The sequence below is a fragment of the Pinus tabuliformis genome, chromosome 2_1, assembly GCF_031772625.1.
Source record: "Pinus tabuliformis cultivar Carrire ecotype Pingquan chromosome 2_1, CPIR1, whole genome shotgun sequence".
In the NCBI taxonomy this organism is placed as follows: Eukaryota; Viridiplantae; Streptophyta; class Pinopsida; order Pinales; family Pinaceae; genus Pinus; species Pinus tabuliformis.
Genome location: NC_142299.1, coordinates 335,726,379 through 335,870,557, shown reverse-complemented (window position 1 = coordinate 335,870,557; position 144,179 = coordinate 335,726,379). Strand labels below are relative to the sequence as shown.

The following is a 144,179-nucleotide window of genomic DNA, read 5'->3' as shown; positions in this document are numbered from 1 at the left end:
TTCTGGTTAACAAAAAGCAAGGGACAATAAGAATATGTATCGATTATAGGGACATTAATCGAGCCTATCCAAAGGACAATTACCCAACTCCCTATATTGATCAAATCATTGATGATTGTGCCGGCAGCGAAATATTCTCCTTCATGGATGGTTTTTCCGGATACAATCAAATCAATATTATACTTGCCGATCAACCGAAAATGGCTTTCATTTGTCCATGGGGGACATTTGCTTATTGCAAATTACCTTTTGGGCTCAAGAATGCTGGGGAAACTTTTCAAATTGCCATGTCTTATGCATTTCATGACATCAAGCACATTGTGCAACCCTATCTCGACGATTTACCTGCTCATTCATTACATCGAGCTGATCATCTCATCCATTTACGAGCAATCTTTATGAGGTGTAGGCATTATTGGATTAGGTTGAATCCACACAAGTGTGTTTTCTGTATAGAAATGGGTCAATCACTGGGGTTTTTTGTTTCAAAAGTCGGCATTCGCGTCGATCCCTCGAAGGTTGAAGCTATTGTCAAAGTGCCTCCTCCTTCGAGTCTTCGCCAACTCCAAAGTTTGCAAGGGAAAGCAAAATTTTTACGACGATTCATTCCTAACTACGCTGAGGTTACAAAGGGTTTTACCCGGTTGTTGAAACAATATACTCCATTATATTGGGATGAGATAGCTCAGAAATCTTTTGATGCACTAAAACACGCATTGACCCATGCACCGTTATTGCATCCTCCCAACTACAACCAAGACTACTTCTTGTATCTCGCCGCCTCTCATTCCACCATCGGAATGGTCTTAGTTCAGGAAGATGAATTCGGTACTAAACATGTGATATATTACCTTAGTTGAACTTTAAATCCAACTGAGCTAAAATACTCACATGTGGAGAAATTGGCGTTGGAAGTTGTTCAAGCTGTCCGACGTTTTCGTCACTACATTTTACTACGTAAAACTACAGTAATTTCTGATTGCAACCCTATGATCTACATTTTGACCAAGCAATTGCTAGGGGGCAAGTACTCTAAATGGATTGTCATCCTGCAGGAGTTCAAATTGGAATTTGAAAAATCTAAGTCTAAGAAATCTTTAGTTTTTGCGGAGTTAATGTGTGACTTCCCGCGTGCTGACACGGAAACTGTGGCGGAGGAGCCCATTGCGGACGAATCCTTGTTTCTAATCAGCACTTTAGATCCGTGGTATGGGGATATCATCGTTTATCTCCAGACCCAATCCTTTCGCCCAGAAATTTCAAGGTCAGAACGTCGAAAAATACGATTCCAGTCCCAACAATTCAGAATGATTGGAGATACTCTTTATCACCGCGGGGTGGACTCTGTTTTTCGACGTTGTTTAACTCACGAGGAAGCTGAAAAGGTTCTAAATGACTATCACTCTGGAGCATGTGGCTGTCATATGTCTGGGTATGCCACAGCCCAAAAGATATTGCGCGTTAGCTACTTCTGGCCATCTTTGTTTAAAGATTGTATTAACGCGGTCTGAAAATGCCACAACTTCCAAATTTTTGATCGAAAGATGCGTGCTCCACCTGCTCCTCTCCATCATATATTTGCCATTGGTCCTTTTTCCAAATGGGGTATCGATTTTATTACATTTAACCCTCACTCGGCCAGGGGGAATGCGTATATCATCCTTGCGGTAGATTATTTTACCAAGTGGGCCGAGGCGATGCCTACATTTGAGGCAGACGGCAAAACAACTGCAATTTTTGTGTTCAATCATATAATTGCTAGGTTTGGTGTTCCACAAGTGATCATCACTGATCATGGGCGTCATTTTCGAAACGTTATGATGACCGAACTTACAGGCCAGCTTGGCTTGCGTCACGATAGTTCAACTCCTTATTATCCACATGCTAATGGTCTGGTTGAATCCATCAACAAAGTTTTAGTCATCATGATCCAACGAATCATTGGGATTCATCGGTCAAGTTGGCATAACATGCTATTTTCAGCGCTTTGGGCATATCGAACCTCAGTAAAAACGTCAACAGGGTTCACTCCTTTCCAACTAGTTTATGGTCTGGAAGCTGTGTTACCCATTAAATGCGAAATCTCGTCATTGCAAATAACCATAGAGTTACTTCCAGCCACTTCCGAAGAGGAAAAACGTTTGTTATACTTGGCTCAATTAGATGAGAATCGACGTGATGCTTCATTGGCGATCGAAACTCACGAAAAACGTATGAAAGCTCAGTATGATCGAAATGTGACCCCTCAAAATTTTTCGAAAGGAGATCTAGTCTTATTGTACGATCAAGCTAATGATAAATTAGGCGCTGGAAAATTCGTTCCTATGTGGCATGGTCCCTACATTGTCAAGCGAAAGCTAGCAAAAGGGGCCTATGAATTGGTAGACTTTGACGGGGACTCTTTAGGTAAACCCAGAAATGGTCTTTACCTGAAGAGGTATTATGCTTAAAGAATGGGCATGGAGATTTTTAGTTAGGGTAGTTTTCTTTCTAGCTGGTGTGTTTTAGTTTAAAAAGTGTGCTTAGCTTAGAGAGTGTTTTTCGTCATTATTCCTGCTTATCTTGGTTTTACTCTTGATATTGCAGATGTCGATGCCTCTCCAAACATACATTGGTTTCGCTGATGGTGCTTGTCGTAATACACGGAACATTTCTTCCACAGCTTGGGTTATCTATTCACCCTCTGACGAGTTGGTATCTATGCATGGGGTAAGCCTCGGTCAAACAACGAACAACATTGCCAAGTATAGTGCAGTGATTGAGTTATTATCTGAATCTATTTCATTTGGGATTCAGAGTTTGATAGTGAGGTTAGATTATGAACTCGTTGTATTACAGCTTAATAAAGTGTATGCCATTAGAAATCCAGTGTTATTGAGATTATTTTTGAGAGTGCATCTCTTGGAACGTGAATTTGATTATATTGAATATCAGCATATTCCAAGATCTTCAAATACATTAGCAGATGCAATTGCTTCTCGAATGTTAATTAGACATTTGCAATAATCATACATGTAAATATAAAAGCATTCCATAACGTGATTTACAAGATAAGCCGGTAATAGTGATATATATAGGAGTGTGTCAAAAAATACATCATCCTCGATCATAGGTTGAAAAACACCTTATGATCGGCAAGAATGATAAGTACAAAAAGCAAAAATGTCATATGTGCCTACAATAGGCGATCATCCTATCACTGGTGATGATCTCGATAAGAAACCACTGCACGGGCCACTTTACAAAGGAACCTCCTAAAAGGTCCTGGGACCCCAATCACATAGCGTTGAAGTCAACGAGGAATGTCATCTATGCTGGTCTCCGGAATGTCTCCAGTCAAGCGCTCTAGATGACTCTCCAACTCGGCCAAGGTCTCTGCTGATTCGTCCTGAGGGGCTGGCACGGTTGCAGCTGGTTGTTTTCTCTCGTAAGGCCGGAGAGCGGCTGGTCGCTGTGGACCCACATCTGCATTTGAAACTTTTACTATCAGTTTTGGGACGAGATAAAAACAAAAGTTTTTTTTTTAAATAGGAAAATGTTGAAAACGATTTTACCTGAGTCATCCCATTGCTCTCCTGGTGGAAGAGCCATGTCTGGGTCACCACGAAAATCTACCCCAGCGTAAGGGAAGTCCTGAATAGAAAAAACCTGGTTTTCCAACCATTGGAAATACTAAGGTTTGAATCGAACAACCTCTGTCCCCTCATCCGGATGACGAGCCATAACTGCAACCCATTGCATCAGTTTGGGCTCTCGAGGAAGCCCAGCTCTAACAGTAAGGTGTTGCGGGACCAACATTGGGACCCTCTCCAGACCAAATCTCACAACCAAAGCCCCATAACCAAAGGTCTTCAGTTTTCCGTTCTTGGCTCTGGTCAGTTGGCCTTTTACGTTAGCCAACACAGCATCACACCAGTTGAAGATGGTGCCTCGAAAGCAGTCAATTGCCGTCCGCATCTGGGATCCGGTAGCAATATGTAGTGTGACACTCCCGCAAAGTCTGGTGACAGTAAACGCGATCGCCATGAGTTTAGGATGGGATATGGTTTTAATGTCTATCCCTTTGTCTCTAGCCTGGCTGTTGCAGAACTCTAGCCGGAGGCTATCGACAGACTGGCCACCTGGCCTAGTCCCGAATAGAGTCAAGTCTTCACCTCTTTTAGGAAAATCGGTCAAAAAGTATATGTCTTCCAGCTCGATTTCGAGCTGGTGGCTACCAATGAAGAAGCACTGGTCCTGTATGCTCCACCTGTCTATCAGCCACTGCAAGAAGTCCACCTGGGCCCTCATGCCAGGTATGGCCCAAAATTTGTACAAGCCGCATGCCTTCAATGCATCAATCGAAGGTTGGTGATTCAACGCAACAAGATCCATGTCCTCATGCTCCCGTTCTCGCCAATCTAGCATGATGTACACTCTACATCCAAAAAAAGGCAAATTAGAATGCAAGAAATTAAATTGTTTGGGTCAATTTTGAGAATTTTTGGGTTAAAAACCATTACTGCAGGGACCGCACCCTCTGTATTAGAGACAGTGCGTGGGTCCGCACCTTGCCTTCATGGAAGGTGCGGACCCCTGACTTTTTCCCCATTGAGAAAAAGTCGGGGTCCGCGCGCCGCCAGTGTTATGCCAGCGGGCCCCTGCGCGCGGGTTTCTAGCCTAAAAACCCTCTAAAAATGAAATAAAACCCTAAAAAAAAATTGAAACGGTTGAAATTGAAGAGTAGGATGATGTGGATTACCTGGAGAAGACGACGTTCGATTTCGACAGTTGGATTTTCCGTAATCTTCACGAGAAGTTTCTGAACAAAAGCACTATTTTCTCACCCAAATCTCAAACGGTAAAAATGAATTGACGAAAGCTCTTTTTATAAGTTTTTTGAATAAATGAATTATAAATTTGTTTATGTTTCACTTTAGAAAGGTAATTTTTGCAACATTTTTATCCATTTCAAACAGGTATGAGTAATGTTTGCAATTTTTGTTCAGGATAACGAATTACTCATGCGAAATCTATCATTTTCGACGAAAAAAAACATTTAGAGTCACCTTTAAGCTCTTTTCTGACTCCTAAAGCATGAAAAGATCGCCGAGTTTTTCTTTTTAAACTCGTTAAAACAGAACTAAAAAGACAGTCCACTTACAACTCTTTTCTGACCGTAAAAACATGAAAAGATTGCCGGATTTTTGTCGTTTCAAATTCGATATTGGTTATAAAACGACGTGTCGTTGATTGCTTTTTTACTTTTTTGGATGAGGGGCACTAATCACAAAAAGCGCTCCTTGGTCGTAAAGATCAAGCGGTTCTCTCAAGTATTATTTTATACTTTTTTCGGGCTTGGGAGACACAAATTTACGAAAAAGGTCAACCGTGGAGTCTTCTTAAGTTTTTTCAGACTCTCTAAAATTGAAAAACGTCGAGTTCTCCTAAACTGGACTCGTTAAAATTTCACAGTAAAGGACCTGTTCAATTATAAACAGAAACGAACCACTCCTTCTTAGGGTTCGAGTTTAAACTAAGTTGGACTCATCCGAAGGATGAGCTTATAATCAAGCAAATGTTATCCTCCTCAAGCTTGTCAAAAATAAAGAGGTACTTGCCAGAAATGGTGGGGGAAAAGAAAGAAAAATGAACCTGTTTGTCATAATTTGTAACCACTCTTGAACACGACACTTTTATTCACCTGGGTTGGGAAATCCTTTGCCTAACAGTTGATCAAACCACATTGAAAGTCTTCAGCCAGTTTCTGGGTATTAACTTTGGGTCAATTGTCAACAAACCATCTGTTGTGTCGTTATGTGTTCAAGAGGTCACTGCCAATAAGCCATTCATCTGCAAAATATATGTCATCCATCTTGACCATCCCTGAGTCAGTCATTGCAACTAAATTTCTTCAACTTGATTTATGATTTCGTGTTGTGGGCTTGCCTGCGACGGATCGCTTTCTATCGACTTCAGCTCATTATCTAGAAATCGTCAGTACATTGGGATCTGCATGCCTTAGTGGCAGGTTTCTCGCCTTTGACGACAGGTTGCATCATTGACCTTCGATCAAAGGATTCCGTGACATGTTCGACATCAACACATCTATTCACATCTCATGGATTGTACTGGGTACTTTGAGAGCCATTGACATCACTGGTGGTTTCTCTCACACTTGTTAACAGTTTACATCATTGACTGGTAATCAAGTGGTTTCTACCATGTTCGACTTCAACACATTCATTCGCATGGATAGAATCGTACTGTTTCCGGAAGTAGAAATGAAGACCTTGGATCTAGTTTCCGCAATCCAGGCTGCGAGGAATTTTGTACTCATTATATAGTGGACTATTCATAAACAGATGGTTGTGTCCATACTGTGTCCACATGAGTCTATACTTGTGATGTATTACAAGATCATTCCTATATCAAACCAGTAGTTAGTTTTCTAAGTCAGTTTTGATCTGAGTATGGGAATGCCTACCTCAACGATGATAAGATCTCATACATATATCTTGCATTGAATGTTTTTACAGGTTCCGACCGGGCTCTCCACAAGATGATCCTCGAAATGATAAAGTACTTCACTCTTCCTAAATGATAAATGAAATCCTCATCTACTACAGACTTCGCACTTTAGGGGGCAATCTGTTACACAAAAATATCATCACCATGATTATTTGCGGTCAGTATGGGTCTATCATCACTTGTACTATCCTCCTAAGCAAGTCTCAGACCTCAGCTCTTCAAGTCAAGCTTTGAAAATGAGAGAAAGACATTGAAAATCAACAAAGCTCTGGTTCCGCACTTTCTCTCACTGTTTCCTGCGGTCCCGCACCCCCTGTTTACAAAAACTGCGGACCTGCCCGCTCTGTCTCTAAAGGAGTGGGTGCGGACCCCTGTGAAAGTCAAAAAGGTGCAAGTTTATTCTAAAAAACTCACTTTGGGTTAATTCTAGATGATTCTAGAAGGAATTTTGACGTGGATTGGTCGCTCTTAGGTGGTTCATGCATCCCAAAAGAGAAGGAGCTAATCCCTTGATGAGAGGAGCTATCCCTTTGAAGGAGGGCTTTATCCCTTTGAAGGAGGACCTAGTAACTTCCCTCCATTGCACTATAAATTAAGGCATTGGGCTGGTTGCTAGGGAGGTTAGAAGCTGAACATTTTTTAGGGTAAATGCTGGTGGAATTGAGACTTCCTAGTTAAGCTTGAGAGGAGAGATCACATACCTTTTTGGCTTCATTGGGAAAAGAGTGAAACTTGTCAAAGTAGAGGAGACTTCTTGTTGGACTGTACAACATCAAGGCACAGGTTGTAAAGTTCTTCTTTGATTTGAATTAATACAATCAGATTCATTTTTCTCAACAAATTGTCTTATGTCATTTGTTTCATGAATTCCTTGATCATCATGTTAAGTATGCTTTATGATATTGGCTTTTCAGGTGCTATTTAATTTGTTTGCTTATTTGTGTTTGCAGATTCGCAACAAGGGAGCTCATTTGGATCAAAGGAGTGAGGCTTCCACAAACTTGCATTGGACCTAAGGTAGGCCTAAACACTTGTTTGCCTTTGTTTATAAATGCATATTTAGAGAAAGATAGTTTTTGATTGGCTTGCTTGTCACTAGATATCGTTAGATTCTAGGAAGGTCTATCTTGTCCGCAAGGTCGACTCATTCCGTGTGACACTCTCTCTTCAAACAGACAATACAACAATATTGGGTGATGAAGAACGTGGTGGCCCGGGCTATGACTCTCAATCACGAACAAGTAGCAAGCAAAGGACTGGAGGTAAAGGAAGACACCAAGGAAAAGGATCCCATCAGGGCAGAACTCCTCAGGGAGATTGTAGCAGTCCATATACAAACTTACAGAAACAACTTGGCACTGGGGAGAATTGAACAAACACTGCAAGACATGAAGAGGAGTGAGATGCTGGGCTCTAGTGCCAAAGCGCCAGCCCCAATAATATCCTTGGACGAGGATTGAAGCAGAGGTCCAGTTACTTTTTGTTGAACTTTTATGATGAATAGTTTTTACTTGTTTAACTTGAACTGCAATATAGATAGTGTAGATAATGTTGCTAGACAGATAGAGAAAGATCTTTTTAAATTTTGGACAACGTTTAATGCAGACAGGTGGCTACCTGGTTTCCTTCGAGCGGGTAAGACCACCTAGAACAAATGGAAAATTTGATTTTGAATAGATAATATCAACAGAGGAAGTACCACCAAGTTCACAAAAAAAAAAATTATGCTTGTTGCACTTTTATGATTTATTGTGTCTTTGACTTCTTGTACAGGTATTCAAACACTGTGAGCAGTAAGGACTGAGCCTGCGAAGCAAGCAATCAATATCTTCAACAAAGGAGTGCATTATAGCATCATAACGAGGTAGGTATCCTTCCTCTTCTCTCATTTTGATTGTAATTTAGGAAAGTGTCTTGTAGATTGTATCATTTGTTGTTAGACCCACTCATTGGGCTAGATGGATCATCTCTATCCGCATAGAGGATTTACCTATATAACACATCATTGATGAGAAATTTGTGCATGTGGACCCAACCAAGATACAAGTCATTCAAGATTGGCCAACCCCAACCACTCTAACAGAGCTCCTGGGTCTTGCCAATTTCTACTGCAGGTTCGTGTTGGGGTTCTCTCATATCACCTAGCCTTTAAGTCAAGTCACCAAGGGCAGAGTGAAAGAGAAGTTTTTTTGGTCTGAAACCCAACAAAAGGCATTTTCCGAGTTGAAGCATCGCCTCTGCTTTGCACTAGTGCTTAATTACCAAACCTGCAGCAACCATTTGAGATTGAGACAGATGCCTCTGACTATGCTATTGGTGCATTTATTACTCAACAGGGGCATCTAGTGGCTTACCATAGTGAGACACTTTCAGACACAGTCCAAAAGTATCCCACTTATGACAAAGAAATGTATTACATTGTGCAGGTCTGTCGTTAATGGAAGCATTACATTATGGGGAAGTAAATGGTCATCCACACAGACCACCCACCCCTGTAGTTAATACAAACACAAGGGAAGTTGCAGAACGATCACCATTAGAAATGGTCCACATACCTAAAACAATTCCATTTCAACATTAAGTACAAGAAGGGTAACACCAATAATGTTGTAGACTGCCTTCGCTGACCACCAGTCATGGCGCTAATCATTGTGCTCGACTCTTGTGGGCATGTGACTTTGAGGTGGCCCCATCTTTACGAGAGAGATCCAAAATTCGGCAGCACATACTAGACACTCCTTGAAGGTAAGAAAGTTCCAAATTTTCACCTCCAGGATGCACTGCTATGCCATGTGGGACCCATTCGTGTTCCTTCAAGCGAGCGTGCCAAGATGATTTGGGAGGTGCACTACAGTTGGGTCACTGGAAATTCCGAAGTAGAGAAAATAGTGGCAGTACTGCAGAAGTACTTTTATTGGATGAACCTTCGTCGGGATGTTAGGAGGTACATTAAATTTTTCACTCCTTGCGCCATTTCCAAACCAAACATCAAGAAGCAAGGCCTATATATTCCTATGCCTACTCCTAGTCAACCTTGGGAATCCATCTCCATGGATTACATGCTAGGCCTTCCTTCTACTAAGCATGACAACAACTACATTTTCGTGGTGGTCGACAAATTCTCTAAGATGACCATTATGGAAGCCTACAAGAAGAGTATCACAACAGAGGCCACTGCTAAGATCTTCTTTAAGCAAGTGTGGGTACACTTTGGGATCCCACAGTCCATTGTCTCTAATTAGGACAACAGATTCCTAAGTGCATTTAGGTCAAGTCTCTGGTTGATGCTGGATACCAAAATCACTAAGTCCATGACTTTCCATCCCCTTAATGGCCAAACAGAATTTGTCAACAAGATGATCATACACATTCTGTGCATGTACAACTCGAAGCATATGCACATATGGGATGAAAGCCTCCCTATGTCCAACACATAGACAACATAGCTCTCCATAGCTCAATGGGCCAAGCCCCTTACAAGTAGGGTTGGGATTTCAGCCATTATGTCCCATTGATGTGGCCATACCATTTGTAGCTACTCAGGCAGATTCAACTCATGTCCAATCCGAAGCCAACAGGGCTAAAAACTTCATTGATCGCATTCAACATATCTGCCAACAAATCTATGATATATTAGACAGAGCCAATGCTAAGTACAAGCATCGCCATGATTAGCATCGGGTGTCATACAAGTTCCAAGTGGGTGATAAAGTTTGGCTACATTTGCAGAAGGAGCACCTTGCTGGACCACATCGCAAGTTTCTCCTGCTCTGATATGAGCCATACACCATCACCAAGGTTGTAGGGGACAATTAATTTGAGCTCAACATTTCACCGTTCCTTGGTTTGCACCTAGTGTTCAATGTAGACCGCCTTCAACCATCCTTTCCACCATTGTTGGACACATTCGACATTGCAGAACAACTCACACAAATAGAGCTAAACCCAGACTGCACGGAATAGGCCACAATTGATCGAATCATGGACACACAGATCAAGAAAAATTGCCAGTAGAAGATCCAACTGTATTGGGTTTTCAAAGCTAGCCAACTCCTGTGCCAAGGCAAGTGGCTCACCAAGGACCAAGTTCAGTGGAAGTTTCCCCATCTCATGGAGGCACTTAATGCAATGGGGACCATTTCTTCCTAAGGGGGCAAGACTGATCCATGTGGATATAGGTGGCCACCCTCCTATTCCACTTGAACCCGCAACACTGTCTCTTTCATTTTTTCAGTTTCCTTAATTGTAGCATAGTTTACTAATTTTGGCAATTATTTGGGCCCTGAACTTCCGAAGCCGTTTTGAGGCCCTAAACGACATTTTTAGGGAAAACGGAGAGATCGTAAAAGTCTTATAATGAAATCCATGATTGTCTTCTGCTTACTCTTTCAGATCTTCAAAACGAGGTATTATGATAGTCAAATGTAGATCGTATGCCAAAGTTACGACCCCGAGAAATTGATGTACCAATTTACCCAAACGAGGCCCACAAATTTGGCGCTTCATCTCTTAGGGTTGGGTTTCTGGATGTTTAGGGTTTTCCATTGTTTCTGAATAATAAATAGCCCTTGGAGCCTCATTGTAACACAGTTAAGAGGATTGTAGCCACCACATCTCTTCTCAGAGATAAGCTACCATCGTCTGAGCTAGTTTATTTCCATTCTGTTTGTAAGCATATTTCAGTATTCTTATATTAATAAAATGAAGTGTTATTTCTATTGCATTTCGGTATTTATGGTTATATCTATAATTTGTTGCATTTATGTTTAAGTTTGGATCATAGAATATCTACATCATGCTAAATACTTTACCAAATTGGATCTCAACTTGGGATACCACTAGGTATGAGTAAAAGAAGAAGCTACCTAAAAGACCACCTTTAAGATAAAGTAATGTTTAAATAATGCACTATTGATATTTAAGTATTTGATAAATGATGCGATGTCATTTTCTAGACCAATTTGTAATTATCTTGGATCATATATTGATTTCAAACTACACCTAGGAAGAGCATATCTCACATCTCACGTAGGGGTTAGAGACTCTAAAAGAGCCTCAACCCTTAAAGTTCTTTTAGAAAATGTGATTTTTCCCAACAATCACACATGGCTTATGTATGGACTTTTAAGAAGATTACAAATGGTCTAAAATCCTAATCTTAATTGATAGTTAAGGTAGGAAAGAACTCTAAGCTTTAACCCTAGACAACATCATAAGTTGTTAAATACTAGGTTGTTGGAAAAGTTGGGGGTGTCATTCTTGTTATATTGATTAGTGTTCCATAGTTGAGAAAAGTAAATAAGTGAGAAATTGGAGCAGAAAAAAAATAAAAAAAGTTAGGTGATCCTATCATGACTATACAAACCATAATTGTCAATGGCAACTCCATAATTAGTTTTCTTTTCTTTATATTTTCATTTTTTAGAAGAATAGGGCAATAGGGAAAATTTTAGGAGCTGATATTCACAGTTGGACTATTTTTCTCTACTTTTCCAAAAAAAAAAACATTAATTTCTATTTTTTGAAAAACTATTTTTTCCTAATTCTATAGTATAGAATTGTTTTACCTTAAAATTCACTAAAATTTTATATAGAGACTATATAAAGTGATTAAAAAGTTGAATATTTTTACAAAAATATCACCAAACATTTTAGAGATTGTGTATCATGTACTAGTGAGATTCACCAATGTTTCTAAACTTTAAGATAAATTTCCATCCTTAAAACTTTCCTTGGAGGGAAAGTCATAGTCTTCAACTTAGGACTTTCCATATTGAATTTCAGAAAGTAACTCTTTTTCTCATGGCACGGATGGTGTGATAGTTTGATTTTACTTCATTTTATTTCATTGTTTTATGTTGTAAGATAATAATATCAAAACTTAATCATAGATAAAACACTATATATAAAAAAGAATTTACAAAAACTTGTAAGAGCTATTATTATGAACTACTTCATGGCGATCTATAAATCAAAATGTGACTTTATATTTCCCCCTTTTCTCCCTTCGTTTAAAACCTCCATTTCCAAATGGATAATACTTTTTGTTTCTCTTTTTATTTAACAATTCATTTACATTATAAAGGTCGATATTCTTTTAATAAAAAATGTTCATTCCATTCCAACTTTTATTCTATATTTTCTAATTTGAAATACTGTTATTCTATAATTTAAAAAAATTAGAATTAATAAATAAATTCATAAACCATATAATAAATTAAATTCATATCACAACCCAAAATAAATATTAAAGTCTTAAAAAAAACCCAATAAAACTGGATTAAATATTAAAGTGACGATGTTTACAAATATTAATAATAATATTTTAGGTAATTAAAAGATAGTAAACAAATTTTCAATAAACTACATTTTTTTAACAACTATAATATTTGTCCTTGGATAAGATGGTGACAATTAGGGTTGTGACAACCACCACATGTCACTTGGCCACCAACTTGTACAACACTTTATGACCCATTGATGTTAAAGTTAGTGAAGTTGAGAAAAATGATAAATTTGGGTGTACATTGATCTAGGATGAGTGTAAGCTCACCCAAAATCCTCTGCATTGAGACACTAGCACGCTAAGATATAATGACAATGAGGAGATCATGGTTGAAGATGGCAGTGTAGAGGTACCAAGGGAATTACTCCTTTCCTATGAATGAGAGATTCAATAAAGGTTCTAGGGCGTGGAATCAATAGTTGTTCCATTTCCTTCAAGCATATTCCAAATCATGATAAATTTCTCTATCTAATCTAGGTTCTCTAGGTTTTGGATGGTCTCAAGCCACTAAGCTTGAGAGGTGTGATTTGTATCCAAACAACTTGATCAACTTTTGGTTATTTATTTGAGAGCTTGGGTAAGGACTTGTATCTGAGGCCTCTCAAGCACCAATTTTGTTGTTGGTTGGGAGGCTTGGGCGAGGAGTTAGATATGTGGCTCTTATGGAGAGGTAACAGTGACCATTTTTCTATTCTAGGAAATAAAAGGATAACCTACTCTATCTTGGTATTCTAAGATCAAATATAGAGGGGATAACTTACTCTAGCTTAGTCTTCCAAGTCAAATTCCTTTGACACCAATGTTTGCACAAAGACATAATGAAAAAAATAAATACACAAGCAAAGGAAGAAAAAGCAAGAGGCTCATGACCTCCCCTAAGTAAAATTATGCTCAGGGGCATTCAAATTCTACAACCTAAGTTGAAAGGGAAGCCTTAGCAACAAAAGTGTTATTTTACTACTGCGTCCTTGCATTTGCAAAAGCCTCACTAGTAGAATTGGTTGGAAGAGTTGAGGTAAACATGAGATGAATGGAGAATAGATTCAAAAGGAAATGGAAGGGTGGGTTCAAGGCCCTTCCTTTTTGAAGACCCTAGAAACAAAGGTATACTAGATTATTGATGTTTACTAGATGGTAAAAACAATGTTGACTCAAGCCTTAAACGAACATAATATTTTACAACAAGATATAATACACAAAATTAGAGCGTTGGGGAATTTTGGAGTTGTTTATCAATTTGTATTTGGATTCAGAATTGAAGTCTACTAGATTGTAGAAGATGAGGAGGTTCCAAGTACCGAGGAAGGGTTCAAGGGTTCTATTCGTAGTCAAGACAAACCAATTCACATTGATGGTGACCCCCAACTTCCAATACTAATGCCAAAAGAAAAATAAATGATTAGTCAATCAATGGACCAACTGCTAAAAGATAATGTTCTTCTCTAGCATCTCTTATTTACCTGTAGATTATCCTTCTTGTGTTAATATAGATGCTAATTTAGCTATAAAAATTCCTTCTTATGCTAATATAGTCTTTAGTTTTATTTTTTTTTAAGCTTGGTAGGACTACATCTTCAACCCCGATCGGGGGGAATAACACAAGATTTGAACCCAAGACTTTCGGTTAGGTAAGACTTCATTTCCACGGCCATTGCCAATTGAGTTAATAGTATTTATATTAACTAAAAACTATATAAAATTAATATAGTCTTATGTTAATATGGTCTTTAGTTAATATAATCTTTAGTTAATATAATAACTTAACACTCAATATAATTATGTTAATTAGTATTCAAGCTCATAATATAATTTTGTTACACACAATAAAATGTTTATGCCAATTAAAGAACAAGGTTCATTTTTTTGGTAGTAACATTTTTATAAAATATGATAAGAAAATTTAAATATAAAAAAAAAAATACAAAACCATAATACCATGATTTATTTATAATTATTAAAAAATATTTTAACCTTTATAACTTAATTTATTTATAATTATTAAAATTTATTTTAACTTTTATAAATATTTTTATAAATATTTGCAAGTGTTTTTATTAATATTTATAAGTGGTTTTTAGTATGGTAAATTTTAAATTTAAAAAAACATTTAAATTTAAATATATATTTATATTTATTTATAATTAAAAAAAATATTTATTATTATTTCATATTTAATTTTTTTACGAATATTAAAAAACATGTTTTTAAAGAAACTAAATAAATCAAATCAATTCTTCTGCGAAGATCACATGAAGCATCATTTGTCGACGCGTTTCGAACCAACTAGTGTGGTTCATTTGTCGATAAAACTTTCAGTATACCCTCTATAAAAAACACATGAAAGTTAAAACATGAGAGTTAAGTACACTTTCATGTGTTTTTTTAAGGATTAACTTTTTAACTTTCATGTGTTTTTTCAAGGATTAACTTTCAGTATACCCTGTATCTTTCTGTAGGGTCCATGATGGTTTAACTTTTATGATTTTTTCCGAGAAATAACTTTGACTTTGCTCGCTTTGTGTTTGGGTCCAACCATGGTTTAACTTTCGTGGTTTTTTCCAAGAGTGAATTTTCAGTTTACTTTCTTCCAACTAATAGAAATTTGACACGTACCTCCATTCAAAAGGTAAAATTCTTATCCCGTCCTTTCACATGTCCAGAGGTGTATGGTATCAGGCTTGGAATTTCAAATTCTTTTTGCCTGTCAAATTAAAATTTCATGACGTTTTTGTATTTTTTTTACCCTTCGTTTTACGTTTTAACTAAATATGTGAATGTCACTGAAAAATCTATTTTAACAATTTTTGTAAATTTATTCCACAGCACACAATAAGTCATCAAATAGAGGCTGATAATCACTGTTGTTTATAATGATTCTTGTTAGATTGAAATTGCAGATTTGCACTCTATCAGATTTATAGCTCAAATTTATGGTGGGGCCATTTAAACAATAAAATCTTAAAAAAAAAAACTTATAATCCATGGACTATAAATAAATCTTGGACCCATACCTGCAACCAAACCTAAGATCTGCATAGTGACCATGGCAGGAGAAAATGGTAATGAATCTCAACTTACTTAAGAAACCTCTTCCCCTATTATAGTTTAAAAAATTAAATCTCCGGGCCCATGCCCTGCAACCGACCTAATAAACAAAAGAAATCACGCGGTAGGTGTTTGATCTCCGTGTGTTCAGGACAAGATTCTAACATTGATACATGAATATATCTCTATATGGCAGACCGTCTCTCATTCCAAGAACCCTGGTTTAACTGTATGCCTTACCTCAATGTGGCATAATCATGGTTTTGGAAAATTCTAATTGCTTCTGGTTTCCACATCTCATGGATGAATGCATGCCAACCGAGGTCAGTTGCTTCCTTGCATGGGATAACACATTTTAGTTTAATTCCATTATAAATTCTGGAATATTTCAAAAAACACTAATGCATATAAGTTAATTCAATAGTTTTTTTTTTCAAATAACATTTTTATACACCAAAAAAAATCTATATAAATTTATATATCAGTTTCAATGCATATTTATGAGTATTAAATCACATCATATTTATTGGAATGGGTGGTTTAATTAATAGATAAAATGGTTTTTTTCTAAATATTTTTTTAATTTTGTTCAAATCTTAAAGATATTTTTTAAAATTATAAGTGGCATTTTTTAAATATTTTTTTAATTTTGTCTATAATTTGGAAGAGATTTTTAAAAATTATAAGTTCAAGTTGTTTAAGCAGCAGAGTTAGAGTGTTTCACTAGTTTTTTAGAACACTGAATCCATTTATGCATAGAAAAATGCATTTTAAACAATAAAAAGTAACAATTCTACTTAAAATTATATTACCCAAAAACACCATTTCAACGATGACTTAAAATTCATCATTTTATTAATATCCTTTACATTTATATTTTCAAAATATTCTAAAATCTATAATAATATTAAAAAAACCTAGAATATTTTAAGATTTACCATCCAATTAAAAAAAAATAACCGATAAAAAATCACAGTTTTCTTTTTCTCTCCATTTTAATTAAATTATATTTATAGTTCCATAGAGTTAGAGAATTTTTCGTGGCAGAACTCTCTTTGAGATGTTTGGTTCTCTACCAAGCACACAAAAATTTAAAAATTGAGTGAATCCGTTGAAACTTACCACAAAGTCCTAACTGAGTAATTCAATTTCGACTAAAATTTCATACTCCTAGAAAAAGTTTCACCTCAAAGTCCTAATTGATTAATTCAATTTGGACTAAAGTTTCAATACGCTGAATTTTTCTTTTCATGGTGGGAGTCGGGACTCTGTTCGAATGTTCAGCCCTATCAAAATTTTAGAGTTTTAACATTAAGAGTTATTTTTATTTTGAAATATTTTTAAAATGTGATATAAAGCAGCCGAATCAAACAATTAATTTTATTATTATCATTAAAATTCCAAAAATAATTAAAATCAAATCAAATTCCAATTCCAAAAATATTCCGAAATCAAATCAAAACAAAACAAGAGTGAAAACTTTAATTACGTTTATTGAAACTTCCCGGATGATGTTTAAAACCTAACTTATTAAGAATTAGACGAAACCCATCTGATTCAAAATATGAATGATCCTTTCATCAAAATGCCGTAGGCCTGTTTAACACACCAATATAGTGCACGAAAAATCAATTTCACAGCGCAGTACTCACTGTTTGGAACTTGGAGCGCTTTCAGGAAGAACTGATCAAAACAATTTGACAGCGTACTACTCATGGGGTCCGTGGGGAAACTGAACATTGCTCTTTGGTTAAAAAATGACGATATGCAAGAAAATCGATACACAGTCTATCAGAGAATAAGATGAAACGGGGACTCTCCAACATTACAAAAGTATTTAGAACTGGTAGAAATAAATCTTAACCTCAAAATCTATTAGGCGTGAAGTGGATATATGAACTTCGTCAAGGCATCCTATGAACTTTTCTAAATACAACTAAAAGCACTACAAATACATCAATTCAAATTCTTGTTATTAAAAGAATATCAACCTGGATATATCTTTTTCACTATTTGAAAAACCAAAGGAACATTACTTTCAGACCGTAGCTGTCGTTACATGTGATATTGTGAAAAAATGAAAAAATCGCTTCCAGTACTTACCCTATTTGTTGGTTCTTTGTTTATCGCTTGACATCCATGATCTATGTCTGAACTCCAGTGAACCCTCCGAGATTAGAACCTGAGCTTCACCAGCCTGGAGGAATATGCACTGCAGAGTCTGGAAGAATACGCACTGCAGTCTGCGGCAGCGGCACTAGTGACTAGCAGTAGCAGATTGCAATTTGCAAGTCTGGTTTGAATTTTGAGCGGCTATGAGCGGCGTCGGGCAGATGCTAGCTGGATTATTCAATGGTAAGTACTTTGTAGTATGCAGTGGGAGGTGGTGCAGTTAAAGCCTTTTATTTTAAATTGTGTGCAGCTGCGAGTGTAACGCGTTGTGTACCAGGGCTACTCAGCACTGCTCGTCGGGTGGTGACGTGGTCAAGACTCCATACTCCCGGTGGTGACGTGGTCCCAGACTCCCATATCCCCATTACAGATATTATAGATTTTTACGTTTTCTTTATGAAACTAGACGTCAAAATGACGGGTTAGAAAAATATACCGCACGTCTAACGTGACGTGAAAGATTTTTTCCCTGCCGTCAAATACGTTCTGAAATCAAAAATACGCCCTGTGGGACGTCAAATTCCAGGCCTGCCTGAAACGCATTCCCCACTGGCCAAGCAAATCCAAATCCAAACACATTTGCATTACCACTGACCGACATTCTCCACAAAATGCGTAAATATTGTACACAAGCTTTATATTTTATAAAATATTTCATATATATTATATTTTTGCATATAATTTCATGTTATTTAATTTAAATTAAAATATTTACATTATTTATGCGTTGGAAATCACTTCAGCTTTAAATGCATACTAAATTTGTAACATGTCGAAGTGCATTTGTAGTTGTAGATGATATATTGATAAAGCCCTTTATATGGGTAGGTAATTGACTTTTATTTAGTTATAGGAATAGGATATATTTAATATTAAATTTTTTATATAAAAATTTAATAATTATATATAGTATAGTTTTAAGAGTTAGTTTAATGGGATGAAAGAGATTAGATAGTGTTTTGGGAGTGTGTTTTAGGGTTTTGGTTATTTTTTATTTTTTTATTGATGGATTTTTTTAGGTTTCATCTTTGTGGGGTCTTGCAGCTGGAACTTTAGTTGTCACGACCTATTTAGTGTTTGGGTTCGATCGTGTTGCTTTTGGTGAGTTCATCATTTCACTCGTTGATTTGGTTGGTGGGTTGTTGCTCTACATTCACCCGTGCTTTGTTATATGGTGTAGTTCATTTTGGGATTTGTGGCTTTGTCGGTTTGCTCATTGGGGTGCATGTGCGGAGTTGAGGGAGTGGGCTCAATTGTGGCAATCTCTTGTCACAAACACCCATGTTTTATGTCTCTTTACATGTTAGTCCTTTGTTGCCACAATCATCTGTTGATCCTTTGTACCGTTCCATTTCCTACCTAGGTGATTTTGTTGCACGTAGTCTAACGAGGTGGATGTCACACGGAATCAGTCAATAGTGTGGACACAACCGACCTTCCTAGAATTCTAAGACATTCTAATGACAAACAAAACAAATGAGAGCAATCCTTCTCTAAATATGTATTGCAATAAAAATATCAAGTGTGTGGCTCTTACCTCTAACCAAACGCTATTGTAGTAGCTCAGCTTCGTTGATCCGGATGAGCTCCTCCTTTTCTCCAAAACCTGCATTCACCAACAGTCAAACCATTAAATAGCACCTGATTATATCATAAAACAAAGCATATTCAACATATAGACCAAGGAGTATATGAAACAACTCATAAATAACAAGTTATTGAGAAGAATGGACTCATTTGCATTAATAGGTAACAAAAGGAACAATTACAACCTGAGCCTTGGTGTTGTGCAAGTTCCTCCCAAGGTCCTTCAAGAGTTCTCCTTTACTTTGACAAAGCTCACCCACTTCCAAATAGAACAAGCAAAGATGGCAATCTCTCCTCACAAGCTTCTAAATGGGAGTCCTAATTCCTGCAGCATCTACCCTTAGAAATGTTTAGCTTTCAACCTCTCCTCCTTCTGGCCCAATGCCTGTATTTATAGTGCTCAAGAGGAAGTTAATCAGGTCCACCATCAATGTGATAATCCCCTCTTTGGATGGGATAGCTCCCTTATTGATGGGATAAGTTCCTCTTTGGTAGGAGTGCATGAACCATCTGGAGGCGCTCAATACACGTCGAACAACCTTCTAGAATGCTCTAGAAATGACCACAAGTAACTTTTTAAAGATGAAACTTGCGCATTTTGACCTTTTCAGGAGGACGCACCTGCCCCTTTACATACAGAGCGTCCAAAGACGCAGCTCTTGTGAACATTGGGTGCGTACCCGCAGGTAAGGTTGAGAGAACCTGCGTCCCCAGAGATAAATACATTTGTAAAGACTTTCTCTCTCTTTTGAAGTTTGACATGGAGAGCAGAGGCTTAAGACTTGCCCAGGAGGATAGCATGACTGTTGATAGAGCCATACTAACTGTATATAGCCATGGTGACATTTTTTAGTGTAACAGTGGAGGATTTGCTTGGAAAGTTATGGAAATTTTGGTCATATTTAGAGAAAATCCGACAAGGATTTTTTGCAAATCCAAGTTATAGTTGTTAAACTTCAAAATTTTAGGTGTCCTAAACGTTTTTGATGGTGTTGAATCTATTTCCACCATCAAAAACACCATTCAAACACTGCCTTTACAAGATTTTTTGAAATTCTTTTGCTCGGATTCTGGCCACTTTTGGCCGTCTGGGCAATTGCTCCACCTCCTTAGATGACTCCATTTTGTTGAGTCTCGTTTTTACATGGAGGCCTCTAGGCTTGTTTTATTGGGGCATCATTTTGGGCTATATTTTTTATGGTCCCTTTGGGGTTTTTTCATTGTCAGGCGCACGTGCCCTTTTTTGGTTATGTGGGTTGGCCTTTTGGTTGATTGACTGAACATACTAGCTTCATGTGGGATTGAGGAAATACGGGTATTTTTCATTTTTTAAATCAGTTTATGAATGAAAATACGGGTATTTTTCTAGGAAAAAAAGGGTTAGTTCCCATTGTTAAAACACCTTGCTAATACTTGCTAATGGGAGGTCACATGGTCAATTCTTCTTGGTGCTCTTGGGATCCCTTTAAGTGGATCTATCTAGATAGTTTTCATGGATGTAGTGACCACTAGGGATGGAATTTGACAAAATAAATACCTATCACCTTGTGATTTTCCCATCAAATACAATCAAAATTTTGCAAAACCGTCAAGATCCTTCTTTAAAATTGTGAAGACCAGCCATAAAGTGTGAAAACCATTAAATTTAATGAATAAGTCCATTTTGAAATTCCAACCCTAACAACCATTGCCTCCAATATCTATAAATCACACATAAATAATAATAATAATAATAATACATAGTATATTAAATTATAATATATATATATCTATATATATATATATATATATATATATATATATATATATATATATATATATATATATATATATATATATATATATATTTTATAATATATATATATTTTTATTTATATTAAATATCTAATACTTATCAATAAATAAAAATTTATTAAATATGTATATATATATATATATATATATATACACATTAAATTAACATACTCAATAAATTATGAGTGGTTAAGTCTTCGTCTAATGGCCAAAGTACATCACTTGCTTTTATTTCTTTTAACAACACATAATACTTATTAATAAAAAAAATTATATATATATATATATATATATATATATATATATATATAATACGCATTAAATTAACGTACGCAATAAATTATGAGTGGTTAAGTCTTTGTCTAATGGCCAAAGTCCATCACTTGCTTTCATTTCTTTTCTTTTGAGAAACAACACAGTCGTACGCATTAGATTAACAACTCTTCTCTTTGTGCTATACAAAATAAAGTGATTGAAATAATAATGAAGGTGGGAATTCCAATGAGATTGGAATATTATAAGATTACGTCTATGACATGATATTTTGCATAGTTATAGTTTAATGAGGCTATAATTTGGCTTGGAAAATAATGGAAATTTTGGTAAGATATAAGAAAAATATTTTGCATAGTTATAGTTTAATGAGGCTATAATTTGGCTTGGAAAATAATGGAAATTTTGGTAAGATATAAGAAAATCTAACCGAAATACATTCTTAATTTTTTTTCACTAGATTTTGGTGAAAATTTCGTCTTTCAATCTAAATTGTGGGTAGACATTGCCACATTCCACTAGGTACAATGGGGCTTGAACTCATGCTACTTGGGACACAAATCGTGAACCATACCACTTCATTTGAGCTTACTTTCTTTGACAATGGGGGAATCAAAATGATTGAGCATATATGTGATGGGTAAAATATTTTCTAAAACCTTTATAATCTAGATATATTTGAATGGGAAAACAAAATTATTGAGCATATCTGTGATGGGTAATAAATTTTGTAAAACCTTTATAATTTGGATATGTGTTGGAGGTAAATGTGAAGTACAAGCTTTATGGAGCAAATTAATGGTTGGCAAATATCAAGGTTTATAGGAATTCATGATATAATGGTTTTTGGTGATTCCTTGAATATAATTCACCATTTATATTTAGGATATCTCCCCTAAGATACAAAGTTAAATCAAATTTTCAAGCAAAATTATTAGTTGTATTAATCTATTTCCAAGAAGAAATGTCTTAATATTCTCAGATCAAACAACTCCCAAACTTATTACATAGTCAATTTGCGGTCAAAACTAAATCAAAATAAATTTTGATAACAAAAATATATATATATATATATATATATATATATATCCTTCCATAAACCAAACATAAAAAATAATACTACATAAAATTGATTTATAATAAATATTAATTTTTTTCAATACATATTTTAATAATATATATAATTTTTTAAATTGTAATAAATATTATATTTCTAATAAATTATATATTTTTAATACTTAAAAATATAAATATATAAATATCTTAATATCTCAATTTTTTTTTCTTCGGCACATATTAAAATTTCTTTAGTCATACACGAAGTGAACATTAATGAGCAAATCCAACTCATTTAAATTAACCTAACCATCCCAAATATATGTAATGTAAAGATTAAGTCTACTGGTAAAGGGCCAAGAAGAAGAAAGTCCATCAATTGTGTTTATTTCCCTTCTTTTGAGAAACAAACAATCTAGGATGAATTAAATTATGAGTGGTTAATGTCTTCCGAGAAGGAATCTTTTCATTGGGTACAAAATAAAGTAATGAAATAATATTGAAGTGGGGAATTCTAACGAGGTTAGAATTTCACAAGAAAATGTTTATTATTTGGTATTTTGCATATTATATATATTGTGAAATTATTTTGTTATTTATTTGAATCTAATTGAATATAGATTTAAATATATTTTTTTATAATTTAGATAGGTATTGGAGGTAAATGTTAAATATTAATATTATGAGTAAATTAATAATTTATCAGTCAATTTTGTTGAAATATGTCTTATATCAGGGTTTATTTGTTTTTAGTGAGATTTTTTGGAAGCTTTTTTAATTTCTCTAAAATTCGGTGGGAATTTATTGAAATCACAAGCTTGATGGGTAACCTCTGCACAATTGAGGTGCCCTAAGAGTTTTTCAGGGTGCTGAATTCATATATACACTCAAAAAACTAGTTTAAATAACACAAATCAAGATTTCATCTCAATTTTTTCCGCCCAATTCCTACACCGGAAAGTCAAACAAATCACACTAAAGACAAATTGTGAAATTGGGAATTCAAAAGGTGATTTTTTTTTTTTTTTTTGTGATTCCTTGAATATAATTCACCATTTATATTTAGGATATCTTCTCTAAGATACAAAATTACGTCAATTTTTCAAACAGAATTATTAGTTATATTAGTCTATCCCCAAGAAAAAATATATCCATGTTCTCGAATCAAACAACTCCAAGGTTAATCACATAATTAATTTAAAGCAATTTTTAAAATTATAATAAATATTAAATATACATTAATAAAATATTATTAAATTTAAATACTCTAATAATTAAAATAATATAATAATTAAAAAATATAATTATATAAAATTTTAAGATGTTAAAATGCATTAAAATTCTTATATTTAAATACTTTTAAAAACATAATTATATAAATACTTTAATATCTTAAAATGCATTTCCTCATATGGGAATTGAATATATGGGAAAAATCCAATTCATTTAAATTAACCTTAATATGGTAAACATCTGCAGTATGTGTAATGTAAACATTAAGTATGTCGGTAAAATATAATCTAAATTTAACTCAACATAGAGGTGTGAACAGGTGAGTTAATAATTAAAAATCTTAGTGGTGGGGCCAAGAAGACCAAAGTCCATCCCTTGCTTTTATTTCTATTCTTTTGAGAAACAATGAAGCACATAATCATTAAATTATGAGTGGTTAAAATCTTCCAAGAAGGAATCTTCTCTTTGGATGATACAAAATAAAGTAATGAAATAATAATAAAGGTGGGAAATTTTATTTTAGGTTGGAATTTGATCAGAAAATATCTGTCACATGATATTTTGCATATCATATCATATAATGGGGATTCACACTTGGAATTTGACCGGTTGTAGTTTGCTATTGTAATTTGTGAAAATCTATTTGATATTTGTCAAAATCCAAAGAAACAAGGATAATAAATTCAAGTTGTCTTTAGTGAGATTTTTTGGAAGCTTTTTCAATCAGGTCGAATTTCTCTAAAATCTAGCAAGAATTTATTGAAATCACAAGTTTGATGGGTAACCCCTACACAATCAAAAGTGCTCTAGGGATTTTTCAGGATGCTAAATCCATACATAAAGTCAAAAAACCAGTTTAAATAACACAAATCAAGATTTCACCTCAAATTTTTCCATTAAATTCCAACAATGAAAAATCCAAAAATAACACTAAAAATAACTCCTAATAAATTTTCTTTAAAAATTCACATTATACCTTGCCAATTGTGTCTGGCAAGTTGTACAAATTAGTGTTCATTGTGTTCACATTATTTCTGATTGATATGATATTAATTACCAAAAATTTCATACCATAATACCTATTACCACATAATTATTACAGACCCTAACATCCTTTTATCGCAAAGCAATTCTGGTTCAAAGTTTGGAGGGTTTACTCTGCACCTCATTTTCAACAAATCAGATGAGCTTGATGGCCAAAGAGAAATGTGTAAAAAGTATCTGACTGCAACCTGGATCTCAATACCACCAGTCTCATTTTTCAATGAATATTTGACTGCAAGTTGTAGCTCAATAGGGTACAACGTAAAGGAAAGATTCTATCTGCCACCACTCCTTAATTTTTTATGAATACTTGATTGCAAGCTGGACATCATTAAGAGTACAATATTCCCTCACTTTTCTATGAATACTTGACTGCAATAACATAAACTAATCATTCTATTTTCCACAAGTTGCTCGCTACTTGACTTTGGAGTATGTATAGTTTAAAAAGGATTGGAGTATGTATTGTACACAAACTTTATATTTAATAAAATATTTCATATATATTATATTTTTCATAAAATTTCATGTTATTTAATTTAAATTAAAGCATATTTGCATTATTTTTTGTGTTAGAAATTAATTAAACTTTAAATGCATACCAAATTTGTAATATGTTTGAGTGCATTTGAATGGCATATATTTTAATCTTAAATTTTTTATATAAAAATTGTAATAATTATATAAAGTGTAATTTTAAGGGTTAATTTAGTTGGAGGAAAGAGATTAGATAGAGGGTCTTTGGAAAGCTTTGTTAGGGTTTTAGCAATTTTCTTTTTTTGGTTGATTGGTTTTTTTAGGTTTTGTTTTTGTGGGGTCCAGTGTGCCAAGCCCACGAGTTGCGGATGCGATGTGCGACGAGTTGGGTGAGCGCTCCCAGTTATGTGCGACGAGCTGGGTGAGTGATGAGTTGGCGAGCAGGCACGTTTCTTGTGACGTTTCGTTGTGATGATGGGATGAGTTGGAGAAGTGCGATGAGCTAGGGAGGTCAGTTAAAGGTGCCCGAGGCATGAGTGCAACAAGCCAACAGAGGTGTTGAAAAATCGAGAATTGGAAATTTGGCTAAGTATGGCGAACTTTGCGAAGGCTGCCTTATACCATGCAAGTTTGGCATGTCGACCCGACAGGGCGATGGTGCAGGCAAGCTGACGGGAGAAGTGGGCAAGTCGACATGTTGGCATGGGCAAGTTGGTCAAATGGACAGGTCAGCCAAGGCAGGCCGACCCACAAGTCATCCACGGGTGGGCATATATATTAGCGGTCGAAGTGGATGGGAAGGCATTCAACAAAGTCTTACAAGTCTAACACAAGGTGAGCTAAGGTGATAAGCGAGCTATAATAGTTAGGCACATAAGGTGAAGGGCGAGGTGCAGGTGGGTACCCTGATCGAAGCACCAAGCCAAGTTAAATGGGTCACAGAAGTGTTGAATAGTTCTTGACTGCAGGTAGGTCAGGCTGGCAAATGAATCGCATGCAGGTTGGGAGGGCGAACGAGCCGCAGGCGGGTAGGTAGGTGGGCAGATGAGTTGCGGGAAGGTGGATGGATGGACAATCCGTAGGCGGATAGGAGGGCGGTCGGACAACACGATAGAAAAGCAAGATAGTTAAGTGGGCGTCACGACGAGTCGGGCAGGGTGACCCCCGATTGGGCAGTGTGCCCACATACGAGTTGAGCGAGCCGGGTAGACGACCCAGGTGGGCGGTGTGCCTGTGGCAGGAGTGAATGGAGAAGTTCGGGTGGACACGAAACGGGCACCATGACAGTCAAATGGACGGGCAGACTACAGGTGTGTGCCGGGTGGGCGACACGCTGTGGGTGAGTACACAGTGGTAAGTTTGGCAGGCAGTGTTGAACGGAGGTGGGCGCGCGAGAAGACCCTCGAGTTTTGTTGAACGGTGAAAGACGGTTGGTGCGGAGGGCGACCCAGGTGTGGGCACCTCTTACCGTGTGTTAAGCGACCTGACCCAGTGAAGGGCGGGCACTCCGAACGATAGTTCAGGCAGGCTTCACGATTGCAGGCCGACTTGTGAAAATTAATTGTTTTTGTGAGTAGGAAGTTGGGGTTCCTCTCCAAGAGATGATTTTGTATAATGGAACTATTATCATTATTATTGTGGGCAGACTCATATACAGGGAGTTGCCTCTCCCATTATATTTTCACTGTGCATATGTGTAAAGTAATAATGATGATGAAAGGTATGTAAATGAATGTTTCATTGCGCTTATGAATGTTTATACTTAGAAAGTGAAAAATAAACTAAGTATGGAATGTTAGGCGTAGTCCACACTTCAAAGTATTGGTGAAAAGAAATCGGGTGCTGGTGTCGCACCCCCCTTTGTGCGGTTGAAAGACTACCGCCAGGGTAAGGGTGTGACAGGTGGTATTAGAGCCCTGAATACTTGATGAGGAGCTATACTTCGTGACAGGTGATTCAGGTTTGCTGGTGATATCGATTTATGGTCTATACCATACTACAAAGAAAGTGGATGGCTGAGATGGTAGAAGAACCTCAGGTAGTGATGGGTGAATCTAGCAGGGATGTTGGAGATGCTTTCTTGGACAGGGTATTGGATTGAATGGAGGAAGTGGCTTCCCCTAGAGTATTATTCTGTGTTTCAAAACCATTGTTGTAGAGGATCCTGTGCAGCTTGATATTACCAATAGTTTATTTATTGGGGATGCCAACGTGGTGCTGAAATCAACCCTTGCCAAGCACGCCAATATTCTTAGCCTCCGCATATTCCATAACCAAATATTCAAGAAATGAAAAGGCTTCCTGTTGTCCCACTATAAAAGGTTCGTCGATAAGCTTCATCTCTGCACAGCCGGTTGGACCGCCATGGGAACTGCTTGCAGAACGAAGGTTGTGCTTCTAATGTTTCCTTAATTTGCTGAAGTTCCTGTTGGAGGTTCTGAGTTTGTTCCTTTTAATAGCTCTGGAGGTTGGGAAAACTCAACCAAAGGAGACAATTTGAGATGCTCTTTGATGTGTAAAATCAAATCATAGATCTTCCTGCTGGTTTGATAAAGTTACACATGATTGGTATTGTGCAACGTCATCAAATCATAGATCTTCATGCTGGTTTTATAACATTACACATGATTGGTATTGTGCTACGTCGTGCAACCTATGATGCTTCTTGGAGAAGGGCATCCAAATATTTAAGCCATATACTCACAGCGGAACACCTTATCATTCTTGTTCTTCTTTATTGCCTGGCGGTCTCTCTAGATCTGCTTAACAATACGCTTTGTTTTCATTACGACATCTTTTAGAGGCACCAATTCTTTCCTGCAACAAACTGCAATGTCTATGCGATCCATGATCTGTTGGATTACTTTGTGGATACCCACACCAATAAAGTTAGGAAGCTTTTTAATTTGAAGTTAGCATTGAGCATTGGGCACATTTAGTTTAGTTTTTTCTTCTTTTTAAAATCGTTTTGATCCTGAGCGTGAAAGATATTGATTTTGAAAAGTTATTAAATTTATAAATTAGGAGTAATATTAACCATGAGATTTATATATAAATTAAATTTGAGTAGGAATTAGATGTAGATAAAGACGTCCTCGTTGCCGAGAGCAAGCAATCACAAACACTGTTTAGAGCCAATTCCCATTGCCTTTGTGGAGGCTTTGGAAAATAACGTCTAACACACAAATCACAAAGTAGATCAAGTCAGTAATTATTTATATTATTTTGGTCTTTCAAGGAATAACAGTGCAAATTTTCTATGTATTTTCTGATTCTTTGGTTTCACGTTTGGAATAAGAGCCAACAAATTTAATTTCTAAAAAGCTTTCAATTTTAATTTTGAATTCACCTTTAATTTCATTTCATTTTAAAATTTAAAGCTTTCAGATGGTTTCACATTTGGAATGAATAATGGATGGAGAATTGAATTTCTGAAAGCTTTCAATCTTAATTGACGAGGGAGAATGTTAAGAAGATTTCTAATTTGAAGTGAGCATCTTCTAACCTCACGAAAAAGAGTGGACACATCTCGTTTCGTTCTTCTACGTCATTTTAATCCGTAGCGTGAGGAAGATCGTTCCGTTTAGAAATTAGGGATAGCCCGAGGGTCGAGTTAATGTATACAATGATTATTATATATATTCTAAATTAGAAAAAGAAAAGGGTAGACACATTTCCAAGTCATTTCCAATTTGTGATTTCTGATTTGAAGTCTACAATGATTATTAATATATATTCTGATTTAGAAAAAATAAAGTGTCCACACATTTTAAGTCATTTTGAATTTGTGATTTTTGAAAAATTATTCTTTGTGACTATCCTTTTGCTTTTCTCATTTAAAAAGGAATTATAATATAGAAAGGAATTTAATGCAACATATTTGGAAAAGTTATTCCATTTTCTTGTTAAATGAAATTTCTGGCCATGTTATTCCTTTCTTTTTTTCAAATAAAAGCATGATATAAAATTAAGTTATTCTATTTTCTTGTTAAATGAAATTTCTGGCCATGTTTTTTTTTTTTCAAATAATAACATGGTATAAAATTATATTGAGGTTAAGAGTTATTTAGTTATTTTTATTTTTAATTACATTTAATATAAAGAATTAAAATTAATGTAAAAATTTATTTAAATTTATTTATTTATTTTTAAATAAGGAGCATAGTTTAAAATTGTATTTAGATTAATGAGATATTTCGTTATTTTTAGTTATTTTTAATTATGTTCAAAGTAAGGAATAAGGAATGATAATGAATGGATATATTTTATGAATACCTATAATAATTATGTTATATCTTTTAATATTTTATTAGAAATAAATATTCAATTGGGATTATCGTACATGCTTCACTAGAACTATTATTATTGTTATTTTGATGAATATTGTTGTAATGACTTGATTTTGAAAAAGCACCCTTGAGCTAATATAATTGTGGATTATTTCTTGGAAGCTCATAGACAACCAATTTCTACTCTCTTTTTTTAATGTCTTATTATAAATAATCAATAAATAATATACTTAGTATTTAAGGCCACTGAGTTATGAATTAAAGTAAAGGTGCAGATTTAAATATATTAGACATGGACACCTCTTTCTTACACACACACCGGTGAGCGCGCACGCGCACACACACACACACAAATATATATATATATATATATATATATATATATATATATATATATATATATATATATATATATATATATATATATATATATATATATATATATATATCATTTTCTTTCTTTTTTCTTTTTTTTTTTTAATTGAGAAATGCATTTATTTTGACAAATGGAATGGTTATGTTTATTATATTTCTTTATAATTTTTATTATTATATAAATTATGAATTAAAATAAATGTAATGATAATGTTTTTAGAAAATTTATAATATTATATTTTGTAAAATCGGATGGATTTTATATTTTACATCTAAATTAATAAAATTTCATGGTATGTTGTTTCACATATTAAATGTTTTTCATATTTTTTATATTTTAAAATATCTATAAAACAAATCTATATTAAATATGGAATGTAGAAAATTGTACACATATATATTAATTTTTCCATAATTATATGGATTTTGAATTCTTTTTAAATGATATTTTTTAAGAAGAAAGTATAAGATAATTGTTTGTATTGCTACAATATTTCCATTTAAATGAGGAATAAATATGTAAAAATTGTGGATAAGGAATACAATTGTGAGGCTAATTTCACAAAGAAAATTGATTGTTTTTTATTTTTAAAATAATAAAATTAGAAAAAACCAAACCTTATATGTAAAGAATTGGTGCAACATTTAAAACTATTAACATAATGAATATTTATATTTTTTACCATGTAGAGCTCACTATGAAGTAAGTCAAAATATAATCTCTCAAGGTAACTATCTAGTAGCTCAAAACATAATTATAATTTTTCGTTAAATTTTTAAGAGAAACATTCATCATTGGATTTTTACATTAATAATTTTATGGAAAGAAAAATAAAATATAAATTAACATCTCTTTTACAAATTTTATATAAACACATATATGTATGCTTGCAATTTCACCAATTATGAATATTTGTAACATGTTGTATTAGTTTGTCTAGACAAAACATATTGAAGAAAAACATGTTGATTATGTTTTATACATTCATAACATTAAAGGGGCCAACCTCCAAGCCCGCCTAGACCCCGACCTCTAACATCAAGGTGGGACTGGTGCCAAGGAGAATAAAGGGATTAGAATACCATTAAGAAATTTGTTATTGTTGATTGGGAGAGCCGCCTAGGCATCGAAGGACCAGAATTCTAAGGCACCTCCTGGTGGTTCAACAACAACAACTTAAAATTTCAATTTTACTAATTTCTAAAAGACAAGACAAAATAAACCAAAAAAAACCACATTGTTAATCTACCTACTTTGAAACAAAGTAAAAAAAATGATTAACCATTATAGTCATAAACAAGTATAAATTTGATATGACATTTTATTAGATTAACATATTTTAATATATATTTTTTCAAACAATTGCCCAAAGTTTGATTGTTTTTTTTATAATTTAAATTTAACGAAAATAGTAATGTATTTTAGAATAGATAAATAAATTTATAATTAAAATAAAATAAATAATTTATATTGATTTAATAATTCAAGTTTATTATTTTCATTATTTTTTTACAAATTTGGAAAGAAAAAATATACCAAACAAAAATGCAGAACATTTAGATATCCTTATTTTCTTTTAACTCAATATAAAACTATGATAAAAATGTTATGGATTGTCTTTAAATTTAGTGTTTGATATATTTTCACTTTTATATTTTATCATAATGGATTATTTTTTTATTTTTTTAAAGAACGACTTGGGGTGTTATATTATAAGAGATTTGGTTTGCACACCAGAACTTGTTACATCAATTTCTTCATGTACATCTTTTAATGTCCAAGATTTCCAAATAAATCTTTTTATTTTCCCTCCTCTCCAGCACACTATTCTATATAAACTACTATATGTATACACTAACCAAAAAACTCCTAAGAATTCTATGTATCTGCAATACATAAATTAATTGTTATTTTGGTTTTATTTTGCTTTGACTTCTTGTTTTTCTTGGTGAGACATATTTCCCTTTCTTCCCGATTTGTATCTATCCTGTTTTTTTTTTATGATTTTGGCTAAACATTTTGGTTATGGTTCTTGAAATCTTCTTCATTTCTGTGGTCTACCCAATCGTCCCGTGATAGTCCATTTTCCACAGGATTTAGCTGCTCTTCCTCTTTTCCTAAGTTTGGAGAATCCTCTTGTGTTTCTTTGCACTAGGAATTGAAAGACATAGAAAATAAATCTGAAGAAGGCACTGTCAAAGCAAAAGCAATGGGGATTAATTAGGACTCTCATATCTGATCTAGACAAAGATCGACCAACTAGGGTCAAGCCCTAGCTCTCTTGAGGGTTTTTATATGTCAACAAATCATAATGGAATTTTCTAACTATTAGATTTTTTGTGATTTTTATTGAAATTTGGTCCATTTTTTTGTCCAATATTCATTTTTGTTGTTTAAATTAGGTTTTTGACTATATATGAATTCAGTTCCCCTGAAAAACCTCCGATCCAATTCACCATTCAAACTTGTGATTCTAGCAAATCCCTACCAGATTCTGGATAATTTTGTAAAAAAAACGCTAAAAAATCTTTAAAAAAATCTAACAAATAACCTACCGCCACTCCTAATAAATAAAACCAAAAATAATTAATTTGAGAGTATAATGAAATCCCAATTGGTTCATTATAGGACGGGTGCACAGAGTTGGGCAACGTGGTTAGGAACAAAATTTCACACAACTTATTTTTGTTGTATTGAAAATAACAGGTGTTTATGTTTTTAAATAACATTTTCCATTTGCTTTTGATTGGGTAATGAAAGTGATCGTAGTATTAGCTCTGCCATTGTCAATGTGGTGAGCATGCCTTCATTAATTTTCTCATTTATGGGGGAGGTTCTATTCATATCTTTTATTTCCATCCGTTTGAAATGAATTTATTCTTTCTAAATTTTCACTCTCACACCATTGCAGTTCGAACTTCGAATGGCGAATATAGGAAACCCAGCCTGAACAAAACATATATCCACCTCACCAGGCCCCATAGCATGTTTATAGAAATATTTCAAGTATTTATTGAGGTTGAATTTGAAATGGTTGAGTGGCATTTTTATTTTTCATTTTTTGTAATTATTTATGGAGTTGTCTTTAGTGAGGTGAAATCATAATTTGTGTTATTTAAACTGGTTTTCTAACTGTATATATGGATTCAACACCCTGAAAAACCCCTAGGGAACTTGGATTATGTAGGAGTTACCCATCAAACTTGTGATTTCAAAACATTCTTGCCGGATTTTAGAGAAATTAAACCCGAAAAACCCATCGAAAAAACTTCCAAAAAATCGCACTAAAGACAACTGGATTATTTATAATCAGCAAACTTTTAGTACATCCATAATTTAATGCGATTTACTTTTATTCATTTCTGCTGTTAATGTTTTCAATATTTTCATCCCATGGAATGTAAAAAATAAAAATATATTTACAATTTAGAATACGCGTTAAAAATATGAAACATAAAAATTCCAATTGCTTAAAAAAAAAATATAATTTTATTTATGAAAAGTTGTTATAATTCAAAAAAATTTATATTGTTTTATATGATGAATTTTTTTGGTTAAAGGATTTTCATTTAATTGATAACACCCAAATAAGTTTCCACCAAAATGGGAAAAGAATATTCTAAAGTTTAATCACTATTTAACACATCACATTATTCATGAAAATTTTGTTTCAAAATTCAATGCATGTATTAATAAAATCATTTGTATGTTCCTTGGAAGGAGATCCTTAAAGATGGATAATGTATTCTTTCATGAATTTTATCTTTCTCTTTCTCAAATGTCAAGACCTTTATTATGATACAGAAAGGTACGAAGAGATCCTCAAAGAATTTGTGGCATTCCTAATTGTGTATGAAAAAGCATCCCATGATCATATGAATGAATCACATCAAGAGCATCTTGATGAAGAACTTTCTCATGTTCACATATTAAAGAAAAAATCACCTTAAGACTCCATCAAAGAGCAAGAGCATGAAGGAGAATTTGATAGTGAAAGTCACCAAGCATTAGAGGAAGACTTTGATGAAGCACATCATATTGCGAGTCAAGTCCATGAAAGAGACACTCTTGAGAGAACACCCTTCCTCATGAAGATTAGAAATCGGAAAGCCTTATATCTTCTCAGAATTCTCAATTTGATTATCTTTATTGTTATGATTATAAGAAATTGAATTTGAAGAAAAACCCTCAAATGACGATGAGTTTGAGAAGGTGTTTGCTTCTCATTTAATGGAGATGAGGACATCCAAGATTCCATCTCTCCTTTGCATTAAGAGAAGGGTTTAGTGAGATACACTAATTTCAAGGTTTTTGAATTATGCGATGCATCTTTTTATGATTTGGAAAGTAAAGAATATTAAAATAAACTATTGGGTTTGGTCAATTTCTAATTTGATGATTAACATGGTGACCATGAGATTGAAAATATTGATTATATTTTCTCATATTGGGATGCATAAATGAGAAACGAGTTGTTTTCATTTTGACGGGAATCATATTTTTGATATTGATGGTGATTCTAAAGCGAAGATTGCAAAATTGTTGTTTTAAGAATAGCCATCATTTTCAAACAAAAAAATTCATTATCACTCTAGCCATATATATACACGAATGATGCATATTTTTGGCAACGTCAAGAGGATATCTTTACATATTTGTTCCAACCATCGAGGGTTGATTTATTACAACCTTCTCATGGAAATTTCCAACCATATTCCATAGGGTATGATACATATTATTTTGAGCACTTGGAGTTGTTTTATGAAAGTGCAAACTCCTCTTTTTGTATAGGTCATTTTCTGTGCTTCATTTTATGTATCTTGATTGTGATTTTTTACATCGCTATTTTCAATTATTGTTTGATTTCATGAACTCTTACTTTTTTTTTTACAAATTCGGTTGCTATTATAAATCTGAAAAAAAGAGGGAGACTGAGCTCCTGAAATACATGATGAGGTGCCAAGAAGAGCTAGGGAAGAAGGAGTTACAACTTAAACAAAATTCCTCCTTAATCCTGCCTTTTGGGCTTCTAAAAACCGAAGACCAAAGGTAAATCCTAACAAACTGCAGTAATAAATAACAACATTTACAAAGCATACCAATCTTGTGGCTAATGTGTCGAGCAGTGGACTCTTCAGGTTTGTCGTCGGCGCTGACTTGCTTCAAGCTTGAAGAACTTGTTGGAGCTGCGTTTTTTTTTTCTGCTGTTCCGTTTTTTCTGTTGTATTTTCTGCTATTCCTTTTTTGCTGTTCCATTTTTTCTGTTGTTCCTTTTCTGCCGTTCCATTTTTTTTGCTGTTCCTTTTCTACTGTTCCATTTTTTTTGTTGTTCCTTTTCTACTGTTCCATTTTTTCTGTTGTTCCTTTTCTGCTGTTCCTTTTCTGATGTTCCTTTTCTGCTGTTCCTTTTTTTCTGCTGTTCCTTTTCTACTATTTTGTTTTTTCTGCTGTATTTTCTTATATTCCTTTTCTGTTGTTCCCTTTTTCTGTTGTTTCTTTTCTGCTGTTCCTTCGGGAAAAAGGAACAACAGAAACCAAAGGTGTTGTTCCTTTGGATCGGCAGAAGAAAAAACCAACGGGAGGAAAGCTCTGGAATACCTGAGAACAGAATGCTGAGCATGGGGGGAGAACCGAAAAGGGATAAGGAGAATCGGGGGAGCGATTCGGAAGCGCAGAGGAGGGATGGCTGGGAGGTAGAAGGATGGTCGGTCCACTGACGAGAGGTGAGGGAATGATGATTCCAATAAACTGCCAGATCCCTATGCAGATCTTAGTCACAAGCGGAATGAGGACGATCTTTGACCAAACTATCATATCGGATGTGTTGAGGTATTGATCGGATCCAGGAGGTCTCTTCATCATGGTAAATACTGGAATGATTCCATGCCATTGCAGACAAGGCAGCCCAATGGCCTGGCACAAGCTTTGTTGGCTTGACTGTCAGCAATTTTATTGAGTGAGCGCAAAATATGATAATAGCGCACGTCTTTTATGGTGTGTCCTAAGATTTGGCACCGTTTGATAATCTGTTGAAGGAGAGCATTGGGAAGATCCCTGTTCTGAACCATTGCACTGACGACTATCGCCGAGTCTCCCAATATCGTGATTGTGTGTATACCAAGCTTCCCAAGTTGGATAAGACCTTGGTAAAGGGCCAGGGCTTCTGCTCTGTTATTGGAAGTGTGGCCAAGACCCCACTCGTATGATAGGATGTTATCCCCATTAGCATTAAATATAACTCCTCCCGCCCCTGCTACCCCAGGATTCGACTTTGAGGCCCCATTGAAACAGAGATAATACCTATTGCTGTTTTTAAGCTAAACTTCAAATTCTTCCTCTTTTAGCCTGATCTTCAAGTTAAGGGAAACATTGTTGTTTATATTGCTAACAGCGTTGCCCATCTGATTGCTGGTGTTTTTGTCTAACAGGTGTCCAATGAAAATGCGTTCTTCTATGCTGAGTTCACTGACATTTATACTTCTCGGATTCTTAACTGAGATGATCTCGAGGGCAAGACTCCTTACCTTGGTGCAAAGAATTCTAACTGTCGAATCCTTGTCCTTAAAAACCTTTTGATTTCATGCCAGCCAAATATTCCATAGCATATTCTAGGGAAGAATATCTCAGATTCCCTTCACTGTGTTATTTTTCCTGTGCTGCTAGGGGTAGTTTTCTTTTCCATTTGTAAAGAATTTCTCCTATTGTGTTTTGGGTGTTCCTTGGGATTTGGTTGTTATGAGATAAGTTCCTCCAACAGTCGATGGCAAAAGGGCATTCAATAAAGAGATGATGCGTTGATTCTTCAGCAGCTAAGCAGTTAGGATAGCGAGAGGGACCATTGATTCCCCTCTTTTGCAAATTTTCGGCCGTAAGGATTTTCCCTTTAAGGAAGGTCCACAGAAAAAATTTAATTTTTGGAATTGCCTCGGATTTCCAAACCACCTTCCAGTGATTCCAACTTGGCATGGGGTAGCTAATGTTGCAAATGTAATGATGAGTAGCTTGGATGGTGTAAGAGGATCCAGATGGGTCCCAATGAAACCCATCAAGATCGTTCTTTTTGACATGGGCTATACTGTGCAAATGGAATTGAAGGGTAGAAAAACTTGCGTTAAGGCCATTAGGTATGGTTGGGAAGGCCCAACCTAACCAAAGAAGGGTGTGAGTATCCCATTGGGAGATCTGGTCTAGGAAATGTATGCCTGTTCTTTCAAAAAAGGAAAGGATAGGGTGGACTCCCCCATGTCTGTTTATTGGTTGCTGACCCATGATTCTGTTAGCTCCAATGTTGATGCTTGCACCTCCCTTGGGGATTTTTGAAGTATTTTGAGCGATTAGAGGAATTGCTCTCTTGCATAATCGCCAAATTTTGGAGGAGTCTCTATTGGGAATATCTCGATCAAGAAGCTGCTGTGTAGGAAAATTAAGATATTTAATTTTCAGAACTTTTTTCCACCAAGCTGGGAGTTTAGTAATGAGTCTCCAGACAATTTTGCCTCCAAAGGCTAAATTGAGAAATTTAGGATATCTAATTCCAAGACCTCCTCGGTCTTGGGGCTGGATCACCTGGTTCCAATTAATCAAGTTGAATTTCTTTTTATCATTTTCCCCCCCTGCCATAGGAATTGGCGGAGGACGATTTCCATTTTGTAGTGGAAGGAGGCCAGAGCTTGAAGAAGAGAAAAATGATATAGGGGGAGAGAAGATATACTTGAGTTAAGAAGAGTGAGGCAACTAGCTGGGTTGAGCCAAATGGATCCCCACTGCTGCACTTTTCTTTTCATTTTTTCAACTACAGTGTCCCAGACTTCTGCTCTCAAAGGTCAAGCACTTACAAGCATGCCCAAGTAAGAGAAGTGGGTCCAATCATACTTGCATGCGACTCCAAAGATGTTGGCAATATTGTGAAGCACCTGTACTGTTGTGTTCCAGCCATATACGCATCTTTTCAAATGATTTACCATTCTGCCAGAGTAGCTCATGTATTTTTCAAGGAGAGATTTGAAGCGCTTGGCTATTGTAGTGGAGGCCACTCCAATCAGCAAGGTGTCATCGGCAAATTGTGAATGATTTATGTTCTTGACCTCGTCCCCAAATTTTATTCCTGTGATTAAGCCAACCCTCCGGTTGAAGTCCAACGCCCTGTTGAAGGATTCAGCCATTAAAATAAAGAGATAAGGTGAGAGAGGGCAACCTTGTCGGAGGCCGCATATCTTCCGTATGTGCGTAAATTTCTTATATGTGCATATTTTCCATGTATGCATATATGGAAGATATGTGCATATTTTGCGTATATCCATAACTTTTTTATATGTGCATATCTTCTATGCGCATATACGGAAATTGTGGATATACGGAAGATATGCGCATATCTTCCGTATATCCCTAACTTTATTATATGTGCATATCTTTCGTATATGCACATTGTTTACGTATCTGCATCGTATATGTGCAAATTCCATATACAGAAATTGCACATATACGGAAATTGTGCATATACGGAAGATATATCTTCCGTATATGCACAATTTCCGTATATGCGCAATCATACCTTCCGTATATGCACAATTTCCATATATGTGCAATTTCTGTATATGGAATTTGCGCATATATGATGCAGATACATAAACAATGTGTATATACGTAAGATATGCACATATAATAAAGTTAGGGATATACGGAAGATATACGCATATCTTCCATATATGCACAATTTCCGTATATCCGCATATCTTCCATATATGCATATATCTTCGTTCATGTATCTGCATCGTATATCCGCAAATTCCATATACAAAAATTGCGCATATACGGAATTTGTTCATATACGGAGGATATGAGCATATCTTCCGTATATGCACAATTTTCGTATATGCGCAATTTCTGTATATGGAATTTGCGCATATACGAAAGATATGCACATATAATAAAGTTAGGGATATACAGAAGATATGCGCATATTTTCCGTATATGCGCATATTTTCCGTATATGCACAATTTCCATATAAGCGCATAGAAGATATGCAAATATAAGAAAGTTAGAGATATATAGAATATATGCACATATCTTCCGGAAGTTTCACATATACGGAAATTGTGCATATACGGAAGATATGCGGATATCTTCCGTATATGCACAATTTCCGTATATGTGAAACTTCCGTATATTCACATATCTTCCGTATATGTGTAAATTTCTTATATGTGCATATCTTCCATGTATGCATATACGGAAGATATGCGCATATCTTCCGTATATCCCTAACTTTCTTATATGTGCATATACAAAAATTGTGCATATACGGAAGATATGCGCATATCTTCCGTATATCCCTAACTTTATTATATGTGCATATCTTCCGTATATGCACATCGTTTATGTATCTGCATCGTATATGCGCAAATTTCATATACAAAAATTGCGCATATACGGAAATTGTGAATATACGGAAGATATTCGCATATTTTCTGCATATCTTCCGTATATGCACAATTTCCATATATGCGCAATTTCTGTATATGGAATTTGTGTATATACGATGCAGATACATAAACGACGTGCATATACGAAATACGATGCAGATACATAAACGACGTGCATATACGAAATATATGCGCATATCTTCTGTATATTCGCATATCCCTACGCATATATTCTATATATGCGCATATCTTTCATATATGCACAATGTCTGTATATGCGCATAGAAGATATGCACATATGAGAAAGTTAGAGATATACGGAAGATATGTGCATATCTTCTGCATATACATACACGGAAGATATGCACAAATAAGAAATTTACGTATATACGGAAGATATGCGAATATACAGAATATATGCACATCGTTTATGTATCTGCATCGTATATGCGCAAATTCCATATACAGAAATTGTGCATATACGGAAATATATCTTCTGTATATGCACAATTTCCATATATGCGCAATTTTGGTATATATAATTTGCGCATATATGGTGCAAACACATAAACGACGTGCATATATAAGAAAGTTAGGGATATATGGAAGATATGCACATATCTTTCGTATATGCACAATTTCCGTATATGCGCATAAAAGATATGCACATATAAGAAAGTTAGGGATATACGGAAGATATGTGCATATCTTCCATATATGCATACACGAAAGATATGCAAATATAAGAATTTTACGCATATATGCAGATATCTTCCGTATATGCACAATTTCCGTATATGCGTATATACAGAAATTGTGCATATATAGAAGATATTCGCATATCTTCTGTATATCCCTAACTTTCTTATATGTGCATATTTACCGTGTATGCATATATGGAAGATATGCGCATATCTTCTGTATATCCCTAACTATCTTATATGTGCATATCATCTATGCGCATATACGGAAGATATACGCATATACGGAAATTGTGCATATATGGAAGATATGCGCATATCTTCCGTATATCTCTAACTTTCTTATATTTGCATATCTTCTGTATATGCACGTCATTTATGTATCTACATCGTATATGCCCAAATTCCATATACAAAAATTGCACATATACGGAAATTGTGCATATACGTAAGATATTCGCATATCTTCCGTATATGCGTAAATTTCTTATATGTGCATATCTTTCGTGTATGCATATAAGGAAGATATTCGCATATCTTCCGTATATCCCTAACTTTCTTATATGTGCATATCTTCTATGCGCATATACGGAAATTGTGCATATATAGAAGATATGCGCATATCTTCCGTATATCCCTAAGTTTCTTATATGTGCATATCTTCTATGCGCATATACGGAAATTGTGCATATACGGAAGATATGCACATATCTTCCATATATCCGTAACTTTCTTATTAGTGCATATCTTCTATGCACATATACGAAAATCGTGCATATATGGAAAATATGCTCATATACGGAAATTGTGCATATACAGAAGATATGCGCATATCTTCTGTATATCCCTAACTTTCTTATATGTGCATATCTTCCGTATATGCACGTCGTTTATGTATCTGCATCGTATATGCACAAATTCCATATACAGAAATTGCGCATATATGGAAATTGTGCATATACGGAAGATATGCGCATATTTTCCCTATATGCACAATTTCTATATATGAGCAATTTCTATATATGGAATTTTCACCTATAGGATGTAGATATATAAATGACGTGCATATACGGAAGATATCCGCATATAAGAAAGTTAGAGATATACGGAAGATATGCGCATATCTTCCGTATATGCACAATTTCCGTATATGCGCATAGAAGATATGTACATATAAGAATGTTAGGGATATACAGAAGATATGCGCATATCTTCCGTATATGCATACACGGAAGATATGCACATATAAGAAATTTATGCATATATGGAAGATATGCAAATATCTACCGTATATGCACAATTTCCGTATTTGTGCAATTTCTGTATATGGAATTTGTGCATATACGATGCAGATACATAAACGACGTGCATACACAGAAGATATGCACATATAAGAAAGTTAGGGATATACGGAAGATATGCGCATAGCTTCCGTATATGCAAAATTTCCGTATATGCGCATATCTTCCGTATATGTGCATAGAAGATATGCACATATAAGATAGTTAGGGATATACGGAAGATATGCACATATTTTCTGTATATGCATACACGATAGATATGCACATATAAGAAAATTAGAGATATATGAAATATATGCGAATATCTTCCATATATGCACAATTTTTTATATGCGAATATACAAAAATTGTGCATATACGGAAGATATTTGCATATATTCCGTATATGCGTAAATTTCTTATATGTGCATATCTTCCGTGTATGCATATATCAAACCTAAGTAATATTAATTGATGGATCATTATTGATGTGCATTTGGAAATTGTAAAAGGTATTATTCCAAAAAGGGCACATCAGGATTACAAATTGGCCATCCTTAGTCTTGTTTAGGTTGCATATATTTTGTTGAGAATGCAACAAGATGATGGAGCTTAGTGGAAAGAAGTCACCTTCACTAAGTGGTCCCGCAGGGTATTTTTGGTGCAAAGTCTATTTTTAGACTATGTCTATTTTTAGACATATGGATCATGGTCTATGAGTTGCAGGATGCTATTTGTGGATGATTGGTTATGTTGGTAAAAATAGATGGACTTCTATTTTTAGACATATGGGCGGAGTCTATTTTTAGACTATCAAGCTAAAAAATAGAAACAGTCAAATATTATTAGCCCTTAGTAATATTTGGACTCTAAACATTATCTTATCCTCTTGGAGCACTTCAGTTCGAGCTACGGATGTGGCACATGCAGCTGACAGAAGGAAATACGCTTTTCTTATGGGTTACTTGAGCTATTGCATGAAGGACTTCAATTAGAACTCAAGTGGTTGAGTTTGGTGGAGTTGATGGAGTTGTGTTCAGTTTGACTTAGTTGAACTAGTTGTATTTAGTCTAACTAACAAATACACTAGTGATGAGTGGTGTGAATTAATTATTAATTAATTCACTAATTATTAACTCATAAATCAACTAAAGAATACATCAGTTAACTCAGTGCATGGACAGTTCAACAGAGACAGGTGTTAGAGGTGAGTGAAAGGGTGAGTTGTGACTATCAATTGTGCATGAGATTTGCACATGCATGGATTTATATTGCCTATGATGCTTGCGTAGTAAAACACAAGGGAAATACGAGTTTGGATCAGCCATTCTCATCTATTCTCATGCAGGATTGTACAGTGAAGGTAGGCAAGCAGCGGAGGAGATTTGAACCTGTGATTGATTTAGATCTGAGCTAGTTTGTGTGTAGCAGGTGGAGATGGTACTAAGTACTTGTGAGGAGTATTGTACTATGTATTGTTACATGTTCTCTATCATTATAATATACAGATAGTTGGGGGTTTTCAGGTGTATGCTTTCCCCGGTTACATACTGTGTTTATATGAGTGATTGATGTTTCAATGTGTGCATGCGATTGTTTTTTATTCCGAAAGATTGATGATCAATAGTAGAGGAGGTTATGTATTATGAATTCATTCCACAAATAGTGTATAATCAGGATAATCTCTGTAAATAAGTGTCATATTATTCAAAATTTATGCATGGTATCAGAGCTATCTGATTTGTAGAAAAAGTTCTACATGAGATCAAAGCAGTGTTGATCATCAGATCTATTATTCAGAAAGTGTTTACATTTTATTTCTTCAGGCAGAGTCTATAATCGGGCCAGGTAGCCTCTGGATTCATCATTCTTTTGGAAGGTGAGATATCCGGTAAAAGCCCATATAGTCAATCTCTGTATGAGAAATACTTTGTTCTCACGAATTTTAGATCAGAAGCGGTTGAGTTTTTGAGTTGGTGGAATTCGAATTTGCCACAGTGTTTTCTTGGTGTCAAAGTTGAAATGTCTTTCAACGGATTGTGATTGGAGCATGCCCTTGAAGGTAGCTCGAATTATATTGCATGGAAAGACAGGATGGAGGTGGTGTTAGATGACAATGGGTTGAAGGAGTTCATAGAGGATGAAGTCCCAAAGCCTACTGATGCTGCTCAAGTTGAGGCTTGGCAAAAGAAGACAGCAAAGTGTTGAAGGATTCTGTTGGAGGGCGTGAAGGATCACATTGTATCCAGCCTGCATGGAAAGGCTTATCCATATTTGATGTGGAAAGCGTTGACAGATCTATTCCAAAGCAAGAGCGACCAGAGGAGGTTGGCACTCAAGGATAAACTCAGAAACATTAAGTGTGAGAATGGAGACAGTATGCCCAAGTATCTCACAAGGTTCACCCAATGCCGAGATGAGCTGGAAAGTGTGGGGGTGACTGTCGATGATGAGGACTTGGTGAGCTTGGCTCTCCATGGTCTTCTGAAGAGTTGGCATTCCTATCAGGACTCTGTCAATGGTCGAGAGAAATTTCCAGGATGGGAGAGACTTTGGTCGGATCTTGTGCAAGAGGAGATCAGGCAGAATACCAGGGACAGATCTTCATCAAAGGCATTTGATGAAGAAAATTGCGCTTTGGCTGCCAAAGAAAAGAAGGGGAAGGAGAAGGGTTCTCTTTTCGAATCCAGTTCTTCCAATGATGGGAAGAAGGTTGACAAATCGAAAGTGCGATGCTTTCGTTGTCATGAGGTGGGCCATTATGCTTCAAATTGTCCATGGAGGAAATCCAAGAAGGGATTCGGGGAAGGATCTGAAGGTGAGGCACTTCTTTGCATGCATGGTTTCATCCATGGTGGGAAGTGGTAGGTTTCTTGACAGTAGAGCTTCTTTCCACATGGCCGGTGACAAGAGTTTCTTCAGTACTTTGGAGGAGAAAGATCTCCAGATACTCATAGCGATGGGTAATGATGAGAAGTATAGTGTCTCAGGTGTAGGCATGGTTATTTTTCAGAGGGAGCATGGAGCTCACCTTACCTTGACCGATTTCAAGTATGTACCAGGACTGAAGAGAAACTTGGTGTCGATCATGATGCTGGAAGACAGAGGCTATGATGTAGTCTTCAGTAAGGGAAAGGTTTTCCTTAGACACATCATCACTAGACAGGTGAAGCAGACTAGTTCATGGGTCAAGAACCTGTATGCTCTTGAGGTTCAAGATGCATGCAAAGCCTTGAGCAGCAAGGCAACTGATGGAGACTTGGTGGTTGAGAGGTAGTGTATATTACCTCTCAACATGCAGAGCCAGAAGAAGTCTCTGACGATTGTGGAGGAGCCACAACAAGGGAAGCTGAGAGGAGATTGAGTAGAGACATATACTCATGCAGAGACCTCCAGTAGGGGGAAACTTCGAGCCAGGTGGGCTGAGGGATCACATGCAACCATACCTCCAAGTAAGAGGTGGAGCGATATAGAGTGATCGTCCCAAGGAGGAGGGGCAGGATCCTTGAGGTACCCAACCTCTTGGATGAGACCTTGCTACGGGAGCCCTGATGTGGAGTAGCAGGAATTGACTGATTGGGTAGAGACAGATGCGGATGGAGCGGCAGAGAGAGCGACAGTGCAGGGAATCCCAGGACAGCGCATAGCTAGCAGGCTGTAGCAATGCGAGAGGCACAAGTGTTTTGCACAGTGCTAGGTGGCACAGAGAGGTGTGCAATGGTGCGAGATGCATGGAGATGTTGCAGTAGCGCAGATGTCAGAGAGGGAGCACTTGTCAGCAGCAGGTAGAGCTTCAACATCAGAGTATGTTCCTAGCCCAATAGAGTGGTCAGTTGGGAGTTTTTTTGTTCCAAGTGTTGTTGGAGCAAGTGGACCGGGAAAATGTGTTGCATGCAGAACATTCCAGAGTTGCAGGATAGGGGTTGCAGATAATCCATATCTTTTTGAGAGGGAGTGTTGAGAATGCAACAAGATGATGGAGCTTAGTGGAAAGAAGTCGCCTTCACTAAGTGGTCTCGCAGGGTATTTTTGGTGCAAAGTCTATTTTTAGACTAGTGGATGATTGGTCATGTTGGTAAAAATAGATGGACTTCTATTTTTAGACATATGGACGGAGTCTATTTTTAGACTGTCAGGCTAAAAAATAGAAATAGTCAAATATTATTAGCCCTTAGTAATATTTGGACTCTAAAAATTATCTTATCCTCTTGGAGCACTTCAGTTCGAGCTGCGGATGTGGCACATGCAGCTGACCGAAGGAAATACACTTTTCTTATGGGTTACTTGAGCTATTGCATGAAGGACTTCAGTTAGAACTCAAGTGGTTGAGTTTGGTGGAGTTGATTGAGGAGTTGATGGAGTTGTGTTAGTTTGACTTAGTTGAACTAGTTGTATTTAGTCTAACTAAAAAATACACTAGTGATGAGTGGTGTGAATTAATTATTAATTAATTCACTAATTATTAACTCATAAATCAACTAAAGAATAAATCAGTTAACTCAGTGCATGGACAGTTCAACAGAGACAGGTGTTAGAGGTGAGTGAAAGGGTGAGTTGTGACTATCAGTTGTGCATGAGATTTGCACATGCATGGATTGATATTTCCTATGATGCTTGCGTAGTACAACACAAGGGAAATATGAGTTTGGATCAGCGATTCTCATCTATTCTCATGCAGGATTGTGCAGTGGAGGCAGGCAAGCAGTAGAGGAGATTTGAACCTGTGATTGATTCAGATTTGAGCTAGTTTGTGTGTAGCAGGTGGAGATAGTACTGAGTACTTGTGAGGGGTATTGTACTATGTATTGTTACATGTTCTCTATCATTATAATATACAGATAGTTGGGGGTTTTCAGCTGTATGCTTTCCCCGGTTACATACTGTGTTTATATGTGTGATTGATGTTTCAATGTGCGCATGCGATTGTTTTTGATTCGGCAAGATTGATGATCAATAGTAGAGGAGGTTATGTATTATGCATGCATTCCGCAAATAGTGTATAATTAGGATAATCTCTGTGAATAAGTGTCATATTATTCAAAATTTCTACATATTTTACATGTTATATTTACTCACTATGCCTTGGGGGTTTTTCATCTTCCACTTTTTAGTCTCACAATTTAATTTGTGAGAGTTTGTCGTGTTCATTTTTCTTTTCTAATCATTGAATCAATATGTTTGCCTTCATAAATTATGTTAGTTTTCATATTTTTTTTAGTTTTAGGCTTTAGCTTGACATAATCTTTGTGGTAGTTCATTTTTTTGTTGATATCATAGCAGAATAAAGGGCTCTGTTGGAAAGGGATCTTCAAAAAAACTGAAAATACTAAGCATGAATAACAAAATATTTCCAGTGAAACCAAGTGCATTGTGAACTATGATATGTGATAAAAAATAAATCTAGAGTACGTAAATGAGTACCTCCATTCATGAAAGTCACCAAGGCACTACCTATGTTTATTAGCTTGCTAATTTTGTTTCATTGTGTTAAAAGACTAATGTTTATTTGTGGCTATTGTCTATTGGCAAAGCTACTTGCCCACCACAAGAGCCACTTGTTTGGAATCCATCTAGGTTTAGTCTGACCAACTCATGGTCTCCGTGGAGACCACTAGTATACACATGATATTCCACATTTGAAGTCCAACCATTTCTTGAATCTTAACACTTTGTTAGGAGAAATAATAACAAAACTGTGATCTTTTATGGATTTTAATTTATGGTTGCAATGTTTCATAGTACACTTTTGGTACATGAACAACATATTTGATGAAACCACTTGAATCTTAATACTTTGTTAGGACAAATAGTAACTAAATTGTGATCTTTTATAGATTTTAATTTATGGTTGTAATGTTTCATAGTACGCTTTTGGTACATGAACAAAATTTATAATGAAACCAACCTAGATTGTGATTATGTTTTTTCTTGGATGTTAGCTTATCAATACTTAATTATTTGTAATGTGATCTAGCAATGCTTGTAATGCATGTCTCTATATAGTTCATTTATTATGAAGTTGAAATGCTTGATTTTGGTTATTATACTGAAAGACACTTCCATATCGAGTATGTCACCGTATCAATGTCGTTACCTTCAAAAAGATGTAGGAAACTAGTGTTTAATGGAAGTACCACTGAGAAACCCTCAGGTATACTGCAAGAATCGAATGTATAAGAAAACTCAGTCTAATCTGCAAGAATCAAATGTATTGAATGTAAAAGGGAGCAAGGCCACCGAGAAAACTCACAGTCTATGAGTAATATTTCAAACTCATATAATCATCGAATATTCAATGGAATATACAAACTGTTGAATATTCAACCACTGGCAATCTTCTCACTCGTCGCATATTCAACGATAGAAATGACATATGGAAGCGTCGGTGCCTTAACACTCACATTGGACAAAACTCTACTTTGCCGCATATACAATGCTTAACTGTCAGATTCCAAGCATCAGAGCAACATCTTTGTCACACAATATAATTATTTTGTCGATTACCCAATGTATCAAGGTCAGTTTGTTCTATCAGAAAAAAACAACCTATCTGTCACATATCTGACAGGTCACCGTCAGCCTCAAAGCATTAATGCGACAACACTTTTTTCGCAATATTTACTTATTCCCTATCATTTTTTTTCTGTCAGGCACAACAACGTACATGTCAAATATTCAATGAGAGACTCATACATGACCAACCCAATATGCGATGTTCTATTGGTTAGATAGATGACGGTTTGTAGCATCACATAACCGACTTATAAATGTTGGTATTTTAAGGACCATTTCAGGATTTATGTGTCAAATAATCGACACCTGTACAGTCACATATCCAATGGTAGCTAAACTGTCAACTATTCGACTGAATTCTAATGACGGTTTGATAAACACCACTGTGTTGGATAACCAATGCCAATAAGTCACATATCCAACTAATCGTCATTGGATTTTGGCCCCATTTGTACTAGTGTGTTATGAGCCAAAAACCCAAGTGAAAGTACCATAGATATACAAAATGTTGAAAATGCATATCTAACAAGATAGAATGAAAGCATGACACACATGAGGACGAACATGAAATTTGTGTGAGCCCCAAAGGTGGAAATTTAGCATGTTGAATTGAGGTTGTGAATGAGAAGTGTGTAATTTGTGATCCTAAAGGTCCAAGTGGTATCAAAAATGAATCTTGAGGGCTCTTGCATGGTATGCCTGAAGTTCCAAACCAGGGCGTATAATAGTGTGGTGGGGCCCACAATGCCACCTCATTTGAGCGTATCAAAGTGTGGTGGGGCCAGAATGCCATCTCAGTTGATCTTTGATGAGTTGGAAATCAATGAGTCGTCAAGTGTTCCTAATGTTGTTTGGAGGTCGCCAGATACCCCGATCAACTTAAGCTTGGAGCCTAGTGAGTCTTATGTCCTTACATTTTGTGATTTTTATTATTTAGTTTAGGGTGGTGTTATGGTATGGGTCTATACAACCTTTTTTATGTTTTGGGGCCCATACCCATGTGGGCAATTCAAGGGAAGTTGTGGTGACTGTGTGAGTGGGGAACAGGCAGTCATGATAATGACCACAACTATGAATTGTGTAGTTCCACGAATGGTCGTGCAACTTGGGTGGCCATAGTTGCATGGATTTGTGTGATTATGGGTTGGTAAAACATGTTGTACATCGTTCCTAGGTGGAAAATAGTTGTGGTAATCACCATGAATATTCATATCATAGTTGTGTGATGACCTACATACAAAGGGTAGTTACAACGGCATTGATCACACAACTTGTGTTGAACATAATTGCAAGACACCCTGTGCAATTGTATGAGGTATAAATACATGGACTAGTGCAATTGTTGGAGGTATAATCGCAATGATCCATCAAAAATGACTGAGGCAATTTTCTGTGGATTGCATTTTTAAAAGGAAACCTTAGGAAACTTTGGTTTTTCTAATTTGTTATATTTTCCAACATTCACTAGTACACTTACACTTGTCATTCTCTAATGTTGAGCATCTTAGCTAGTCAAATTGAGTGTAAAATTTTTCAAAGATAACAATGAGGAAATGTAATCCATTGTCTATTCAAATAGAATAAAATGTTATGTTTTGAAATGATTATGATAAAAACGAACTAAATGATACTTTGTAGAGATGATTGGTGGGAATTCTAATATTTTTAACCACAACAAGGTCTCATATTACATATTTAGTTCTACTAGGTTAATTCTTAGTTAAACCACTTAATAATCGTTGGAAAACAACTAAGAGAGTCATTTGATACTTGGAAGGCACTATAAATTTTGATATTGAATATTCCAATCATTTGAATCTTAAGTTGATAGGCTATTCAAATTTTCATTGGATAGAAGATCTAAATGATGAGAATCTACAACTAGATATTTATTTATTATAAGAGCTAGAATTGTGTCTTGGAGTAACATGAAGCAATCAATTATCTCCTTGTCCTTAATTGAATCCAAGTATAAAGCATTTTGCAATGTTGCCTATGAAACAAATTATTCTTGAAGAAATGTGAGAAAGGAAATGAGTACCTACATCTATTGAATATGAGAATCAAAGTTCAATAAATATGTCAAACAATCCAATATATCATGCAAAATCAAACCACGTTGAAACTCAATATGACTTTGTAAAGGAAATTGTTCAATACAAAAATTCATTTTGATAATATGGTGAATATATTCACCAAGCATCTAACAACGGTTAAATCTGTAATATATATATATATACACACACACACACACACTAGGAATTTTAGAGACTTCATTTCTTCATTAAATTAGAATTATTTCTTGGTAACACGATTAATATATTCACCAAGCATCTAAGAACAATTAAATATATAATATATATAAAAACTAGGAATTGTAGAGAACTCATTTCTTCATTAAATGAGAATATATAATATAATATAGATAGATTTTTGTAAAGATATACAAACAAAATTATATAATTAGTTTTTTTTTTTTCTTAATTGAATCAAATAAGATAAACATTACTAACTAACAGATTTTGCAAGTACTTATGGATACTACATAGCCCTTATAATTTTATTGGAAATCAAATCAAGGTAGACACTAGTAATTAGACAACTTACCTACTTTTTATAACTCAAAGCTCATTTTTTAAGATTTAAAGAAATAAAGCAATAGCACCAATGATTTAAAAATTTACTTACTTAAAAACCATTAACAAATTATTTTAAATTGTCATTTTTTTTAGCACAAAATAATATTATTTTATATTCCAATTTTAAAATTTTATCAATAAAATCCAAGTTAATTATCTTAAATATTGTAAATAATTTTATTTATAATTTAAGTTATTTAACTTAGAAACAAATATTAACATTTATAACAAAGTTATTTCATATAACATGTTTAACTTGATAAAAAAAAAATTGTAAAAAAAATAGTATTACAAACTTATTATAAACCGTGCTTCTAGTTAATTAATTTATACGATGGAGTAATCAAACACATTATGAAAAGAACCAACCTAGAAAGCTTGGAATTCTAAAATGCATTTTAGGAAAGAAGATTCTGCATGTAAAATGCATCATACTTTTAATATTTTCCCTATTTTGAATGGTAATGCTTTTTAATCGGTATCCTTATGAATATTTGTTTAGAGTTCATAAGTAGATTCGCTGAAAGTTGTTTAGAATTCATAGGTAGTTCATTGAATATTTGTTTATTCAGAGTTGATAAGCAGATTTGTTGAAAGTTGTTTAGAATTGATAGGTAGTTCACTGAAAGTTAAATGAAATCCGTAAGACACAAAATGCATAATTCAGAGGTAGGCCCACTGAAAGGTGAATGGGAACTCAAGCGATGGGAAAAAATTTTAAGTTTACTTAATGGGATAGAAAGAGTACGCGAAAGCATTTATTTACCTTATTCATATTTCTATGATGAGTCCTTATTCATATTTTCTATGATGAGTTCTTCCAGGTAATGAAAATAATTAAGAGCTGTGAGAGAAATCGCAAGCATGCACGACCCAAAAAAACCTATATTTTTCTCAACGAGTGTGTGGCCGAAGTGTACCAAAGTGCGAAGTCATTGTTGGTGTAAAAATGCAGAGCCGCGCATGAATTAAGGTATCTATCCAATGTATAGCTACAATTCAGTACTCTGACATCGACCAACTTCGGGGAGTTCACTGTCACGGACTCTGTAGTGTAATTTCCTTCAAACCCTATATACCTGAGATTGAGGGCACACATTTTCAAATCCTCCAGACCTGTGCAATATTGGATTTTCAAATTTTCAAGAAGGGGGCATTTTGCTACAAGCTACTCAAGGATATCATCGTTAGTTAAGAACCCTATTGGAGAACAGGTTATAAGGTATCTGAAACCACAAAATTGAGGCGGTAGCTGTGTGAATTTCAGTGGCTGTGTTTATTCAAAACAGAAAAGCTTCAGAAATCTGATAAAATCGCAGTAAAACAGAAAAGTAGGAGATGTTTTACTTTAAGACTGATTTGTTTCACAATGCAGAATTGATCCATTTCCACAACATTTTGCCAGAATAGAACTCGAAAATCTTCAAACTTTCAAGCTCAGCAGAATGATATAACAAAATATTATCAGTTACTTCTTCACTAAAACAGTCATCCGAAAATTTCAGATAGGGTAATAATGTCCAAAGCCACCGCCATCTACGCTAGAGCATAGAACAATGTGAGAGGGGGAGGCTGCCTTTTCCGCTTCTGCACGCTGGGCTGTATCCATTCATTTCTGGTTCAAAATGAAAAGAATCCACCGAATCTTTTGGTTTCTTGTAGGAAAATCCCACCAATCTACTGGTAGACTGCTAATTAAATCTGCGTTGGCTTGGGTTTAGGCTTCTACTTGCCCGGAAACATTGGCGGGGCAGTTTACAAGTTCAAATTTCGAATTTGGGCGGGGCGGGTTTACAAGTTCAAAGTTCAAATTTCGAATTTTAATTTGAATATAAATAAATGGTATTAATGCGTACAATACTGATTCCACGCGATACATAATTTCTTATACAGTATTTATCATCAATCGAGCGCGTGTCTTGTGTTTCGTATGAAGACATTTCATGGCCATCAATATCAGAAGAATGGATGGGCCTATGTTACGCATGGCTCATCGTTTCAATGACCATCCATACAAACAGCCAAATGGATGATCATATCATGAGCAGCTCCATAACTATTAACTAGAAAGTGTTCGCGTGAAAATTACGTATATGGATCGATTGGTAAATAGATGTCAGTCTTCCCATGTACCGATGTCCTTAGAGGGTGTATTAATGGGTCTATAGAGGTGGAAATAGGGATTTCCAGATGAACGAGGGCAAACGTTATTTCCAACCCTATAGGTCCATAAATGCCGGGCTACATGCGCCCTCGATTGACCGAAAACACACACGCCATTTTTTCTTTTTATCTACTCACCGCGTGTGTGTGTGTTATCGGGCTATCTAGGGCACATGTAACTGGGCATTTATGGACCTCTAGGGTTGGAAATAATGTTTTTCGATGAACGAGATGCATCCTACCAAAAAAGACAAGATGTTGTACATGCGTGAGCAGCTGAACCTCAAAAGATGGGCAACTGTAAAGCAGACATGGAATTGACGTTCCACTAACTCACGTCATTTTTCTTTCCACGTTCAAGCCAAAAAAACTGTTGACACCTAATCCTCTGCGATTGGGTGAATTTGGAATGTGAACAGTCATCAAGAAGATGAACTGATCAATCACATTCATGTATATAACAATAGCTATCTAATGAAATAAATGAATCAGTTTTTCTGCCAAGTCTGGAGTTACTCCTGGCTTGACATGGTATTAGAGCACAGGTCCCAGGTTCCTTTTTTGGCGCGCCTTGTAAATCCTCTGTCCCATACTCTGCCATAACGCATCTGTCTGCTATTGTGCATCCGTTGGTTAACGCCTGAATGTTTGATGAGGCTGCGTGAATGGTATCAGAGGCTACTTGAGCAGCTCTTGACATAGTAACTGCCCCACTATGCAGCGCTCCACTATGCAGCGCTGTCCATGCTGTTTGACTGTCCATAAACCTGTGCGTTAAAATTTTTGAAACCTTGTATCCTGCTATTGATATCATCTATGCACCACTTCTTTTCGTTTCTGCAGCTTTCCATATCCATTTTGAAGCCTCTGCTGCGTGTAAAAACCCGTGCCTCTCGCATAAACCTCTGCTGCATGTAATGGTGTGGCTGCCCTTCGTTGGAAGTCCCGAGACCACACGAACCTCTCTGGCATCGCCTGAGATATCGAGCAACTTGTCTATTTCCTTTTCCAACTGCTTCCTTATGAAATCCATGGAGTGAGCTGTGACCCTCTTTCTCAGCAAAACTCTGAGCGTCTTCTGTTGATACGCCTCGTAGATGCTTTGAATATACAGAAAATTTCCGCTGTACAGTGATAGAGCTCTATGTATTAAATTCCTTGTTCGAAAATTGCTGGGTTTGTGAAAGGAAGTTTCCCGCTGCTTGAATGAAACCATTAAAAGGATCATACCGCGCCGTTGTTCATGGAATGGAATGTTCTCACCCTGGTTGTTCTTCATGAAATGCAACCTTAAGACGTGGATAATTCCATTTGACTCGAAAAAATTTCGAACGCTCGATTCCAACGAAAAAGCAGCCTTGTTTGATTGGAGCTTCAATCTCTGGAATAAGGAACGGGTCAAGCAAGGATACAAGCTGTGAGAAGAAGCGGTAACCGTTGGATTCCGTTATTGAAAACCTTGCAAACTCGATGGTCACTCTGCTCTCAGTATATGTATATTGACCAGCATATGTTTTGAATGCGCTGTCCCATTAAACTATATATATATTGAACAGCATATATATATATATATATATATATATATATATATATATATATATATATATATATATATATATATTAACCAGCGTTTGAGTTTTGAATGCGTAGTTTGTACATATGTAAGATGGTGAGGATCCTTGGAGGGACTTAAAGAAACAGTAAAGTATTTGAATTTTTTTTTGCCCTTTTTGAGTACAATTTCACTGTACATCAGTAGAAGTTTTTTATCAGCAGAAATTTCTTATCAGTAGAAGTTTCTTATCAGCATAAATTTCTTATCAGTAGAAGTTTCTTATCAGCAGAAATTTCTTATTAGCAGAAGTATTTTTTCTATCAGCAGAAGTTTTTTGTTACAGTATGCCTTCCAGAGAAAGAGGAAGATACTTCAGAGGGAGGGGGGCAGACATTCTCAAGCAGAGAAAGCAGATTTGCACTGTATTCGCTACAAAAGAAATGGATCACATGATGCATCCACATGCAAGCTACCATGGGACAAAATTGAGCAGAAAAGAAACCAGTAGAAAGGTAAAACAGATGATACAGACAAAGGTAAAGCACCTGAATCCGCTCACTATATTGAGGCACAATGTAACATTGGAGTAAATGAAGATTTGTTTAATGCTTCACTTGCTTCTTCAAAAAATGATTGGTTGTTTGATTCAGGAGCAACCTGTCATATGACTCATAGGAAATATTTTTTTGAAGATTTCACTGACAATGTTGATGGAGCAGTATACTTTGCAGATCAGTCAAAAACCAAGCCATCAGGGCTTGTCACAATCAGGCTTAAACTGCCTGGTCTTCCAGACTTTCTTCTGGATCATGTTCTATATCTCCCACAGCTCAAGAGAAACTTGTTGTCCTTGGTCCACATCCGCCAGCAAGGTCACTCCATTCATATGTTTGATGGCAAGCTTGAGGTAAGAAAAGCATCTGACTACTCACTTGTCATGAGGGGAATAGAAGAAGAAAGGCTTCTCAAACTGCAAGGAACCTCTGCTCATGCACAACATTTCTCATATATTTCTCATCATGAATAAGGTACACTTCCATCAAGTTTATTATGGCATGCTAGATTTGGACATTTAAACTATGACAGTCTCCACTTATTGAAGAAAAATGGTGTTGCTGGTTTGCCTACAATTCCTAGGAAACATAAGCAATGTGATGCTTGCATTCTAGGAAAGCATAGCAAACAGTCTTTTCATGATTCACATTCAAGAGCACATAGGAAGCTTGAACTCATTCATTCAGATTTATGTGGTCCAATGCCTGTTCCTTCTGCAAATGGAAATAAATATATCATGACATTTATTGATGATTACACGAGAATGTGTTGGGTTTATTTATTGAAGAACAAATCTGATGATTTTCAAACATTCAAGAATTTTCATAAATGGATTGAAAATGATGCACAATCCCATATTGGGTCTATTCGCACTGATAATGGAAAAGAATATACATTAAATGAATTTGAAAACTATCTTCGCTAACATGGGATCAAACATCAAACAACTGTACCTTATAATCCCCAGCAGAATGGTGTAGCAGAAAGAATGAATAGAACAATTTTGAATATGGTAGGATCCATGCTTTTCTTCAAAAATGTAAAGATAATGTTTTGGGCTGATGTTGTTCTATGTGCTGCATATATAAAGAATAGATGTCCATCTAGTGCTATAAGAAACAAGACTCCTTATGAATTGTGGTATGGAAATGTTCCTTCGGTAAAGCATCTCAGGATCTTTGGTTCCATCTGTTATGCTTTGATACCAAAGGTACATAGAAACAAACTTGGTGCTAGAAGTCGTAAGTGTATCTTCCTGGGGTATTCAAACACCTCTAAAGCATACCACCTCTATGATGAAGTAAATAAAAAGTTTGTTGTATCTAGAGATGTCATTTTTCTGGAATCATCCAAATCTTACAATGTTGTTGAGCAGCAACTTGATCGCTTGGATAGATTCGCAAAAACAAAATCATTTCAAGAATTTGATAATCAGATTCCACATCTTGAAGGGGGGATTCCTATACTAGATCAACATGTGGAATCTTCTTCTGAAGAACAATCTCCCCTGCATGAAACTCCAACAACGGATGATGCTTTAAGTGATGTAATTGATAGAATTGGGAGACTCAATCTTGATTCAGTCCCAACTCAATCAACAGAGCAGCCTAGACCATCTTAGAAAGGTCCCCCAAAGTGGCTGACAAAGACACTTGAAAGTGTTCATCCTGATGAAATTGGAAAAACAGGAACCAAAAATTCAAACCGAAAAAATGGAGGTGATGTAGATGACTCTAATTCACCTGTTGATATGGATGTTACTTATGATTGTGAATTGAACTTGTCTACAGATTTTGAACCAACTTCCTTCAAAGAAGCTGCTTCTCATGATGAATGGAAAGAAGCAATGAAAAAGGAGTATGATGCCCTCATAAAGAATGGCACTTGGAAGCTGGTTGATCCTCCATTTGGAACCAAACCAATTGGCTGCAAGTGGGTCTACAAGAACAAATACAAAGCTGATGGCTCACTTGAAAAGCACAAAGCTAGGCTTGTGGCAAAAGGCTTTGCACAGAAGGAAGGGTTTGATTATGAGGAAACTTTTGCCCCCACAGCAAAATGGGCCACCATCCGGACACTCTTTGCACTAGCTGCTCAGAACGGTTGGAAAGTCCATCAAATGGATGTAAAAACTGCATTCTTGAATGGAGATCTAAAAGAGAATGTTTTTATGTCCCAGCCTGAAGGATTTGCTATGAAAGGACATGAACATAAAGTATGCAAACTTTTGAAGTCCTTGTATGGCCTCAAACAAGCACCACGAGCCTGGTATGAAAAACTAACTGAGCATCTTCTGAAACTCAACTTCAATCATTTTGATCTTGATGATGCAACCTTATTTGTCAAGAAAGTTGGAAAAACAGTTGTATATCTTGTGGTATATGTAGATGATCTTTTAATGACAGGGAACAATGAAAGCTATATTGCATCCATAAATAAAGAATTAGGAAAAAGTTTTGAAATGACTGATTTGGGCTATGTTCATTACTATCTTGGCATTGAATTAACCCAACATCCAAAATCCATATTTCTTTCTCAAAAGAAATACATTGGAGATTTGTTAAACAGATTTGGCATGACAGAGTGCAATCCTCTTTCTACTCCAATGGAACAAAACTTAAAGCTCACATCTATTGAAGGAAAGGAATTTGAGGATGCAACAAAGTATAGACAGCTTGTAGGAAGTCTCATCTACCTCACTACTACCAGACCAGACATTTCATTTGCTGTTGGAATCCTCTCTAGGTTTATGCAAAAGCCTTGTGAGGGACATTGGTCTGCTGCAAAAAGAGTTCTAAGGTACTTGAAGGGAACTCAAGACCTTGGAATCAAGTATACACAGGTGGACAACTTCAGCTTGATTGGATACTCTGATTCAGACTTCGATGGAGACAAAGAAACTAGAGTATCTACTTCAGGATATGCTATGAGTCTTGGATCAGGAGCTGTCTCTTGGAGATCACACAAACAATCAGTTCCAGCAGATTCCACAACAGAAGCAGAATACGTGGCAGCAGCTGAAGCAACGAAAGAAATTGTGTGGCTCAGGAAAATTCTTGAAGATTTGCAGGTAAAACAAGTACAATCAACTCCACTCATGATTGACACCACCTCTGCAATAAAGTTGGCCAAGAACCCAAAGTTCCATGATCATACAAAGCACATCAATACTAAATATCATCTGATCCGACATCATGTTGAGGCCAAAACAATCCATCTCCGTCATTGTTCCACAAATGAGAAAATTGCAGACATCTTCACCAAAGCGCTTGGAAGAGAAAAGCTTGAAAGATTCAGAACGATGCTTGGACTCACCAACATCCCTTCAGATTAAGGGGGGGAAATGTTAACACTTAATCCTCTGCGATTGGGTGAATTTGGAATGTGAACAACATCAAGAAGATGAACTGATTAGTCACATTCATGTATATAACAATAGCTATCTAATGAAATAAATGAATCATTTTTCTGCCAAGTCTGGAGTTACTCCTGGCCTGACAAAAATGCTTATCTCCCAAGTTGCAACACCTGTAACCAACCCAACCATGGCTATACAAACATTTCTGTAAAGTTTTCTATGAAAAAATCATTATTTCTGTAAAGTTGGTTTAAAAATATTACTCAATGCTATTACTCAAAATCATGTCATTGATGTCATTTGGAATTAAATTTGCATTAATTGTTCAAAAGATTAATTAAGAATTCTTAGAGCTCTTTGGTAAAGAAGAATTAGTAGTAAGCTACTCAAACTAATTAACATATTGAAAATCTCTAAGGATGAAAACAAAGTTATCAAAACTATGTGACACAAGCCAACTCACAATTATGATCCCCAAGTCATTCTAGAGATTAAATGTTTTTTATTCCTCAAGTCATAGTCTACATTGGATCTAAAGTTAGTATCCTCTCGAGGAGACTTGGATAAATGGGGATAACTAACTTAGTTAAGTTAATAAACTTCTTAAAGTTTGTAGACTAAATATTTGTAGAGCCCATTGGGCTACTTAAAGGCATAGAAATAAACATAATGGGAATAACAACATTGGTTGGCTTTGAAGTCATGGATCTGGTCAAAGGAACTAAACATATGTGGGGTTAATCAGAATGTCGTGGCGCAGGAAAATGAAAGAAATAATATTCCTAGAGAAGGATAGAAAAAAATGAAAGGGAAATGGTAGAATAATAATTATATCTATAAACCCCAAGCAAGGAAAGCCTCGGTCAGAACCTTACAATGAATAAGCTAGCATTAGGAAGCTATATCAAGTAATCAAAATAAAATAATAATATTTCAAACCAAATGCTAAGGAGATTCAATGCACTTATGATCACCTTTATCTGTGGGGAAAAATTTAGATACTAAAGTATATGATTAATGCAAAAATATGAGTTGAGATTAAGAAATTGTTGGACTATTGAAGCCATATCAAGAGATAATGTGAATATATGCTTCTTAATAAGAGTGACACCAACTGTCTATGCAATATTTCTCAAAATTAGAGTCTTTTGGGGTTGTTTAATAGCCTTAGGATAATCTCTAATTGCCATTTCTTCGATATACTAAATGTTCAAATTTACTCGAATTGACTTGAATTCGTGCAAATCTATATTATTATTACACTAATATATTCTTGTTGTTTAGTAATTTCCCAATATGTCAATGTTATGACTTGGTATTTTTGCAAATGTGTCAAGGTTATGGTTGATTTCCAACAGTGAAATATGATTATGTTATGTTATTTGGTTTTTAGGAAATAAATTATGGTTATTGAATGGATGTTATGTTTATGTTTTTCCATCAATTTAGTTACGTACTCTCTAAGAGGAAACATCAACAATACACTTACAACATGTCCTCTGCATTGTGGTTTAGAAGTATGTTTGTAGAGGTTACTACCTAAACTAAATATCTTTGTGCCAATAAAAGGGAAGATCTCACACCAAGAATCTTAAATAATTATGAATAATATGCAATAAAATGGATAAAAGATAAAAATACCAAATAAAATCACTTCTATGAAACCTCAATATTGTTTTCTTATATATTGTATCCTTTGTTTAGAAATATGACCTTGTGGAAATTTGTTTAGATAATTTGTTCACCTACACAACTCCTTTAAATAAAATGGGATCTAATGAAGAATATTGCAATCCATCACCCATAAGTTCAAATAATATCAACTTTAAGTCCATATACAGAATACATGACCTTAGGAAACGAGATGTATCTCTCAATTACGATGGGTAATGAGTCAAAATATCATAATAGTACATTTAATGTAAGAACTGGTTACCATGAAGCTATGTGTAGATGAGCATAAGCGAGTCACCTATGCATTAATTAAAAGGCTCCAACAAATCTTCTTGTGATGACACCTAATAACACAATTGAAAACAAGGGTGAAAGTACTAATGACCCTTTAATGTTAACATACTCATTTTTCTTAAAGTACCCTAACTACACAATGCCTCTTTTAGCTAATGTAGATTTTTGTTCCTATTAAGGATTAATATAGATTTTAATTCTTGTTAGGGATTATGATCGAGTAGAAATTAGTTGAAATAATTTGTTCACATACGTATATCCTTTACCTAGCTTCCCAACATCATTGGTTGTGGCTTTCGGAATGGGATGTAACGAAGTATTGTTGTAATCTATCCTCCATCAAATGCAATTCTCATGAGAATCAAAATGGAAGAGAAGAATAGGAAGGAATTAATCAACTACTCTGAGAATTAACATAAAATTATATTCTATTAGATAAATACATGATCTTGAAAAACAAATAGGACTTTTAGTCTAAAATAATATACATTAAATTGCATATCTTCATCAAGAAACTTATTATATCAAGAATATAGTGTATGGGGTTTGATCGTATATAGAAAAAACTCTCAATTTTTACAATATATGCAAATAATACAATAGCAACTTCAAGTGGTGCAACTTTGATTACTTTCATAACATTAGAAACACATGCACGGTTAGCTAATGAGTTAAATGAATATTCTTTATAAGAGAAACTTCATGGAAGTCATTTCAACATATTTCCTAAACATTTCATAATAAGTCCCAATAACCTTGCACCCGCTAACTATTGACGATTGAGAAATATATTTATTAAGGATCCACCCCTTATTGATTCTCTCTTTATTCAAGCATTTAAAGCTCTGAAGTCATCCTTCAGGGGAGTCCCCCATCCCCCAATACACTTGTTATAACATGAAGTTATCCCAACATTTTCATCATTAGTTTTGCTCAAAATAATCATGTGATGATTCAAGTTCAACATTGGATGCCAACTATTTGTTTTTTACTTTCTCTCATATTGGAGGGGAGACAAATTTCCTAGTTAGCAACAAAGTGAGGCCTATTTGGACAATAATTTAGAAGCAGTTGACCACTATACAATGATATTACCTACCTACTTAGTATGAAAAAATCAATTTGTAGTAGCCATTGAAGGGAACTTGGGAGAGGAATCCATAGCAATAGGGCCTCCCCTTAGTGATGGTTGAGGGGTAAACCCTCTTTGTGAATTTCACTTCATTCAGCTCCATACCTTTCCCAACCTACTATATCTCCCTATTCCTAGGCCTTGGCTCATTCCTTGAAAGGATTTGGCATTGATGTTTGGGGATATGAAGTAGAAGTATGAGTTGCTCATTATAATTATAAAGTGAATTGAATCAGATATAAAATAATTGGATTGTGGTTGAGGCTTCTTGTCACTGGGAAATGATCATTGTGCCATTCTATTATGTTGACTCATTTATAATTATTAAGAATTTAGAGCCCTTACAAATTAATCACCAAGAACAATTTAACCAATGACAATCCCAATGAATCCAATGAATCCCTCACCCTTCAAAGATGTTATACCTTACATCTAATGGAAAAATACCAACCAAGGCCTATGCTCTGATCGAATAATTGAGGTTAGAACCCACCTAGTTCCATCTTAGCCCTAGATTTATCAAGCACAAAGAGGGCACAAATCTCTCAAGGTGCAAACCTCTTTTTTAAGCGAAAAACGTTGAGGAAGTGTTTACAATACTCAAGAGATTTGATCCCTCTTAGTGCTTGATAGATCTAGGGTTAAGATGGATATAGGCTAGTTTCAATCATGCGTGGTCACACAAAAATTATTAAACATCCAATCACTCTAATCATTTCAAATATGCTAAATACGTCTAAGAATATTCTAGTCATTTTAATTTTAAATTTACTCAATTACCTTAGTTTTTTTAGATGATTGAGACCATTGATAACTTGAATGATGAAAAATGATGAACTTAAAATTTTGAATGCAAAGTGATAAATAACAATGTTGAATGAGAGAAAATGTGAATAATAATAATTGAGTCAATTACAAGTAGTTTTCATTGTGGTAGCTCTCAAACTATTTTGTTCTATTGTTCTTATTGTCACAAGTGTTAGTTTTTCCATCATTTCATATTGATCATATGAAAAGGGCAGTTGAAATCATATACCATTCAAATATTTAACTCGAGCTATTGTAGTAAAAGTCATACCTTGTCTCTCTCTTGCTCTCCAATATTAATAGTTATATTTCTCCAATGTCGATCCTTGTGACTTATGGAGTGTTAAACCCCATGTAAGTTTCAATGCTAGTTTTTTTCTATTACCTCACATGAAAAGTGATTAACAATATTGAATGATGGAAAAATGGGAATAGTAAGAATGTACTCAATTACAAATAGTTTACAGTTTCAAGAAGTAAACATTTCAGGTAAGTGAACATTTTATTTAAGATGAAAATTCAAGTATTTCCTTTATGGTTGAATTATTGTAACACATATATCAATGCACGCCATCAATAGTTGAAATCAATGCACATTATTAAAATTATTAATTTGAAATTAATGTACATCATACATCTAGTTACATCAAATTAGAAATCAACATCTGTATTGAAATCAATGCATCTAGTGAAAGAAATCAAATAGGAATAAAAATCAACATCTACATTATAATCAATGCATCTAGTGCAAGCAACCAAATAGGATTATAAATCAACAATTACATTGAAATCAACACATCCAATGTGATAAATCAAATAGGATCAGAAACCAACATCCACACTTATATCAATGCATCTATTTTAGTGAAAAAACAAAATATTCATGGCTTTCTAAATCCAACTTCTTTTACCTTTTGTAAAATCCTTCCTCTTTCTCTATGGTTAATATTGTTCAATATTATAAATACTATATAATATTTGTATTTTTATTTGTGTGTATCTTTCTTCATTCCTCTTTCTCTCCCATCCATCCATCTCTCTCTCTCTCTCTCTCTCTCTCTCTCCATATATATCTATATCTCCCTCCCTCCCTCTCTTTGTCTCTCTCTTCTTCCATCTCCCCCGCTCCCTTCATCTATATCTCTGTCTCCCTTCATTTCTCCTTCCTTGTCTCTCTATCTCACCCCACAAACATACACTGTCTCCATATCTAGCTATCTATATCTCCCTCCCTCCCTTTTCCTCATCCTCTCTGATGGAGGTGCATTAGGTTGAGCACATAAAACTGATAAGTTATTAAAGTGAGACCAAGAGTATAGCAATGTGATGGATTGATCACATGTCAAGGCTAGAACATTTAAAGTTTATTTGTGAAAAGTTTTTGATATTAAGTTAAGATTAGTTAGGAATATCTAGTTAAAAGAAATGATTTTATAGCTAGTAGGTAGTTAGCTCTAAGGGAAATTGGTTCACATCCATGAACTCATTTCTTGGATAGTTGTTTTTAGTTTTGGAGAGAGAGGACGAACATTTTTGGGTGCTGGAAGTTTTGGTGTGAGATTGAAGTTAATTGAACATAATTTCTTAGACCAATGGCTTTTTGTATCAACAAATTGAATATGTAAGTGTGTGTGAGACAGTTATTTGCATATGTGTTTGTGAGGTTTATGAACCATAATATTAATATCTTGAGATTGAAATTGATTTGGTCTTTAAATTGTTGTTTCGAATGAGGAATTCCTGAACTGTATTTTCTTTGTTATTTACATTTAAGTGAGAACCTAGAGAATCATATTTCAGTTAATATTTTAATCTAGTACTTTTTCATCCAAGATTGTGTATTGGAAAGAGTCATTTTACATTACATATTCGAGATCACAGAGCACTTTGTATCAAGGCAATAGAAGAAAGAAAATCTGTAAAGGAAAATCATTATCAAATTTACGGGTCAATTTATGATCAAAGGAAGACGAAATTCAAAATTATGGCATCTAGATTTTGTGTAGAGTAGAGTCTATTTGGTAACTCATGAGCGATTTTCCAAAAATATCCTTGGTTGGGTAGTTACGAAGGGATCTTTAAATTGTGTTTTTACAGACTACGTGGCTGGAAAAAAACAATTTGTTGTTCCTCCTGTAACAACACTGTAAGTTGCTGAGATAACAATCATCAATTTGTGGGCCATCAATTTGTGGTATCAGAGCCTTAACGTTTTTGGTCTCTATAGTATAGAGAGATGAATAAGCAAGAAGGAATGGCACGAGGTCGCTGAGGCTGACCTATGGGTAATGCAGAACTTCGGGAAGAGATAAGGGGACTGGAAATTTGGTTAGAAACCATGGAAGTAGGGAGACAACGGGATCTTGAAGGTGGAGATGTTAGTGAGTTTGAAGAGGAACTTGAAGAAGAAGGAGAAACACCTGTTGAAGAAGTTGTTGAGAGAAGTATTGGGCTCAAGTTCAAGGCCAAAGCCTGAAATATCTATTTATGATGGCAGTTTGAAAGATGAAAATCTACTAGATTTGATCAGTGAGATGGACAAGTATTTTGAGTACGAGGAAATTGACAAGGATAAGAGAGTCAAGTTTGCTGTGACAAGGTTGAAAGGCCATGCTGCACTACGGTGGGACAATGTATAGGCTAAAGTAAGGAAGAAGGACAAACCATTGATCAAGAACTGGGATAGAATGGTGGCAAAGATGAAGAGTAAGTTCTTGCCAAAGGATTACGAGCTAACTCTCTACAAACAGATGAAAAATATTAAACAAAAGATAATGAAAATGAGAGAATACAGTAAAGAGTTTTACAAGGTGAATTTGAGAGCAGGCTATGTAGAAGATACCCCGAAAAATACAACAAGGTATATCAATGGTTTGAGGCTAGATATTCAATATGAAATCAACATACTTTATCCAAGGACAATATAGGAAGCATACCAGTGTGCTTTGAAGGAAGAAGAAACGATAGCTAGGAAGAAAAGCTCTAGAAGAGGACGTTATTTTTCCAAAGGGAAAGGACAGAAAAATGGAAGAGGAAAGTTTCCTGCACAAAAGAATGGTGAAGGCAACTCAAATCAACAAGGGCAATCAGAGAAAGAAGGTGGCAGCAGAGGAGGAAGACCTTACCAGAGAGGTAGAGGTAGAGGAAGAGGTAGAGAGACTGTCTACCGGTGTTACAGATGTAACAAATTGGGTCATCGATCTTTTGAATGTCCTGAGAATGAAAATACAGGACATTGAGGTGCATACATAGCTCAAACTGAAGCAGTAGAGGCACAAGTACTTGAGGTAGAGAATGTGCCAGAGATTGGAGAGGTGTTGATGATGCACAAAGTCCTGTTAAAACTAGCAAAGGAGACTATTGAACCAGTCCAAAGGAAATCCTTATTCAAGACAATGTGTAAGGCAAAAGGAAAATGCTGCAAATTGGTGATTGATAGTGGAAGTACAAACAATCTAGTTTCCCAAGAAATGGTGGAAAAATTGGGATTGAAAAAGATTAAGCACCCCAAACCTTATAAGGTATCGTGGTTGAAAAAAGGACACCAATTGTTGGTGCATGAACAAAGTGAAGTTGAGTTTCAGATAGGCAGGTATAAAGACAAGGTGCTCTATGACATAATGTCGATGGATTCTTGTCACATTCTTTTGGGGCACCCATGGAAGTTTGATAGGAAGGTGACACATGATGTAGAGAGAAATTATTATAAGTTCGAAAAGGATGGCATCAAGCACACTCTTGTACCATTGAAAGATGAAAGTACAGCTAAAACAAGTAGCCCAAAAGAACTGCTACTTAGTGGAAAGGAATTTCTACAACAGATGGAAGAAGAAGAGGTAAGCTATGCAGTGATTTGTAATCCAAAGGTAGTATTTCTGCACATTAAATTGTAGATTTGCCTATTGAAGTTTAGGAGTTGTTGCATGAGTTTCATGATATTGTAGTTGATGAATTGTCAAGTGAGTTGCCACCCAAAAGAAGTATGAGTCATCACATAGACTTGATACCAGGAGCAAGTCTTCCAAATAAGGATGCATATCGAATGACACCCAAAGAGAATGAGGAAGTGAGGAAGAAACTCCAAGAATTGTTGGACAAAGGTTTAATAAGAGAAAGTTTGAATATGTCTGTCATACCTACAGTACTAAGTCCAAATAAGGGTGGAGAATGGAGAATGTGAACTGACTCTAGAGAAATCAACATGATCACTATTCGTTACAGGTTTCCATTGCCACGAATGGATGATATGATGGATTTCTTGGGCAGATAAACTTACTTCTCAAAGATTGACATGGAAAGTGGTTGTCATCAAATTTGGATCAGAGATGGAGACGAGTGGAAGACATCTTTCAAGACCAATGAAGGCTTGTATGAGTGGATGGTCATGCAATTTGGCTTGTCAAATGCACCTAGTACATTTATGCAGCTGATGAATGAAGTCTTGAAGGAGTTCATTGGTAAGTTTGTCATTGTTTACTTGGATGACATTTTAATTTTCAGTCAAACTAAAGAAGAGCACTTAGGACATTTGAAGTATGTTTTAGATAGATTGCAACAAGAAAAGTTATTGATTAGCATGAAGAAGTGTTATTTTATGAAGAGTGAGCTTGTATACTTGGGTTTTGTCATTTCTAAGGATGGCTTGAAAATGGATCCAGAAAAGATAGAGGAAATTGTAAATTGGCCCTCACCTAAGAATATTTTTGAGGTGAGAATTTTTCATGGCTTAGCCAAATTCTACATAAATTTTATCAGGAATTTTAGTGGCTTTTGTGCACCTATCATTGACACCGTCAAGAAAAATAGGTAGCCATTTTATTAGACAACAGCAGTAGAATTTTTTTTTCAACTATTGAACAAGAAGATCACTGAGAAGTCGATGGTGAAGTTCCCAGACTTCAATCAACCCTTTCAAGTGAGATGTGATGCTAGTGGGATAGCCATTGGAGCTATACTGAACCAAGAAGATAAGCCCATTGCATATTTAAGTAAGAAGTTAAATGAGTCAAAAAAAAAATACTCTTCCTATGACAAAGAATTTTATGTGGTGGTTCAAGCTTTGAAGCATTGGAGGCATTACTTGATGCCTAACGAGTTTGTTCTATACACGGATAATTCTGCCTTACAATACATTATGCAGAAACATAAGTTAAATCATAAACATGCAAAGTGGGTGGAGTTCCTTCAAAATTTCACTTTTGTTTTGAAGCACATTAGTGGGAAGGCAAATAAGGTTGTCGATGCCTTGAGTAGGAGATGCTTAATCATGTAGGAAAGTCAAATAAAAATTTTAGGCTTTGATTATTTGAAGGACTTATATGACATTGATGTTGATTTTAAAGAAGCTTTTGCAGCATGTAAAAATCCAGTCAATAGGGACAATAGTCCATGGAAAGAGTTTATGTTGCAGGATGGGCTATTGTTCAAGAACAATCAACTATGTATTCCCAATTGCTCAATGAGGGAAAACTTGGTCCAAGAAAAGCATAATGGCGGGTTGGCTAGACACTTTGGTGTTGAGAAAACACTTGGGCAGTTGAGTCACTTCTATTTTTGGCCTAAGATGAAGGAATATGTACAAAGGTATGTGAGTAAGTGCAGGGTAAGTCAACATGTGAAAGGGAGAATTTAGAATGCTGGACTATACATGCCATTACCTATTCCCAACAGATCTTGGGATTCGGTGAGTATGGACTTTGTTCTAGGTTTACTCAAAACTCAACGAGGTAATGATTCAATCCTTGTAGTTGTGGATAGATTTACTAAGATGGCTCATTTGATTTTGTGTTTCGAAACTAGTGATGCCACCCACGTGACTTATTTATTTTTTTATGAGATTGTTCGGTTGCATGGTTTGCCAAAACATGTAATCTCAGAAAGGGACACAAGACTCACTAGAAATTTCTGGAGGACCTTGTGGAAGAAACTTGGCACTAAGTTAAATTTTATCTCAGCCTATCATCCACAGTCTGATGGGAAAACAGAGGTTGTAAACAAGAGTTTGGGTAATTTGTTGAGGAGTTTAGTAGGTGATCTACCAAAGCAATGGTGTCATGTGCTAACACAGGCTAAGTTTTCATATAATGACTCACCAAATAGGAGCACAGGAAAGAGTGCATTTCAAATCTTGTACGACATGCATCCAAGGGGAATTTGTGAGCTAAGAGACTTGGGAAATATTGAGCATAGAAGTGCTGATGGAGAGGATTTTGCAACAGCCATGAGTGAGTTGCACGAGCAAGTAAAAGAAATATTACAAAATACAAGAAACATCTACAAGCAATAAGCAAAAGTACACAGGAAATAGGTAAATTTTGAAGTGGGAGATGTGGTCCTAGCTCACGTAAGAAAGGATAGGTTTCCAAGGGGAGAATATAACAAATTGAAAATTAAGAAGATAGGATCTTGTAAGATCCTCTGCAAGTTTTCAATGAATTCCTATGAGCTGGAGTTACCTCTAGGAATAGGCATTTCACCCATTTTTAATATAACAGATTTGTTGTTGGGTTGTGTTATATTCTTTCCACGACTAGCTGACGTAGTTAACCAGGGGGTTAGAAGGGGGGTGGAGCCCCCCCTTCGTTGCGTCGATTGCATAGCGGGGCGGGGCGGTCATAAGGGATTTGAGGAGTGCAGGTAACCCCACTCTATGGGTTCCGGGGCAGCGCCCCGAAAATTTTTATTTTTGGACCCTATGTTAGGTTGGGCGGACCTACCTATGGTTTTGTGCATGATTTTCACACATGGTTTTGGGCGCGACGGTTTTCGGTCCATGGTTTTGGACGCGATTGTTTTTGGTCCATGGTATTGTATGCTTTGGCATGTATAAATATGTATTGTAACATTGAAAAGAACATAGTGAAAAAATCAAGCTGGTTGTCCCGGTTTTTGGATCCAGGGGAAAATCTTTGTGTATATGTGTTTTATGTGTTATGCTCTTGCATTGTTTATTTTCTGTGTTTTAGAATTCGTATGCAGGTAATTTCTGTATAGGGTTAAAACCTACATTTGGTATCAGAGCTGTTTTGGCTTCAACGGGATGCTTTTGTTGCTGAGGGGTTTTGCTCAGGCTTGTGGTAGACCCTATTCAGTAGGAGATTTGTGAGATAGATTCTGGTGGTGAAAGAAGTTGGCGAGCAGTGGAAAGATAGAGATCGAGAAATTTAATGGTCAGAGTTTTGAGTTGTGGAAACTCAAGATGGAGGATCTGTTGGTGGATAAAGATAAGTGGATCGTGGTAGATATGGGTACTAAACCAATGGGAGTGTCCGATGAAGAATGGAAGAAGTTGGATTAGAAGGCAAAGAGCACAATACGATTCTGTGTCTGAGATTCAGTATTGATGAATGTACTAGGGGAAGCTACAACGAAGGATTTGTGGGATAAGTTAGGGATTTTGTACCAATCTAAGTCTCCGGTGAATAAACTGTTCCTACGGAAAAAGTTGTATAACCTGAGGATGAAAGATAGAGACTCGGTGACAGAGCATCTGATCGCATTTAATACTATGGTAAGTCAGTTATTATCTATTGATATTAAAATTTCAGATGAAAATAAGTGCATCAGTTTGTTGTGTTCTCTACGAGATTCATGGGATAGTTTGGTTATTGTAATAGGTAGCAATGAAACTGCCTTGCAGTTTGATGAAATAGTCTCATCCTTGCTGACGGAGGAGATAAGATGAAAATATGGAGAGCTAGAATGGTGATGCCTTGTCTGTACGAGGACGGTACCAGAACAGAAACAAAAGTAAGTCATCGAGTGGGAGATCTAAATCTAGAGGGAGATCTAAATCTCCAGGAAAACCTGTAAAGGTGGTGTGTTGGAAATGTGGAAAGGAAGGGCACTACAAAAGGGACTGTACATCTAAAGCTCTTGATAAAGGAAAGGGATCTGATGATGCTCCTTCTACATAGGCGAAAACCACCTCAGATGAAGTTGGGGATGTGTACTTGGCTTCTTCAAGTACACATGTAGATCATGAGGCATGGTTGATTGACTCAGGTGCATCCTTTCACTTCACTCCCCATAGAGAGTGGTTCTGCGAGTATGAGAAATACGATGGTGGTGATGTCTTCTTAGGGGATGATAGGAAGGCTAGAATCATTGGTCACAGAAAAGTAAAGTTGAAGTTGCAAGGTGGAAGGGTTAGAACACTTCCGGGTGTTCTACATATTCCTGCATTGGTCAGAAATCTGATTTCTATAAGCAAGCTAGATGATACAGGTGTAAAACTAGTGTTCGAGAAGGATACCTGCAAGATGGTTCGGGGAGCATTGGTATTGATGTGGGGAGTTCGAATTGGAACTCTGTACAAGCTACAAGGTAGCACTGTTGTTTATGGGTGTAATAGTTCCATGGTTCTTGAAAGTGGAGCAGAAAATCTAGTGGTCTCTGGAGAGTGTTAGGGCCTAAATCTACCTTAGGCTGAGAAAGGCAGGTCTAGGGTAGCATCAAACCATGCTTAACCTGGTAGCTAGCCCTATCAGGCCTGCAGAGGGCTCTCTCATTTTCAATCTCAAGAAAATATAGCAAATGAGGCTTCAGATGACTGATGTAAAGGCTAATTTTAGTCTAGGTATATGCTCAGAGGAGTTTGATTGATTTTTATGTTGGTTTTTTGGATCAAAAGTGAAAGGCAGTTTTGGGTCCGGGGAATGAACTCAGTCTTGTAGAGATTTCTATGGGGCAAGGTAGGAAAATGCTTTAGTACTTTGAATTAAGTGAAATGGAGAGTCTTTAGACTAGTGAGGAGCTTGAGAGGGCATGAAAGTATCAGGGATCCTCTTCAAACAGTAGAAAACATGAAAAGCTAAACAAACCCTAAGGTAGAGCACTACAACATTAATGATTTGCACCTTTATACTTGATTCATTTAGTTAAGCTGAAAAAGAAAGAGATAATGATACACATAAACACATGATAAATTGAATTACAGAAGGAGAAACAATACTAAATCACCTTGCCACAAGAATCCCACAAAATGCTCCAAACCCTGGTCTATTTCCTTGCCAAACTGCAGAGATGAATGTACAATGATGCTCAAAGCTTTCACAAGAGTCCAACCTTTACAAATGACTGTAAAAACACATGATATAGACCTCCAAACCACCTATGATATCCATCAGGGTTCGAATCTAGGAGAATATGGGTGGTTTCAACCATTTCTAAACTAGGAATACAAAAGTTGGTAATGGAACAACTTGCCTCTAAAACCTAGGAAACTGATTCATTCAACTCCAAACCACCTACAACTAATGTATCTACCTTTTCAAGTCAATTTTTATCACTTTTACATCATATTACATCAATTTACAGCATGTCAGTGCATGAATTTTACCATAAGAGAGAAAAAGTCAAACTAGGAGAAAACTAAGTGAAAAACAGAGTTTTTAGGCAAAATTGACACTTTTTCATCCCATGCGTAGCGCCACTTATTCTGTGCGTAGCGATTTTTCTCAGCTGCATTTGGAGGCCTTCCCCTTCACCAAATTTGCTACAAGTAGGCTTGTTGGAAAGGTTTATCTGTCTACTTTCTAGAACAAGTCGAATTTCTAAATTTAGAGCCGATTTTTCCCTCCAAAAATCAGTTCTCCCAACACTTCTTCTTGTGTGGCCAAAGAGTGGCAGAGAGGGCATTTTTGAGGTGTTTTTGGCCTTTTTGGTGACCCAAAACTTGTCAAAACTTTCTAGTAATTTCCGGGTTTTCATAATTTTCCATGAGGAATCCAAAAATGTAAATATTTTCTCTAGAGGAGGTCCCTAGAAAAAGAGAGTGCCAGGTGGCACTACGCACTTGCCAGAAAAAGTTGTTTTTTCCTTCAAAAATTCAAAATTGTCAAAACGTTTGCCAAATTTCTTGAAATTTTGCATGAGTGATCTGCATCAAGTACTATGCCAGGCCAAGGAAGAGTCAGCCAAGATATTGAGTTTATCTTGGTCTTTCTTGCTCCTCAAAGTCTTCTTCAACTTGGCTTTTAGGCACCTTATCCCAGTTTTGCAAATTTTGTTTCATGCCAAATAGTGATAAGCCATGTGCCGCAACATCTTTTTCTCCTTATTGGCCTTCTCAAGCAGCTTCTCCAAGTGCATATTCCCCTCTCTATCCAGGATTCCCGATCAGCATCAATCTCTTGCTCAAGGGATGTCAACTTGACTTTCTTTCTTTTTGCTGCTTGCTTGTTTTCTCTTATTGTTTGCAGCTCCATGATTGTCTGCTTATCCTCCAACTGCTTGTTCTATTGCTCAAGGTAATTGATGATCTACTTAGCCCTTTCAAGGTTAAGATCTAAGGCATGAATGTCAGATTCTTGTTCCTTGATGATCTCTTTGATTTTTGAGCTTTGGGAGCCCAAATCAACATCATCATCCTGAATCAAGATGAAATCTCTCTCCTGACCTTTAGAAGGCCCTTCCTCATGCAATGGTTGTTTTCCTTTATCCTGTACCTTCTTTCTTGAAGAAGAAGGCAAAGCCCCTTTTACCCTGGGTGAAGATAACATTTGCCTGTTGTCTGGTGAAGGAAACGAGACCCCTTCCACCCGAGGTGGAGATAGTACTCATTTTGCAGCTGCAAATAGCCTCCTTGTCCCATTTTCATAAGTGACATATACTGGCACCCTTGTAGCTTGAGCCTCATGAACCTCTGGTTGATTTGAAGGCCCTTCTTCCTCTTGAAAAACTGATGAGGTCACTTGAGGGCTTTTGAAAACCTCATGTGAAATGAAAGTATCCCATGAAACATTAAACAAACTCGACTGATGCAAAACAACAATCTTGATCAATGAAAAATGATAAATGTTGTGGAACCGTTGATGGAGAGGTTTCCTTTGCACCAATGTAGCCATTTTGTCAATGTTTCTGCATATGAAATAGGGGAGGTTCATCATTCTCACTCTAGTGAAATGCATCAATAATCTAATATGATAGGTGTACAAGCGAGAAAATCCTCCTTCACAACTGAAGTATTTGATAATGAGCTTCATGAGTGGAGCATAAGTGTCTTGTAGGTATTTGAAAGGAAAGACCCTACTGATTTTCTTTTGATAACTAGCCTTGATATAAAGCTCATAATGCTCTTTGCTTACATGTCGTCCTTTGTTCCACTGTTCACCTACATTTGGAATCCTTGTTGCTTCAGCTATAGTTTTAGGTGTTAAAGTGAAGGAAACACACGCTAAGTTCACCTGGCAATTGTGAAGATGAAGGACAAATAGTCTAGCAATTTCATGGTGATATTTCACCCTCTCCACCATCTCACAAAACTAGTAGCAAGACTGATGTTTGAAACATGCTACTACAAGGGGACAGGCCAATAACTCTGTAAGTGTGGTGGGCTCCTCCTGGATGTGTTTTCCTCCCTTATGTGTTTTTCTCGGTGCATGAATCTCTTGAGAGGAATCACTCACTGTTTCCTCATCCCTTTCATAAGCTGAATCTGTTTCCATGTTTGCCACTGTATGGTGCAAAATGATGAGTATGAAGAGATTTTATTTCAAAGACAGGTGATTGCTGCTTTCTCCTTTGGGATTTGATGAATGGGACTGATGAATGGAAGGTTTTGAATGCTTGCTATAGGGTTATTAGGGAGTGATATGGTTTTGGGAATGAGGATTAGGGTTTGGGGAATAGTGGGATTAAGTGTTAAGGTTTTAGGGTTTGGGGATAGAGGGTAGGATAAATGTCAATGAAAGAGGGAAAGGGGAAGAAAATGTCAGGAAATGTAGTGAAGGGTAAAATATGCAAAGGAGTGGACTAACAGCAAGAATGACAAAAAACTGAAAACCCTAGGCAATTTTGCAATGTGACTGTGCAACAAATTAGGGTTTGGTTTTTCACCGATCAAAACACTATGAATGAAGACCAACTCTCTTTTTAATGGAAAATGGAGGGTTTACTTACTTGGAGGGATGGAATTTGAAGATTTTGGAGCTTAGAAGGTCAATTTGCAAGAGTTTTGGGCTTGGCAGATTGGTGCACCATGCCAACACCCAGGTGCGCTGCGCCGAACAGGTGTGTCGCACTAGTTCAAATCTCTTTGCAAATTTTGCGCCTGGTGCGCTGCACCGAGCAGGTGCACCACGCCTATGCCCAGGTGCGCCGCGCCAAGGGAAATTTCTAAACTTTTCTACATTTTTTCTCCTTTCGCCTCAAAAACACGATTTTCTCTTGTTCTCTCTCTCTTTGAGCAAAAATGAAGTCTTTAACACAAGGAACACTTTATATACCTTTTGACTTAATTTTAGTGTTGGACAACTAATCCTCAATGGGTTAGTGTGGAAGTTGAATGGACAAAAGGAGTCCAAGAGACCTTGGGATGTGGAACCCAACGATCACATATTGTACTATAAATGTAAATCATTTGTTAATAAAAATGGTACTCTCATGATTTATCTTTCATATTTCTCTTGCTGTCCATGTGTGTTTAACATGGTATCAGAGCTGGTACGTTCATAACCTTCTCAATATTGTGTAAGCCACTTGTTTTTGTGGCCTGTGTAAACCAACACTTCTATGTCTTAATGAAGCTTGTGGGTTTGTGATCATTTGTTAGGATAAATTCATATTGCTCATTGAGATTGAAGTCTGAGTGTAGTTCATGGGAATACAAAAAGTTTCTCATCTATGTCTCTCTGCGTAATTCACATTTGCCTTTTCCTTCTCTTAGATAAGTATCAAAAATGGTGTTTTTAACTCCTTTCTGACGACTATATTCCTAGTTGCACATCGCTTATACATCTCTCTGTACATTGACTGTTGCACCACCTATGCGTTTGAACAATGCATTAATCCTCTAATGAATTCTTTATGTGTAACTTTGAAATGTCTTCACTTATGCATCTCTGTGTATTGAAACCTTGATGGTCATGGTATGCGTCGAACTCCTGTTACAAACCCTGAATTGAAGGTTGTGCACTTTGGCACTCTCTCTCATTTGCTAGTAGCAACATCTAACGAATTGGGTGGCCATAGCAGCTGCGTGATCCTGAAGCTCGTCTTGAAGATGTATATCTAGAATATGCTTGACTCGATGTAATCTTACAGTCATAATGGAGACTGTATAGTCAAAAGCGGTCTTGTAGAGCGCTGATTCAGAAATCTAAACAGTAATAACCCGTCCTCCTGGTACATCTACTCTCCAACCGGTAATATCGATGATGGAGCAGTCGTTTGCGGAATTCACAATAACATTCAAGATGGAAAACTGGTAAGTCTGTAGTGTGGCGTGAGTGCTGGTTCATTGGTTCAACTATGCGTTTCATATCTGTGTTGATTGATTTGCATGAAACGTTACTTTCAATTATGCGTACAGAAATCTTGGGAAATCAATGCGCCCAAATCTGAGGCACATGTTGCACTGCCAGACACTCCATATTCAAAACGTTGCATACGCAGACCTCATACGTTAACACTGTCTCCATAATAACACTGTCTCCATACTGCCATTTCTAGCTCTGAAATTTTATTATACTGGTATCGTTGCAGTTACGTTATTGCATTGGTTAACAACCGTTTTTTGTAACGTATGGCCTGACATGCTATACATGTTATTCCACTGCGCGCATACCTTAGTCCTCCCTCTGTCACATTGCTTGGCCTGACACCCTGAAGCTTGTCACATCTGGACGTGAAAGTCTTGCTAAGGAAAGTTCGATGGTCACATCCTTTAGTTAAGGGTTTTTTCATATATTCTACTAAACATGATTTGAAGCTTCTTGAAAGTACAAAGGTTATTAAGGGCATACTTACAGTTTCTCTTGCATGTACCTGTTGCGGCCTTCAAAACAGAATATTTAGCTCGAAGATCTGAGAGTTACCTCAACGTATAGCAGTGTTGATCAGCCCTTATTCCCTGAAGGTTATTCGATGGCCTCCTGTGTACATTTCAGAGATTGAGAGTCGATAGAATCCTTGATCTGGGTTAACCTTTGTCTGTAAAATTAAGGACAACTCCATGTCAACATTGGCATCACCAGATGCTAACATCAACAGTTGTAGAGGCACGGTTTGATCAGAATTTCGTTGATAACTTTCAACAATTGGAAGAAGGTTTCATAGTCATACCATATTATATCATTAAAGTCTGCTTTTCAAAAAAGGGTCTCACTCTCATGTCATTGAAGTCTAGGTTTCACAGTCATATCAGAATCTCACTGTCATAAGGGTATTACTGTCATTTAGATGTGCAGCAGTCTGGCTTTAGCAGTAATGTAGATTTGAGGCAGCAGACTTGTGTCTTCTTGCAAAGGATGACAGGGGCAAAGAGCATCAGCAGTATAACGACTTCTTGAAATGTAACCTTAGCAAAAGAAGCTTCAGATAGAGTTGGCAAGCATCAAATAGAGGTCAGCAAAAGAAGGCATACTCAAGCAGTCTGTAAGTGATTGAATATTCCAGTTATATTGGTATGTATACTTATCAGTAGCAACAATTTTTTAGCAGAAGTCGTGCATCCTCCAACAGTGTGAATTGTTTGAATTTGAGCATCATTGTGCAGTTTGAGTTTGGGTCATTGTGAAGTTGCTAATTGAACTCGGGCAGTTTGATTTGCGAGACTGCACTTCCTCAGTTGATGTTCACCTCAGACATTGTCCGCGCTAAAATTCTTCATCCTATTCTTTGAGGGCGTAAACTCACTATAGAATTCGAGGAGCAGTGCCAGACCATTGGATCATTGATACTGTGGACTGATTGTGATAATCTCTGTCACATCATGGCTCAAAGGAGGCACCAAGCCTCATTGTGCTGGTACAACTCTCATGGTTGTAGCTCACATCGGTTTCCATTATCACCTCAATAGAACCCATGAGACTTATTGCAAAGATACCCACAACGAAAAGGAGTTTGCCAAGAAATCTCGGCCGCCCAGACACAATCCCTTCTTCAAGGATGCCTTTTAACTATAGCACTCAGTCCATCAGGACTAGACCCGTTTCGCGTACTTCGTAATGGCAAATGGAGGGTTTACTTACTTGGAGGGATGGAATTTGAAGATTTTGGAGCTTAGAAGGTCGATTTGCAAGAGTTTTGGGCTTGGAAGATTGGTGCACCATGCCAACACCCAGGTGCGCTGTGCCGAACAGATGTGTCGCACTAGTTCAAATCTCTTTGTAAATTCTGTGCTCGGTGCGCCGCACTGAGTAGGTGCACCACGCCTATGCCCTGGTGCGCCGCGCCAAGGGAAATTTCTAAACTTTTCTACAATTTTTCTCCTTTCGGCTCAAAAACATGATTTTCTCTTGTTCTCTCTCTCTTTGAGCAAAAATGAAGTCTTTAACACAAGGAACACTTTATATACCTTTTGACTTAATTTTAGAAAACCCACTTTCTAAAGTGTTGTTTTTCACTTTGTTCTTTAAATACTCTGTTTTGCAGTTTGGCTCACTTTTTTTCATTTGATGGACTAATGCTTGGATTTTCTTGTCTCTTTTGCAGGAGCTAAAGTGCAAGAGTTTGGCAAGGTGACCCAGGGCTGTAGATAATGCTTATTACATATAGGAAAATTAAAATTACATGAAGTTTTATACATGGAACATAAAACTCTGTTTTTCCTCAAAACAAGTTTTTTAGGAAAAAATCAATTACTGAGTATATAATTATTGAAATTTTGATGTTGAGACCTTATTAGACCTCCTCATGCACTTGCTGACCATTATTGAGCTTTTACATGACTATGGTGACAAACCCTAGACCTAATGAGACTTGAAAACCCTGAAATGACTTCTACAACTGAAATGAAATGAAAATGACAGCAAATGACTTATACATGTGCAAATAGGCTAGCAGATGAAATCATGAGGGAAATTTGACAAAGAACCACTACCATCATATGATCCATGACCTAATGGAATGCAGCTGATCGGATGGGACACCTAAAATGCATGCAAAAAGAGAATTTTTATCACTGATGGAGGGATGAAGGTACCGACACTAACATTGGCTCCAATGGGGATGGTAGCTCCTGGGAGGTGCCAAGAACTATAGATCTCTGGAAAGCAGACAGTGCCTCTTCCATTGGGCTATGGAGTCAATAACTTCAGCAAACATAAAAACAATATCTTGACTCAAAACTAGACTCAATTACTTGACTGAAAACTGACTCAAACAACTGACTCTATCAACCCATACTAAGTAATCAAAAACTGACATCAGACCTTCAGTTTTATAGCCTTCACTTTGGGCCCCAAACTGACTGAATGACGACAGTGCACACTTGCAATGAAGGAAATAAAATGGTATGTACAGTGACAAATTATGACAGCATAAAATATCTCAAAGATAATACCACTTTAGCAGCCGACCATTGACCGGCCCTCCTGGAAAATCATCCCCGTTCATTTCCTTGAGGAGAAAAGCATTTTGACCCCGATATGCAACAATTTCAAATGGTCCCTTCCACAGATTCTCGAACTTTCTGTGCTTGCGTTTGTCCTCGTTTCTAGCATCCCACTTGAGCACTATATCTTCAATCTGAAACTTATCTGACTTTGCCTTCTGGTCATAGATTTTCTTGATTCTCTCTTGTAGCCTGAAGGTATTCTGGAAAACCTCCTCTCTCGTCTACTGTAAATGGATCATTTGGTTTATCCTTCGCTGAAAATAATCCTCTTCGCTGCCAGCTTCCTGCAAAAGTTTTACCACTGGGACTGCGAGAGATGTCGGGAACACCGTGTCAACACCATATACTAGTTCAAACAGAGACATGCCAATTGATTTCTTCTGACTTACTCTATCTGCCCATAGTGCATTAACAAGCTTCTTGTGCCAGCTCTTTTTGTTTGTTTCCAGTAGCTTTTTGATGATGTTAACCAATGATTTATTTGAAGATTCCACCAATCCATTACCTTGCGGATAGTATGCAGTAGAATTCCCCAAGGTAATTTGATATTTATTACAAAAATCAATCATCCTTTTAGATTTAAAAGTTGCTGCATTATCTGTAATCAGCTTGTTAGGACAACCAAAACGTGACAAAATATTATTTTCGAGAAATTGAATTATTACCGCATTTGTGGCCTACCGAGTGGGGATTGCCTCAATCCATTTTGTAAAATAATCCGTCGCTGTTAAGATCCACTTATGCTGAGCTGAAGATGTAGGGTGGATCTCTCCAATAAAATCAAGGCCCCACTGCTGAAACGGAGCACTTACTTCAACTGGCTTGAGAGGTAGTGGCTGTAATTTTCTCCTTCCCTGAAAAATTTGACATTCATGGCAGCTTGTAACAGTTTTATAAACATCAGCAAAGAGGGTAGGCCAATAGTACCCTGCTCTCAAAATTTTATTTGCCGTCGTCTTCCAAAATAGGTGACCTCCACAATCTCCCTTGTGAAAATCATCCATGACCTGTTTTGCTTCTTCCTCAACCAAACAATTCAACAACATACCTCCGGGATCTTTCCAATACAATGCATTATTCATAATACAAAATTTGGCAACCTTTAATTTCAGAGTTCTACTTTGATTTTTAGCCATTCCCAGAGGCAGTGAAAAATTTTGGAGTACATATACAATATCAGAATACCAAGGATAATGGATAAAAATTTTAGATACCTGAACAAGTGAGCTATCTTCATCTTCTTCGGAGATGGTAGCAATCAAATTTATGTCCAAGGCATGCAAATTAGATTCCGCCATTAGTTTTGCCAAACCTTGCCCCTTGATGAGCTTTGTTGGCTTGATTTCCAAGTCATATTCTAATAAAGCTGCGATCCATTAGCCGAGTCTCCCTTATGGATCTGTCTGTACTAAAACATCTTTGGCAGCTACGTTAGGGACATAGGCGAGAATATGGGAATGCAGAATATATACTCGGAAATATTTCACAGCTTTCACCAAGGCAAGAGCTTGCTTTTCAATAATGTTATACTTTAAGGCTACATCTCTTATTGTTCTGCTGAAAAAAGCAATTGGCTTCTCAAGCTGGTCTCTTTTCTGCATTAAGACCGTTTCCATAGTATGCTCTGAAACGAATGAAAATAAAATGAAATCTTGAGAATAATCTAGGCTAATCAAATTGGAGCTGAAGAAAGGGCCAACTTTACCAAATTGAAAGACTTGATAGCTTCTTCAGTCCACTTTACTACACTATCTTTCTTTAACATGTTTGTGATTTCCCTCAAATGTTCCACTAGATTTGGCACAAAATGACGTAAGAAGTTCATCTTACCGTTGAATGCTTGGATCTCCTTTTTACTATGGGGAAAATCAATTTTCTGAATGGCTTCCACTCGAGCAGGATCGATGCGGATGCCCTCCTTGGATATGATGTGACTGAGAAGATTTCCTTCATCCATGGCAAACAAGCTCTTTTTGGGATTAAGAGATATGCCATACATTCTGCACCGCTGAAAAACAATCTTCAAATGATAAAGATGCTCCTCATCTGAATTAGAAAAAACTGTCAAATCATCAAGATAAACTACTAAAAATACATCTTTCTCATTTGCAAAGGCAATATCCATAGCCCGCTGAAAAGTTGCACCAGCATTCTTTAAACCGAATGGCATCTTGGCATAATGGAAAGTCCCCCACGGGGTGGTGAATGCTGTTTTGTCCCTGTCATCCTCATGGACCAAAATTTGATTGTATCCAGAATACCCATCGAGCAGCGACATACGAGATGCCCCTACCACTCTTTGGAGTATGTGGTCCATCTTTGGCAACAGATAATTATCTTTCAAAGACACCTTATTCAGATTTCTGAAATCAATGCATAATCTAATCTCACCTGTCTTCTTTCGCACGGGCACCAAATTGGAAATCCATTCTGAAAATCTTATTGGAACGATTATACCAGCCTTGTATAATCGATTCACCTCCTTCTCTATTGATGGCAACAACTTAGGATTGATCCTTCTTAACTTTTGGTGAAATGGCTTTTGGTTTGGCTTGATTGGAATGATGTGCTGAATTATACTTTTATTGTACTCCTTCAAATCTGAATAGTCCCATGCAAATACATCAGTAAATGAAGACAATAAACTAATGTACTTTGCCTTTACCTGAGGAGGCAATGCCTTTGACAACTTCACCATCTTTGGATTTTCTGTTGTTCCAATATTCACGTCTTCAACTCCCTTTTCAGTTGGCATCAAACTTGGTTTCCGGGCTACATCATCTTGGTCAAATAATTCCTCTAAAGGTATAAGGCCTTTAGGGATGACATTGTCTTTCAGCTGCAAAACTTCCATCTGATTTACTTCTAAGTTTGGTTCACCATTATCTTGCTCGCCATCTATAGAAGTGTCTTGATATTTGCCTTCATTTCGTAGAAATTCTTCAATCTCTTTGTCATCTTGAAACACTTGCCAATATCTTTGATTATCAAGGACAGCTGGGCGATGTTTCACATGAATTTCAAACCTATTGTTTGAATTCATCGGAATTTTCAAGTTACTTGCTGCTATAGCAAGGGAATTTGCAATAACATTCTATGCACGAAGAACACATGTCAAGGTAAAATCTGGAAACAACCTCAAAAGTCTAAAACCGCATTACGGTAACCCCTCATTCGAGGATTGTCACACGGAATGAGTCGATCTTGCGAACAAGATAGACCTTCCTAGAATCTAAAGAGACCTAGTGACAAGCAAGCCAATCAAAAAATATCTTTCTCTAAATATGCATTTATAAACAAAGGAAAACAAGTGTTTTAGGCCTACCTTGGGTCCAAAACAAGTTTGTGGAAGCCTCGCTCCTTTGATCCAAGTGAGCTCCCTTGTTGTGAATCTACAAACACAAACAAGCAAACAAATTAAATAGCACCTGAAAAGCCAATATCATAAAACATATTTAACATGAAGATCAAGGAATTCATGAAACAAATGACATAAGACAATTTGCTGAGAAAAATGAATCTGATTGTATTAATTCAAATCAAAGAAGGACTTTACAACCTGTGCCTTGACGCTGTACAAGCTCCTCCCAGGGTCCAACAAGAAGTCTCCACTTCTTTGACAAGTTTCACTCTCTTCCCAATGAAGCCAAAAAGGTATGTGATCTCTCCTCTCAAGCTTAACTAGGAAGTCTCAATTCAACCAACATTTACCCTAAAAAATGTTCAGCTTTCAACCTCCCTAGCAACCAGCCCAATACCTTAATTTATAGTGCAATGGAGGGAAGTTACTAGGTCCTCCTTCAAAGGGATAAAGCCCTCCTTCAAAGGGATAACTCCTCTCATCAAGGGATTAGCTCCTTCTCTTTTGGGATGCATGAACCACCTAAGAGCGACCAATCCACGTCAAAATTCCTTCTATAATCATCTAGAATTAACCCAAAGTGAGTTTTTTAGAATAAACTTGTGCCTTTTTGACTTTCACAGGGGTCTGCACCCACTCCTTTAGGGACAGAGCGGACAGGTCCACAGTTTTTTGTAAACAGGAGGTGCGGGACCGCAGGCAACAGTGAGAGAAAGTGCGGAACCAGAGCTTTGTTGATTTTCAATGTCTTCCTCTCATTTTCAAAGCTTGACTTGAAGATCCGAGGTCTGAGACTTGCTTAGGAGGACAGTACAAGTGATGATAGGCCCATACTTACTGCAAATAATCATGGTGACGATATTTTTGTGTAACAGATTTCCCCCTAAAGTGCGAAGTCTGTAGTAGATGAGGATTTCATTTATCATTTAGGAGGAGTGAAGTACTTTATCATTTCGAGGATCATCTTGTGGAGAGCCCGGTCGGAACCTGTAAAAACATTCAATGCAAGATATATATATGAGATCATATCATCGCTGAGGTAGGCATTCCCATACTCAAATCAAAACTGACTTAGAAAACTAACTACTGCTCTGATACAGGAATGATCTTGTAATACATCACAAGTATAGACTCATGTGGACACAGTATGGACACAACCATCTGTTCATGAATAGTCCATCATATAATGAATACAAAATTCCTCGTAGCCTGTATTGTAGAAACTAGATCCAGGGTCTTCAATTCTACTTCTCGAAACAGTACGATTCTATCCATGCGAATGAACGTGTTGATGTCGAACATGGTAGAAACCACTTGATTACCAGTCAATGATGTAAACTGTTAACAAGTGTGAGAGAAACCACCAGTGATGTCAATGTCTCTCAGAGTACCCAGTACAATCCATGACATGTGAATAAATGTGTTGATGTCGAACATGTCACGGAATCCTTTGATCGAAGGTCAATGATGCAACATGTCGTCAAAGGCGAGAAACCTGCCATTGAGGCATGCAGATCCCAAGGTACTGACGATTTCTAGATCATCTTTCTAGATAATGAGCTGAAGTCGATAGAAAGCGATCCGTCGCAGGCAAGCCTACAACACGAAATCATAGATCAAGTTGAAGAAATTTAGTTGCAAGGACTGACTCAGGGATGGTCAAGATGGATGACAGATATTTTGCAGATGAATGGCTTATTGGCAGTGACCTCTTGAACACATAATGACACAATAGATGGTTTGGTGACAATTGACCCAAAGTTAATACCCAGAAACCGGCTGAAGACTTTCAATGTGGTTTGATCAACTGTTAGGCAATGGATTTCCCAACCCAGGTGAATAAAAGTGTCATGTTCAAGAGTGGTTACAAAGTATGACAAATAGGCTCATTTTTCTCTCTTTTCCCCCACCATTTCTGGCAAGTACCTCTTTATTTTTGACAAGCTTGAGGAGGATAACATTTGCTTGATTATAAGCTCATCCTTTGGATGAGTCCAACTTAGTTTAAATTTGAACCCTAAGAAGGAGTGGTTCGTTCCTGTTTGTAATTGAACAAGTCCTTTACTATAAAATTTTAACGAGTCTAGTATAGGAGAAACTCGGCTTTTTTCAATTTTAGAGAGTCTAAAAAAACTTAAGAAGACTCCAGGGTTGACCTTTTTCGTAAATTTGTGTTTCCAGAGCCCAAAAAAGTATAAAATAATACTTGAGAGAACTGCTTAATCTTTACGACCAAGGAGTACTTTTCGTAATTAGTGCCCTTGATCCGAAAAAGTAAAAAAACGATCAACGACACGTCGTTTTATAACCAATATCGAATTTGAAACAACAAAAATCCGGCAATCTTTTCATGTTTTTACAGTCAGAAAAGAGCTGTAAGTGGACCGTCTTTTTAGTTCCGTTTTAACGAGTTTAAAAAGAAAAACTCGGCGATCTTTTCATGTTTTAGGAGTCAGAAAAGAGCTTAAAGGTGACTCTAAATGTTTTTCGTCGAAAATGATAGATTTCGCCTGAATAATCCGTTATCGTGAACAAAAATGCAAACATTACACATACCTGTTTGAAATGGATAAAAATGCTACAAAAATTACCTTTCTAAAGTGAAACATAAACAAATTTGCAATTTATTTACTCAAAAAACTTATAAAAAGGGCTTTCGTCAATTCATTTTTACCGTTTGAGATTTGGGTGAGAAAATAGTGCTTTTGTTCAGAAACTTCCCGTGAAGATTGCGGAAAATCCAACCGTCGAAATCAAACACCGTCTTCTCCAGGTAATCCACATCGTCCTACTCTTCATTTTTAACCATTTCATTTTTTGTTTTAGGCTTTTATTTCATTTTTTGGAGGGTTTTTAGGCTAAAAACCCGCGCGAGGGGGCCCGCAGGCATAACACTAGCAGCCCGCGGACCCCGACTTTTTCTCAATGGGGAAAAAGTCAGGGGTCCGCACCTTCCATGTAGGAAAGGTGCGGACCCACACACTGTCTCTAACACAGAGGGTGCGGTCCCCGCAGCAAGGGTTTTTAACCCAAAAATTCTCAAATTTGACACAAACAATTTAATTTCTAGCATTCTAATTTGTCTTTTTATTGGATGTAGAGGGTACATCATGCTAGATTGGTGTGAACGAGAGAATTAGGACGTGGATCTTGCCACGTTGAATCACCAACCTTCGATTGATGCATTGAAGGCATGCGGCTTGTACAAATTCTGGGCCATACCTGGCATGAGGGCCCAGGTGGATTTCTTACAGTCGCTGGTTGACAGATGGAGCATACAGGACCAGTGCTTCTTCATTGGTGGCCACCAGCTCGAAATCGAGCCGGCAGACATATATTTATTGACGGTTTGCCTAAGAGAGGCGAAGACTTAACTCTATTCGAGACTAGGCCAGGTGGCCAGTCTGTCGATAGCCTCCAGCTAGAGTTCTCCAACGGCCAGGCTAGAGACAAAGGGATAGACATTAAAACCATATCCCGTCCTGAACTCATGGTGATCGTGTTTACTGTCACCAGAATTTGCGGGAGTGCCGCATTACATATTGCCACCGGATCCTAGATGCGGATGGCAGCTGACTGCTTTCAAGGCACCATCTTCAACTGGTGCGATGTTGTGTTGGCCAATGTGAAAGGCAAACTGACCAGAGCCAAGAACGAACAAATGAAGACCTTTGGTTATGGGGCTTTGGTTGTGAGCTTTGGTCTAGAGAGGGTTCCAATGTTGATCCCGCAGCACCTTACTGTTGGAGCTGGGCTTCCTCGAGAGCCCAAACTGATGCGATGGGTTGCAATTATGGCCCGTCATCCGGACGAGGGGACAGAGGTTGTTCGATTCAAACCTGAGTATTTCCAATGGTTGGAAAACCAGGTTTTTTGTATTCAGGACTTCCCTTACGCTGGGGTAGATTTTCGTGGTGACCCAGACATGTCTCTTCCACCAGGAGAGCAATGGGATGACTCAGGTAAAATCATTTTCAACATTTTCCTATTTTAAATTTTTTTATTTTTATATCGTCCCAAAACTGATAGTAAAAGTTTCAAATGCAGATGTCGGTCCACAGCGACCAGCCGCTCTCCGGCCTTACGAGAGGAAACAACCAGTTGCAGCCACGCTAGCCCCACAGGACGAATCAACAGAGACTTTGGCTGAGTTGGAGAGTCATCTAGAGTGCTTGACAGGAGTATTCCGGAGACCAGCATAGATGACATTCCTCGTCGACTTCAATGCTATGTGATTGGGGTCCTAGGACCTTTTAGGAGGTTCCTTTGCAAGGTGGCCCGTGCAGTGGTTTCTTATCGAGATAATCACCAGTGATAGGATGATCGCCTATTGTAGGCACATATGACATTTTTGCTTTTTGTACTTATCATTTTTGCCGATCATAAGGTGTTTTTCAACCTATGATCGAGGACGATGTATTTTTTGACACACTCCTATATATATATCACTATTACCAGCTTATCTTGTAAATCATGTTATGGAATGGTTTTAAATTTACATGTATGATTATTGAAAATGTCTACTTAACATTCGAGAAGCAATTGCATCTGCTAATGTATTTAAAGATCTTGGAATATGCTGATATTCAATATAATCAAATTCACGTTCCAAGAGACACACTCTCAAAAATAATCTCAATAACACTGGATTTCTAATGGCATACTGTTGGATCCCTATAATACTAGTGATTACCCCATTACTATTGTAGTTATACCCCTTATTTATATTGTTGTGCCCCCATTACCCCCATATTGTTATTAATGTGCCCATAGAATCCCTCTATTTTTATTTTTGTGGCTTTATATTATTATTGTTAGGTCGGCTGGATTATATTGTGACTCCATAGACTCCTATATATAGAAAGGAGGTTTTGTCATTTGTATCATCCAAGAATTGTTCATTTATGTAATGTAAAGGAGTTTTCCCCCTCGAAGAGGCTGAATTATAAGGCGTTGATCTATCTTTTCTATCTTTTCTTGAGCTGGTTTCATAACATTTGGTATCAGAGCTTTGGATTCTAGGGTTTCGCTGCTCCAAACACGTCATCGTGGCATTTTCACTATAACTTTTGTTCTGTGATGTTTCAAAAGTCGCAAACAAAACCCATTTGAGAAAAAAACGCGCTGAACCTTGGGTCCGAATTTCAGAGCTTTTTGCACGATATTTTTGGAGATATGATCTCAGGAAGTTGGTCTTTTTGCAGACTCCTGAATTACACTCAAAACAGGTGACCTGGGGAAAATCGTCATAACTTTCTTTCTGAGCATCAGATTGAAATTTCGTAAGAAGGTACAGAAGGAGGACGGACTTCAGTTTTCGTTTATATATTTTTTAGAGTCAAAGGTTGAAACAGTGACACGTGGCACTTCATACAAGTTCGCTCTACTGAACTAGTCTATAATCAGGTCACTGCGGGAGATTGGGCATAACGCTTTCTTGGAGAATCTAATTTGGTTCAGACTAGTGACATTGGAAAGAGGACATAGAAGGCTACTAAAGGTCACAATTTCATAACTGGATGATTCGAAATTACAGAGATACATCAGATTCAATATCAGGCTTCTACAAAGTAAGAAAAATGTCTGTAGTTTTTATTTTTTATTTTTGCATAAGCTTGAAGGAATTCAAAGGGCATAGTAAAGCATTATTATCGGTAACTGATGCCCCGAGGAAAGAAAATGCAAACACCTAGTAAGGAACCTGAAATCTCTAGCATGACTCATGAAGAAGAGGAAGAAATGCAACATGATATATCAAAATTACAAGACCAAGTGCAACAACTGTCCCTTGCACAAAAGGGAACATAATATAAGATGGATGGTTTAAAGAAAGATGTAGAAGCTAAGATGGATGGTTTAAAGAAAGGTGTAGAAGCTAAGATGGACTGTTTAAAGAAAGGTGTAGAAGCTAAGATTATTGACGTGGAAGCTAAGATGGATGATTTGAAGATAGATTTGAAGACAGACATGGACGAATTGAAGATAAATATGAATAAGTTGCTACAAGAAATCGTCCCTAAGGGTGAAAGGGTACTAAAGGAAACTCATGATGAGAACAAAAGAAATGTTAATCATGATTCCATAGACGCTAATGTTGGATCGAAGAATCACCATATTCCAAAAATCGATATGAGGAAGTTTGATGGCAAGGATCCCGCCACATGGATATTACAGATGGAGCAGTTCTTCGATCTCAATAATGTGCAAAACACAAAAGGTACGTATGGAAACTTTATATTTGGAACCAAATCAATTTGTATGGTATCAATGGCTTTGCTCTCGTAAACAATTTATCACTTGGGCAATTTTTACGGAAGAATTGATAGCACATTATGAGGATACAAAAAGCAACACTTTTTTTAGCCAATTGATAAGTCTCAAACAAAAGGGTTCAATAATGGAGCACATTGAGGAGTTCCAAAAATTGAACATAAGGGTAAAAGATATTCCAGAGGAGCATAGGATTGATGTGTTCATAGGGTCTTTAAAGGATAATATCCAACATGATGTTCGCCTTTGGGAACCTGATTCATTAGAGAAGGCATTCAGGTTAGCAAGAAAAATGGAAAGCAAAATTATGGCAACCAGGAAGCATACCACTCACAACTATAAAGACGGAAGTGTTGTTGCCCCTAGTCTTCCACAACCTATAAGGTTGACACCACAACAATTGGAAGAAAAAAGAGCAAAAGGGCTTTGTTACAGTTGTGATAGCAAATACACTAAAGGTCATAAGTGTGCTGAGAAGAAATTATTCTACATAGATTGTGAAGAGGAAGAAGAAAAGGAGCAAGAAAGGTCAAAAGAAGAGGATATGTTCCAGGAACAAAGCCTAGATGAAGAACAAATAAATCCGACCATATCTTGTAATGCATTGGCAGGAATTACCACTCCTCAAACCATCAAGATAGAAGGACAAATCAAGAAGAAAAAGGTAATAGTGTTGATTGATTCAGGAAGCACCCACAATTTTATTCATTGTAGGGTAGCAAAAGAATTGAATTGCTTCCTATATCCAGCACCAGAGTGTCAAGTGATGATTGCAAATGGAGGAACAATAAATTTCTCTGGAAAGTGCCATAATATCAAGCTATCCATGGGAGAATATGTATTGACTAGCCCAATGCTTTCCATTCCAATGGGAGGTGCTGATGTTGTACTAGGAGTCCAATGGCTACAATCCTTGGGTACAATAGCTTTTAATTTTCAAGAACTTTTCATCAAATTTTCTGTGGAAGGAAAGGAAGTTGAATTAAGGGGTATTGCAGGGAAACCAGGAAAGATAATCAGCTCTAATGGTATGACAAAGCTTCTAAAAAAGGAGCAAAGGGGTGTAATTGCACAATTATGTTCGCTAGATGTTTCCACATTGGAATCATCTATTTCTCCAGATCTCCAAAAAGTCCTGGACAATCATTCCAAGGTATTTGAGACTCCCAAAGGTCTCCCACCTATGCGTGATCATGATCATGCTATTCATCTGATTCCAGGAAGTGTTCCTCCAAACATCAGGCCGTACAGATATCCCTATGTCCAAAAAAGTGAAATTGAACGTATGGTTGCAGAAATGCTAGAGGCTGGTATAATTCAACCGAGTCAAAGTTCTTTCTCTGCTCCAGTAGTATTGGTGCACAAGAAGGATGGATCATGGCGCATGTGTCCGGATTATAGGGAGCTCAACAAGCTCACTATTAAAGATAAGTTCCCCATTCCTGTCATTGATGAATTACTGGATGAATTGCATGGATCAATTTACTTCACCAAGTTGGATCTTCGTTCAGGATATCATCAAATCAGAATGAAGATTGAAGACATTCCGAAAACGGCATTTAGAACTCATGAGGGTCATTATGAATTTTTGGTCATGCCTTTTGGCCTTACCAATGCACCTTCAACATTTCAAGGTTTGATGAATTCAATTTTCAAACCATTCCTTAGAAAATTTGTGTTAGTATTTTTTGATGATATACTAATCTACAGCAAGTCTTGGAAGGATCATGTTGAACATGTTGACAGGGTGCTACAACTATTGGAGGAGAAACAATTATATGCAAAAAGATCCAAATGTTTCTTTGGAGTCCAGGAGGTGGAATATTTGGGTCATATTGTATCTCATGAAGGAGTTAAGGTAGACCCTAGCAAAATTAAAGCCATTAAGGAATGGAAAATCCCCACATCCATAAAGCATCTGCGAGGATTTCTTGGGTTGACAGGGTATTATCGCAAGTTTGTTAAGAATTATGGGAGAATAGCAGCACCTCTAACAACATTATTGAAGAAAGATGCATTTTCATGGACTTCGAAAGCAACAAAGGCCTTTGAACATCTTAAAGAGGCAATGTGCCAAGCACCGGTCTTAGCTACACCGGACTTCACAAAAACCTTTATTGTGGAATGTGATGCTTCAGGAAATGGAATTGGTGCTGTTCTAATGCAAGATGAAAGACCCATTGCTTTTGAAAGTCGTCCAATCAAGGGAAAGTTTTTAAGCAAAGCTATTTATGAGAAGGAAATGTTGGCAATACTCCATGCACTTAAGAAATGGCGACCCTACCTAATGGGAAGACACTTCAAGGTAAAAACGGATCATGATAGCCTTAAATACTTTTTAGAACAAAGATTATCCTCTGAAGAGCAACAAAAGTGGGTCACAAAGATGTTGGGTTATGACTTTTAAATCATCTACAAAAAAGGGAAGCAAAATGTGGTGGCAGATGCACTCTCAAGAAAGGATGAGGATGTGGAAGCATTTTGTGTGCCATTTCTACTATCCAATCAGATTGGATAAATGAAGCAAGGGAGGAATGGAAGAATGACGAAGAAGTGTGAGCACTTACTCGAAAGCTACAACAAGATTCCAGTACGTCTGATACATTTAGCTGGAAAAATGATTCGTTATGGTACAAAGATCGCTTATACCTCTGTAAGAATTCCCAGCTAAAACAAAAGATTCTTATGGAATTGCACAGTTCTCCCTTAGGAGGGCACTCCGGATTTTTAGAAACTTACCACAGGGTTAAGAAGGAATTTTTTTGGGATGGCCTTAAATCAGATATTCAAAAGTTTGTGGCGGAATGTTTGGTTTGCCAACAAAATAAAGTTGAAACAATTAAGACACCGGGTCTATTACAACCTTTATCCATTCCAAGCCAACGTTGGGAGGAGGTTTCAATGGATTTTATCACAGGTTTACCCAAGTCTGAGGGAAAGAGTGTCATCATGGTGGTAGTTGACAGACTTACCAAGTATGCACACTTTTGTGCATTATCACATCCATTTAAAGCCAGTACAGTTTCTACTGCATTTATGGAAACAGTTCAAAAGCTACATGGAAACCCAAAGATTATTGTAAGTGACAGAGATCCCATTTTCACTGGAAATTTTTGGACAGAATTATTTTCTTGTCTTGGTACTCAGTTAGCTCATAGCTCATCTTATCATCCTCAATCTGATGGGCAAACTGAGATAGTAAACAAATGTTTGGAAGGATATCTTCGTTGCTTTGTATCTGATAAACAGACACAATGGGTCAAATGGTTGCCTCTGGCTGAATGGTGGTATAACACTTCCTTCCATACAACAACAAAAATGACCCCATTTATGGCACTTTATGGGTATCAACCACCATCCATCACATCATATTTAAGAGAAAATTCTAAGGTTCAGGCAGTGGAACATCACATCGAACATCAACAACAAGTCCTCCAACTCTTAAAGGATAACCTCGTGTTGGCACAGAATAGAATGAAACAACAGGCAGATCAACATCGCAGTGAAAGAAGTTTTGATGTAGGTGATTGGGTATTCCTACGGCTACAACCATATAAGCAAATGTCCCTCAAGCAAGCTAAGAAGGATAATAAATTATCACCAAAGTATTATGGTCCGTACAAGGTGTTGCAAAAGATTGGTACTATGGCATACAAATTGGAGCTTCCTGCAGCTTCTCGATTGCACCCAGTTTTCCATGTTTCATGTTTAAAGAAGGTTATAGGCGACAAGCTCCCAGTTCAAACAATATTGCCAGAACTTGACGAGGAAGGAAAAATTATATTGGAACCGGAAGCAGTCATAGAAACAAGAACTCGACAGCTACGAAATCGATCAATTTCAGAGTATCTTATCAAGTGGAAGAACTTATCCGCTGAAGATTCCACATGGGAGGATGAGAATTTTATGCAGAAGTATCCAGAACTACTCAAGCGTTGAGGACAACACTTTTTTGAAGGAGAGGGGCATGTTGGGTCCCTATAATACTAGTGATTACCCCATTACTATTGTAGTTATACCCCTTATTTATATTGTTGTGCCCCCATTACCCCCATATTGTTATTAATGTGCCCATAGAATCCCTCTATTTTTATTTTTGTGGCTTTATATTATTATTGTTAGGTCGGCTGGATTATATTGTGACTCCTTAGACTCCTATATATAGAAAGGAGGTTTTGTCATTTATATCATCCAAGAATTGTTCATTTATGTAATGTAAAGGAGGTTGCCCCCTCGAAGAGGCTGAATTATAAGGCGTTGATCTATCTTTTCTATCTTTTCTTGAGCTAGTTTCATAACACATACACTCTATTAAGCTGTAATACAACGATTTCAAAATCTAACCTCACTATGAAACTCTGAATCCCAAATGAAATAGATTCAGATAATAACTCAATCACTGCACTATACTCGGCAATGTTGTTTGTTGTTTGACCGAGGCTTACCCCATGCATAGATACCAACTTGTCAGAGGGTGAATAGATAACCCAAGCTGCGGAAGAAATGTTTCGTGTATTACGACAGCACCATCAGCGAAACCAATGTATGTTTGGAGAGGCATCGACATCTGCAATACCAAGAGTAAAACCAAGATAAGTAGGAATGATGACGAAAAACACTCTCTAAGCTAAGCACACTTTTCAAACTAAAACACACCAGCTAGAAAGAAAAACTATCCTAACTAAAAATATCCATACCCATTCTTTAAGCATAATACCTCTTCAGGTAAAGACCATTTCTGGGTTTACCTAAAGAGTCCCCGTTAAAGTCTACCAATTCATAGGCCCCTTTTGCTAGCTTTCGCTTGACAACATAGGGACCATGCCACATAGGAATGAATTTTCCAGTGCCTAATTTATCATTAGCTTGATCGTACACTACGACTAGATCTCCTTCCGAAAACTTTCGAGGGGTCACATTTCGATCATACTGAGCTTTCATACGTTTTACGTGAGTTTCGATCGCCAATGCAACATCACGTCGATTCTCATCTAATTGAGCCAAGTATAACAAATGTTTTTCCTCTTCGGAAGTAGATGGAAGTAACTCAATGGCCATTTGCAATGATGGGATTTCGCATTCAATGGGTAACACAGCTTCCAGACCATAAACTAGTTGGAAAGGAGTGAACCCTGTTGATGTTTTTACTGAGGTTCGGTACGACCAAAGCGCTGAAAATAGCATGTTATGCCAATTCGACTGATGAATCTCAATGATTCGTCGGATCATGATGACTAAAACTTTATTGATGGATTCAACCAAACCATTAGCTTGTGGATAATAAGGAGTTGAACTATCGTGACGCAAACCAAGTTGGCCTGTAAGTTCGGTCATCATATCGTTTTGAAAATGATGCCCATGATCAGTGATAATCGCTTGTGGGACACCAAACCTAGCAATTATATGATTGAACATGAAAATTGCAACTGTCTTGCCATCTGCCTCAAATGTAGGCATCGCCTCGGCCCACTTGGTAAAATAGTCTACCGCAAGGATGATATACGCATGCCCCCTGGCTAAGTGCGGGTTACATGTAATAAAATCGATACCCCATTTGGCAAAAGGACCGACGAAAATTATAGGGTGGAGAGGAGCAGGTGGAGCACGCATCTTTCGATCAAAAATTTGGCAGTTGTGGCATTTTCGGACCGCGATGATACAATATTTAAACAAAGACGGCCAGAAGTAGCCAGCGCGCAATATCTTTTGGGCTGTGGCATACCCAGACATATGATCGCCACATGCTCTAGAGTGACAGTCATTTAGAACCCTTTCAGCTTCCTCGTGAGTTAAAAAACATCGAAAAACAGAGTCTGCCCCACGGCGATAAAGAGTATCCCCAATAATCCTGAATTGTTGGGACTAGAATCGTATTTTCCGACGTTCTGACCTTGAAATTTCTGGCCGAAAGGATTGGGTCTGGAGATAAATGATGATATCCCCATACCATGGATCTAAAGTGTTGATTAGAAACAACGATTCGTCTGCAATGTTCTCTTCTACCACAGTTTTTGTGTTAGCATGCGTGTTATAGACATTTTTGTGCCTCGCAGCATGGAGCATGAAATGTCAATAATTACAGGGATCCAAAGTCCCTAAACATGTTGTTCTTACCCCTAGAAGAACAAGGTCAGCAAACCGCAGCACTTCCTATCAGTTCTCCACCTGAAAACACTCAAAAACAGGCTATTTTTGAATCATGTCAGCTGCTCCACTGAGCATCTGCGCTGAATGTCAACTGCTCCTCCTTGTACCTACGCTGAAAGTCAAATCTAATGAAGGCTACCTGCGCTGGGCGAGATTGGCCAAGTGGCACAGTCATTCTGCAAGGTGTCAATTGCCCAGGAAGCTTCCAAACTGACACTTGGTTCAAGGAATTCGCCCTATGATGAGTAAGAGGTACTTGATCTCCATGTGGAAGCAAGGATCTCCAAGTGGACTCAAGAACTGAAGTTTAACTGAAGAGAGAGAGGACACAAGGCAGCTTCATGTTAGTCTCAAGCTGACTCATCCTTTCTCCTTTTACCCTATATATAGAGCTCTCTCATGAGGTCTAGGGAGGCTGGAATTTTGTGCAAAGTAAGGAAGTGTTGTTGGTTTACAGTTAGAGCTATTGGGTGATTGCTTTTATAGAGGAGAAGAGGAGATTTCTTGCTGCTGGGGAGGTGCTGCTGGATTGGAGCCATTTATGGTTGTAACCTTCTCAGAACCTTTTTCTTCTATCAATAAAGCTTTTGATGTTCTCCTATATACTTGTATTGCAATGATGTATTGTTTTTATCTGTATATTTGATTCATTCTAATCCATGCATCAGTTATGAGTACATGTTTCTTGTAGTTTCCCTCTCTTGTTTTAGCAGGATCTGTGTGTAGCTGGGCCGGCAAGAGAGCAAGAGGCAAAGAGAGAAGACAGGATTGACAAAAGTGAAAGACATTGGTTGGTCAATCTTTTCTTCCTTCTCTGTACTTTCATAAAGAAGAAATATCAAAGCTTTACTTTCAGTTGTTGCTAAGGAACTATCACCCTTAGAGTAGGGATAGGGTCATTCCGAGTCGGATACTTTTCCCCACAACAAACTGGCGACTCCGCTCGACAACAACTTCGGCAGAAGTTGTACCCCCCATCACGCATGAGTTAACAATAAAGCCACCTAAGGGAGTAGTACACAAGTCGACGTTTAATCCTCGCGCCATAGTGGCACAGCATTATAACATAGTGGAAGATTTGGCCCAATCGCCATCCGCTATGTCGACTCTTGAAGTACTGCAAAATTGTCCATCCCAAAGGCAGGCATTGTTATCAGCAATTGGTGGAGTGGATCCTAAAGATTCCAATCTTGTATCCTTTGATCACTGAGGATATGATCCTCAGTTACCAGCACAGCTAGCTTTCCTTATTCAAGTGAAAGCACTCAACAAAACTGTTCATAGAACGATTATTGATGAGGGCGCATCGACATGTATTATGTCGATGAGTTGCTGGAAAACTCTTGGATCTCCAACTTTGTCGCGATCTTCGACGACATTGAAAGCATTTGACGGTAGGACGTACACTCCGTACGGTATCCTAAATAACTTTAAGGTTGAACTAGGAGGAAAAACAGTGGAAATTGATGTTGAAGTCATTGATGGCAATCTTGACTACAACATCCTACTGGGAAGACCATGGATATATGCCATGGCAGCTGTAGTGTCGACTTATTTTAGGAAGATTGCATTCCCATTTGAAGGAGGGATTACGATCGTCGACCAACAGAACTTCCTCCCTAATGGTTCACAAGTTACTGGAAGCATTCCCATGATCCATGGGAGCGACCATTCAGTTCAAGATATCGGAGTAGGCTTGCTGAAAGATCCCACAATGATGGGAACTTTCGCGTTGCCACCTCCTCTCCATGTAGGGAATATCCCGTTTGTAGCAACATGCAACATGGTATCTTCCGTGAAGGTCGTAGAAGACGAGGTCGTCATGGATCATCAAATGGTTTTGCCACCAAGTCCTATAGAAATATTGTAGCAATCAATGTTTCTGGCATGGGAGGCGAGCCCAAATCAACGCTCGTCAAGCGTTTGGGTAGATAGGTCTGGAGAATATGGTACCCCATTAGATCCATGGTCAAAAGTTCATGGGACTGACGAAGGAATCTTACAATCAATGATGATTGAGGGGGCACCATGGAATGATCACCACCATCGTTCCCTTCTTCCGGAATGTGAAGAAGAAACTCAACACGACCTATATCACCCTTCAGTGTTTGAATTCCTAACAAATACTGTAAATACGGTGGATTCAGAGCGAAACCTATCCAATATTGAAGAGACCGTAGCCATAAATATCTCGACAAAGCCTAATGTTGTAGAGAGTATTCATGTCGGCAAAAGTTGTTCCCCTTCAGAATTGGAAATATATGGTGCTCTCTTTCGCGAATTTAGAGATGTCTTTGCATGGTCATATGATGAAATGCTAGGCATTGACTCGAGCATAGTTGAACATGAGATTAAAATGTATCCTGATGTCAAACCAGTAAGACAACGGCTTCGGCAGGTGCACCCCAAGAAAGCCGCTGCCATTAAGGCAGAAGTTGAGAAACTTCTCCATGCTGGATTCATCTACCCAATTCCTCTAACCGATTGGGTATCGAATATTGTCCCTGTTATGAAAAAACAAGGGACGATAAGAGTGTGCGTCGACTATAGGGATGTAAACTAAGCTTGTCCAAAGGACAACTACCCTACACCCTTCATCGACCAGATAATTGATGAATGCGCCGGATGTGAAATCTTTCCCTTTATGGATGGGTTTTCCGGGTATAATAAAATAAATATCCGCCCACAGGACCAGTCTAAGACTGCATTTATCTGTCCGTGGGGCACATTCGCTTATCAAAAATTACCCTTTGGTTTAAAGAACGCAGGGGTGACGTTTCAGAGGGCAATGAATTATGCCTTCCATGACATCAAGAACATCGTTCAACCATACCTCGACGATCTTCCGGCTCATTCGCGGAAGCGGACTGATCATGCGCGGCATTTGAGAGCAATATTTCTACGTTGCCGACACTACAAGATAAGACTCAATCCGCACAAGTGTGTGTTTTGCGTCAGTTCTGGTCGTTTACTTGGCTTTGTAGTCTCTAAGGATGGAATTCGTCTCGACCCCTGTAAGGTTCAGGCAATCATTAATTTGCCTCCACCTTCCAATTTGCTTCAGATTCAGAAACTCCAAGGGAAAGAAAACTTTCTAAGGAGGTTCATTCCAAATTACGCAGAACTTGCCAAAGGTTATACTCGTCTTTTGAAAAAGGATGTACCTCTTGTCTGGGACCAGGCTGCGCAAGCTTCCTTTGACACTCTGAAAGATTCTCTAGTAAGAGCGTCATTAATGTACGCCCCGGACTATCAAAGAGATTTTAACCTGTATCTAGCTGCAGTAGATACGACCATTGCGATGGTCTTAGTGCAAGAAGTCGATGGAATTGAACATCCTATTTATTATTTAAGTAAAAACTTAAATGACACAGAAAGTAAATATTCCTATGTTGAAAAACTAGCGCTTGCTTCTGTTCAAGCGATTCAAAGGTTTCGACATTATGTCCTCTTTAGGAAAACTACCATTCTGTCAGATTGCAACCCCATGACGTATATACTGTCGCGATAGTTGCTGGGGGGCAAATATTCAAAATGGATAGCGATCCTTCAAGAGTTTGATCTGGATTTTGTAAAATCCAAATCAAAGAAAGCTCTAGTTTTCGCGGAATTATTGTGCGATCTCCCATCGTCGTCCAACGATGAAACATCAGAAGAGTCAATCGTGGATGAAAATTTGTTTCTGATATCAGTAAGCGATGAGTGGTATGGAGACATCATAGTTTATCTCCAAACCCAAAAATTTAGGCCTAATACCTCACACTCGGAACAAAAACGTATACGATACCAATCTAAAGACTACATGATCGTCGGTGATACACTTTACCGACGTGGTGTCGATACAGTTCTGAGGAGGTGCCTTACCCATGAGGAGGCCGAGAAAGCCCTGAATGATTGTCATTCAGGCGCGTGTGGGGGGCATCAATCTGGATATGCAACAGCACAAAGAATCTTACGAGCAGGATATTTCTGGCCAACTATGTTTAAAGATTGCATAATAGCTGTCAGAAGTTGCCATGCGTGTCAGATCTTTGATAGCAAAACCAGGAGACCTCCCGCACCTTTGCAGCCTATAGTTGCTGTTGGGCCTTTCGCCAAGTGGGGCATCGATTTCATGCAATGTAACCCCACCTCGACCGGGGGGCATGGGTATATTATAGTCGCTGTTGACTATTTTACCAAATGGGTTGAGGCGATGCCTACATTGGATAACACTGGTGAAACAGCTGCCCTTTTCTTTTTCAATCATGTAGTCGCCAGGTTCGGCGTTCCGCAGGCTATAGTGACAGATCATGGATCGCATTTTCGCAATCACATGATGGTTGAATTAGCTGCCAAACTAGGGCTATCTCACGAAAGCTCTACCCCATATTATCCACAAGCCAACGGACAAGTTGAGGCAATCAACAAGGTACTGAAGCGGATGTTGCAAAGGATGATCGGGGTTCACAAAAGAAGATGGCACCTACTCCTGTACTCAGCATTGTGGGCTTACCGAACCTCAGTAAAGAACGCCACTGGGTTCACACCATTCCAATTGGTGTATGGCCTGGAGGCAGTCTTACCGATCCAGTGCGAAATTTCGTCTCTTAAACTCGCAATTGACCTCCTCCCCGGAACCTCAGAAGAAGAGGCTCGTTTCTTGGAATTGATCCAGTTGGATGAAAACCGTCGTGACGCCACTTTGGCGAACGAAGCCCATAAGAAACGAGTCAAGGCGCAGTTCGACAAGAATGTCAAACCTCGTGTCTTCTCTGAGGGTGACTTGGTTTTGCTTTACGACCAAGAATCTGACAAATTAGGAGCAGGAAAATTTAAGTCCTTATGGATGGGTCCCTATATTGTTAAAAGGGTGTTAGCAAAAGGAGCCTACGATTTAATGGATTATGACGGGATACCACTGGCGCAACCCCGCAACGGGTTGTACCTCAAGCGTTACTATGCCTGAATAGTAACCTGAGTGCTTTTGTTGTATTTTGTTTTTGCTAAAGTGTTTGTTTCGGTTTAGTAATCCACCTTTCTCGTTTGTTGCAGATGTCGAATTTTTCTGAGACATATGTAGGATATGCCGACGGAGCGAGTCGTAGTACGCGGGATTTGTCCTCCGCAGCCTGGGCCATTTTTGATCCAAGCGGCGAGTTAGTGAGTTTCAGAGGTGTGTGTATTGGGCAATCGACGAACAACATCGCTGAGTATAGCGCGTTGATTGAACTCCTCTCTGATACCATCGCTCATGGTATATGCCAGCTAATTGTTAGGCTAGACTCACAGCTTGTGATACTACAACTCACTGGTATATATTCAGTCCACAATCCAGCTATTTATCGAATGTTTCTAAGGGTTAAGATTTTGGAAAGAGAGTTTGATTCAATTCAATACCAACATATTTCCAGAAACTTGAACACATTAACAGATTCATTAGCAAACTATGTATTAAATAGACATTTACGACATTTATAAAAAGAGATGCATCGGTGCTATGCAAGTGGATCGCAAATAAACCAAAATAAACCCCGAAAATCAAAATATATAAAGCTGTTTATAGTTTGTACATAATGTGCTGTAACCAAAACAAAATTGGTCATATGACCTAGAACTCAAAAGATGCTAGGGGGCACCCTAGCCTAGTGGTGCTCATGATAGTACGTCACGGCCTGTGCAATCATGCGCAAGAGACGAGTCCATCGTCTAGGCACGCCAATAGTATGCCGCTGCAGCTGTAAAGGTAACTCGTCAATCTGTACATCTGGAAGACCACGAGTAAGGCTCTCAACCTGCTCCTGCACAGCTGTAAGTGTCTCAGTATCGTCAAGGTCGCGAATAACAACTCTCCTAGCAGGCTCTGCTGCTGGGGCAGCAACAGGCGATCGCGGACGAGCTGCTGGACGAACAGGACCAACATCTGCATGCACCCAAAAGTTTGATTAAAAGTTTTGATAGAATAAAGCACAGTGACATTATGAACAAAAACAATAAACAGTGACATGGTCAGAGATTTTACCAATAGCACCCCATTGCTCGCCATCCGGTAGCACCAAGTCCGGATCACCTCGGTAGTCCATGCCCACATATGGATACTCAGAAAACACCATCTCCTGACGCTCGAACCACCTAAAGAAGGCCTCAGTAAAAGTAATCTGAGGTTGACCAGCATGTCGAGACATATGGTCGACCCACCTCTGCATGCGTGGCTCGGTCGGAGAAGGCAAATCAAGTATGATGTACTGAGGCTGCATCAATGGGATTTTCTCCAGGGCAAAGGCAGTCAGAATAGAACCAAACCCAAAGTTCTTCAGCCTCCCGTCCTTTACCTTGGTCAATTGAATTTTCATCTGAACAAGTACTGCATCACACCAGTTAAACACTTTCGGTTGGAGACACTCCAAGGCGTGTTGCATATAAGATCTATTGGCAACATGTAAAGCTGCGCTACCAGCCATCCTACCAATGGTAAACAGAATGGACCTAAGAGACCTGTCAGTGATGTCACGGATATTGATCTTGCCGTCTCTGCTTGGCTGTGAACCTTCCCGGCAATACTGACGGATATAGTCTCTGGTGGAATTAGTCCCTCGAGCCGTACCTGACAAAGAAATGGGGGCACCCCGCCTTGACAACCAAGTCAAGAAGTACATGTCCTCTATGGTCAAGGGGATGGACTTCCCCCTAATCTGGAATACTTGGTTAACATGATCCCGAGCATGAAGCATATACTGCAGTAAAGAAATCTGTGCTCTCATGCTATAGATACAGAAGAACTTCAGTAGGCCACAGTTCCGAAGCGCGTTCACCGTGACCGGGTCATGAAGGGCAATCATGTCCTCCACTTCATGTTCTCGTTCTCGCCATGTAAGGGACATTTTGTTCAAGGTTCCCTGCAAGCAAACAAGAGAAGGAGTAAGTTCCTGATTTTGATGAAAAACTGGCGAAAAATCATCAAAAAATAACATGCAGGATCAGTTTTCTAGGCCCAGCGCAGACAGAGAGTCTCTCTCCTGCGCTGAAGCGCAGTTTGTCTTAAGACAGCTTGGCACTCAGCGCAGGTTTTGAAAGGAGAACCTGCGCTGATGCCAGGGCGTTTTGATGAAACCCCTGAGGCTCAAGAACCCTTAAAAACATGCATGAAACTGAAAAAGGAAACCATGAAAGTAAAGGGCTAGGGTTTAGCTCCTACCTGGTCCAAACGGCGCTGAAAATCGTCCGCAGAATCTCCCGGAATCAGCTGGTGAAAATCAAGGAAGAAGAGGCACCTCCAGAGCTCCAACAAGCCAAATGCAAATGAAATGGTAAATGAGAGGTAAAAACACCTTTTTATGACTTTTTACACAGTTTAAAGTTAAAATTAGGGTTATAATCTCATTTTCATGCAAATATTATCCATTTCTAACAAAGTTTGTTGCAACAATTGAAAGTGCAGTACTATATTTGAAAAGAGAAAAGCTAGTAAAAGTAAAAAATCAAATTTGACCATGAATCAAGCAGTTTTACCGCGGAATTTATGCTCGTTAAAAAATAGAAAAGCATGAGCAAGAGTTTCCACCAGAGTTCAAGCTCGTTAAAAAATGAACCTATCCCGGTAAATAACCATTGCGATCATAAATTTATCAGCCTTAAAAGCCTTGGTCGTGTTTTCATCCATCACCTCCACCGTCATTTGGCCGATCGTTCACCCCCATATGATTGTTTACCCATTTTGAGGAACAACTGCGAAAAGTGATTTCACCTAGCCAGCCTTGTGACACTGCCGTGATTGGAAAATTCCAACTTGTACCTGGAATCAGTTGCTATCCCTGTTTATCACTCGTTCCTCAAAAGACGAGTCATCTTTGAGCTCTTTTCTCACTCGTAAAATATGAAAAGTTTGCCGAGTTTTGGCCTTCCAGCTCGTTAAAGGGACCGGAAGAGCTATCCCTCATTTAGACTTTAATCTTTTTGGACCTGAGGGATTATTACACAAAAAGATCGAGCGCTTGTCTTGTTCGGCTCGTTAAAAGTACCGAACACCCATCCCTTCTGTATTGTTTTATACTTTTTCAGACTTAAGGGATTAGATGACGAAAAAGGAATTATGGAGTTAACTTTCTGTACCTTTTCAGACTCTCTAAAAATGAAAAGGACCGAGTTTTCCTTGTCGTTAGACTCGTTAAAATGATTAAATAGCGACAAACTTGTCTTTATACTAGAACGAGTTTCCCTATCGCTAGGCTCGTTAAAACATAGCGATAGGCTTGCCCGAAGGGCAGGTTATAGAACAAGCATATGTTATCCTCCTCAAGCTTGACAAAAATAAAGAGGTACTGGTCAGAAATGACTGGGGAAAAATTGGGAGAACCTCAAAGCTTTCAATGGTAGCAAGTCGCTCTTGAACATGACACTTTTCTTTCGTACCACATCGAGTTGGGTTGTTTCATTCACCGGTCTCATCACCATGGTCTTCGCCAAACCATCCACATTTGGGGTAATGCTACCGATCCATCGCATCAGTGTCATTATATGTTCAAGAGAGGTTATTCTGAAAGTGTCAACCGTGTCCCATCCACTACCATACATTATCCTTCATCCATTCATGATCGCCACCCTGAATCATATGTCACAGTTTGTTTTCACCTCCACTAAAATCATTAGCTCCGTTCCGTGTCATTGATGTGGGATTCATTAAGGCCCTCCTTTGACGGATCGCTTCTTGTCGACTTCAGCTCATTATCCAAGAAGTTGATCTAGGAACAACCCCTTCAGTACTTTGAAGCTTGCATGCCTCAATGGCAAGTTTCTCACTTCCGGCGACAGGTATACATCAATGACCTTCGACCAGAAGATTTTGCGTGGCGTTCGACGCCAAGTCCCTTATTCACGCCACGTGAATTGTACTGCAGTACCTTGAGGGTCATTATCATTATCGGTGATTCCTCTCGCGCTTGTTAACGGTTTTCATCACTGACCAGTAATCAAGCGATGTCTTTCCATGTTCGACTTCAGCGCAATTCTCACATGGATCGACTTGTACTTAGAGTGAAGATCGAACGAGTTTTGAAGACCCCGGATCTAGTTTCATCCATCCGGGCTGCGATATATATTCAGGAAATATAAAGGCATGTGTCGTGTACAGCATTGCAGCAGATGATCATCCTATTCAAAGGATGATAATTTCAGCAGAGAATTATCAGTCTACCATCAGACGATCGTCTGTTCTATGTACCAAAATGTATTTATAAAGCTGAGCATGGGAATGCCCGCCTCAGCTAGATCATGAAAACAGAATCAAGAATAATGTATTGTATTGTATTGTATTACAGGGCACCTCTCAGCACTTGAATGAACTTCGGATCCTCTGGATAAAGCATTTCACCTGATAAACGACCTCATACTTTAGGGGGCAACTGTTATAGACATTTTTGTGCCTCGCGGCATGGAGCATGAAATGTCAATAATTACAGGGATCCAAAGTCCCTAAACATGTTGTTCTTACCCCTAGAAGAACAAGGTCAGCAAACCGCAGCACTTCCTATCAGTTCTCCACCTGAAAACACTCAAAAACAGGCTATTTTTGAATCATGTCAGCTGCTCCACTGAGCATCTACACTGAATGTCAACTGCTCCTCCTTGTACCTGCGCTGAAAGTCAAATCTAATGAAGGCTGCCTGCGCTGGGCGAGATTGGCCAAGTGGCACAGTCATTCAGCAAGGTGTCAATTGCCCAGGAAGCTTCCAAACTGACACTTGGTTCAAGGAATTCGCCCTATGATGAGTAAGAGGTACTTGATCTCCATGTGGAAGCAAGGATCTCCAAGTGGACTCAAGAACTGAAGTTTAACTGAAGAGAGAGAGGACACAAGGCAGCTTCATGTCAGTCTCAAGCTGACTCATCCTTTCTCCTTTTACCCTATATATAGAGCTCTCTCATGAGGTCTAGGGAGGCTGGAATTTTGTGTAAAGTAAGGAAGTGCTGTTGGTTTACAGTTAGAGCTATTGGGTGATTGCTTTTATAGAGGAGAAGAGGAGATTTCTTGCTGCTGGGGAGGTGCTGCTGGATTGGAGCCATTTATGGTTGTAACCTTCTCAGAACCTTTTTCTTCTATCAATAAAGCTTTTGATGTTCTCCTATATACTTGTATTGCAATGATGTATTGTTTTTATTTGTATATTTGATTCATTCTAATCCATGCATCAGTTGTGAGTACATGTTTCTTGTAGTTTCCCTCTCTTGTTTTAGCAGGATCTGTGTGTAGTTGGGCCTGAAAGAGAGCAAGGAGCTGGGAGCAAGAGGCAAAGAGAGAAGACAGGATCGACAAAAGCGAAAGACATCGGTTGGTCAATATTTTCTTCCTTCTCTGTACTTTCATAAAGAAGAAATATCAAAGCTTTACTTTCAGTTGTTGCTAAGGAACTATCACCCTTAGAGTAGGGATAGGGTCATTCCGAGTCGGATACTTTTCCCCACAACAATGCGGGAAGTCACACATTAACTCCGCAAAAACTAAAGATTTCTTAGACTTAGATTTTTCAAATTCCAAGTTGAACTCCTGCAGGATAAAAATCCATTTAGAGTACTTGCCCCCTACCAATTGCTTGGTCAAAATGTAGATCATAGTGTTGCAATAAGAAATTATTGTAGTTTTACGTAGTAAAATGTAGTGACGAAAACGTTGGACAGCTTGAACAGCTGCCAATGCCAATTTCTCCACATGTGGGTATTTTAGCTCAGTTTGATTTAAAGTTCGACTAAGGTAATATATCACATGTTCAGTCCCGAATTCATCTTCCTGAACTAAGACCATTCCAATGGTGGAATGAGAGGCGGCGAGATTCAAGAAGTAGTCTTGGTTGTAGTTGGGAGGATGCAATAACGGTGCATGGGTCAATGCGTGTTTTAGTGCATCAAAAGATTTCTGAGCTATCTCATCCCAATAGAATGGAGTATTTTGTTTCAACAACCGGGTAAAACCCTTGGTAACCTCGGCGTAGTTAGGAATGAATCGTCGCAAAAAGTTTGCTTTGCCTTGCAAACTTTGGAGTTGGCGAAGACTCGAAAGAGAAGGAAATTTGACAATAGCTTTGACCTTCGAGGGATCGACGCGAATGCCAGCTTTCGAAACAACAAACCCCAGCAATCGACCCGTTTCTATACAAAAAACACACTTGTGTGGATTGAACCGAATCCGATAATGCCTACACCTCATAAAGATTGCTCGTAAATGGATGAGATGATTAGCTCGATGTAATGAATGAGCAGGCAAATCATCGAGATAGGGTTGCACAATGTGCTTGATGTCATGAAACGCATAAGACATGGCCCTTTGAAAAGTTGCTCTGGCATTCTTGAGCCCAAAAGGTAACTTGCAATAAGCAAATGTCCCCCATGGACAAATGAAAGCCGTTTTTGGTTGATTAGCAGGTAGAATATTGATTTGATTGTATCCGGAAAAACCATCCATGAAGGAGAATATTTCGTTGCCGGCACAATCATCAATGATTTGATCGATATAGGGAGTTGGGTAATTGTCATTTGGACAAGCTCAATTAATATCCCCATAATCGATACATATTCTTATTGTCCCTTTCTTTTTGTTAACCGGAACAATATTCGATACCCAATCCATTAACGAGATCGGATAAATGAATCCTGCTTTGAGTAATTTTTCAACTTCTGCTTTAATAGCAACAGCTTTTCTTGGGTGAATCTGACGCAAATGTTGCTGGACGGGTTTAGCATCCGGGTAAGTCTTGATTTCATGAACAACAATCGCGGGATCAATTCCTGGCATTTCCTCATAGGACCAGGCAAACACGTCACGAAATTCTTGAAATAGGGCCTTATATATTTGAATTTCGTCTTCTGTACACGAGGCACCTATATGAATGTTCTCAACAATTCCAGGCTTAACCGAAATGTCAATAGGAATAGTTCGAGAGATGTTTCCCAAATTTAACTCTGAATCAAGATTTTTCATTGGATTCTGAGGTTCCTTGACATATTCAATCGTAAAAATTGATGAAAAATCATTTTCAAAACGATCATTCTCGGGTAAGAACGAAGATCTGTGATGGAGATCTTCCCATGGTAAATCATCTACACATAGGATTTCACGAATTTTCTCATCAGAGTGAACAAGTTCAGAAAATGTGATTGAATCCGAGCTTGATGTGAAAAGTGATTCCTCATGGACCACATTCATTAAGTCAATTTTGGTTGAAGATGGGTCGGTAAATGATTGCACGGCCTCATACGCAATTTCATATGGACTCAAAGGCATAACATCACCAAATGAGTCTATCTCAGATTCAGAAGGAACGATCCAAGGATCATCATAAACAATGGTGTCTGACGAAATCATATGAATGGTTGCAAATGAAGACGATGCGTTGATCGGAGGAAAAGGAAAAGTTCCCAGTAAACCGACATCTTTAACTAGTCCTACTCCAACATCCTTATATGGGATAGTCGTTTTACCGACATGCTGAATACTTTCAGAAGAGGCTGGGTCAGATGAAAAGTAAGCTAGCTGGTCTATTGTTACGATCTTTCCATTATGAGGAAACTTTATAACCCGAAAGACCGATGAAACGACAGCTGTCATAGCGTAAGACCAACTATGACCCAAGAGAAGGTTGTAATCTAGAGGGGCATCAACCACCTCCACATCTAGATTAACGGTTTTTCCTTCAACCCCTATAGGTAAATCCTGTAGAATGCCAAAAGGATGAAACCCACGGCCATCAAAGGCCTTTAGAATCATCGGGGATTGATTTAGTGAAGGAGAACCAAGTGATCTCCAACACTGTATCGACATAATACACGTTGAGGCTCCCTCATCAATCACAGTCCTATGAATAGGCTTGTTTTTTACTATCACTGGAATCTGGAAAACCATTTGATGAGGTAAGCGCGGTGTACTATTTTCTAGATCGAAAATTATTAGGTTCGAGTCCTGAACGTCAACAGCTCCTATAGCCGACAAAAGTAATTTACACTGTGCTCGACATGATTGCAACACTTCTAAAGCCGACATTACTGAGGGTGAAACAGCTAAATCCTCAACAATGTTATAGTTCTGAGCTGCTCTCGCATGTGGATTGAAAGCTGACTTTCAAAGTATACCCTTGGCGGGCGGTTTGATTACCAAGTCTGGATTGGGTTTCTCGATCTGTAGTGGATCGGAACCGGGAGCTGAGGTTGATGGGTTAGAATGAGAAATTCTGCTTCTTTACCATCAACAGGACTTTTACTACCATAATCATGCGATCGAGTCACAATCCTAACATGGGGCATCATCAGTATGGGTTCTTCATTGGCACTCGAGGAAGAACCTATCATCTTACTGTCTTGACTTGGAAAATGATCCTTCAAAACAGCAGGTGTTTGGGAACCTTTGACAATCTTCGCAACCTCTGCACGATGAGGGCAGTCTCTTGTAAACTGTTCTTCGTCACAAATGAGACAAGGATAATGAGGTTTGCGTTTTTCATCATCGGATTCCGATTTTTCAGGTTTCTCTTTTGAATTTTTGTCCGTTTTATTCTTCTTCTTCCCTTTCTTCTTGCCACCGGATTTGGATTTGGTTGTAGATGACTCTCCAACATGAATATCGGCGGAAATCTCCATGGAAGAATCTCCTGTCGGGGAATTAGGAAAGGTTATGATAGGAGAAGAATTCTTGGAAGACTTCTTATTACTTTTACTGTTAACCGTACCAATCATACCATCAGCGGCATGAAACACTGAAGGAGTTGCAGTGATTTGATTTTTCTTAGGAAGATCGGGGATTTTCTCGTGTAACGTACCTGATTGAGTATAGACCAAGTCAAGGTACTGTGCTTGAGAATTACTTACTCCTCAGTAACGACTCCGGCCTTAGCTACATCTTCAGTGATCTTTGGCAACAAAGATTTTACAAACCATTCAGCCAAGATCTGATCCGGAATAAAAACCTTCACTAAATTTCGTCGACGTCTCCATTCATGAATCTGATCTGAAATGTAAGTGGACGTCGATTAATTTAATGAAGTTAGTAATTCTGTGCCATTGTCATATCTGACTGGCAACTGAAAATGAGTTAAAAATGAGGTAGCTAACTGACTAAAATTATAAAAAGTGCCTTGCGGTAACTCAATGTACCACTTGGCCGCGAGACCAATTAGAGTGCGCTGGAAAAGCCTTAGACGGATTGAATCATCTGAAATGGAGTTAGACACACAACAGAGGTGATAAGTCATCACATGGTTCGACGGGTCCTCTCCCGATTTGCCTTCAAACTTAGGAATATCACTAGGCAACTTATTCGGCATTGGCGGCCAAAACAGAAGATAATTAATGGGATCGTTCATTAGGCGCGATAAGTCAGGAAAGTCCAAAGTTGCGATAAACGGTAACTGACGATTAGGGTCCCTAAAACTCTGGGTCATGAGACCAGCCCCAAGAGGAGGATATCCAGGATAACTAGGAATAGGAATTGCATTTGGTATATTGTATCCTCCCGGAAAACCAGGATTAATCGGACCGTACTGGGGTTGTTGAGGTTGTTGATATGTGTACCCAGGGCACGGTTGATACTGATAGACTGGCTGCACAGCAGGACCGAATTGGTACTGTCCCTGGTACGGTTGATAAGTAAATTGTGGTTGACTTGTGACAACCGTACTTGAACCAGGTTGTCCTACAGGCATCTGAACTGAAGTTTGAAACGTGGATCCAGACGGAGGTAAATATGTCTGAAGAGTAGATACAGGAATAGTAGAAACTGGAGTTGTTGATACCCCAGAAGTAGGCGGGGTAGATTGAACAGATTTTGCGGCAGCTGCAGCAGTCGTTTGAGGCAGAGTACGAGGCGTACTAGGCCCAGGTTGAGAAACTACCGAAGGTACAGAAGTTTGAATGGTAGACTGGACAGGTTGTTGGGGTGTACAAGAAACTAAGGGTTGTCCAGTTTGAGATGACAACTGTACATTCGGTTGCAAGACCTGTTGAGTTTGTGATGGATCCCACACTAAATTCATTCCGGAGTACGGACCTATAATAGGTTGAGAATATTGAGGACCATAACCGGGTTGAGGATAGGATTGATAATTCAAAGGTACATTTCCCATTCCTTGAACATATGATTGACCGGAGGGTGGTTGGAAACCTTGGTTCGAGTACTAACCTTGGGGTTGATACCCTTGAGGCACGTACTGATACTAGGGTTGACCTTGAGGTACATATTGAAACTGGGGTTGACCTTGGGGTACATATTGAGTCTGGGGTTGACCTTGAGGAACATACTGTCCCGTGGGTATGTACTGTCCTTGAGGTTGCCCCCCAGGCACAAATTGGGTACCTTGAAGTTGCCCCCCAGGCGATAATTGAGGATTTTGAGGCTGCCCCCCAGGCGGTAACTGGCCACCTTGAGGTTGAGGATTAGGAATAGTACCTGACATCATGAGAAAATATTCTACGCTCAACGACTTAGTACCATTGCTTCCAGTTGATAACCCTTGTTCAATGTGTTGAGGAGATGCTCCCGAAAAAGTACCAGAAATTGATTGATACCCAGAGGGAACAGAAGGACCGCCGTACAAAAAGGATTCTGGCGATTGAGTAAACATGCACAATTGTCTTGACATATTTAACAGAGGATAGTAACCTCTATGTGTTGGGTGATAAGGAACACGAGGTGGTGAAAAACTTAACCCTAGGTTTTCTAAGAAATTAGTCAAAGAAAGATACCAAGCATTGCTCCTAGGTGGACTGTAAAAAATTGGTTCACGCTCCATTAGTTCAATAGCAGGTTGATTTTCAGGGATAGGGATGCCTACTTCTTCTTCCGGAGTAGCAAGTTCTTCGATAGCTATAAGTCCAGAAGGAATATTTTGGGTAATTATTCTTTCTACCCTAAGTGAACCAGGACCACTAGAAGCTGGAGAAGCAAACCCCGATGTTGGAGTAGCAGCAAATTCACTTTCAGGTTCGGATATTTCAGGTTCCTCACCTATATCACTAGTAGATGAAAAGCTACCAGTAACTTCGGAAACAGACACTGATTGTGGATTATAATCTACTACTAAAGCTTGAAAATCAGAATGTACCACCAAAGAAGACTCTCCTTCTTCAGGTGACCCAACTCTATTGTCTCTAGGAGTTACGAGGGCTCTTAACCCTTCAGGCTGGCTTGGTGAAAACTCAGGAGGTTGGCCCCGAAGTCTACGGGACTTCCTCGGTAATTCAGCCACGATTAAATTTTTTTAACTACTTCACACGCAAACAAAGTAAAATCTCAATGAAAACCACCTAAAGCCTCTAAAGAACCAAACAAATTTGAATCACACGCCTAAAGAATCTAGGAGATCAAACACAAACAAACAGTAACTTTCTGTACTAAAAACACTAGTTGGTGATGAAGCCCAACATCGCAGAGTTCAATACAGAAATGGCGGTTGGAATAGTTACCCCGGAAACTTGCTTAATGAATAGACTGGCACAAGTTCCTCCACTTAACCGTCTCGAGTGAAGAGAACCCCCCAGAAAATCCAAGTGAGTCTAGCCGACGTCTGCTCCAGGTACAGTGGGATCTTCCCACCACTGTCACCTTAGGAAGAATCTTAAAGAATATGGTCACTAAGGTTACCACAAAACAAATATACCTGGGGGAACAGTCTACGATCCGATATGCACGCAAGGGCAGAGTAGCAAGCTCAATCCCCTTGAAGGCTCCTTGACATAATCCAAGGTTTACCAACAAGTGACCCCAGGCTCCTCGACAATGGTTAATCCGAGGTTTACCGTTTTTAATACGTGAATATCTCGTGCTTCTCCTTTAAGAGGAGCTTTCCCAGAGCATAAATGCAACAATTGGATTTCTCTCCTACCGCAAGATACAGCGACTTGTTTGTTTTACTGTCTTGGAGAGTTAATTACTCTCCTACTCTAAGACACTAGCCTAAGCTATGTTGGTGTATCCAAGCCCTAGAAATAAAAATATTACTAGATGAATTTTACTTTAAGTGTTATTTTTATTGGTTTTTTTTTAAGTCAAGAGGTGCGGAGATGAAACTTGTGGTATGAAGACTCGACTCGAAATCACTAAAAAATGCACTTAACATGCTTAAACAATCTTTTCCCTTCAATGAACTTCTAGCTAGGAAAGATTTTGAGAATGAAAATACTTGTAAACACAAATCTTTATTAACAAACAAATTAAAAGAATAGCTTTTGTCCTTTCCAATGCACTCAAAACGAGACAACTAGTTATTTTCACAAAAATTTCCCTTTTCTTTCAAAACACTCAACCACTACAAAAACAAACTTTTTCCAAAAGAGATTTTTTTATTTTTTATAAAACACTCAAAACTATGGAAACGACTAACTTTGAGATCTATAAATTATAAAAACCTATTTGAAGTCAAAGCTTACAAGATGTCTTTTTTAAGGATGTTTTACTTAGCTAGATGTAAACTAAGGACCAATTTATGCAGAATCACAAATTAGTCAAAAAACAACCAATTTTGTTTTCTTTTTTAAAAATGAAATCCAAACTTTTAAACACAAGCTTTTCGAAGTTTTGTAAAGAGAAAACACAAGGCGGATTCCTCAACAAAGGTAGATTTCACAAATGGTCAGACTCATAAGAAGGCTGGTAAAAACCAAGGTGATATGAGGTTCCTACAGCTTCTAAGCTCAGAGCTACTACAAGACCAAAATGAAAACCAAACCCAACAAGCAAAACTTCTAGGAATTTCACCTAAAACCGTAACACCAATGAAATCAACCTAAGGAAAGCTTTTGATAGGTTATATGCAAGTCTAGGCAGGGGATAATAACTTCTAAACAAAAACTAAGCTGACTAACAGAGAAAATCTTAGGTTTTCCAAAATTTTGATAGGGTCTACAGGCCCACAGTTAACACAGGTGCGATACCGCTCCGTGCTAAAAGCAAAAGCGCAGATAGGTACGCACTGTGTCAAAAGCCTAGGGTGCGGTCCTCTCCCAAAGTTATGAAAAACAAAAAATAACCTTGGACCTACTAATTCTACCCAATTCCACACAAAACAAGCTAAAAACAGAAACAAAAACACAGTTTCTCAGGTCAAAGTAAAAACAAGGAAAAAATCAAGTCCCCAGCGGAGTCGCCATTTTGTCACACGGAATGAGTCGATCTTGCGGACAAGATAGACCTTCCTAGAATCTAAAGAGACCTAGTGACAAGCAAGCCAATCAAAAACTATCTTTCTCTAAATATGCATTTATAAACAAAGGCAAACAAGTGTTTTAGGCCTACCTTGGGTCCAATGCAAGTTTGTGGAAGCCTCGCTCCTTTGATCCAAGTGAGCTCCCTTGTTGCGAATCTGCAAACACAAACAAGAAAACAAATTAAATAGCACCTGAAAAGCCAATATCATAAAACATATTTAACATGAAGATCAAGGAATTCATGAAACAAATGACATAAGACAATTTGTTGAGAAAAATGAATCTGATTGTATTAATTCAAATCAAAGAAGAACTTTACAACCTGTGCCTTGACGCTGTACAAGCTCCTCCTAGGGTCCAACAAGAAGTCTCCTCTACTTTGACAAGTTTCACTCTTTTCCCAATGAAGCCAAAAAGGTATGTGATCTCTCCTCTCAAGCTTAACTAGGAAGTCTCAATTCCACCAGCATTTATCCTAAAAAATGTTCAGCTTTCAACCTCCTTAGCAACCAGCCCAATGCCTTAATTTATAGTGCAATGGAAGGAAGTTACTAGGTCCTCCTTCAAAGGGATAAAGCCCTCCTTCAAAGGGATAGCTCCTCTCATCAAGGGATTAGATCCTTCTCTTTTGGGATGCATGAACCACCTAAGAGCGACCAATCCACGTCAAAATTCCTTCTAGAATCATCTAGAATTAACCCAAAGTGAGTTTTTAGAATAAACTTGCGCCTTTTTGACTTTCACAAGGGTCCACACCCACTCCTTTAGGGACAGAGCGGGCAGGTCCGCAATTTTTTGTAAACAAGAGGTGCGGGACCGCAGGCAACAGTGAGAGAAAGTGCGGAACCAGAGCTTTGTTGATTTTCAATGTCTTTCTCTCATTTTCAAAGCTTGACTTGAAGAGCTGAGGTCTGAGACTTGCTTAGGAGGATAGTACAAGTGATGATAGGCCCATACTGACTGTAAATAATCATGGTGACGATATTTTTGTGTAACAAGGATGTTTTTCTTGGTATTCTACCTTGACTTTCTTGATTACTAATTTAGAGTCGCCATAAACTGAAATTCTTTTTGCATTTAGCTTTTTGAGGATTTTCAAGCCTGCAATTAGTGCCTCATATTCTGCTTCATTATTAGAACAATCAAAAGCCAACTTGTATGAACAAACTCTTACATTACTCGGGACTTTATTTGGTGAGAAAACACGGCTGCGTATCCAAATACCAATTCCAGCACCTTCCCTACCTACTGCTCCATCAAAGTCCATACTCCACAAACCGGCTTCTTCTTCCAAGCGCTGAAATTCTGCCTATTTTTCTACCTTTGGATGTTGTCCATCTTTTTCTTGTTGCTAGTGAAATGTTGACTGCTCAGTGGTACTTTCAAGCCTACACCTCTCTTGATGAAGTACAACTCTGAAATTTTCTGTAATCTTGAGTATATCTTCAACTTCTACTAATTGACTATTCACATCATTGAAACTACTGTCAGAATAAAGAACAAAAGACTCTAAATCTGTATGTATATAATTAATTGGATGATTCATAGGTTTCTCCTTGCTCATGATCATGTACTTCATCTTTTTCTCTCTATATAATTTCCTCATTTCACCAAACACGAGAATAGTAGCATAGAGCAAATCTAACTGCAATTTCCCTTCGAGTTTTGCACCCCATGATCTTGATAGAAGCATGCCAAATCTAGGGGGAATATTGGCCACAACTACATTCATAAGAACATTTTTTGCTGGAATCTGTCCAAACTTACAACCAAATCTTTAATGAGACCAATACATCTTATTCTACCAGAATCAAAGTAATAAAGCTCATGATACTTTCGAGTGATTTCTAAACCCAATTTTTCCATAATTTCCTTTTAGCATCAGTTTGTGAGACGCTCGTGAATCAAACATGGCGTTGTGCAAAACGTAATCATGCAATCTAAGGCTGATGTAAAAAGGAGCTACATCACTATCCTCAAATTGACCTTCTAATGCCGGACCAAAGATAAGTTCAGGTTGGTCATCTTCCACATTTACCATATCAGACAAAGGATCTACATTCAAAATCTTAGCCACTTGACCTTTATAACTGTTGTTCTTCATTAATTCAGTCAAAGGTATTGACACTTTTAACTTAGCAATTTCATTTTCTAAGCTAAAGGCTGTAGTTTTCTATACCTCTTTGACTGGAACATCTTTATTTTCATTTTTCTCTTTTGTTGCACTTGGCTGATTTGACTTTTCGTTTGCTGATTGCACTTTACTAGAAGTAGGATCTGCTGGCTCCTTTACTTTTTTCTGCACATTTGGAGAATCATTCTTTGGTGGTGTTGCTTCTTTCCTTTTCTGAATTGGATTTATAGGAACATCCCTACTCCTGAGTGAGTATTTCCTTTGCTGCGCTGTCAATGCATTCATGTACCCTCTCTGATACTCATCTGATTCCTCTTCTAGGACTGTTTCATTTGCCAATACAAAATCTTCATTTTTTTGTAGAGCTGGACTTTCTGAATACTCTTCATCTTCGGTGATATAAATTGGAAAATCATCTAGTGTAAAAAAGTGATTCTCTTCTCCAATTTGGGCCTCATCATCTTCTAATTCAATTCCATGGACATAGTTATGTTGTAATGGTGTTTTGACTAGCTATTGAGCTAATGGATCTTGAGCTCTTTTCTCTCGTTGCTTAATTCTAAATTGTGGTTGCTGCTGACCATGGAAATTTGGATTTCTAACCTGTGTCTCGGGCTTATCTGCAATGGTGAATCTATCAAACATCTTCTCAATCTTATAGAGAAAATGATCTGAGGTAGAAGCTTCTTCCTTTATAGTCACCTTCTTCTCGGTCTTTGTTCTAGCTCTCTTAGCTAACAAATTTGCTTCAACACTTACTGCAATTTTCTGCATGTCCTCCAATGTAGCTGGGTCTCTTTCTCTCAACTGATATGCCATATCGGGATCAAAACCATCGGGAAATTTGATCAAAGCCAGCCCCATAGGTGGCTTGATATCAGCTGGAATGGCATTATAAACAGTATTGAATCTAACACAGTAATCCTGGACACTTTCACCAACATTTCTCTTTATGTTTTCATACTCGGAAAGGATTTGAAGTGGATTTTTCTTTACCTCCCAGCGATCCAAAAATTGTCTTTGAAGGGCTTCCAATGAATTGATTGTTTTAGCAGGCAATGCTCTGAACCACTTTCGGACTTCACCTCCAAAAGTTTGCACAAATAATCTCATTGTTACATTCTCTGCATTTATCTCGTGGAGATCAAAGAAATCACTCATCCTATTGACATGCTGCTATGCTGTGACACCTTGAGAAGCATCAAACAATGGGATCTTGCTTTGGTAATCAGCGGGCATGGCATCCAAGTTTTGTGGCAAAACAAGAGGTGCATATCTGGTAGCCATTGCTCGAGGCGGATTTACAACTAGCCTTGGGGATGTAGGAGGAGTTGGAACAATGATAGCGACCGGTGTATGAGGTGTCGAAGGGGGTGAAGAAATTCTTGATGTTTGAGGTGTAGAAGGAGTGGATGGGGGTGAAAGCACTGTAGATTTCTGATCAGATATGGTGGGCTGCACGGGAATGGTGGGAATAAAAGTAGTTTCAGTAGGAATTTCTGAATTAGATACAACGGTAGATAAACCAAGAGTAGCAGATGCAGATTCTAAGAACTCAAGAATATTGGTAGCCAAAATTGAAGTTTGAAGATTCAGAATATAAGTGTCAATTGATCAATTTGATCTTTCAATTTCAAGATCCTTGACAAACTTTGGATTTAGAGCAGTAGCACCAACTGCACTTTTAGACTTAGTTTCAAACAAAGATAGCTCAAAATGTTCATCAAATGGAAGATCTTCAAAATATTCAAAAACAACCGGGCATGAACGAGATCTAAACACAGGAATCACAAAACTTTCTTGGCGAAGAATTCTTGGAATGAGATTTGGGTTTTCATACACGGGAGGAGGATCAGGATCAGGATTGGCTCTGGTGTATCATCTAGAAGCCAGTGTGTTCAATTATTCCAAAAAATCAAATTGACATTACAATATTGTGCTCCTACTAAATTCTAAACTCATCATCCAAAAGTCTAGAATTATTTGATGTACTAGGGCAATTTGCAAGTCAGATGTTCAGTTTATAAGACTAGATTGGAGATTGACTGAAGCAGCATTCATCTACTTATGCACTCGCAAAGCAAGTGCAGTTAGAAGGCTACCTGGCTAACTTCAGGCTCCATCTGTAGTTTATAAAGCAAATAACACTAACAAACAAATAAATTTTTCTTCCCCAGTATGGTCGCCACTATGTTAGGGCCTAAATCTACCTCAGGCTAAGAAAGGTAGGTCTAGGGTAACATCAAACCACGCTTAACCTGGTAGCTAGCCCTACCAGGTCGGGAGAGGGCTCTCTCCTTGTCAATCTCAGGAAAATATAGCAAATGAGGCTTGAGATGACTGATGTAAAGACTAATTTTAGGCTAGGTATATGCTCAAAGGAGTTTGATTGAGTTTTATGTTGGTTTGCTGGATCAAAAGTGAAAGGCAGTTTTGGGTCCGGGGAATGAACTCAGTCTTGCAGAGATTTCTGTGGGGCGAGGTAGGCAAATGCTTTAGTACTTTGAATTAAGTGAAATGGAGAGTCTTTAGACTAGTGAGGAGTTGGAGAGGGCATGAAAGTATGAGGGATCCTCTTCAAACAGTAGAAAACATGAAAAGCTAAACAAACCCTAAGGTATAGTACTACAACATCAATGATTTCCACCTTTATACTTGATTCATTTAGTTAAGCTGAAAAAGAGAGAGATAATGATACACATAAACACATGATAACTTGAATTATAGAAGGAGAAACAATACTAAATCACCTTGCCACAAGAATCCTACAAAATTCTGTAAACCCTGGTCTATTTCCTTGCCAAACTGCAGAGATGAATGTACAATGGTGCTCAAAGCTTTCACAAGAGTCCAACCTTTACAAATGATTGAAAAAACACATGATATAGACCTCCAAACCACTTGTGCTATCCATCAAGGGTTGAATCCATGAGAAGGGGGGTGGTTTCAACCATTTCTAAACTAGGAACACAAAAATAGGTAGTGGAACAGCTTGCCTCTAAAACCTAGGAAACTAATTCATTCAACTCCAAACCACCTACAACTGATGTATCTACCTTTTCAAGTCAATTTTTATCACTTTTACATCATATTACATCAATTTACATCATGTCAGCTCATGAATTTGACCATAAGAGAGAAAAAGTCAAACTAGAAGAAAACTAGGCGAAAACAGAGTTTTTAGGCAAAATTGACACTTTTTCATCCTGTGCATAGCGCCACTTTTTCTGTGCATAGCACTTTTTCCCAACTGCATTTTGAGGCCTTCCCCTTCACCAAATTTTCTCCAAGTAGGCTTTTTGGAAAGGTCTATCTGTCTACTTTCTATAACAAGTGGAATTTTTGAATTTTGTGCCCATTTGCCCCTCCAAAAATCAGTTCTCCCAACACTGCTTCCTGTGTGGCCAAAAAGTGGTAGAGAGGGCATTTTTGAGGTGTTTTTGGCCCTTTTGGTGACCCAAAACTTGTCAAAAATTTCTAGTAATTTTTGGGTATTCATAATTTTCCATGAGGAATCCAAAAATGTAAAGTTTTCCTCCAGAGGAGGTCCCTAGAAAAAGCAAGCGCCAGGTGGCACTATGCACCTGCCAGAAAACCTGTTCTTTCCTTCAAAAATTCAAAATTGTCAAAAAGTTTGCATCAAGTACTATGCTGGGCCAAGGAAGCTTCAGCCAAGATATTGAGTTTATCTTGGTCTTTCTTGCTCCTCAAAGTCTTCTTCAACTTGGCTTTTAGGCACCTTATCCTAGCTTTGCAAATTTTGTTTCGTGCCAAATAGTGATAAGCCATGTGCCACAACATCTTTTTCTCCTTATTGGCCTTCTCAAGCAGCTTCTCCAAGTGCATATTTTCCCTCTCTAGCCATGATTCCCGATCAGCATCAATCTCTTGCTCAAGGGATGTCAACTTGACTTTCTTTCTTTTTGCTGCTTGCTTGTTTTCTCTTATGGTTTGCAACTCCATGATTGTCTGCTTATCCTCCAACTGCTTGTTCTGTTGCTCAAGGTAATTGATGATCCACTTAGCCCTTTCAAGGTTAAGAGCTAAGGCATGGATGTCAAATTCTTGTTCCTTGATGATCTCTTTGAGTTTTGAGCTTTGGGAGCCCAAATCAGCATCATCATCCTGAATCAAGATGAAATCTCTCTCCTGACCTTCAGAAGGCCCTTCCTCATGCAATGGTTGTTTCCCTTTATCCTGTACCTGCTTTCTTGAAGAAGAAGGCAAAGCCGCTTTCACTCCGGGTGAAGATAAAATTTGTCTATTGTCTGGTGAAGGACATGAGACCCCTTCCATCCCAGGTGGATATAGTACTCGTTTTGCAGCTGCAAATAGCCTCCTTTTCCCCTTTTCATAAGTGACATATATTGGCACCCCTGTAGCTTGAGCCTCATGAACCTCTAGTTGATTTGAAGGCCCTCCTTCCTCTTGAAAAACTGATGGGTTCACTTGAGGGATTTTTAAAACCTCATGTGAAATGAAATTATCCCATGAAACATTCAACAAACTCAACTGATGCAAAACAACAATCTTGATCAATGAAACATGATAAATGTTGTTGAACTGTTGATGGAGAGGTTTCCTTTGCACCAATGTAGCCATTTTCTCAATGTTTCTGCATATGAAATAGATAAGGTTCATCATTCTCAGTCTAGTGAAATGCATCAATAATCTAATATGATAGGTGTACAAGCGAGAAAATATTCCTTCACAGCTGAAGTGTTTGATAATGAGCTTCATGAGTGGAGCATAAGTGTCCTGTAGGTATTTGAAAGGAAAGACCCTACTGATTTTCTTTTGATAACTAGCCTTGATATAAGGCTCATAATGCTCTTTGCTCACATGCTGTCCTTTGTTCTACTGTTCACCTACATTTGGAATCCCTATTGCTTCAGCTATAGTTTCAGGTGTTAAAGTGAAGGAAACACCTGCTAAGTTCACTTGGCCATTATGAAGATGAAGGACAAATAGTCTAGCAAGTTCATGGTGATATTTCACCCTCTCCACCATCTCACAAAACTGGTAGCAAGATTGATGTTTGAAACATGCTACTGCAAGGGGATAGGCCAATAACTTTGTATGTGTGGCGGGCTCCTCCTGGATGTGTTTTCCTCCCTTGTGTGGTTTTCTCGGTGCATGAATCTCTTGGGAGGAATCACTCACTGTTTCCTCATCCCTTTCATGAGCTGAATCTATTTCCATGTTTGTCACTGTATGGTGCAAAATGATGAGTATGAAGAGATTTTATTTCAAGGACAGGTGATTGCTGCTTTCTCCTTTGGGATTTGATGAATGGGACTGATGAATGGAAGGTTTTGAATGCTTGTTGTAGGGTTATTAGGGAGTGATAGGGTTTTGGGAATGAGGATTAGGGTTTGGGGAATAGTGGGATTAAGTGTTAAGGTTTTAGGGGTTGGGGATAGAGGGTAGGATAAATGTCAATGAAAGAAGGAAAGGGGAAGAAAATGTTAGGAAATTTAGTGAAGGGAAAAATATGCAAAGGAGTGGACTAACAGCAAGAATGACAAAAAATTGCAAACCCTAGGCAATTTTGCAATGTGACTGTGCAACAAATTAGGGTTTGGTTTTTCACCTATCAAAACACTATGAATGATGACCAAATCTCTTTTTAATGGCAAATGGAGGATTTACTTACTTGGAGGGATGGAATTTGCAGATTTTGGAGCTTAGAAGGTCGATTTGCAAGAGTTTTGGGCTTGGCAGATTGGTGCGCCGCGCCTATGCCCAGGGGCGCCCTGCCAAGGAAAATTTCTAAACTTTTCTGTAATTTTTCTCCTTTCGCCTAAAAAACACGATTTTCTCTTGTTCTCTCTCTCTTTGAGCAAAAATGAAGTCTTTAACACAAGGAACACTTTATATACCATTTGACTTAATTTTTTTTTTTTTTAGAAAACCCACTTTCTAAAGTGTTCTTTTTCACTTTGTTCTTTAAATACTATGTTTTGCAGTTTGGCTCACTTTTTGTCATTTGATGGACTAATGCTTGGATTTTCTTGTCTCTTTTGCAGGAGCTGGAGTGCAGGAGTTTGGCAAGGTAACCCAGGGCTGCAGATGATGCTTATTACATATAGGAAAATTAAAATTACTTGAAGTTTTATACATGGAACGTAAAACTCTGTTCAATTACTGAGTATATCATTATTGAAAATTTGATGCTGAGACCTTATTAGACCTCCTCATGCACTTGCTGACCATTATTGAGCTTCTACATGACTATGGTGACAAATCCTAGACCTAATGAGACTTGAAAACCCTAAAATGGCTTTTGCAACTGAAATGAAATAAAATTGACAGCAAATGACTTGTACATGTGCAAATAGGCCAGCAGATGAAAGCATGAGGGAAATTTGACAAAGAACCACTACCATCAGATGATCCATGACCTAATGGAATGCAGCTGATCGGATGGGACACCTAAAATGCATGCAAAAAGAGAATTTTGATCACTAATGGAGGGATGAAGGTACCAACACTAACAGAGAGAAGAGCATGTTGTGGCATCAAAGGCTTGGACATATTGGAGAGAAGGGCCTTTGAATACTTCATGGTAGAGGTATGGTAGAAGGTATGAGTAATAGCTCTCTGGATTTTGATTTTTGGGAAAATTGTGTATATGGGAAGCAGAATCGGGTGAGTTTCCCCTTTGGTGGTAAGAGGGCGAAACAGATATTAGAGCTTATGCACAGTGATGTGTTTGGACCTGTGAAGGTTCCATCACTGGGTAGGTCTGTGTACTATGTATCATTTATAGATGAATTCTTAAGGAATACATGGATACATTTCCTTAAGAAGAAATCTGAAGTCTTTGACAGGTTTAAAGAATTTAAGGCTTTGGTGGAAAAATAGATAGATAAGAAGATAAAGGTGCTAAGGATAGATAACAGTGGAGAGTTTTGTAGTAAGGAATTTGAAGAATTCTGTAAGAAGTGTGGTATAGCATGACAGAAGACTACTCCATATACACCTAAGAAAAATGGAGTTGCAGAAAGAATGAACAAGACGTTGATGGAAAGGGCAAGAAGAAGGCTCAATGGTGCTGGGTTAGGACAAGGATTCTGGGCAGAGGTGGTGGAGACTACATGTTACCTGGTCAACAGATCACCTTTATCAACGTTGGAGGATAAGACTCCACAAGAGGTATGGACTGGTAAGAAACCCTTTCCTTCACATCTGAGGGTATTTGGATGTGATGCATATGTACATGTCCCAAAGGAGAAAAGAACAAAGTTGGATGGTAAATATGAAAAGTGCATCCTTATTGGGTATGAGGATGGTTTAAAGGGTTATAAGCTTTGGAACCCAGTAACAAGGAAGGTTGTGTACAACCGAGATGTGGTGTTTAGAGAGGTGAAAGATGTTATTAAACATGAAGTCCAACCAAAGGAACGTGAGAAGATAGAGTTTGAGCTTAAGGAGGAAGATTCAGACTCTACAACAGAGTTGGAATCAGAAGATGAAGAGCCATAAACTTCGGGTGTGAGAAGATCAGTTGAAGAAATAAGGCAACCAGAAAGGTATAGTCCATCTGCTTTATGTTCAATTTTTTTTTTATCTATTACTGATGATGATTCCATAACTATGAAGGAAGCAGTAGATTTAGAGGATGGAAAACTCTGGAAAGAGGCTGTGGTTGATGAAATGGCATCTTTGCACAAAAATGAGGCATGCAATTTGTTGGAGTTGCCGATTGGAAGGAAACCGATTAGCAACAAATGGGTGTTCAAGAAGAAGACAAATGCAGGAGGAAAGGTGGAGAAATACAAAGCTCAGTTGGTAGCAAAAGGTGATTCCCAGGTGCCGAGAATTTATTTTGGTGATATTTTTTCTCTTTGTTGCCAAGGTAGCTTCCATTAGATTACTTCTATCTATTGTTGTTGCTTTTGATTTTGAGGTAGAACAGATGGATGTGAAGACAACATTTCTTCACGCGGATCTGGAAGAGGAGATCTACATGAAGCAACCTAAAGGTTTTGTGGTGAAGGGTAAGAATGAATTGGTATGCAAGTTAAAGAAGTCTGTGTATGGGTTAAAACAATCACCAAGGATGTGGTATCAGAAATTTGATACATTTATACAGGGACTTGGCTTCACCAGAAGCAAAGCAAATCACTATGTGTATTTTAAATTAATTGGTGACTATGTCATTTATCTGGTCTTGTATGTCGATGACATGTTGTTGGTTGGAAATGACAAAGAAGTTATCCAGGATTTGAAGACCCAATTGTCCTCCAAATTCGACATGAAAGATCTTGGTGCTGCAAACTATATTTTGGGCATGGAAATTAAAAGAGACTGGGAAAAGAGGAAGCTCTGGTTAAACCAGAGGAGGTATGTCGAGACAATACTGCAGAGGTTTAATATGCAGGATAGTAAACCAGTGAAGGTTCCTATTCCTGTAGGTGTGAGGTTATCTACTGAACTGTGTCCCAAGACACAAGAAGAGGAGGAGGACATGTCCCGTGTTCCATATGCAAGTGTAGTGGGTAGCCTGATGGATGCAATGGTCTGTACTATACCAGACATTTCACATGCAGTGGGAGTATTGAGTAGGTTTATGTCAAAACCAGGGAAGGAGCACTGGATAGCAGTGAAGCAGGTTTTTAGGTATTTGCGTGGCACTAGTGATTATGGTTTGTGCTACCAAGGAAGACCAGGATTGGATAGACTGTTGGATATTTGTGGCTTCATTGATGCAGACTAGGTTGGAGATATGGATCAGAGAATATCTACAAGTGGGTATGAGTTTAACCTATTTGGAGGTGCAGTCAGTTGGATGAGTAAGAAACAATCTGTAGTGGCACTATCAACTACAGAGGCAGAATACATGGCAGCCACTCATGCAAGTAAGGAAGCAGTTTGGTTGCAGAGATTGTGTTCAAGTATGGGGTTAGTACAGGGAGCTATAAGGATAGACTATGACAGTCAAAGTGAAATTTTCTTGGCAAAGAACCTTGCATATCATTCAAAGACAAAGCACATTGATCTTCAATATCAGTTCGTGAGGGATATGATAGAAGACAAAAAGGTGTTGCTAGTAAAGGTGGACACTTTGAAGAATACTGCAGATGCATTGAAAAAATATGTGAGCTCTGAGAAGTTCTCTTGGTGTAGAGAAACAATGGGCATTGCAGGGCTGGATAAATGACTAAGCTCTCTTGTGGCCCCCTATGGAAAGAAAACAACAAGTGGGAGAATGTTGGGTTGTGTTATATTCTTTACACGACTAGCCGACGTAGTTAACCGGGGGGTTAGAAGGGGGGTGAAGCCCCCCCTTCGTTGTGCCGATTGCGTACTGGGGGGGGGGAGGGGGGGAGGTGAGGGGTCACATGGGGTTTGAGGGGTGCAGGTAACCCCACTCCATGGGGTCTGGGGCAACACCCCAAAAAATTTTGGTTTTGGACCCTATGTTAGGTTGGGCAGACTTACCTATGGTTTTGTGCATCATTTTCACACATGGTTTTAGACGTGATGATTTTTGTTCCATGGTTTTGGACGCGATGGTTTTTGGTCCACAAAATTGGATGCTTTGGCATGTATAAATATTTATTGTAACATTTAAAGGAACATAATGAAAAAATCAAGCTAGTAGTCCCAGTTTTGGGATCCAGGGGAAAATCTCCGTGTATATGTGTTTTATGTGTTATGCTCTCGCATTGTTTATTTTCTGTGTTTTAGAATTCGTACGCAGGTAATTTATGTATAGGGTTAAAACCTACATTTGTATCCCTACACAGTTGGTGATGTGGATCAAACTTCTGGGAATCTTGATCAGGATGAAGGAAAGTAACAACAGTGGCTGAAGCAAATACCTATGGCAAAGCGTTTAGAGGCCGAATAGATTTTGGTACACGTGTTGCCAAGAAGACCAGAAGGAATGAATACTTGGATTATCTTATGTAGTGGAAAGACTCTTCGATGGAGGATTCTACTTAGATGGATGAAGCAACACTACAGAAAGTAGGTCATTCTATAGAATATTTTATGAGCAGGAGCTCATAAAATTTTCTTTCTTGGGGAGTCTGATGTAGGTGCATTAGGCCGAGCGCATAAAAATGATAAGTTATAAAGCCTAGCAATGTGATGGATTCATCACATTTCAAGGCTAGAACATTTGAAGTTTATTTGTGAAAAGTTTTTGATATTTAGTTAAGATTAGTTAGGAATGTCTAGTTAAAAAAATGATTTTATAGATAGTAGTTAGTTAGGGCTAAGGGAAATTGGTTCACATCCATGAACTCATTTCTTGGACAATTGTTTTTAGTTTTTGAGAGAGAGGACAAACATTTTTGGGTGCTGGAAGTTTTGGTGTGAGATTGAAGTTAATTGTGTAGTATAACTAGGGGGGATAGTATGGGGTACAGAGGGAGGTACCCAAGGGAATAATGTAATAATGGGATGGGCCATAGTAATAAATAAGGTGGTTAACCCGTATCATGTAAGGGACGACAAGTAGTTAGCAATAATGTAATAAGCCCATGGTACTAGATACATGGTATTGAGGGAACCGTGGTAATCACCCATGATATTGTATCTATGAGGCCTATATAGAGGCTAGAGACTCCCCATTGAGAGATGTCAAGGATTATTGTATGAATAGGCATATGGCTTGTGGAGTGTTCTCCTTCCTTGAGGAGTGAATATATGGTGTTGCCCTACCTTAAGGGTTTGATCAATAAAGAAGCATTTCATATTATTTCTTAGGTTTATCTCTATTTTCATATATTTGCATGTCAGATCTATAACAAGTGGTATCAGAGCTTTATATGGGTTAACCACCTTATTTATTACTATGGCTCATCCCATTATTACATTATTCCCTTGGGTACCTCCCTCTGTACCCCATACTATCCCCCCTAGGTATACTACAAATTAAACAACATTTATTAGACCAGTGACTTTTTGTATTAGCAAATCGAATCTATAAGTGCGTGTGAGACAGTTATTTGCATTTGTTTTAAGTAAAGTCTTTTGGTAAAAATCACATAAGAGAAATTTTTGGGCATATGTGTTTGTGAGGTTTATGACCCATAATATTAATATCTGGAGATTGAAATTGATTTGGTCTTTAAATTGCTGCGTTGAATGAGGAATTCCTGCACTGTATTTTCTTTATTATTTACATTTAAGTGAGAACCTGGAGAATCATATTTTAGTTAATATTTTAATCTAGTACTTTTGCATCCAAGATTGTGTATTGAAAAGAGTCATTTACATTACAGATTCAAGAATACAGAGCACTCTGTGTCAAGCCATCAAAAGAAAGAAAATTTGTAAAGGAAAACCATCATCAAATTTGTTGGTCAATGTTTGATCAAAGGAAGGCGAAATTTGAAATTTTGGCATCTGGGTTTTGTGTAGAACAGGGTCTATTTGGTAACTTGTAAGCTATTTTCCAAAATGATCCTTGGTTGGGGAGTTACGAAGGGATATGTAAATTGTGTTTTTACAGACTACGTGGTTGGAAAAAAACTATGTGTTGTTCCTCCTGTAACAACACTGTAGTTTGTTGTTAGAGCAATGATTTTCTATTCCTTATGTAACAAAATTTTACTTTGCTATGAGAGCAATGATTTTATGTTCCTCCTGTAATAACAATGTAGTTTGCTATGAGAGAAATGATTTTTTGTTCCTCCTGTAACAACACTGTAGTTTGTTGTGAGAGCAATGATTTGTTGTTCCTCCTGTAACATCACTGTAAGTTGATGAGATAGCAATCATCAATTTGTGTTCCATACCTATCTCTGTTCCCCTTCTCTCTCTCTCCCTCTCTTTCTCCTTCTCTCTCTATCTTCCCTCCCGCTCTCCTCTCTTCCTCACTCTCTCTCCATCTATCCCTTTTCACCCTCTCTCTCTCTTTCCACCTTTCTCCCTTTACGTCTTTCTTCTTCCCTCCCTCTCTCTCCCTCTCCAACTCCATCTCTCTCTCTCTCCTTCTCTCTCTCAATTCCTCTCCCCTTTCCTTCATCTCTCTCCCTTTCTCTCCCACCTCCCTCTATCTCCTCCCCCCTCTGCCTCTCTCTCTCTCTCCTTCACTCCTCTCTCTCTCTCACTCTCTCTCCATCTCTTCCATGTGAATTTGTCTCTCACCACCTCTATCTCTCTATGTATTTATTCTTCCCTCTCTCTCCCCCCATCCAAATCCATATCTTTCTCACTTCCCTCTATCCTTCCCTCTCTCAAGTCCTCTCTCTCTCTCTTTCTGTCCCACCTCCCTCTGTCTCTCCACCCCATCTCTCTCTCTCTCTACCCTCCAACTCTATCACTATCTACCTCCCTCTCTCCTTCTCTCTCCCCTTCTCTTTCCCCTCCATCTTTATGTCTTCCTCTCTCTCTTCACCTTCTTTCCCTCTCTATCTCTTCCCTCCTCACTTCTCTCCCTCATGCTCTCTCCATCTTTCCCTTGTCACCCCCTCTCTCTACCTCTATCTCTCTATGGATTTGTTCTTGCCTCCCGATCTCTTCCCTACAAATGCATATCCCTCTCCCTCCCTCTCCTTCCCTCCCTCCCTTCCTCTCTCTTAATTCCTCTCTTTCTGTCTCTCTCTCCATATGATCGAGAATTGTCACTATGTAATCAATGTTATATGTAAGGTCTTATATATTTTACATTTTAATTTTTTATTGTGAAATGAGTTATGGTTTTTGGGAATGTGGTATTGCTAAGCCATGAAATTGGGTATTGTAACAAAACCTATTTACAAGTTAATAATATCCATGGTAAAGTGGGGGTGAATACCCATTGTTAGGAATCTCATTATATTGTAAGTATTAATTTTTTATGTGCTTATTAATTAAATTTAAATATGGTTATGAAATCATTATGAGTCCTTGCCAGGGCACAACTCTAACAATCCATTTTTATGTTGATCACTAAGTTTAGCATTGACCAATGCAAATTATAATGTTTGACTTGAAAAATAAATATTTATTTTTCAATATTATTAAAAAAACTAACTTTCAAACATTTGGTTGGACCATAACTTGAAGTTCTTATAGCGGTCTTTGCTCAATATAATGTTGTGTGGATAATTACCTTACATATTTTCCTCCATAATTTGTGGATATTGTTGCAATATTCATGCATGATTTTTAGATATCCATTAAGCATGCAGTAATTTGCAAGGTAAGTTCCTTAGATAGAACACCAAAGGACACCACTCACAAACAAATCACAGATCAATACACCAATATTCTTGACGTGGTTAAAACTCTCAAAGAGGGAAAAAATCCATGGTTTGAGCCAACACGACCACTTCAGGCAATTTATTAATGTAAAAGAAAGAAAATTTACATAAGCTTCTCTCATGAACGATCACCTAACAAATTACCCTCCATGCTCTTTAAATAGAGATCATGGACCAATCGGGTGTTAAGCCACGGATCAAGTGTCGGTAATATCGAGGAGAGAATGAATCGTCGGATCACTTCATGTCTAGAACATATAATGACTGTTGGATTGTAAGTTACAAAAAGTACATACTAAAGAAACACACTTTACCTAACTATACACTAGACCAAGTTATACTTAATTATTTCCTATGTGTCCAAATATCCTAACAATTTTTTATTTTTATTCTTAATATTTGCAGGAAAACCACCCGAAAATGAAATCCTTGAAAATAGCTTATACTCAAGTAAATAACATAATTGCCATCAATTACTTCCAACCATAATTTAAGCAAGTATTTGCATAAAAAATTCATGGGACTAAAATGTAAATAAATATACTTACCAGAGTTACTTCCCACCATTATTTATTTTTTCCTCTACACTTATGTAGGAGTAAAACTCTAAATGTGTAGAGTTGCTCGTGGTTACTTCCCACCAAAATTTATGCAAGTTCTTTTCCCAAGCAAGAAATTTACTTATCCACTTCACATTTCAATTTATTATTTATTGCGAGAGCAAGACTATAGGATGATTTCTCTATCAACCACTATTAATTTAGCATTGACCATTGTAAGTTATAAATATTTATGCAATTTTTCCTAAAGCACAATTTCTAACTTGAGTTGGAGGGACTAATCTTTCATGCAAAACAAAATTTGATTTATGTTGATTTTATTTTTACAAATATATTGAGTCGAAATTAAATTTTTAATGTTAAATATTAAATTTTACAAACCATTGACACCTAATCATTGGGATTAGGTGAATATACGTAAATAATGTAAATAGTAAATAATGGAGAATAGGAATATGAAGAGTCATGGGAGGTGAAGCCCAAGAGTCTCTCCCTCATTGTATATATCCATGAGCAATCTTAATGAATAGACACAAATCGCATTGTGGAGTTACCTCCTAGCCTGACATGGTATCAGATCCAACCCCAAAATTAGCCTTTTTGTGCTGTAACTCCTGTCACTGTCCTCATTTCTTTCCTTGACATTGGCCATTATTCTTTGCCCCTTTGTCACTTTACTTGAATTTAGAGTTAGCCGAGTTGAGGTAAATATGTTGTCGTGTTGAGGATGATAAGGTCATGGTCTCAATACGATGTTGAATCAAACCTCTTTTGTTCAACTCTAGAGTGGAACTGTCTGTATAATCTGGTATGCGAAGACTACAATCTTGTTTTCTTATTGTGCGGTAGTTGTATGGGCTGTGATGGAAAGTTAAATGTTGTGTTAAATGTGTGCTCTCCTTATTTATATGATTCAGTGCTATGTATTATGTCACTAGTAGAAAATGAGAAATTAGTGACTAGGTGAATAAAAAAGTTAGTCACCACAACTTTTCCAAATGAAATAATACCAAAAATGAGAAATCTTAAGTGACCAAACTAAAAACGACTAACATAAATCACTAATTTAGTCGCGGGTTAAAATATGTGACTAGCTAATAATTAATACAACTAAAAATGACTAACATGAATGACTAATTTACTCTAAGAACAAAAATACAACTACCTAACAAGTACTACAATAATATGAATTAGCTTTTTATGTTAGTCATCTTAATTGTGTCAAGCAATCTAAACTTACAAGTGATAGGGGATTGAAAGGCTGTTAAAGATTGGTTGAAAGGTTATCCTTCCTTAAACACTTCTTCATCCTCACATGGTGTATAGGTGAGCCAACTTTGCATTATTTATCTCTAATAATTTGTAATTTTAAAAATATATATTTTTAATAAAAAAAAATATTTTATGTATTTTAAAAAAATCTATTCATTGAATCTAATTGGATCTAGTTCCAATTTGAAATTAATTTGAAGAGCAATTTTAATTTTTAAGACTATAATATCAAATAAAAACTACTTTAATTTCATATTAACCGACCTAGATCCATGTTAACCCCGGATCTATCAAGCGCCGAGAGAGATCCAATCTCTCGATGTGCAATTTTTTTTTTCTAGTGCAAAACTTGAGGAAATGTTTACACCTCGAGAGATTGGATCCCTCTCAGTACTCGATAGTTATAGGGTTAATATGGATCTAGGTTGGTTATATAATACTATATAGTATCTATATTTGTATTTGTGTCTCTTCGTTATTCCCTCTCTCTATCTTAGCCCCGAAACATACACACTCTCTCTCCCTCTCTTCCCCTTCTCTGTCTATCTCTCTCTTCCCCTTCTCTCCCTCTCTATCTATATCCTTATCTCTATTCCCTCCCACTCTCCTCTCTCCCTCATTTTCTCTCCATGACTCCCTTGTCACCCCCTCTCTCTCCACCTTTCTCCCTCTATGTTTTTCTTGTTCCCTCCCTCTCTTGCCCCCTCCAATTCCATCTCTCTCCTCATCTCTATCTTCTTTACTCTCTATCCATTATCTCCCACCTCCCTTTATCTCTCCCCCCAAATCACTCTCCCTCTCTCTCTATCTCTTCCGTCCAACTCTATTACTATCTCCCCCATCCTTGTCCTTCTTCATATCTATGTCTCCATCTCTCTCCCTATCTCTATCCTCTCCTCTTCTTTCTCTTCCCTCCTCTCCTCTCTCCCTCACTATCTCTCCATCTCTCCCTCACTATCTCTCCATCTCTCCCTTCTCACTCCTCACTCTCTTCACCTCTCTCCACCTCTATGTCTCTATGTCTTTGTTCTTTCCTCCCTCTCTTTCCCACTCCAACTCTCTCTCTCTCTCTCTCTCTCTCTCTCTCTCCCATGTCACTCTCTCCCCCCCCAACCCCACCCCATCACTCTCTCTTTCTCTTTGTTTCTCTGCCCTCCAACTTTTTCACTATCTCCCTCCCTCTCTCTATGCCCCCTCCCCAACCCTCTCTTATATTTGATCACATTGTATTATGTTTAAGAAATGATCTAAATTAAAAAAACTTAATTCGCTGTAAAATATTAAACCTATATTTTGGATCTTCTTTATATATATATATATATAATTGACATAGATCCATCTTAGCTTAATTTTATTAAAACCTTAATTTAATTTCTATGGGAATATTTTTAGTAGTCGTGAGGATAGAGGGTTTAGATATATCTCAAATTGTAACATTTTCCCTTTTAGATTCAATTAAAAAAATGTTGTAAAATTAAATTAAAATAAAATATTTTTACTATGAAATAAGTTATGGTTTTTTGGCATGTGGTATTGATAAGCCATGGTATTGGCCCATGGTATTGTAACAAAGCCGATTTACAAGTTAATATCCATGGTTAACAATCTTGTCATATTGTTATAAAATATTTTGATTGTGAAATAATTTATGTTTTTGGGCATGTGGTATTAATAATCCATGGTATTGTAACAAAGACTATATTTTACAAGTTAATAATATCTACCGTAACGTGGGGGTGAATATCCATGGTTAAGAATCATAAAATATTTTGATTGTGAAATAATTTATGTTTTTTGGGCATGTGGTATTGATAATCCATGGTATTGTAACAAAGGCTATTTTTTACAAGTTAATAATATCTACCGTAATGTGGGGGTGAATATCCATGGTTAAGAATCTTGTCATATTGTTACCAAATATTTTGATTGTGAAATAATTTATGTTTTCTAGGCATGTGGTATTGATAATCCATGGTATTGTAACAAAGACTATCTCTTACAAGTTAATAATATCTACCATAATGTTCGGGTGAATATCCATAGTTAAGAATCTTGTCATATTGTTATAAAATATCTTGGTTGTGAAATAAGTTATGGTTTTTGGACTTATAGTATTGATAAACCATGGTATTGTAACAAATCCTATTCACAAGTTAATAAAAAAATAAAAATAAAACAAATTGAATTTTATTGTTTTTATTAATTTAACTTTTTATTATTAATTGAGGCCATATTTAAATGTTTACACTCATCCCAATATCATTTTTAACTTCTTCTTCTTCTTTTTAATTTAGCATTTTACGCAAAAATAACAAATTCTTATTAAAAATAAATCATTTAACCCAATTGAAATTTATATATTTTATTTTATATTATAAATATTTCTTTTATTTTTTCCATTGTAAATATTTCTTTTCTTTTTCATTTCCAATTTAGTGCTAGGTTCAAATAAAATATTCACAGATTACAACATCACATTGTAGCACTGTCTCCGCCTTTTTCATATATGCATGGAAAGGAAGACCATCACCCTGATCTATGGATTCGTGGAAAGGAAGACCATCAACTTGATCTATGGATTTCATGGTATTCGAACCATAAATGGAGTTTTCATGGGAAACACCTTAGGAGAGCATCAACAATTAGATGGAGGAAGGGCAAGGTCATTGGGCATGGAGATTTTGGCCATTTGTACATGGGTATGAATTTGGACTCTGGAGAGTTCTTCCTTTTTACTAAAGATGATTTTTGTTCTTATGGGTAAACAATTTCAAGGGTTTATATGATCAAAGCATAAATTTCATCTAGAGTTGAGGGTTTAATGATCATGATAATGCAGATCTTGATTGCGGCCAACAATTCATCAAAAGACAATGCACAAGTAAGAATTTTGCATGTCCTTATTGTACAAAGGGTTTAATGATTATGATAATGAAGATCTTGATTGTGGCCAACAATTCATCAAAAGACAATGGAAAAGTAAGCATTTTTCATGTCCTTATTGTACATATCAGTTCACTCCTCCCTAACTTTTCTAGGGTCAGAATGCATGAAATTTTATTTTTTCTTTTCACCTTTTTTTAGTGGTTGATTGTTTGTGTAATGGAATCTACAATGTCCAAATTCAAAGGGCTCAAGTGATGCAAGCAAATTTTCTGGTAGGATGCAAATACTAGACCTTCCTCAAACTTTGTTACATGAAATTAAAATTCCTTGTAATCATGAACATAAAATCTTTTTTGTTTCATCCTTAGATTTTGATCTCAATGCCTACAATTTTAAACCATGTTACTATATTTTAAGTATAATATACTTAGATGCATTAAACCTTACAACTCTCCAAAGCTTAGGTTAATTTCACCTAAAAAAAGGAACCTCAATTGCTTTTGAAATTTAGACTCAATTCTTACAGACAATGATTAAAAATGGAAGAACTCCCACCCATAAATTTCCAAGACCTTTGCTATTATTCTAAACCTAAACAAAGAGAGTAGAAGAAGAAGAGGAGCTTGGATGAGCTGGACCCTGACCTACTTGATACTTTTGAAAAGTTGGGCATGCTCTTGACTAGAAGAGGAGTTGACGAACATTGTTGTAGATGTTGTTTTTGGCAGTGTTTTCATTGCTACCATGCATAGGTAGACTCTATAGGCAGTTAAGGTTATATTTTGTTCAATATAATAGGTAATTCGAGAGTATCTTGATATAGTTAGGAAGTAGCTTGGCAGTTTTGTTCCTCCTACTAATAACTATTATGCTTCATTGTATTTTTTTTTTTTTAGTGATAACTCCTTATATTAAATCCCCAAGCACACTTTGTCACCCATGGAGATATCCACTCATTTCAGGATGAATGAGATGGACACCAGACAGTTTGAGAGGACCCTTGTTGTTGTAGATGAGAGGAGTTCTGTGAGGTGAGAGGAGTTCTGTATCATATATTTAAGGATGCACTGCATCATTTTATGACACCAATCATCTCCATGCCACAATAGTGGATTGTTATTGCACCAAGGGAGAAATGATAAATTTTTCTACTGTAAGGAATTTAAATGTCAGGGAGGAGGAATGTAGATGTGGGATTTATAATTTTATTACGAAAAGAGGTTTGTGCAATGGAGACAAATCAAGGATTTCGTGGACCTGAGTAGAGACTGGTTCAAAAATCACCTAGAAATACTCAAGCATTGTTTTGAAAGGCGATGATGCAATTGGAGAGTTCTATTTTGTTTCCTTGAAAAATAACTATCAATAGATAGGGACAAAGATGATCCATATAGGGAAGAATTGCAGGAGTAAGATTGTTTCTAAAATTATACCTATAGGCAAGTCAAGGAACTACTACAGAGGATTAGTGCAGGTGCAACCAAATTCTCATAATGCAAGGATTTTTTCACAGTGTGATTCGATGCTCATTGGTGACCAGATAGCTACAAATACTTATCATTACATTCAAGTACAATTTGAGTTGCATTCTAAAGTCTCTAATTTCATTTATTGATAGTCCTTCTTATGTCCTTGTATTTCTTAATTTCATTGTGGTAGGATTGGAATGGGTTAAAAAATCAAGCATATCATTGAGTAAAATAGACACCCACATGTCACTACATGTCATTGTGCACACTCTCTATTTTTTATACAATTAGAAGTGAGAAATATGATGTGTGCACACTAAAAATCCTAGCAGGCATGATGAATCCAGTATTAGCATGGAAATCAAAACCAAGAATCATAAAATATCAAAAAAATTGTGACACGGAGCAAAAAACACAATAAAGATTATATGCCAACATTGTCTATTTAGTGCAAGATACTACTAATATTTCACAATGTTCAGAGATGGTTGATGGCATGAAGATACCCTCAAGCAAAGTTATTGACTTGAAGATAAGATGGTTAGTGTAACTATTTACTTTAAATAGGCTAAATTTAGGTAATTAAAACAAGTTTGAAAATCACTAGAAACACCACCCCTGTTTATTTTAAAAAGGCTAAATTTAGGTAATTTGAACAAGTTTGAAAATCACTAGAAACACCACCCCCACATCATTTTATTTCCAGTTGTACAAGACAATATTGAATAAAATTATGAGCACTTCCATTTAAATTGACCGTACAATATAAAATAATAAACAAGGTTGATGTTTTTAAAAGCTATATCCATCATTAAATATAAGATATGACAAGGATGGCTCATAATTTTAAAGGCTATATACATCACCAACTATAAGATAAGAGTTAATGATATGAGAAAAAAATTGTCTTGATATAACATGTAAACATCATATTACTTATAACTCATGCATATTGTATCTTATTGTGCATATGTTAATTGTATAACTTCAATCTGGGTAATTTTTTACATTTAAATTGTCAAATATGTAGAAGTTACATTACACTAGCTTAAATCCGCACACAAATAAAATATCAAAAATATGGCAGGGGAATGAGTAAGCATTTTCACACTGGTTTAAAATTTCCCCTTGGTTGGTGAAGAACCAATTCAATGCTATTTTTGGTGGAGTATTAAGTTATTAACCGAAGATAAAAAAATGTTAGTCTCTTAAATGACTGAAAAAGGATATTTAGAATGTTATATAGAAGTTACATTTCACGTAGCTATATCTACCCTGACGTAACTATAATATTCCAACTCCATTTTTTTATATAGAAGTTACATTTCATGTAGCTATAGAAGTTACATTTACATGTTTTAGATAGAACTTACATTTCGCATAACTATATCTACCGTATAGAACTTACATTTCACATAACTTTATCTACTGTGGCATAACTATAATATTCCAACTTCATTTTTTTCACACTTTTCAACATTTTAAAGATTTGTCTATTTTAGTTTGATTATGCAATTTAATAGTTGATATTGTTTAAGAAATCTCCTATTTGCAACATTTTGAATTCTTAAGTGGGATTTTGGGTAGGTTTTTGTTGCTACCATATATCGTGTTTTAAGTAGATGGTGTTTTATAATTTTCCCAAGAGACTTTAGGAGCAACCTTGAATTGCATGCTTGTTTCCATTATACATCTAATAAGTGCAACCTTTTCCATGTGAAGAACCCAATAGCCCATGTTGAACATGAAGCAAGTACCTCAAAAATTGGGGAATATCAGTTATTCTATTTCGAGAGGGGGATAGATCTAGAGAAGGCAGCGACAACTATCATAAATGGCTTTTGTCGGGTTGTACTTAATGAAATCCCAAGAGAATTTACTACTAAAGTAAATCAATTGATGAATTTGAATCTTAAAGGTAGTGTTGAATAGGTATTGCAAGGTATCTCTATAACACTATCTATCTACATGATTCTAATGCCATGATATGGTGTCTCAATAACACTATTGTCCAATGACGGGTGCTAGACTAGATAGCTTCTCATGTCCTACAAGTAAATCGTATCATTATATTTCTATGAAATCTCGGAATGTGTTCAAAGTTTGTCTTAGATAAGGAAATATGTATGTACTCTTGTTGTAATAAAATCAAGAATAAAGTTTTCATTTCAAATAATTGGGATCTACCATATAAGTTTAGTTTACTACATGAAATTCTTGATTTGTTAGATCCCAACTAGTTAGGGTTGAATTTGTTTTTGTTGTAATGAGATTAAGAATAAAGTTGTCATTTTAATCACTGAAATATACCATGTAAGATTTATTCGCTACATGAAATTGTTTATTTGTTAGAGCCCAACTTATTAGGATTATGAAGAGTCCTCTTTCATGGCAATATTTATGAATGCTCTATTCTTGCTCAAAGAATTGCATATTACAGAAAGGTGGAAAATAAATGAGACGCAGCTGAATGGTTTATGTTTTAAAATGTGTGGAGGGAGTGTAAAATCATTTTCAATTGTGTTCTAATATTTTGGAGCACCCACTAAAGTGATTCATTTTCCTCCTAGATAATTGCATTTCTACTATCCCAATGCTTCTAGAATTCCTTCTCCAAAGCAATCTCTTAACTACCTTGGAGGAAAATTGATTACTTGATTGGAACCCACGGATTACAATTTGTTTAGGAGAAGGGATGAGAAAGCTTCATATTCTTCAATATATTTTGCAAGTTAAAAGCATATCGAATGATTGCCTTTTTGTTTAATTGATACGACAATCACTCAAGCATTTGTTAGGATTTGATTTTTTTTTTGATGCAATGGAAGGATTTTCTGTTTTAGTGCCTAAGAATGCCTTGCTAATGTGAAGGGCTTGGTATTTTCTTGACTCAAGATTAGTTGCATTTGACTTCTTAGCATTTCTTTTAATTTCATTTTGTTGTGTTTATATTGCTATCCTTGAAGTTGGTGATCTACTGTGCATGTAATAGGAAGTATTAACTATTAAGCACTCTCAAAGGTGATATTGATGGATGACTAACTTTAAATGTCCCTACTTGACACTTTAGTATTACATGATCATGCAAAGAAATTATTAATCAATATTAAAGGGAAGATGATTAACGTGCAATGTTTCGGATTGTCATATAATTACTGCATTTTGGTCCCCAATAATATATTTGAGGCTAGTTTTTGGTTGTTACTTGTGGGCTTCCCTTTGGCTCAGAAAAACATCAAGGATAAATGTCCATTGCATTGGCATAGCACATCATCAAAGAGGAATTCACCAAAACAGTAGAGGACATGGGAGAAATTGGTACAATAAGCAGATAACCACTAGAGAAACACCAAGGCACCATAATTTCTTGTGTATTTAGATTCACTAGAAATTAACTAGTCACAAAAGTACCTTTTTTCTAAATATGTTCTTGTCAACAAAAATAATAAAAATCCAATTTCAGACTAATTATTCAAACTAATAATTATATGATAGTCATAATTTATAATAAAATAGTATAATATGATTAATATTATAGGACACAACTATAGGGTCTAACTGTGAGGGGAATTGTGACAATATATGTACACTTCTCATTGTATTATTCAATCATCTCTCAGACTCATGTGATATCCATCCAATGAACTGTACTCCTAGAGGCCATTGTGGGATTGAAATTTTTTCTTTCAGTGGACAAGTGGTGATATATTTTCTTATGCCTTAGTGTTCCGATTCCCTAAGGTTTTGACACTACTCATAGCTAGCACCTTTATTCAACCAAGTGAGGTGCTTATCTTGGAAAGTTGAATCATTTTGTCTCCACAATCTAATAGGATGTTGGATCAATCTCATGATCCTAAAAGCATAGGTCATAATAGCGAGGAACTTTTACTGTGGGCAAAAGAATATCCAAATTTAAGGAACATGACTCTTTTAGAACAAGCAATAAGGAAATTTTTTACACTGATCTTCTTTTTTTTCCATTTGTTTTCACAAGTTATCTATTGCTTGATAGTTTTAACATGTAACTTAGATGGTATGATTGTGCCTAAGGTTTTGTTGAAGGTGGAATACTAAGTTCTTGTTGTGATATACAACAACCCCCCCATTTAAATTTTTAATTTTAGTCTTAAAACGCTAATAAGAAATGGGTCCCCTTTAGAATAAAAATCAATAAACTTTTTAATAAAATAGATTTGCCATATTAGTCATATAAAAGTTGCTTTATGAGTATTTAGGACCGCTCATCGCAAATCGCAATTCTTTAGAACCCATGAACATCCATTTGGAAAGTGCGATGCGATCAGAGTCATAGCAAAACCCTCATCGCAAAGTTTTAATCAAAATAAGCCATTTATAAAAAATACGATGTGATATAACTATCGCGTCTCGCACATCATTAATCCCAAGGAATGACTTATAGTGTTTCATTGAAACCTTGCGATGCGATAAGGCTATCACAATCGCATATCGCTGATCCATAGGAAAGCATCCAAAACACTCCATTGAAAAATTGCGATGTGATATAAATATTGCATATCACGCTCTCGATAAAAGCAAGTAATAAATACTATGAATACATGCGGCATACGGATAAAGCAATTATAAAGAAAAAACATGATTTTCCAAGTTTGAAACCCGTCGTCTCCCCATGCCAGCTCAGCACTCATTGTAATCGCAACAATGCAAAGAAACCTTTTGAGCGTGATGTTTGTAACTCCTGATTTGTGATACGCGATGATTCCACAAATATTAAAATAATACAATTGCTAATCACAAATCGTAGAGTCACGACACCTGTTCTAAAAAAGGACCGTTATGAAACCTGCGATGTGACATATATTACTTCAGCATTAAATTTTCACGTTATGAAGTTACGGTAAAAGCATTAAGGGGCAGTTATGGTTAAGTCCTTTAAGGATTTCATCCATGGTGGCTATGTACAATATAAGATCTTTTGCATCTAATGCGCATAACTGCTTTTGGTATGTAATTTGTGTATTATCTCCTCTCAAGTTTTTCGCCTATTATGCTCCTCTTTCTCATTTTGCAGTGCTGATCCAGAATCACACAGTTGGTCAAGATGTCTAAGAAATCTCGAAAGGCAAAGGCCCCCATTATAGTGGAAGAAGGACAAGAAAAATTGGTGTTAATTGTAGATACTACCTGTCAAGGCCTTGGTAAAATCTCGTGGGAAGGCATATATGCTTTACTTGAAGCAGAAAATCCAACAGAGATAGAAGAAGAAGCAACAACTGATGGAACTGATCAAACAGAAAGCACGCTCAGTGATTTGGCTAGCTCCTTCCTCCATAGAATAGCAGCTTGTGCAAAAGTTTTACCATATAATGATCTAGTCAGATGGGTAATTGAAAGTATTAATATAACAAACAAATCTTTCTTCACAGCTGATGGAAGGATGTTCAGGACATTCAAACCTGAAGATGTCAAGAGAATGTATCACTTTCCGGATCCCCAACGACACTACAACAAATCATTCCTGGAAGCTTTCACTAAGGAGAATGAGATAGAGTCAGACCCTATCAAATAGTGGAGACATTTTCCTAACAAGAATAAACATGAATCTTCTGGTATGTACTCTGTGGACTCCTTAGCATCTCCATATTGTTATGCTACTGCTATGGTATGTAGGCTCTTTGGAAGCCCCGATTCTGCTAGATTTTCTATAGAAATGGTTCCATTGATAGAAGCAGCAATCAAATCCTTTATTATGGATTGGGCAACCATTATATTAGATAAAATGGCCAGTCAAATACTAGATTATAGAAGGAACAGATTTTTCACCACCCGAGTTGTGCCCCCATTCTATATGAGTGCTTACATAATGGACACAATCTATTTTAATTCCGACTTTCCCATCCTAGGTTGGAAATGGACTATTCAGGATCCAACCCCCATTCATATTTATCATAAGTATTTATGGAAGTCTGACTACAAGAATCATATATACAGGATTTGCCATGGTTTCATTTTACCTGTCCATCAAGCCATCTTTAATAAACCTGCTCCTCGACTGTCTGACAAGGCTAGCATTGATTTAACCTCAATCAACAGTTGGTTCAGGGAGGAGAAGTTCACTTATATTAGAGTTTTTGGCAGTATCACAGATCCTCATGTCCTTCCACTCTACATTCCAAATAAGCTATTAGCTAGGGAAATAGCCTACCAGATAGTGGAAAAAGGGATGTCTAGAAACCTTAAAGATTCTAAGAAACAAGTGTGGCCTCCATTTCCCCTCTGCTGTGGTACTTAAACATTGCATGATTTTAAACATGCTGAGAAAGAAGCAGAGAAAACAAAGGATCTGAGTCTAATAGTTATTCCTAAAAGACAATATGATCCAAACAAGGTCATGTTCAATTTCACCAGTCAGGTGAAAGTTAGCAAATTCATACATGAGAATGATGAGTTTGATGACTTATCCGCTTCAACAAAGTTATTTTCACAAGTAAGTCATCTTGAAAGATTCAAATTGGGAGCTGTTAAGATGGACAAATTCATGGAATACAGGACAAGAAGGTTACTAATAGTACCTCTAGATTTATTAAATACTACCCCTATTGTTCAGCAAGCAGAGCATAGCGGGGAGCAGACTATTGGAAAGATTTCCGGAGAAAGTGAAACAAGTGAAAAGACCAGCGAACGGCTTAGCACAAATGTTCATATTGACCTCATCTTGATTAAATAATGGGAGCAATTTGATCAGCAGATCAAAAGCCAGAGCGATCCCCAAAACATTATCACATCAGCATCGCCTGCAACACAATGGCCCAACATTCTTAATAGTGAAATTGAAGGAACACCCAGTAAAGACATAGCTCAAAAAGAGATTGAAATAATCCCTAAAAATCCTTCAGGAGAAATTACATTGAATATTGAGGAAATACCACCCTTAGATGTATTTTATAGTCCAAAACATAGGGTTGTAGTTAAGAGGTAAAGGAAAAAGAAGAAAATAGACTAGACATCATCCACAGCTCCTCAATCTGGATTTATGAATGTTTTATGGAAGGATTCAGAGGTCAATCCTTCTATGGATTTGACTAAGTTATCTCAATTTGCAGGGGCATACACAATTTCTACAGTTGATAAGGCAACTGAGGTTAACTAATTGTTCAAAGAAAAGGATCAAAGGATTAATCAACTTGAAGAACAAGCAGTATTAGAACAACAGAAGATTAATTTGCTTGAGGAACAGTTGACAGAAGAAAAACAGAAGAATGAGTAGCTTGAGGTACAATTAAACCTGGAGAAACAAAAGATCCACCAGCATGCCATCCAAATACAATAACAATTGTCTCAAGAGCTCGAACAACTTCAATTAACACATCAACAAGAAATTAAGGCTAAAGAGGAGCGAATCACACAACTGCAACTCTATATAGAACAGTTCAAAGATTATCCCAAAGTTGAGGAATTTAAAAAGGAAGCCCTAGAGGCAAATAAAGCCTTATCTCAATAGCTGAATCTACTTTTCCATAAAATATCTCTTATCAACCCATTATGCATTACAACTACATCACTGATCGATCAAGCAATTAATACCAAATTAGAATTTGATGATGTAGATGATAATGATCTGTAATTGATCTAAGATAATTGATAAAGTATTACAGACTCATGCGCATGGATGTGTCTATGTTATTTTATGCAATGGATCGGTAGTATTGCGAAATAAACAAACACTGAAGAAGTTAAAGAAAAAAAAACATGCAAACATATAAACACAACAAGTTTAATAAGGAGTTCACCCAATACTCCTGGGCTACGTCTCTTGGTCCAGCCTTCAGTGGTGGCCTCTCTATTATGTTTTCAAAGTAGAGTTTTTACAATAGTGAGCTCAATTTGAGTCTCACTCAACAGATATAAATCAACAAGACTGTACTTGAATCCCCCAAGTCTCTGGAGGACACAGACTCTCCTTACTGAATCTCGACCTCTATTGGTCACAATGGTATGAGTCCAATTTGAGACTCAATACATGACAGGCATATACACAAGAGTTCAATTGAACATCTCAAGCCCTAACTGGAGTACACAGACTCTCTGACTCTCTCTGTCTCTATCTCGATGCTACCTTTGCTTCTGCAGATCAGCTCGACTTCTCTCCATTCTCTGCTCTTATTTTTCTTAACTCACTTACTACTTTACTGCTTGCTTCTCTCTATATTAGTTCATGGCTTTAAAGCCAGTCTTCTTTCTGACTGTTCGTTTCCACTTCCCGGCTTTCTGGTTCCCTTGCCTCTGTCCGTTAAAATTCCTCTGTTCTATGTAATCATCACTATATAACGCCTCACAGGGAGGTGGCCACCTATTATGTAATGGATGAGTGTCAGTTGTCTTGGATATGGCCGTTTATTCTGTTACTCCAAGAATGCCTGCGAAACACGACCTTCTGCCAATGCATCATCCATGTTAGACTTCAAATCCTATACAACTCTGTCTGTTTACCTCGTCAGGTCTGGTCATCGATCAGAAAGCATCTCTGCCATTGATCTGGGGGCCCCAGATCCTATGGTCATCGTTCATATTAGGTGGCTAAGTCACATAATGTTTACCTGTCCGATGTGAGCGGTTTTCTCTCTCCCCGCCGAGACGCGTGGCGATCGTTGTGTGGCATTGGGCAGAACTTGGCCGAAATTGCTAACTGCTCAAAGCCCCTCCGATATTCTGCCGGTTTTTGTGGGACCCCGCTTTTGACAGAATCGGAGCGATATCCATTGTATTTTATGATTTTTCAGGTCCGGGTGTTTTTGGCCCTTTCCTTCTTTGAGGGGTTTGCCCTGCGATATGCGATGTCACTAATCACATATCAGAAACTGCCCCTGTTTCTCGAACTGGCCTCTAGTTTTGCTAATTTGTGATAGCGCGCGTTACCATGGGCCGACGGTCTGCGCACTTGACCGAGGGTCCTCGTTGCTCCGTGCTGATCACAAATTGCAACTATTACGAGGATATCTCTGATAAGCTTGATCTTTATAAGACTTTGAAACTTTGGCATGAATTTTACAGAGTTCATGAAAACTTAGAGAGTGTTCTAGGATCTAATTTGGATCACGGCCTTCCCACTAAAAAATCTTTTGGACCACCAAAAGTTGGTTTTTAAGCATCGATCAAGTGAGGGTACAAATTCCTCACTTGCCCAATTTCTATCCATTTTGCATTGCTTGGTTTTGAACCTTTGAGTCCAATCCTGAGGTACTCAACATCCCCTTTGTGCGTAGTTCTCACCTTCTTGTCCATAACTGTATCTTCCTGCAATTCATTGAGATATTTAGGCAACAGAATAGGAGGCAATTGACTATGCTCTTTGGGATCTTCAATCAATGAAGGTTCAAATAGTCTCAAGCTTTCTACATTAACTAACGAATAGATGTGCATGTAAGCTGGCAGGTCAAGGCGAAAAGCATTCTCACCAATTTTCTTCAGTATCTTGAAAGGTCCATATCTTATTGGCTTCAGCTTCTTACCTTCAACTTGCATTCTGTCTTTTCTAATTAATAGCTAGACTTGATCACCAACTTGGAAACTATGCTCAATCCAATGCTTGTCATGCCTTGCCTTGTACTTGGCTTGGCTCTTTTCCAGTTGTTCCTGTACTTCCTGGTGAATCTCTTGGATTTGTTCAATGAACTTGGTTGCCTTGTCCACATCACTATGTCCATCAACTACTATGTCTTTACCAAAGACAAAATCCAAGGGAGACCTTGGTGTGAAACCAAAACAGGTCTCAAAAGGAGATCTCTATGTAGAAGAATGTTTAACACGGTTGTAAGCATGCTGCACATAACATAAATGTTCATCCCAAAGATTGGGATGCTTGCTGCAATAGCCTCTGAGCAACTGGATCACTGTCCTGTTGACTACTTCTGTTTGGCCATCTGTTTGTGGATGAAAGGTTGTGTTATTTTTTAGTCTGGTGTCCATCAATTCCCACAGACTCGACCAAAACCTCCCAAAAAATCAGCAATCTCGATCAAACACAACGGAAGTGGGTATTCCAAAATGAACCCATACATGCTAAATGAACAACTTTGCTGTTTGTTTAGCTGTAATATGTTTGTTACAAGGTATTAAAATGCACATTTTGCTGAACCTATCTACAATAACATATAAATAG

At 37.4% G+C, this 144,179-nt stretch overlaps 1 pseudogene; it reads left to right on the top strand.

Moving 5' to 3' along the window:
* The first annotated feature begins 64,770 nt into the window (after positions 1-64,770).
* Positions 64,771-135,970, top strand: LOC149200202 (iron-sulfur cluster assembly SufBD family protein ABCI8, chloroplastic pseudogene; annotated as a pseudogene).
* The last annotated feature ends 8,209 nt before the right edge of the window (positions 135,971-144,179 follow it).